Source organism: Chiloscyllium plagiosum, unplaced genomic scaffold (genome assembly GCF_037043375.1).
Source record: "Chiloscyllium plagiosum isolate Xiang-an unplaced genomic scaffold, Cpla_swu_hap1 HiC_scaffold_3, whole genome shotgun sequence".
NCBI lineage: Eukaryota > Metazoa > Chordata > Chondrichthyes > Orectolobiformes > Hemiscylliidae > Chiloscyllium > Chiloscyllium plagiosum.
The window spans coordinates 42,084,931-42,229,109 of NW_028270141.1; the positions used below are offsets into that span (position 1 = coordinate 42,084,931).

The 144,179-nt window shown below is 40.9% G+C and overlaps 3 protein-coding genes across 16 annotated transcripts in view; 1 reads left to right on the top strand and 2 right to left on the bottom strand.

The window, feature by feature from the left end:
• The first annotated feature begins 2,805 nt into the window (after window positions 1–2,805).
• b3galnt2 (beta-1,3-N-acetylgalactosaminyltransferase 2) lies at window positions 2,806–31,475 on the top strand. 5 transcript variants are annotated; one of them, XM_043679927.2, is made up of 12 exons: window positions 2,806–3,044; window positions 13,195–13,312; window positions 16,755–16,855; window positions 18,519–18,712; window positions 19,532–19,627; window positions 21,396–21,506; window positions 21,876–21,966; window positions 23,732–23,915; window positions 24,588–24,710; window positions 26,008–26,167; window positions 27,487–27,543; window positions 28,076–31,475. In XM_043679927.2, the coding sequence occupies exons 1-12, from the start codon at window positions 2,936–2,938 to the stop codon at window positions 28,205–28,207; spliced, it is 1,476 nt and encodes a 491-aa protein (XP_043535862.2). In that variant the 5' UTR covers window positions 2,806–2,935; the 3' UTR covers window positions 28,208–31,475. The 5 variants fall into 5 exon arrangements, with proteins under 5 accessions (XP_043535862.2, XP_043535876.2, XP_043535887.2 ...); XM_043679941.2 differs by having other exon boundaries at window positions 28,030–28,168; XM_043679952.2 differs by lacking the exon at window positions 26,008–26,167.
• Window position 31,476: 1 nt separating this feature from the next.
• On the bottom strand, window positions 31,477–93,516 carry tbce (tubulin folding cofactor E). Of its 2 annotated transcripts, none has more exons than XM_043679874.2 (17): window positions 93,389–93,516; window positions 80,014–80,156; window positions 75,237–75,321; window positions 73,845–74,027; window positions 67,763–67,851; window positions 63,273–63,372; window positions 60,074–60,176; window positions 59,924–60,000; window positions 59,388–59,483; window positions 56,976–57,040; window positions 55,714–55,778; window positions 48,406–48,558; window positions 44,856–45,009; window positions 36,402–36,470; window positions 35,289–35,348; window positions 34,474–34,565; window positions 31,477–33,234 (listed from the first exon to the last, which is right to left on the bottom strand). In XM_043679874.2, exons 2-17 carry the CDS (start codon window positions 80,117–80,119, stop codon window positions 33,145–33,147), a joined length of 1,587 nt encoding a protein of 528 aa, XP_043535809.1. In that variant the 5' UTR covers window positions 80,120–80,156; window positions 93,389–93,516; the 3' UTR covers window positions 31,477–33,144. The 2 variants fall into 2 exon arrangements, with proteins under 2 accessions (XP_043535809.1, XP_043535799.1); XM_043679864.2 differs by lacking the exon at window positions 93,389–93,516 and adding an exon at window positions 92,646–92,804.
• A 21,284-nt stretch (window positions 93,517–114,800) lies between these two features.
• The window catches only part of ggps1 (geranylgeranyl diphosphate synthase 1), a 50,062-nt gene continuing 20,683 nt past the window's right edge, over window positions 114,801–144,179 (bottom strand). For 3 of the 9 annotated variants that reach the window (XM_043679896.2, XM_087978680.1, XM_087978673.1), the window contains 3 exons: window positions 130,905–131,000; window positions 124,079–124,149; window positions 114,801–116,484 (listed from right to left, as the gene is read on the bottom strand). In XM_043679896.2, the coding sequence (XP_043535831.1) occupies window positions 115,729–116,484; window positions 124,079–124,149; window positions 130,905–130,971 (894 nt within the window). In that variant the 5' untranslated portion in view covers window positions 130,972–131,000 and the 3' untranslated portion in view covers window positions 114,801–115,728. Of the gene's footprint in view, window positions 116,485–122,423; window positions 122,556–124,078; window positions 124,150–127,734; window positions 127,797–130,631; window positions 130,751–130,904; window positions 131,001–144,179 lie in introns of those variants that run through there. The other 6 variants (XM_087978699.1, XM_087978662.1, XM_087978698.1 and 3 more) reach the window with 6 other exon arrangements.

Consider the following 144,179-nt stretch of genomic DNA (forward strand, 5'->3'; position numbering starts at 1 on the left):
CCAATTGAATGGCAGCCATGTGGAGTTAGTCAGGACACTTACAGCAGTCAACAGGCTCAACATTAATTACTCTTCGTAATAGTATTTGGGAATGATATTACCTTTCACATAAAGCAAATCTACTCCCTATATCCAGTGTACATAACTCACACTGTTAATCCATAACTCCTGTGCTGACTGACCTCTGTTGGTGAACTGCCTTCTTTGAACCACTTCAGTTTCCATTCTGCTGTTAGGAGGAGAATTTCAGGATTTTGACCTAGTTACAATGAAGAAATGGCAACAGTTCCAAGTCAGAACTATTTGTGTCTTGGGAGGAACTTTGGGGGTGATGCTGTTTCTATGCACCCACTGCACTTATCTTTCTAGATGGTGAAGGTGTTGCCGAAGAAGCCTTGATAAAGTCAGTGTGCACCATGTCGATTAAATAGATCCACCAGTGATACAGGAAATTAATGTTATACAATGTGGATGTGGGGGAAAATGACAGAATCGAGCATGGCTTCAATAGTTCCTGTAACTGAATAGGAGAAAGTGAGGTCTGCAGATGCTGGAGTTCAGAGCTGAAAATGTGTTGCTGGAAAAGCGCAGCAGGTCAGGCAGCATCCAGGGAATAGGAGAATCGACGTTTCGGGCATAAGCCCTTCTTCAGGGCTTCTTTCCTGAAGAAGGGCTTATGCCCGAAACGTCGATTCTCCTGTTCCCTGGATGCTGCCTGACCTGCTGCGCTTTTCCAGCAACACATTTTCAGCCCTGTAACTGAATAGTCTTAGTAGGTCCATGGTCATTGAAGAGTGGCCACTTGAACAGCAAACTTGTGATGACAATGTTTCCTGTGAAAACACATCCCTCTCGGTTTTTGACAAAAATAGAAATTGTTGGAGAAGCTCAGCGGGTCTGGCAGCATCTGTGGACAGAAATCAGAGTTATCATTTCTGGTCGAGTATTCCTTCCTCAAAACTGATGGTAGCTGATAATATGTTCAACATTATTATCTGGCTGACACCAATTGTTACAGTTAACCTGAGAATGTAACTTTTAAAACAACGTTTTGTGATTTACATATAAAAGAAGTGAAACTATCATGGTATTCTAACAGATAAAAGACTCAACAAAAAATCAAGGTACCTTTTCAATGTATAATTTCAGTTACATCACACTGTAAACTTTTGCTATAAATTCTGTGTCTTACAATTGTGTCCTCCACAACCACCTGATGAAGGAGCGGTGCTCCGAAAGCTAGTGCTTCCATTTAAACCTGTTGGACTATAACCTGGTGTTGTGTGCTTTTTAACTTTGTACACCCCAGTCCAACACTGGCATCTCCAAATCATGGCTAACAATGGGTTTTGTGTAATAACAGACTATGTGATAGTAAGGCCTGCTGTGTGGAGGTTGGAGCAGGGACATGGGAGAGCTCAAGCCCCAAAGTTGCTGAACTCAATATTGAGTCTGGAAGGCTGCACGATGCCCAGCGGAAAATGAGGTGCTGTTATTCCAGCTCACGCTGAGCTTCGCTGAAGCACTGTAGCCAGCCTGAGACAGCCTCTCTGTTTTTGACTTGCTGCAGGAAAAAGGGGTATAGGCAAGGAAATTCAAGCAAACTGGAAAAGAGAACAAAAAATCTTCACAGTTATAACTGCAAATAAATTTGTATGTGTTGATTTGATCTATTTTTAGAGCTGTATGGCAGGAACTAATGTACTATAGTGTATTTTCAGAGACCTTGATCCCCTGATCATATTTCCTGGCAGAAAGATTCAAAATGAATCTCTACTCGTGCTTCACTGCCATTGGGTGCAGCCATACACATATATCTGTAAGAATTCTGTAAGTGCTTAACCCTTGCAAAAATAGGAGGTAGGGTCTAAAACTTAGTTTGTTATATTGTGACAAATTGATGGATATTTTTGTTCTTTACTGCGTGGTGCCTAATAAGAATCGTGAAACTATTAAAATGTGTTCAATTATCAAACGTGTTTGGTTTTTATCCCTGCCTGTGAAAGAAAGCTCTTATACAGCACAAAACTTCAAAACTCCTCAAAGCTTCGTGATGTTGCAAAGTCCTTTACAGCAAAGGAGTCAGAAGTCAAACAACACCAGGTTATAGTCCTGGTGACTTCATCTGACAAAGGGACAACACTCTTAAAAACTTGTGATTTTAAATAAACCTGTTGGACTATAATCTGATGTCGTTTAACTTCTGACCTTGTCCACCCCAAACCAACACCTGCACCTTCACATTACACCAAATGAAGCATGTAAAATGCATATGTCATAATTTACAAAACGTGGCAGGACGTAACCACAACCTGTGAAGAGATTACGACCTGATCATGTTTTTCTGACGGTTGAGAGATGACTAATCGAACACAATAGTAATGACATTTGCATAGGGGTTTGGATCCTTTATATATTACAAAAAAACATTCAAAAACACTTAGAATAGTGAATGCACACCATTAATGACGCATTTGAATGTCAATCTTTTGTGTTCAGACTACTGGAGCAGGGCTTGAACCGGCAACTTCTGACTTACTAGAAAGTTTCACTGTAAATTGGAGCTTCTATCTTTAACTTTCAGGCTCTCAGGCTCAAACCCAGCAACTTCCTAATTGGGGAGATAGTCTCTATTCACTCACGTGTACTCCCACTCAAAACCAGACGTCATTACGCTTGACAAAAAAATATTTAGCGTAAGGAGCCCATTCCTAAACAGTTCAACTACAACTCCCAGAAGGCATCGTGCATAGCACGTCTGCGCAGTACAGACGATTGGTCGGCCCCGCCCCCGCCCCCGCCCCCGCCCCCGCCCCCGCCCCCCCCCCCCAAGTGCACCATTCGGGGCGGGGGCCAACGGCAAAGAGGTGGAGGCGACGGATTGGCCGTTAACCGGCAGGTGGACCTGTTAGAAGCAACGCTTTCGTGACAATCAATGCGGAACGTGACTGTGCTGGCGGCGGCCTGCTTTTGTGTCCTCGCCATCATTATCCCTTTCGGATTGCAGCCTGGCCGCGAGCCCGGTAGCCTGTTCCAGTTTCGAGGTACTGTAATGGTAAATTTAACCGTCAAATAACCGCCACGCTCGCTCGCGGCTCTGAGGCTTTTGACGTCACGGTAGAAAGTACTGCGCGTGCGTGTTACCGTCGTGACGTCAGGCCAGGTGACGCCACAGCGGACGCTGTGCCCCATTTGGTACTGCGCCTGCGCATCTGCCTGACAACTTTTGACAAAGTAGAACAGCCATCTGTAACTTTCAAAGCATGTGTTTATTAGCATTACGTTGTTACAGACCCTTTGGTCCAAACAGTCCATACTGACCGTAGGGCAGCATGGTGGCTCAGTGGTTAGCACTGCTGTCTCACTGTGCCAGGGACCTGGGTTTGATTCCAGTTGGGGGTGACTGTGTGGGGTTTGCGCTTTTCCCCGTGTCTGCGTGGGTTTCCTCTGGGTGCTCTGGCTTCCTCCCACAGTCCAATGATATGTAGGTCAGGTAAAAACTCAGCAGATTTGGCAGCGTCTGTGGAGAGAGAAACAGAGTTAATATTTCAAGTGCAATAATTTTTCTTTTTCAGTTCTGAAGCAGTCATACTAGGACTTGAAACATTGACCGTATTTCTCACTCAACAGCTGTTGCCCAGACCTGATGAGTTTCTCTAGCATTCTCTGTTTGCTTCACATTTGCAGCATCAGCAGTATTTTACTTTTGTAAAAGTGAGGAAGTCTAGCTAGACTGTATCTGGAATACTGGAGGCAGTTTTAGTTCTTTTATCTAAGGAAAGATGCACTGGCATTGGAAGTGGTCCGGAGAATGTTCACTATGTTGATTCTGGGCATGGAGGGATTATCTAATAAGGGACATTTAGGTTGGACTTGTGATCATTGAAGTTTAGAATAGTGAGTGGTGACCTTATTGAAATATGAAATGTACATGTAGGCATATACGCCTAGAGGATATTTCTTTCCCCTTGTGAGAAAGTCTCAATGGAAGGGGTCGGCCATTTAAGGCAGAGATGAGAAGGAATTTCTTCTTTGAGGGTAGTGAATCTGTGACATTCTTTACAGCAGAGGCATGTTGAGGCTGGGTCAATAAGTATGTTCAAGGCCGGGGTAGAAGAACTTTTAATCAGTAAGGGAATTGAGGATGTGAGGGTAAGGCAGAAAAAGGGAATTGAGGATTATTAAGTAAGGCATGATCTTGTTGACCAGCAGAATGGACTGAATCAGCCAAAGGCCTATTTCTGCTTCTACATCTTATCGAGAGTAATATAGCACAAAAATGGACCCTTCAGTCCAACCATGCTGACCATTGTCCCAAACTAAACTAGTCCCACCTGCCTGTGCTTGGCCCAAATCCCTCCAAACATTTCTTACTCATGTCTTTATCCAAATGTCTTTAAATGCTATAACAGTACCTGTATCTACCACTTCCTCATTCCACACATGAAGCAAAGAGTCATAGAGATGTACAGCATAGAAACAGATCCTTCGCTCCAACCTGTCCATGTCGACCAGATATCCCAACCCAATCTAGTCCCATTTGCCAGCACCCAGCCCATATCCCTCCAAACCCTTCCTATTCATATACTCCCTGACCCCAGGGAAAAGACTTTGTCTATTTACCCTATCCATGCCCCTCATAATTTTATAAGCTTCTATAAAGTCACCCTTCAGCCTCCGACGCTCCAGGGAAAACAGCCCCAGCCTGTTCAGCCTCTCTTTATAGCTCAAATCCTGCAACCCTGGCAACATCCTTGTAAATCTTTTCTGAACCCTTACCTTGTAATCTGAGGTAACCCTCTTCGCTGTCCACCACACCTCCAATCTTGGTGTCATCTGCAAACTAACTAACCGTATCTCTTATGCTCATATCCAAATCATTTATATAAATGACAAAAAGTAGAGGACCCAGTACTGATCCTTGTGGCACTCCACTGGTCACAGGCTTCCAGTCTGAAAAACAACCCTCCAATGCCATCGTCTGTCTTCTACCTTTGAGTCAGTTCTGTATCCACATGACTAGTTCTCCCTGTATTCCGTGAGATCTAACCTTGCTAATCAGTCTCCCATGGGGATCCTTGTCGGACGCCTTACTGAAGTCCATATAGATCACATCTATCGATCTGCCCTCATCAATCCTCTTTGTTACTTCTTCAAAAAACTCAATCAAGTTTGTGAGACATGATTTCCCATGCACAAAGCCATGTTGACTATCCCTAATCAGTCCTTGCCTTTCCAAATACATGTACATCCTGTCCCTCAGGATTCCCTCTAACAACTTGCCCACCACCGACGTCAGGCTCACTGGTCTATAGTTCCCTGGCTTGTCCTTACCACCCTTTTTAAACAGTGGCACAACGTTGGCCAACCTCCAGTCTTCTGGCACCTCACCTGTCACTATCGATGATAGATATATCTCAGCAAGATTCCCAGCAATCACTTCTCTAGTTTCCCACAGAGTTCTTGGGTACACCTGATCAGGTCCTGGGGATTTATCCACATTTATGCATTTAAAGACATCCAGCTCTTCCTTCTCTGTAATCTGGACATTTTGTAAGATGTCACCATCTATTTCCCTACAGTCTATATCTTCCATATCCTTTTCCACATAAATACTGATGCAAAATACTCATTTAGTATTTCCCCCATTTTCTGCGTCTCCACACAAAGGCCGCCTTGCTGATCTTTGAGGGGCCCTATTCTCTCCCTAGTTACCCTTTTGCCCTTAATGTATTTGTAAAAGCCCTTTGGATTCTCCTTATTTCTATTTGCCAAAGCTATCTCATGTCCCCTTTTTGCCCTCTTGATTTTCCTCTTAAGTATACTCCTACTGCCTTTATACTCTTCTAAAGATTCACTTGATCTATCCTGTCTATACCTGACATATGCTTCCTTCTTTTTCTTAACCAAACCCTTAATTTCTTTAGTCATCCAGCATTCCCTAAACCTACCAGCCTTTCCTTTCACCCTAACAGGAATATACTTTCTCTGGATTTTCATTATCTCAATAAAATGACGAAAGTTTGCAGAGGAAGAGAAACTCATTGACAGGTCTGCGTATGCTTGATTAATTAAGTAACGTGTACATAAAGATGGGAAACCTTGATGAAGCCAGGCTGAATGGTCAAATGCTTTGACTAGTATATCATAACGAGACTAGTCTAAAATATGTGGTCATGGGGTCACCTCACTCAGCTAACATGTCCAGTATCAAAATTGCTATTTCTTTTAAAATCATCTTAGATTCCCAAAATGCAACTTAAATTCATAACATTCCCGAATCTCGAGCTCCAGGGAACAACACACACATTCAATCCAGGACGAGCCAGTGTTTACTCAAATCAGACTAAAAAGAGTTAATCTTTCCACCAGCTTCCATCCTGTCTGTCTCTCTGTCTGTCTCTCTGTCTGTCTGTCTGTCTGTCTGTCTGTCTCTCTCTGTGTCCCTTGAACCCTTCAATCACTGAATATAATATACAGAAGAATGTTTTCTCTCTCTCACTCGCACATGAACATGTTCCAACTTTCAGCCTTTGTGTTCCCCAGACTGTAAGGGTAATGAGACATTTACTTCCCGGAACAGTCAAGATGGGGGAGCTGAGTTTTATTAATTCAAACCTGCTCAGTGTGGTATACGTGAAAATGTATCAGGATTGTTCTATTACGTGCATATTCCACTCAGCTGATTAAATTACAAGTTCTTTTCCTATTGCCTATAAGTTTTGTTAAGTGTCTTCGACATAACCAGAATTTTTAGTTATCCGACATCCTGCTGTAAAATCCACATGTGAATAAGTACTATTACCTTATTACACTGATCCATTGACACTAAGAACCGATATCCTTAATTCTTCTAAACAAATGCCGCCACCATCACCACCACCACCACCACCACCACCACTACTGTGGTCATGCACTTTCCCGCATCTTCTGCAATAGATGTGTCACATCTAAAACTACAAGCTTTCTCAATATACATCACAGTGCATCCTAAAAATACTCAGCCCAAATCCACTATAGTCTCTCATTCATCACTTAATCTTTGTTTGTCAAGCATGTTGAACTTTATAGAATTCTTAAGGTCGTCTGGAATTCAAGAGATAATCTGTTCAGTGGAGCAGAATAAAATCTTTCAATGCCTGCCACAAGTCCAAAGGTTGATAGGTTAGTAACATAACGCTCAGGTCTTTCACACGGTCAGGAGATATTAACATATTACAACATATTTTTATCATATTGAAGTACAGTTAACATACAAGACCAGTTTATGGTGGTGTTTATACTCCACATAAGACTCCTCCCATCCCCCTATCTGGATCCATCAGCACATTCTTTTATTCCTTGTCTGCTTGTCTAGCTTCCATCCATCCATACAACCTGTCTAAACTATTCCAGTGGTAGGAAGTTCCACAACAGACCTCTCTGGATAAGGCTGTCTCTTGAACTCCCCAACAAGTGTGCCTCCCTTTTACATAAGGGACATATTTTACCTTTCTTGTGCTCATCCTTGAATGTATTCTAAATAATTGAAGCTTGGACATTCTATTAAAATGTCACCCTTTTTGTCCCTTCTTGCAAACAAAGACCTTTACTGGCTCTGTGAAAAGTCTTTGCCAGGTGCTTTCTCATCCCCCAAGTACTCTCCAGGGAGTTGCCCAGGTAATGGAACAACAAGGAACAATAGCTTTCTTAAAAATAACAGTTTCCTTAGACTTATTCCTGGCAACACATCATCTTAATATCCTCTTATATTGTTCCCACCTCTCTGTCAGTAACCAGCCAGAACACTGAACCAGAATATTGGGGAAAATTGTCCCTTTCTGTGATTGGTGTAATAAAATATTTTATATCCACCTGAGAGTACAGACAGTGCCTTGGTTTGATCATTCATTTGAAAAACAGCCCTTCCAATGCCGCAGCACTCCCTCATTCTGATACTGCGTGTCAGGCTATCAGGATTATGGGACTCCATAATACCACACATATATTTACTTGGACTTTAGTAAAGCTTTTGACAAGATTCCACAAAGTAGATTAATTAGTAAAATTAGATCACATGGGATTCAGGGTGAGCTTGCAAATTGGATAAAAAATTGGCTTAATGGCAGAAGAGTGATAGTGGAAGATTTGTGCACCTTGTGTCTCTCACTGTGTCCCACACCTGCACACACACAACATGGCTGCTGGGGAAAGAATAAGCACTACCGCAGTTAGGCGGTAGTGTGGGGGTTAAATAAAAAAAAAAGAACAGAAGTGTCAAACATCCTGTTCACTCAAAATAAAAGAGTGGTAGTGGAAAAAAAATAGAAATTGCTGGAAAGTTTCTAGAATCCTACTGCACAAAAATAGACTCTTCAGTCCAACCAGTCCATGTTGAACATAATCCCAAACCATACTAGTCCCACTTGCCTGCTCCTGGTTCATATCCCTTCAAACCTTTCCTATTCAAGTGAACTTAACTAAGTGAATAAATGCAGATTGTTATAACATTTACAAAGCATTTGGACAGGTGCATGAAGAGGAGAGGTTTAAAGGGATATGGGCCAAACTCTGACAAATGGGACTAGTTGAGTTTGGGCACGTGCTCAGCATGGATGAATTGGACTGAAGGGTATGTTTCAATGCTCTATGACTCTATAAATCTTTAATTTCGTTTTATACACATTCAGATTGTAATGCATCAAACATAGCCAGATGATTTAGAGAAATCTAGAGATGGAATAGTTTAGAATTTTACTTTCTTCATCTTTCTGTCTCTCTTTATATAGTCAATAAGGAATGATGAAGAGTTGAACAACCTCATTGCCTTGCTCAAATTGTGCTCCGTATTAAAGTTCAAGGGATTTTCAGAGGTGGAGTGATTTCTTTAAGAAAAGGCAGGAAGAGTAAGAGAGTATGAAGCCAGTTAGTTTCATGACTCACATCTTTCAAGTGACTAAGGAGTGCTGGAAGTTATCAGTACATAAATCTTTGTAAACTGTTTAAGAGGAAGCTAGATAATTACATAAGAGAGGAAAGAACAGAAGGATGCATTCTTGAGATGAAGAAGTGGAAGAGGAGACTTGTGCAGAATGTGGAGTATAAGCACCAGCCCTTGAATTGGTTGGGTCAAATGATCTGTTTCATTGGACATTAATAGCTCCTAAAAATAAAGAATAGCTTTACTTTCTTAGAACGGCAGCACATTTGCGAAATACCAAACTGGCCCAGAGTCATTGTCTTTGGTTGTTTGCTTTGAATTTTCAATCTTGGCAACACTGCCATGTGGGAAATAAGCAGAAATGGAAACCCAGAGTAAATTTCAGTATGATACCCTTAACCACTTGTTGGTTTCAGAACAACTTTTGCAAACACCTGAGAGACAACTCCATTTAGCTAGGGATAGCAGATAAAATAAATCTGTAGAGGAAGGAGAAGGGAAGAAAATACTGTACAAGAGGGCTGGTAAACTCCTTTAGAGTCATAGAGATGTACAGCACAAAAACAGACACTTCTTTCCAACTCGTCCATGCCGACTAGATATCCTAACCTAATCTGGTGAACTCCGAGTTCATCCCTTGTGGTTGGAGGGTTCCTAGCCGGAAGATGAGGCGTTCTTCCTCCAACCGTCGTTTCGCTGTGGTCTGACGATGGAGGAGTCCAAAGACCTGCATATCCTTGGTGGAGTGGGAGGGGGAATCCGGACCAACCAACCCAACCACCCTGTAGCTCAACATTTCAATTCCCCCTCCCACTCCACCAAGGATATGCAGGTCTTTGGACTCCTCCATCGTCAGACCACAGCGAAACGACGGTTGGAGGAAGAACGCCTCATCTTCCGGCTAGGAACCCTCCAACCACAAGGGATGAACTCGGAGTTCACCAGTTTCCTCATTTCCCCTCCCCCCAGCCTGTCTCAGTCAAATCCATCAAATTCAGCACCGCCTTCCTACCCTGCAATCTTCTTCCCGACCTCTCCGCCCCCACCCCAGTCTGACCTATCACCCTCACCTTGACCTCTTTCCACCTATCACATTTCCAATGCCCCTCCCCCAAGTCCCTCCTCCCTATCTTTTATCTTAGCCTGCTGGACCAACTTCCCTCATCCCTGAAGAAGGGCTAATGCCCGAAACGTCGATTCTCCTGTTCCCTAGATGCTGCCTGACCTGCTGCGCTTTTCCAGCAACACATTTCCATCAAGTGTATAAGCCCTGCTCTGATTTGCCTTTCCCAAAATGCAGCACCTCGCATTTATCTAAAATTAAACTCCTTCTGCCACTCCTCAGCCCTTTGGCCCATCTGATCAATATTCCATTATACTCTGAGATAACCTTCTTCATTGTCCACTACATCTCCAATTTTGGTGTCATCTGTAAACTTACTAACTATATCTCCTATGTTCACATCCAAATCATTTGTATAAATTTAATTGGAAAAATTGAAGCACCTTTTCCCAACATAAAATACTTGTAACTCAGTCTTCAGAGAAGATGAGAAATCGTTCAGCATTTGTTTTAAAGTAGATAAATTACCCAAAAATATTGAAGATTGCCCATGGATTTACGAAAAAGTTTTGTACTGCAAACCTGTGTATTTGTTACCTCTTCTTTTGGATCATACACAAGGAGGCTAATTGCCCAATTGCTTTTGTGCCTGTTGTTTGGACGAGTTTCCCAATATGTCTCAGTACCTTTTCCCTATTGTCCCGAGCTTTTATCATTCTCAAGTATTCATCAAATTTCCTTTAGAAAGTTACTTTTGAATCAGCTTCTGCCAACATTTCAGGTAGTGCATTCCAGATCATTCTTTTTTGTTTTGTGACTTTTATACCCACATGTAACAGTTTGTTGACAGATTGGTGAGAGGAAGGTAAGGTCAAGAATCGTCTCCAAGCTCAGGTTTCTTTAGAACTCGATTGCACTTTATATTTACTGTGTTTAATAATATTTAGTATTATTGTTACCATTATGAAAGAATATTCTCCACATGTTCTCTCTCCATTCATCTCTCACACTTTTCTAATTAATTCTGCCTACACTATGTCAGTTTTGCCCATAAGGAGGATCTCTGTGACATCATCGCAATTTTGCTTCAGGGTCCTAAAGACCTTTCACAACAATCACAGCAAGTCACTTGTCTAAGACGAATGAGTCTCATTTCCCCTTACTTTGATCCCTTTGCAAATTGACTTAAGTCTGTGTCCTTGGTTACTGGCTGAACTGCCATTGGAAACAGTTCTTCCTCACCTATTCTATCAAAACTACATAAGATTTATTTAATCTTTCCTTACTCTTCTCCACTGTAATAAGAATAGCACCCTCAGTTTTACCTAGGCATCCAAGGCAGTGAAAAGGTTGGATATTTATGCAAATGTAATTGAAGTTCTGATCCTAATGGAAGAGAATCTCATTTTGGGGGTTCTACTTCAGATATAACTGTGGCATGATTATCATCTAACTTTGTTGTTTGAAGAATATACTGACACATTTTGGTGAAAAATTACCTGCGTTTGCTGCGTTGTGTAGAGATTCTCTAATTAGACAATAAAATTGACTTTGTTTGCTGAAAGCCCCGCTCTACCTCCTCCAACACATTAGCTAGCAGCATAATGTCAATGGACACTCCATAGGTCCCAGGGCAAATCCTGCTACTTTGTGTGAGCCTTGGCTAACAGCCATAAAATGGATGCTTGGGAATGCAGCACACCCAGTTCACATAGGCATCATATAAAGGGTGATGAAAATTGTTTTGACTTCTCAGTGTGTTTTATTCATATTTCTCTTCATGCATCCATTGGGTTTTTAGTCACTTATCCAAATATGACTTGGAGTAATATTTTGTTTGATTACATCTTCTGAAGTGTTATGTTGAAAATGTTAAATAAGTGCAGTATATGAACATGGGATCTTTGACCTTTCACTGTAGTTCAGTACATTCAGTTTTGCCCATATGTAGCATCTGCTTTAAGATGGCTAAATTGTCCGAAAGTATTGTGAATTTTACAAGATTAACAAGATAGTTGGTAATGCAAAGTTGTGGTGTTTTATTATCGTTATAATGAATCGTACAGCTCAGAAGGAGGCCATTTGCTCCATTGTGGTTGTGTGAGGTCTCTGAATAGGTTATTCAATTAGATTCGTTCTCTTGCCCTTACCCAATAGCCCTGAATAACATAACGCATGATGTTGAGCAGTTCAGTGTGGCATATAACTTATAAAGAGGAATCCATAGAATGCCTACAGTGTGGAAACAGGCCATTTGGCCCATCAACTACCCCCCCGCCCACCAAAAAGCATCCCATCCAGACCCACCTATCCCCCTACCCTATCCTTATAACCCTACATTCCCCATGACTAATCCACCAAGCTTGCGCATCCCTGAACACTATGGGTAATTTAGTATGTCTAATCCACTCTAACTAGCATATCTTTGGACTGTGGGAGGAAACTGGAGCACCCAGCAGAAACCCAAGCAGGCAGGGGGAGGATGTCCACGCAGCCAGTTGCTCAAGGGTGAAATTGAACTGGCACTGTGAGGCAGCAGGGAAACTACTGAGCCACTGTACCTCCTACAATAACCTACAATGTGCATTAACATTTGTGGCAGCTGCCACCAAAGCTCAATGGGAAGGGCTGCTGTATAGCACTCTCCTGCCATAGGTACTGGGAGACTGGAAATAGCGGGAAATTCCTTTGCCTGTACATTTGACTTAGAACTAAAATTTGTAAGTACAAAGGTTACAGGGAAAAGACAGGAGAATGTGGTTGAGAAATATAGCCATGACTTAATGGGCTGAATGGCCTAATTCTGCTTCTGTATCTTATAATCTCAGTTTAGGGGTGATGAGGCACCTCATGGTGCTACATAATGTATTGAAAAAATCTGTTTGAGTTTTGTAATGTTAAGTTATGATGATCTCTTGATTTAAGGCCAACACAGAGAATGTATATTCAAGTCCATTTCAGAAATTCAAGGCTGTAATCAAGGCTGACTTTCCAGTGCAGTACTCGGGAAACTACTTTCAGATTAGACATTAAATTGAGTCTTCCTTCGCCCTCTCAGGGGGATGCAAAAGTATTACCTAAAAAACAAAATAACTCTCAAAAGTATTTCATTGGCTGTGAAGCACTTTGGTTCTCCTATTGTCCTGAAAGGCACAATGTAAATTCACGTTCTTTCTATTTCTTCTCTTGAGTGTTGACTTTACTTTGCCAGAGTGGACAACAGATCAGTTTGATATTGTGATTGGTATACTATCAGCTCGACACCACCATGGGTTACGTAATGCACTCAGAAATACCTGGCTGGGGCATTTACAGCATCTGAACCAGCGGTGAGTCACAAATTATTAAAGCATTTAAGTTATTTTTCTCTTTGAACAATTTTTAGATTAGAAAATAGCTGAGAAGAGTGTGCAATTATATGAAAAATAGCTATTTGGTGTAAAAAAAAAAATCCAGGGCTTCTGGAGAAGTAAGTAGAAGAAAGATTGCAATGTTTAGGGATTCTAAAATCTTACAGCACAGCAGAAGCCTGTACCCAACAACCCCACCCCCCCCACAAACGGACTCTTAAAGAAAACCATCAATGAGCTCACCTCTTTTCTCTTTCCCCATGGCCAAAATTAGCAAATAAGTGTAAGTAACTGAGAAACAAAAACCTTCAAACTTTCAAATAAAGCATTGTTTTTCTTTATTTGACCAACGTCAAAGAAGGTGATGAAGGTATCTAGTGATTTTTTAAAAGTTTTATAGTAGATGGAAGAATGGTAAATGCTTTGACCTACCATGCACAACCTATGCTATGTAGGATCTCCAGGATGCTTTCTGTATCTTCTATAATCTTTTGTGTAGGAAATGTTGTCAGTGGCAGCAGCTTTAAAGTTTGATTAGCAGCTGGTATTGCTGGGGCTGTGAAATTAATAGGTGGCATGTTTATAAATGTGGTCAATGTGTAAGCTTATGCAGGAAGATAGGGAGTGAGTGACCACAAGACAGTCAGGAAGAAACAGGCAGGTACTGCAGTAGTCTGTTGAATGCACTCCACTCTCCAGCCAGTATTCAATTCCAAATAGTGATGAAAACAATCGTTCATCTGGTTAGTGTAGCCAGAAACTAGTTCATGGAACACGGTTATCTCAGCTGTGCAGGGGACAACAGATTACAAGAGTAATTGTGGTAGAAAATTCAATAGTACGAGGAATAATTTTAAAAATAATTTAACTTGTGTTTCTAAACAACCAGTTCACCTCTGGCGTGGGTGGGACTTGAAACCTGGGCCTTCCAATCAGTGGTAGGGACTTTATTACTGCACACGAGTGGGCTAGACTGAGCCGTCCATGCTCAGCTTGGCTCTCAGCTATAATACTCACACAATATCTGTCATAAGCAGACTTCATCTTAATCCCTGTATCATTTGTCATCCAGGGAACATTGAATCTGTTCACTCTAACTTTCCCTTGGGTGGGAATATTTCTTGTCTCAACCTGAACACACTCTTCTTTAAAGACAGCCCATTGTTTGGCTGCAGTTCTGCCTGAAAGTCTTTGATTCCTATTTATTGGGGTCAGGCCCACTCTTACCTGATTGAAGTTGGCTTTCCCCCCAGTTAATGTGGGGCGGCATGGTGGCTCAGTGGTTAGCACTGCTGCCTCACAGTGCCAGGGACCCGGGTTTGGTTCCCACTCTGGGCGACTATCTGTGTGGAGTTTGCACATTCTCCCCATGTCTGCATGGGTTTCCTCCGGGCGCTCCGGTTTCCTCCCACAATCCAAAGATGTGCAGGTCAGGTGAATTGGCCATGCTAAATTGCTCATAGTGTTAGGTACATTAGTCAGGGGTAAATATAGGGCAGGGTAGGGGAATGGGCCTGGGTGGGTTACTCTTCAGAGGGTTGGCGTGGACTTGTTGGTCTGAAGGGCCTGTTTCCATACTGTAGGGAATCTAATCTAATCTAAAATTGGAGATGCCAGTGTTGGACTGGGGATTACAAAGTTAAAAATCACACAACACTAGGTTATAGTCCAACAGGTTTATTTGGAAGCACTAGCTTTCAGAGTGCAGCTCCTTCATCAGGTGGTTGTCCAGGAGTCGCGCTCCGAAAGCTAGTGCTTCCAAATAAACCTGTTGGACTATATCCTGGTGTTGTGAGATTTTTAGCTTAATCTAGAATCGTTAATCTAGATTGTTACTTGACCTATTCCAGAGCCAGTCTAAACTTTATGGTACAATGATCACTGTTCTCTAAATCTGCTCCTATTGACACTTAATCCGCGGTATATCTCATTTCACATAATCAGGTTTAGAAATGCCTCCTTTCTCATTCCACTGGAAGCATACTGATGCAGAAAATTTCCAAATAATACAGGGATTAAAATTAACAAGAAAAAGTCTGCTTATGACAGATGTTTTGTGAGCTGAGAGCCAGGCTGAGTGTGGAAAGTTCAGTCCTAGGTACTCCACTTTAGGAAGGATGTGAAAGCATCAGACAGAAGAGGTTCAGAAGTACGGTTCAGGGACAGAGGACTTCAATTACTCAATAAATTGAAAGAGTTGGGACTATTTTGTTTGGAGAAGAGAAGATTGAAAAAAAGATTTAATAGAAATATTAAAATCTTGAGCTGTCTCGACAGCAGATAAGGGAAACTGTTCCCACTGGTGGAAGGATCGAGAACAAGAAGTTGTAGTTTAAAGGTAATTTGCAAAATAAGCAATGGCAACATGAGGAATATCATTTCCATGTAGCTAGTGGTTAGGATCTGGAATGCACTGCTTCAGAGTCATTCAAGAGGGAATTAGATGATCAGAAAAGGCAGAATATGCAGGGCCTTGGGGAGTGACACGAGGTGAACTGTTCCTTCAGTGAGCCAACACCGAGATGATAGACAAACGGACTCCTTTTGCACTGTAACCATTCTGTGAAGAGTGTAAAGTACATAACACATATTTAAGTGGTACGTTCATTATGTACACAGGTTGTCAACAGAACAACAGCAGAACAATTACCACTGTTCTTGTCCACAAATACAGGAACATTGGTAAGATCTGAAACATTTTATTCATTCATGGATGTGGGCATTTCTGACTGGGCTAAGGTTTATTGTCCATCTGTAATTGTTCTTGAGAAGGTGATGATCGTTGTCCTCTTGAGCTGCTGCAGTTCCTTGGTGTGGAGGGGCGTTGTAGAATATGATGTTAATTCTAGCGTATATCTTTAGTATATGGTGTGCAGACCTCTCATAGTCTTACCCTTTAATGGTGATCATTAAGGCAGGTTGAGGGAGTGGGGAATGTCTGGTTGCCTTGACGGGTTGTGACTGAGTCCAAACATGACCCAATCGGATAAACCAGGGATTTTTGTTCTTCATTTCTGCCTGGATGCATTCTGCACTGAAAATGTGTTCCCTCCATTCACTGGGTCTATATCCCTTCCCAATGCCAGGGTCTCTCTTCTCCACCCTCCACCTAGCTTCACAGGGTCTGGACAGGGTTTGTCTCCCCTCCCCTCTGCCAGCCTTGGTCTATTCCCCTCTTCCCTTCCATACCATGGGACATAGTCCAAGGAATTATCCCTAATGTTTTGGTCAGTATTTATCCCTCAGTCAACATATTAAACTCGATTATCTGGTTATTATCACATTTCAGTTTATGGGCACTTTTCTGCACACAAATTGGCTGATGCATTAATTACAATGTCTACTTCAAAGGTACTTCATTGGTTATAAACCAAATGAGATCATGAAATGCACTGTAGATTTTTTTTTGTGTCTCTGGCAGTGTCCTTGCAAAGTTTATAATTGGGACTTATGGCTGCGACATTCCTGATGAGGACAGAGAGGATCCCTACTCCTGTCAATTGCTCAACTTTACAAACCCAGGTCAGACTTGCTGGAAATTATTAAAATGCTATACTCTTGTATTTGAGAAGGGAGGACATCATGTACACAAACATACTGGAAATCTGAACATATGCACAGGGAATCTTGTGGCTGGAACAGGTAGGAATTCAACAACCTCCTACCATTACCTTATATGGTCAAAGGTCCAGGTGCCATATTTAAAGGGCACTAAGACAGTCATTCACTCCTCACTAGACTGGAATGGCACTTAGGCTTCAGGAGGGGACAGCTGCAGTAAAACTTTCAAGCTCCTATTTCCTCGCAGTCACCTCCCCCTCTATCTCCAAACACCCTGCTGTTTCCCCTCCCAGGTCGATCTGCACCCACCGTTCCCACCATAACAGAGTTTAAGCAAGTACAGGAATCAGGCCAAGTAGGGATCTACGCCCTAGATTGTATCCCCCATGTCATGGAGGCCCACTACAAATTGAGAAACATGGCAACATAGAAAATAGAAGCAGGAGTAGATCATTCAGCCCTTCAAGCCTGCTCCACTATTCAGTATGATAATATCTGATCATCCAACGCAATACCCTGTCCCGGCTTTCTCCCCATACCATTTGATCCCTTTTGCAGTAAGAACTATATCTAACTCCTTCCTGACAATATTCAATGTTTTGGCCTCAACCGTTTTCTGTAGCAGAGAATTCCACAGGCTCGCTGCTCTATGGGTGAAGAAATTCCTCCTCACCTGAGTCCTAAATGGCCTACCCCATATTCTTAGATCTGGTTCAGGAAATAATTTATTTCTCACAACGAGTTGTTATAATCTGCAGATCCCTGAAAGGGTGGTAGAAGCAGTTTCAATAGTAGAAAAGGTCAATTTGTAGTGTTAAAGGGAAAATATAAGATGAATGGGAGTAATTTAGTAGCTATGTCAGTGAGCTGGTGCAGTGTCCTTCTAAGGGCTTATGCCCGAAACGTCGATTCTTCTTCTCCTTTAATGCTGCCTGACCTGCTGTGCTTTTCCAGCAACACATTTTTAAGCTGGTGCAGTGTCCCAAGTGGCCTACTGTGCTGACTCAGTGACAAGCAGCATGTTTTAGCTTCATTATAAACTAACCTTAGCTAATAATTTAATGTAGATCATTAAGTTTTCCATGTGGTCAGTATTCCAATACAGAGAAACAATTATGAGCTAAGGGTGTGAATTTGATTCTGTCCTATGCATGAGTCTTAATGTATCACTGTGTTTTGTCAGCCATGAATTAGTAAACAGCATTTGTACTGCTGAGTCAGAACATTGTGGTTCAAGTCTTAGTTGTGATGAGCATACAATCTCAGCAGACACTTATTATGGAGGGAGCGCTGCACTGTTGGAGATGCTGTTCTCCAGATGAGATGTTAAATTGAGGCCTTATCCATCCTTTCAATCAGGTGTGAAAATTTCTCATTTGAAGATAAGTATTCTTCCCAATGTTTTCCCTCAGCTGGTATTTATCTCCCATCCAGTATCACTAAGGCTGATGATCCTTAGTTAACACTGTATAGCTTGCTAAGTGAGAGTGATGTGATTCCTATATTCCTACAGTGACATCACTGCAAACGTACTTATTGGCTGTAAAGTATAATACTGTGGAATGTCTAGAGGCCGTGAGAGATGCTGTAGAAATGTAAATCTTCCTTTTCTTTCTTTTTGCAGTTATAGGCCAGGAAATTGAAGCTGTCAGTCTGTTCGGAACTCCTGCTTCAACATTGCTGGGAAGCAAGATTTCAAAGATTGACTTCCGCGTTCTCCATCCCATTATTATTACAAGAGTTGGGGTATTCCATGATCAGAGAGGAGCAGGTTTTCATCAGAATCTCACTGTTCGACTCTACCAAACCACGCTGGAGGTAAGTCTCCCCACTTAGTCATGACATCCTATCAATCCCTGAGTTGAGCTTCTAACCTCCTAACCTTGTCCACATTCATAATTTCACGTTTCTCAGTTCTTGCCTCAGCACGTCTGTTGCTCAAAGTCTTATCAATTCATTAGTTACTTCTGTACTCTTGGCAACCCGACCATCCTGCACCCATCATAAACTTCAACACGTACATAACTCACACCAAATTTAATTTCTTCATCATCATTGTGTTTGCTGAGTTAAGTTGACTCCACAACTAGCAATGCCTCAAATATGAAATTCTCAATTTTCAAATAACTCTAAAAGCCTTACATTATTGTTCACCTTGTAATCTGCACAGGCCCAATAAGTTTCCCTGTTTCTATAACTTCCTCTAGCCCCTACAACCCTCCCTCCCTCTGTAGCCTCCTCCAGACACTACAACCTCCCTCTTTCTGTTGCCTCTTCCAGATACTACAACCCTCCCTCTCTCTCTGTAACCTCCTCCAGCCCCTACAATGCTCCCCCTCTCTCTGTAACAGCTTCCACCATTGTGGTGCTCATTTTAGACGTGGGCTAAAATCAGAATGGGTCTCAAATATTAGATTAATTTTTTTAAAGTCATTTTTATCTCATGGGTATTGCAGTCATTGATAGCCCCTGGAGACAGTTGTGATGGTTAAGGTAACCAAATGATTAGCTGGCACATTACACGGGAAACAGATTGAACCAGCCAGCACTGTAACAATTTGTTGGGACTCTAGCCTGTTGTTTACAAACTCTCAGAGTGGAAGTTGTTGCTGTATTATTGTGTGAATATTTTACCAGGAGGTGATTGCCAGTGCCCGCTTCAGTCCGCTCAGCTCGGGAGTACAAGTGAACCAACTGTGGTATAAACCAGTGGAAAGATTCCTTTTACCTAAGGTACAAACAAAGGTTTAAGAATAGTTTTGTTCCTTTTCCTTTGCTGATCATGCTGAGTAACCTTTTAGAAAATCCAATCTGTATTGTGTGCTGCATCCTTTGTGATATTTCTTCTCCCCAGTCTATTCAAGTCTTGCGATGAAGTATTCTGCTTAGATGTCTGCAGAGCTACTGTTAACCGGCCCATTAAGAACTGGATGATAGCAATCTTGGGAGAAAGTGAGGACTGCAGATGCTGGAGATCAGAGTCAAAAGTGTGGTGCTGGAAAAGCAGTCAGTCAGGCAGCATCCGAGCAGCAGGAGAGTCAACATTTTAAGCATAAGCTCTTCATCAGGAATGTGAGCTTATGCTAGAAATGCCGATTCTCCTGCTCCTCGGATGCTGTCTGACCGGCTGTGCTTTTCCAGCACCACACTTTTTGACTGATAGCAATTTTGGGTGATCCCCAATGTTTTCCTCCTCTTTCGCAAAGGAAAATTACCAGGTTCCTAGTGTGGTTTGCTTCACTCTGGTCCTCACACTTCACATCCAGAGGATTTGCACTCTGAGCCCATTTTATTAGCTGGTATTTGTCTTCTTTTGGGGATATCAATGTGGCTGTATCAGCCATTCTAAGATATTGCTCACTACCCAGTGAGTTAAAAATATAATCTATATCAGTCTAATAGATTAAGGTTTACTTTGTTTTGTTACAAAGTCCAACTTAATCTATCCATTTTCTTCAATTATCCTCCGATTGCTTACCTTCCCTTTGCTCTTCAAGATTTTTAAACCTGTCATCATTTCCCTCAGTCTAGCTCCATGTCCATCTCTCCAGAAGATAATGTTTTGACCACTTCAGTCTGAAGTCCACCTTGCTCACAATGCCAGAACTAACCTGGCCAGAATCTCAAATGATGTTCCTTGTGGCAATGGCCACTGTGTGTTAAACTTCAATCCCTCCATTAATGTTTCTTCAGTGTACATTGTGATATTTATTATACCTTCACCCTATTAAACTCTATCTCAAATATGACATCTCAATAATTCACTTTGCAAAGATAGTTCCAGAACTATTTATTTGTTTAAATTGAATTGAATGCAATGATGAGTTTGAAGCCATGTGCCTAGAGTATGAACTTCGATGACAGTGTCCAGTGACACTATCACCAACCTTCACTTTTTCCCTCAAACCGCAGTCCGTCCCTTCTACCTTCTGTATGTGACTCTCTTCCTGATTCTCCAGATTGTCCATCAGCTATAAGACACGAGTCAGGAGTGTGATGGAATATCCTCCACTTGGCTGGATAAGTGCATCTTGAGAAACTCTACATCATCCAGGGTATGTGATTGACATTCCACTAATCACATTTAAATATTGACTCCTTTCACCAGTGATGTGCATAGGCAGCAGTATGTACCTTGTATAAGATACAAAACTCCCTTAACAGCACCTTTCAAACCCATGACTTCTACCACCTAGAAGGACAAGGATGGAAGATACATAGGAACACCACAACCTGCAAGTTTCCCTCCAAGCCAGTCACCATCCAGACTTGAAACTATATTGCTGTTTCTGGACTGTCGTCCGATTATCATCCTGGAACTCCCTTTTTAATGACATTGTGGACATAGCAAATGGACTACAGTGTTTAAGAAGGTAGTTACCCGTCCTTTACGAGGGCAGTTGGGAATGGGCAATTAACAATGATCCTCACATCTCATAAGTAAATTAACAAAAATGTATAAAATCTCAAATCATGAAATTTAAAACACCTGTTTTGACAGGGCTTTGAAGGCACCATTGCTTGGGAGAGCCAAGACTCTCAGTACCTCATTACCACAAACCTCACTGATGTCGTCCTTGACAGTGGAGGAGGTGTTCTTAGATTCTCTGCAGTAAGTCAATCTTCGTGTTACAGTAACTTAACTAGTCAGGACTACTACAGAAAAGTGATTAGGAGCAGAAGACTCTCTTCTGGGAAGACATTGGGGAATGACTATTATTGGAGGTACAGTGATCAGCATGTGTTGTGCAGTTGTTGGGATAGTGCTGAGGGAGCACTGCAAGAGGCAATATAGTGGGATTGTTGCACAGCTTTTTCAACTAAATGTGTAAGGATGTGACTGATTAGTGTTAAAGGCATGTTAACTGTGGCAAAAATATTATGCTGGGTATTGATTTTAAGTATGTGTGTTTATGTACATTATTTGTGTACATTTTTCCCTTCTAATTTTCCTCCTAATTTTTCTCTTGTTGTTGTATAGGCTCAGCTTCAGGCAGAGAAGCAGGTGATTCAGGATGGTTTTGGACAGAATGTGGCTGCTGTGGCTGGGGGCTTTACCTACACCATTCATGGTAAGTCAGTGAAAGACCAAGCTGCAACCCTGTAAACTGTTTAATCCCTTAAGTTTAAAAAAGATGTTGCTGAAACAGTCATGTAGGGAAATAACTAGAAAAGATATTGGCCTTAAAGGTTCAATAGTCTGAGCACCTAAGAGGTAACATAAAAGCTCTTTAGTGTGACATAAGAAGTTACGAAAATTATCATGATGCTGTCAAAATCTGACAGATGCATTGATATCCCAAATAGAAGGAAAACTTGCTATCTTACCTGGTCTGGGTCCATATGTATGTCCAATCCTTCATTAATTTGATTGATTCTTAATACTGTTTCAAGTGAGCTCAGAATTGCCTCAAACTGATGGGAACTAGGAATGGGCAAGGTACCCATATACGCTTGTGGAGAACAATTTTTAAAAGTACTTTCTGCATAATTTACTGCCTTACTATATTATTGTCATTAAGTAACTTTAGCACGAATAGCATAGGGTCAACATAAAAATGACCACCTGTTTGGCAAAATTGTTAGAGCTTTTGAGAATGAAACTAGTAAGGTAGATAAAGGTGAACCAGTAGATGTAATATACTTGAATTTCCAAATGACATTTGATAAGGTGTTACAGATAATGTTAATACACAAGGTAAGGTCTTATGGAGATGAGGGGCTATATTAGCACAGATATAGGATTGGTTAATAGTAAGGAAACAAAGAGTAGGGATTCGCAGGTAATTTTCAGACTGTGCCTAGTGGAATGCTGCAAGCCTTAGTTGTTTACCATCTTTACTGCTGTCTCTTCATCTGTCATTGATATTGTATCTAAGTTTGCTAGCGACACACGGCTAGGTGACAAGGACACAAAGAGGCTGGAAACAGTCATAGACAGCTTAAGTAAGTGGACAGTAAGGTGGCAAATAGGGTATAACATGGAGGAAGGGTGAAGTTATTCAGAAAGCAAAGTAGAATATCCTTTTGAAAGATGTGAAATGTGGAAATATAAATGTTCAGAGACTTTGGTGTACTCACGCAAGGACCATAAATTTAGCCTGCAAGTACAGCAAGCAATTAGTAAAGCAAATGGCATATTGGCTTTATTGCAAGTGGATTGAAGTAAAAGAACAAAGAAGTCTTGCTACAATTGTACAGGACTTGAGGAGACAACACCTGGAATATTTTGTGCAATTCTGGTCTCTATATTCTATTGAAGACAGAAGAGTGAAAGTTTGTTATATTGGTCCATGAAATGAGAGGATTATTCTACAATAAGCCGAGTAAATTGGCATCTATTCTTTGGAGCTTGGAAGAATCAGACATGATTCTGTTGAAACATTGAAGATTCCATTGAAACACTGACAAATGGGTTGTTTTACCTGATTGGGGAATCTAGAAACTGGGGAGCACAGTTTTAGGATAAGACATTGATCATTTCAGACAGAGATGAAAAAAACATCTTCACTTGAGGTTTTTTTTGGAATTCTCTACCAATTATTAAATATATTTAAGGCTGGGATATGCAGATTTGTGGCCTCTTGGAATCCAAGGATTTGGGGAAACAGGTGAAAAAATGGAGTTGAAGCCCAAGAGGTCATTGATGATTGGTTGGATAGTGGAGGAGTCTCAATGGATCATATAGTATGCTTCTGTTTCTATTTCTGTGTTGACTCTTTGCAGTTTTCTGACACAATAAGCACACTATTACCCCCATGATAACTTGCCTGAAATTTAATGATGAGGATTCCTACAAGACCAGATTCAACTTGTCATTTTACTCATCTTTTTTAGATGGTGCTACACTCTTGGAAAGCCTCACCACTAGGCCCAAGCGGTTTGAAATCCACAAAAATAAGCTCAGGGAAGAAGATGCGGTCTTACAAAAAGAAAGCCAAACCTATCAAGATATTGTTTTTGTAGATGTAATAGACACATACAGAAATGTGCCACACAAGTTGCTTCAGTTTTATCAGTGGTAAGGGATATTCTTCATTTTGTTCACACTTTGTGTCACTTCTGGTTCAGAGGATTGCACTCTCACCTCTGCATCTAAAAAAATGGCATCAATTCCCATTCTGAAAGTTGAGCACAAAATTCAGCTTGACACTCCCAATGCCAGTACTGAGGGAGTGCAAGCTATTGGAAGTGCCAACATTTTGATGTGAGTTCAAACTGAGGTTTGGTGCCCTCTCTCAGGCAGACAAATAACATCACACGGCACTTTATAGAATAAAAGCAGAGAATTTCTCCCCAGAAATGGGATCAATATTTACCCCTCAAACAACACCTACAAATAATATCTGATCAAATACTGAATGGCTGTTTGTGAATGCCCTGTATGCCAACTGTCTCCAGTGTTTCCTGTATTCTAGCAGAACCTACACCAAAGGAAGCACTTCATTTTTAAACGGTTTTGGGGCATCTTAACGTCATGACAGGCAGCATAGACAGTCAAGTCTTTTCCTTTTAATTATATTACTGTGATGGTGCTTTTCTTTGGGTAACTTAAGCACTTGAAACTTAGGAGTTTTCCTTGAATGTACACACCGACACACGTTCTCACACACACACTCTCTCTCTCTCTCTCTTACTGAAAGCTTGTTTGATAATATCATGAATTCTGAACCTGCTTTTACCTCACAAACAGGTCTGTGGAGACAACGAGTTTCAAGCTGCTACTAAAAACGGATGATGATTGTTATGTCGATGTGGAGGCAGTACTAGAGAGAGCCGGAGAGAGACTGGGAGCTACGAATGTGTGGTGGGGAAAGTCAGTATCTGTGTATTCGTGACAGCTTTATAAGTCGTTCAGTCATTCCAAGGTAGCGATTTGCAGGGCTATGTGGCACTAGTGTTGGAATCATTCACATCATTCTTTTGAACAGCAATAATGATAATAATAGTTGCATGGCCTTTTGCACTGCATACATTTGTTTCATAATTTGACTCTGTATAGCTGTTATTGAAGATCTGGCTGCCTACATGTTAAAGTCACTGCATTTTCTATTTGTTTGCCTGAATTACTGTATAACTTGCCTGATGAGCCACTTTTTTTCTTACCAGATAATTTGCATAAGTCTGAGTCATATTTATTTATCTCAGACGTTTTCTTAAATGTGATCTATCTTTTGTTCCCTTCTCCCCAGCTAGTCAATAAATTATTTTTTAGCTGCGGATTAATCTCACATCTTTCATGTGCTGTTACTGCTTTCTTTTATTTGTCTTGCTATCCCTTCCTAGCTAAGTGGTTTCACGTTCAAAGAAAGCTTGACAGATCTCAATATCAAATACCCAGGGACCTCCACCACTCGATTTCAGTGGAATGTGTTTCCTGAGAATTTGATAAGTACCAAGTGGAAAACCAGTTGAAACTGATGTGCTATGTTACTCACCTTAACACAAAAGACGTGGAGCTTTGGAGTAATATGACTAAGGAAGTTAATTTATGAATTAGAACATGAAATGCTGGAAGCACTCAGCAAGTGAGGCAACATCTGGAGAGAAAGAAAAACAGATTTAATGCTTCAGGTCAATTACTTTTTCAGAACTGGAAGATATTAAAAATGTAATAACTTTTAACCAAATACAGAGCAGAGAAGGGGGATGGTGGGGAAGAACAAAAGGGAAGGAGTGTGATATGGTGTAAGGCAGGAGGCATTAAAAGGCCAAAATGCTGGATGCAAGAGAAAAGTAGTTGATAATTACAGAGGTATCTGAGGGAAATGTTACAGAATAGTTACAGAATGTCCAAGTGGAAGTGGACAAATAAGTTTTAATATAATTAAATTCATACAGCATGGCTGAAAGGCTTTTATAAAAGTACCTAGCCTGTTATTTCTCAAGCTTGTGTTAAACTTAGAAATTGTTAATCAGCAAAATCTTCCCAATTGCGAGGGTAGCTCATTGGACTGAAGCATTAACTGTTTTTCTCTCTATGGTTGTATTTTTCCAGCATTTTCTGTTTCCACTGCAGATTTATAGCATCTGCAGTATTTTACAGCTGTTTTTTTAAAAACTTTGTTCAGAAAGACCCAGCATTCATTTACTTCCACAAATGATTTCCTCAGTTTCAGGCAGAATTGGGCAGTGGATGGAAGCGGGAAGTGGATGGAACTGGAATACCCAAGTCTGGTCTATCCGGATTTTGCCTGTGGTTCTGGTTATGTCGTCTCTCACAACTTAATTCAATGGCTGGCAGAGAACGCCAAGACACTAAAAGTCTATCAGGTATTGGGCACTTTGTGGGTTTTAACTGGCTTGTGTATATCGTGGTTGAAAAGTATTCACTGGTTACTTGAATCCATTTTACTAATAGAGCCATTTTTTGTCTTAGCAATTCCTAAGGTCCGTATTGTTCCTCTTTTGGTTGCATAATATAATAAAAGTTGTTAATTAATCATAGCCATGAATCTCTATCAGGTGCTTTACAACTGACTCAGGCAGGAGAGCACTAGTTAAAAGCTATGGGAACCAGAGGTTCAGAGTCATCTGGTCTTTTCAAACATGTCACATAAGAAATATGAGCTAAAGTGGACTATATTACCCCTTGGATCCCAATATGCAATAAAATAATGGCTGATCTTCTCCATAAACTCCATTTTCCAAAGGGTGTGAGACTAATTGTGTGTTGCTAACTACAGCTATGGACAGGGTAGATGGTAGAGTCTCCAATGCTTTTAGCAACAAATGACTGAACAGGAATATCTCCTGCTCTTGCCACTTGTCAGTGGTGTATTGGAAGGATTTGCAGAAGGATACTTAACCTATTTGGCCACAACATAAACACATGTTCCTTGGCTATCATGCCATGGGTGGGGTCTCAGACCTGGAGATTATGGCCTCAGAAGTAGGGATGCTACTTGCTGTATTATAAAACCTCCTTCCAGACCATATCTGACTGTCATAGTCAATAAGAAAATGAAAGGTGCTAAAATGGTAAAGAACTTTGAATTGAGAGATTGAAGTCTGAAATGTTTTAGTAGTACAAGAAAAAACCTTGCTGTCACTGCATTTCTTGCATGGTATATGGGAACGAGCAACATCCCTTGCATCTTACCTTTTCAGATCAATAATCTAAGGAACATGTTCTCTATGGACAGTTTTTCTTCTAGTTAAGATCTAACGCAGGCTGTTGCATTTGTGCCATCTCAGCATATGGGCAAGACCAACATATTATTGCCTATCTCTAGTTGCCCTTGAAGTAAGTAGTGATCCTTTTTGATCTGGGGAGGAATTACTCTCATGGTGTTTTTAGGTGAGAGTGCTTGTGACTCAATGTTTATGGAGGAAAAGGGATATATTTTCAAGTCAGAATGGGAGAGAGTTGGAGGCAATGGTGCCATATGCAGCATCTGCCCTTGTCCTAGGAATGTCTCAAAGATTGTTTTGAAGGATCATCTTCACTGTTCATGTTTGTTGATACAGTCCCAAACCTTTTCGGAGTGAAATTGCGAAATGAGAAAACTTGTGTAATTCCTATTGTAATCAATTACATGCAGAAAATATTGGATGTGTGAAGGCCTCTCTGATCTGTATTGTAACTGCAGGGTGAAGATGTCAGCATGGGTATTTGGATGGCTGCAGTTGGACCTCAGCGACATCAGGTGAATATTCAACATTTCTACTGTTGTTTTAGTGTGAGTCTAGAGTTTTACTATGTGTAAAGTGATGAGTCCCTTTCCAAAAAAAAGCAAAATTAGGCATTTGAGGGGCAGATTTTCACAGTACCTGTACATGCTACTTTGCAATATTGCAATATAAAACACAGCATCATGCCAGAGTCCAATTGGTCTATACCAGTGTTAATGCTTCTTCCACCCTGTCTTTGTCTCAACCAGCTTTCTTCATGTGCTCAAGTATCCCCTTAAATCCATCAATTCTATTTGCCATAGTATTGCAATAGTAATAAGTTCCTTATTTCAGAGGGATTAGTATATGGAAGTGTCACTGAATTCCTGACTGGATTTATTAGTAACACTCTTATTTATGGCCCGTCCTTTTAGATCTCCACTCAAGTGTATCTTTCACGTTCATAAAAGCCTTTAATCTCTGCTGTAACTTTTCTATTCTTGACTTTGAATCTATTGTAGCTTGTACTAAAACGTCCACTTATTCTTCCATCCTCCTGCTGACAAGGATCCTCGCTGGCTGTGTGAAAAGAAATGTCTGCATGGTGCTCTATCATCCCCACAGTACTCTCCAAAGGAGTTGCTTGAGTTGTGGAAGAACAAGGAAGAGTGTGGAAACCCCTGTTACTGTCAAAAGTGAGATTGTCAGTGAATTCTCAGCAAGTCACAGCAAATGTCAAAGATCTTTTTGGCTCGGGTAATCTTGACTGTGAGTCAGAACACTATGCTTTGTTTCATCTGTGGTTCGTCTTTCGTTAAAAGCTGAGGTATCAATCTTGACAAACCCAATAACAGTTGGATTGAAATGACTGTGTTCATAAAGGAACAACCTATCTTATCTTCTAATTCCACTGGCCCTATGGACTTTTAACTGCTACTGAGCTTGCACCATTTTCATTTTGGTTCGAGCTGGTACTGTAGCACCAGTGTCATTGGCTAGACATAGCCTTTGTGGGTGTTGCAATTTAAGAACTTAACAGAAGAAAAAAGTAGAAAAACCTTCATATTTTTGTAAGTGAGGAAAAAAGTGTTCCAAATCATTTTCTATTCTCCATATTCCACATTATTTAGATTCAAGAAAAGAATTAAACAATATGAGCAGGAAATAAATAATGATTCAGGAAGGAAGGAGTGGAAAATGTTTTAAGCAATCAATGTAGTAAACTGGGTAAAGTACAAAACACCGAATTTAATGGGTATACACCTTAATTGGCAGTATTCCCCAGAGGCCTTAATTTTTTTTGTATTGTGGTTACCAATGACTTAATGAAGAGAGTATTATATATTCAAACAAACATGCTGATAACACTAAATTAGGTGATAGAGGTGGGTAACATTGATGCACTCAGTTTGTAACTTTAAGACTGCAACTAGGAAAAACCAGCCAACTGGGAGCTCATGGTGGGCAAGTGATGAAAAAAGCAAATGGATGGTCAAGGTTTGAACGTGCTGCAAAGAAGCTTTGAATTTCTGCAGTGCAGCTTGTAGATTTTACCAATGCTGCCACTATGGTGAAGGGAGTGAGTACTGGTGATGGATGAGGTGGCAATCAAATTGCTCCTTAGTACTGGATTGTGTCAAGTTTCTTAGGTTTTTGGAGCTGCAATGATACTGGTAAGTAGGGAATATTCCATCATACTCCTGATATGTGCCTTTTAGGTGGTGGGCAGGTAATGGGGAGTCAAGATATGAATTAATCACCACAAAATTTCTAGCTTCTGACCTCTTGTAACTGGTCCAGTTCAATCTTTGGTCAAACTTGATTGAATTTTCAGAGGACGTAACCAAAAAGATTGATTGAGGGCAGAGCGGTAGACATTGTCTACATCAACTTTAGTAAAGGCTTTGACAAGGTTCCACATGATGGATTAATTAGTAAAGTTAGATTACATGAGATTAAGGGAAAGCTTGCCAATTAGATGTAAAATTGGCTTGATGGTGGGAGACAGAGGGGGTTGGTGGAGGGTTGTTTTTCAGACTGGAGGCCTGAGACAGGAGTGTTCCACAGGGGTCAGTGCTGTGTCCAGTTTTGTTTGTCATTTTATATAAATGATTTGGATGAGAATTTAGGGGGCATAGTTAGTTTGTAGATGACATGGTATAATCAACTGTGAAGGTGGTTATGCAAGATTACAAAGGGATCTTGATCAGTTGGGACAATAGGCTGAAAAGTGGCAGATGGAGTTTAAATTTAGCAAAATGCAACACCATGCATTTATCTAAATGAACAAGGGCAGGATTTGTGTAGTTAATGGGTAGTGTTATAGAACTGAGACTTAGGGGTTCAGGTAAATAGTTCTTTGAAGTTTCCATCACAGGTAGACAGGGTGGTTAAGAAGGTATATATAGCATGTTTGCCTTCATTGCTCAAACCATTGAGTAGAGGAGTTGGGACATCATGTTGTGGTGATACAGGACGTTAGTGAGGCCACTTATGGAGTACTGTGTACAGTCCTGGTTGCTCTGCTACAGGAAGGATATTATTAAATTGGAGAGGATTCAGAAAAGATTTACGAGAATGTTGTTTGAGTTATAAGGAGAGACTGAGACCTTTTTTTAACTAGAATGTAAGATGTTGAGGGGTTACTTTATAGAGGTTTATAAAATTGTGAGGGGCATCGATAAAGTGATTAGCAAAGGTGTTTCCCCTTAGGGTGGGGGAGTTCAAAGCTAGTGGTCATACTTTTAAGATGAGAGGAGAAAGATTTAAAAAGGACATGATTTCTTTTTAAACACAAGTGGTTTGTGTGTGGAATGAACTGCCAGAGGATGTGGTAGATGCAGATACAGTTACAACATTTAAAAGACATTTGGATTGGATTTATGAATAGAAAAGGTTTAAAGGGATATGGGTCATACAGTCAAGTGAGACAAGTTTAGTTTGGGAAATGTGGTCAGTGTGGACGAGTTGGAGCGAAGGGTCTATTTCTGTGCTGGATGACTGAGTTAGGATATTCAACTCAAAAAGCGAGCCAGGGTTCCTGAAGAAGGGCTTATGCCCGAAACGTCGATTCTCCTGTTCCCTGGATGCTGCCTGACCTGCTGCACTTTTACAGCAACACATTTTCAGCAGCTTCCTCATGGTAGGTCTAGGCACCACATTGAGAGGCAACTGAGATTGGGACACCTAACCCCTGCTGCTAGGGTGAAGGGACTCAAGATATTTACATGGTACATGGAATGGTTCAGAAGTGATCTTATTGAAAGACCTATTATCTTCTCGGGAAATAGTAAAGTTCAATATTAGCACAAACCGATGAGAAAAACTGTAAGCTAAGACAATAAGTGCCTACAAGTTACTAGCTTCATACTGTGAGGGTGGTAATTTACAATAGCCTATCCAGCAATGAGGGGACGAGCGGGATGCTGGTGGCAGAAGCTGTTGTAAACATCAAGTTTGTTGGGAAGTGTGTCCTTTGCAGATCAGCAAGTTAAGAGTAGCAATTGGACTGGATGTCAGTTTGCTTCAGTACAAATTCTTGGTTGGGTCTTACACTCAGGGCCAGTTTATTGGAGATGGAACAACCCTACATGAGATGGAACTTGTTGGCCCTGACAGTAGTTTATACTGTTGCACTGCTGGTGGATCCTGATTAAACAGAAAGCTGTGCTTCTGGCTGCATTCATACCACATCACTAGTAGCTCCTTCTCTAGGGAGAGAGCTCCTTTCCTTGCCTTTGATAATGTGATGATGTCTAACCAGACCAGATCTAGATAACTTTCCTTCAAGGTGATGGTCATTCACCTTGCTATAGGTGTCATACAAAATGCAATAGAACTGTTTCATAATTATATAGGACAATGGCAATATGCATAAGTTGGGCACTTAGTAAAATTAGTCTTCAGTACGATGCAACCATATTGCAGTTTCAGAACAGTAACACTAAATAAAGGAATAAAAACATGACTCCAGCGAAAACCTTTTATTATATTTGCATAGGTTCTTCATACAAATATGTATCAATGTCAAATGTAATTCGAACTCTTGGAATCCACAACTTAAACATCTTTAAATGTGTAGGAGACTATACTTCCCAGAGAGAAAGCTTTGAAGGAGAGTAATATTCTACACGTTCTGAGATGCTTTGAACCCTAGAGGTGATATACCTAAACTGGAGGAATCTGTGAAGAGACCTACCTTGGAGTTCAGGCAGCACGTGATTAGTTTATAGGGTCTGAGGTTACAGGCAAACTACAAAAAGCAATAGGGGTAGGAAGATCAGTTTTTAACTGTTATTTTTACTGTTCCAAGTTTGGATCCCCCCAAAATGCAAATATTTTCGGGGTTTTATTTTTCACTCTCTCAAATGTCTGTCTCTCAACATCACACAAGGAAATTGAGAAGCATAGGAGAGACCAGACTCCAGTGACACATTTAATGCTGAAATATTCCAGTGCTAGGAAGTTCTCTTAATAGCTCAGGCAAAACTCCCACATTACCACAGCCCTCAAAAGTGAATTGTCCTAAAGTCTGTATTCAAGGACAAAGTCTAGAATTGGATTGTGTGGTCACATTATAGGTATAGATGTACAGATGTTAACAAAAATTAATATCAGTCTACTTAATTAATTTTCAAAATGACATAGGGATGTATACAATGTAAAAGTTTCAATTTATGGTCATTCCCACCATAAAATGTAAGTTATTCCTAACAGCTTCCTCAATTGCTCAAACTTTCTGACAGAGTGCTATTTTATACTGGATTTATAAATATATCACTTCCCCACTAACACTTAGAACATTATTCTCCTTTTAAAGCTTTATCACTCCTTCAACAATTCCCTCTGCTCCATGCAATATAGCTGGGAGGACAAGATGCTTTCAGCATGAGTCCACTTTGCAGTCACCGCCAAGACAGTTCCACTTTAACCCAGCGTGGTTTCATAATGTAGGGGCAAGGAGGGATTTTGGATATGGGAGTGCATTCAGCCAAGAATTATCTAAACTAATCTGCAGAAGGTATCTGGAGTTAAAATGCTTGTTAAGCCATGAATCAGAGTCCAATCCATTAACATTAAGGCCAAATGCCAGAACTATCAAAAGACACAACACTGAACCTTTCAAATCATTTCAAGTTATTGGTGGTTCAGAACTATTACTGTACAAACATTGTTTGAGAATGAGGTTAACCATTGAAAATCTGCATTAGGACAATCAGTAAATATTTGGTGTAATCGTTAAATAAAACATGTTAATTTTCAAACTGTTATAAACTGCATCTTCCAGATTGTTTATCCTGTAAAGATAAATTGAGCTTTGTTTTTTTTTCTTTACCAAAAACAATTAAATACAAAGTTGAGAGTTTTGATGCAGGTGCAAATTATAATGTGGACATTGTAAAATCTACATCACATTCTGTAGCTTCAAGGCGGCACTAAATAAAATTGCTGTCCACTGACCGACAACTAGCCAGCATTGTTTTAAATGCAGATGTAAAGAAGTACTGCTTCTAAAGTTGCATGTATCGGATCACATTCATCTTGAATAGTGCTGGGATCCTGTTAACGCAGAGCCTTGAGCAAAGGTATTTTTTTATGGTTCCTTTCCTTTATATATAATCAGCTAGCCACTGCAGCTACCATCGCACTAATATACAGTCTCCGCTTTCTATTGAGTAGTATGAAAGAGGCTTTAGGTCGTTATCCATATCTATTTCCACATCCATCTAAGAAAAAAAATTAAAAATCAGTCCTAGAATTGCTAAGAGCAGAGAATGCCACACATACTTGTGTAAAAGTCAATTTCTGAGACCAAATTTTAATTTGAAAAGTATAACATTGACTTTTAATACTTTCGAGGAATTAAAATCCAGCTTCTGCCATTGTCTCACTACCTCTTTATGGCAGCACATCAGCCAAACATTCTCAGGTCGAAGATGTACTCACCAATCCACCCTCAAAATGAGCTAAACAGACATGAGGAGCTGAACAGCCAACTTTGAATGAACAGCTTAGGCCAAGGGCAGGTTTGACTTCAATTAGCAAGTGGTGATGAGTAGAATTGCATTTTTCAGGGAATGACTTTTCCACAAGATCTTCAACGACTAAGGAAAATCAGTATACCGTATATACTCAAAAGAATTTTGTACTGTCACTGAGTTCTCATCAGGAACTCAGTTCATTTCTTCAACAATAATCTTAAATGTTTTATTGCTGTATCATTGCAAATATCTATAATGTTTAAAACTGAAATACAAAAAGTACTTTATAAAACTATTGCAAAGTGTTGCTTCAGTCTTGCTACTGCCTAAATGAGGCATACTCAAACAATCGTATTCCTGGTTCAGAATATGGCTGCTACTTCTGCATGTTGATGCATAGGTAGAGATTCACCCACCTTTCCCTTAACAAGCAGCTCTCCATGTCTTCATCTACAAACAATATAATCTAGTGGATAAGCTTGTGACATTAACTAAATAGCAGTTTGCATAGTTTAGATTTTACAGACCGGAAATTGACAAGCACAAGTTTATCGTTAAACAGAGTTGTAGGACGGGTGGGAGTGATGCTGCTAATACTATTGACTGACTTTGCTCTGTCTCCCAAGTTGGCTTTTACAAGTTTATGTATCCTCTTGAACTCCTGCTCACTTCCAAATATAAACTGCAGGAATTGCAAAATGCTGAAAAGGGATAAAACCACCCTACTTGTGACACTGAGTGAAGACATGGACTGACCCTTTCCTAATCGAGTCTGTTTGAAATCAACTGTTTTGTAAATCCTCAAGATCAATTCCTGCTCCTGAATGGCTCAGCAAATCAAAGAGCGATATCATTCTTTGAAAAAACAATTTTTGTTGGTCATCTTATTCCATTAAGAGTTTAATTTTGATTTTCATTCTAAATCTGATTATGACTAAAATAACTGAGTGAAATATGCTGACACTTTAAGATGGAACATCTCACCTTTGAGCTGATGTATGTCAATTTTAGTTCTGTACCCGGAATTTTGAGCAATCGATGGAGCAGCCCCCTTACTTTCTGAATGGTCATGGAGTCTACGTTAGCCGGTAAAACACAAATTTCAGTTTATGAGCAGGTAGTCCCAATACTTAGAGTCAATAACAGCATAGTCTTAAACAGGCTTACAACGTTGTAAAAGTTCTAAAGTGCTTCACAAAATGACAATCTGATAAATTCTGGATTAAGAAATATTAGGGCAGAACTTGATCAAAGAGGTGAATTTTAGGCATGTATTAAGAGAGAAAAACAGAGAGGTTGAAGGAGTAAACTCCAGAGCTTAAAATCTTAAACAGCTAGAGGCACAAGCACCACTGATGGAACAATTAGAATTGTGAATGGAGAAGAGGTCAAATTTGAAGCAACTCAAATATCATTGGAGATGGTAGGATTGGAGGAAGTTAGAGTGTGAGAGAGGGTTGTAGGGGCTGGAGGAAGTTACAGAGAGAGGGAGGGTTATAGGTACCAGAGAGAGTTAGAGATGGAGTGTTCAGGATCTGTCAGAGGTAAGAGAGAAGGAGGGAAGGCTGTAGGAACTACAGGAGATTAGAGAAGGAGGAATGTAGGATCTCGAGGTGGTTAGAATGAGGGACGGTTGTAGGAGCTGAGAAGGTTACAGAGGAAGCTTGTAGCAACTGGAGGAGGTTAGAGAGAGAGAGGGAAGGTTGTAGAAAGTTACAGAGGAGAGTAAAAAGATGGTTTATGGTAAGGAGGTGAAATTAGTTTGCTTTTATTTTGTAGATTAGAAATTTCTTTCTTACCTGGCAGTTTCTTCTCCAAAAGTTTTTGGTCTGGGTTGTCTGGGCACCTAATGGTCAAAACTGTTGAGATAAATTAGTAGACAATTTTGTCAAATCTGTCTTAGCACTCGCTTCATCTGTTTCCTCTCTGGGCTATGCTGAGCATGAGAAAGAAACAAGTTGCTACAATGCTTTCCCTTAAGTAAGGTGCAACCCTTTCTTTCCAAAACAAAATAATCCTACAGTTGTTCTGGATGTTTGTTAGGAGTACTGGAATCTCTAATGTCACTGTCCATTGCTCCAGTCTACATCATGGTAAAAGTGTTTGTTGCCACAGCAACTCAAGACCCCCTGAATGAACTATAACACTGCACCATCACCATCCCAAAGCCATTAGTTTTATATGTGGTTTCTGTTTTTCTGCACTAACCATAACAAAGTTCTTTATAATTTTAAAGACCTTTATTCAGTCACCCTTCAACCTTGTCCTTGGGAAAAATTCCCCAAAAGTTGAAGACTTTCCTGAGAGTCACAACCTCTCAGTTGTGGTATTAGCTTTACCGGCAGTCCCTTGGTTGTGAATGGGTTTTGTTCTGGAATCTGTTTGCATGTAAACAAAATGTATGTTGGGTCTTTAAAATTAAACCCCTGACTTGTGTCACATTTTTATGTATGAGCGTTTGTTAAGTCCACATTCATAAACTGGGGAACTCCTGATTTTTTTGGAAATTCTGCAGTGTGTCTGTAACCCTTTTGTAATATGGAAACCAGAACTTTGCAGAGTACTCAAAGTGTCTTTTAATTTTTAGTTCAATACAAAGTTAACACAACCTCTCAAATCTTTGTTCTGTTCCTGAAGAAATGAACCATTGTGTCCCTTTTAACTGCGTTATGAACCTGTATCACTACTTTAATAATTTGTGCATCTATATTCTAGACATCTCAATCTTCTATCCCATTCAGAACTTTATTTTCTCAAGGAGTACATAGCTGCCTTATTCATCAAAACAAAAGTGTATTAACTTATATTTCAACTAGCTTCCAAAGTCAGTTTCAAAAAAGGAATCAATTGTTTTATGCCAAAGAAGCTTTCTTGAACAGCTTAAATCTCAGTGCTGATGAATGTGCTCTCACCTAATAGCTGATCCTTTAGGGCAAACAACTTTTGTTGCTCCATTTCGGAAACTTCAGGAGGTCCAAACTCTGTTCAGGAAGAAGAAACAAGAAAATACTGTATGCTGACGCTCACTTCAACATGAAACAGTAATGATCAGCCCAATTTTTGACAACTGTTTTACATTTATTTGCTCTCTTCATGCTGAAACAAAAGTTTGGGTTAATTTGGCTGAGTCTGTTTTATTCCCTGGATGTTCACTGTGAAATGGAATGAATATTGATGCCATCTTGTCAGCTATTCAGCTGGAGACTGGGTGTGACAAGCAACATGACTTGCAGGACAAACTTTGTAAATAGATAGTTCGCTGGGTAAATGACTAAACAACCTAAATTACAATTTAAAGATCAGTCCCAGTGACTGATAGCAATGTGGGCTCTCGGTTTGATTGATACATGAATCACCCAAATATATATATATATAAAATATTTATATATTCTTCCTGTAATTTTAAAATAATAGATGACAACAGCCCATGCTCATCCAGTTCAAATGATGCAAACTTCAGTAATCAGGTTTTAGAATTAAGTAACATAGGTTTTAGAGCTATTCAAGAGGGATACATTATTAGATGCTAAAATTTTGCCTAGTTTCTCCCATTCTTCTTCATATTCTCAAATGATCAGAATTAAGCACACGACTCTATGTGTAGTGTCATTCACTCAGACTTAATCTAGAACGTTTTAAATGCATTAGCATCGCCTTGGCCACTGGAAAATGTTGTGCACATTTTCTTTATTCATCTTGGAGAACATATTACTGGGACTCACCATCTATCTCGAGATGAGCAATAAAGGTGATGGTGTAGGTGTTAACGCTAAGCAATCAACCAGGGAGTTCTAGATTTTTGACCGAGTGACGATGATGATACTACAATCTGTTCCCAAATCGGGAAGATGGGTGATTCGGAGGCGAATCTCAAAGGATGGTGTTCTCATGTGCCTCCTTTCAGAATTTTCTAACACAAGGAAGATTCAAACAAAAGAATGCTACCCTGAAAAGGACAGCCTTCACTTCAAACAACACAGTATCACAATCATAGAGTCAAGAGTTGTACAACATGGAAACAGATCCTTCGGTCGAAGCTGTCCATGCCAAACAGATATCCTCAATTAATCTAGTCCAATTTGCCAACATTTGGCGCATATCCCTCTAAAGCCTTATTAGTCATATAACCCTCCAGATGCCTTTTAAATGTTGCAATCGTACCAGCTTCCACCACATCCTCTGGCACCTCATTCCATACACGCACCATCCTCTGCATGAAAAAGTTGCCCCTTAGGTCCCTTTTATATCTTTCCCCTCTCACCTTAAACGTTTGCCCTCTGGTTTTGGATTCCACCACCTTGTCTATTCACTCTATCCATGCCCCTAATGATTCTATAAACCTCGATAAGGTCACCCCTCAGCTTCCGACTCTCCAGGGAAAACAGCCCCAGCCTATAGAGTCTCTCGCTATAGTTGAAATCCCCTCCAATCCTGGCAACATCCTTGTAAAGTTTTTCTGAACCCTTTTCAAGTTTCACAGAATCCTTCCTATAGGATGGAGACCAGAATTGCACACAATGCTCCAAAAGTGACTGAACCAATACCTTGTACTCTTATATTCAATGCACTGACCACGAAAAGCAAGCGTACCAAACACCTCCTTCACTATCCTATCTACCGGAGACTCCAATTATGAAACTGCACTCCAAGATCTTTTTGTTCAGCAACACTTCCCAGGAACTTCCCATTAAGTGTACAAGTCCTGCCCTGACTTGCCTTTCCAAAATGCAGCACCTCACATTTATCTAAATTAAACTCCATCTGCCATTCATTGGCCCATCTGATTAAGATCCCATTGTAGTCTGAGGTAACCTTCATCGCTGTCCACTACACCTCCAAATTTGGTGCCATCTGCAAACTTACTAACCATAGCCTCCTACGTTCACATCCAAATCATTTATATAAATGACGAAAAGCAGTGGACCCAGCACCGATCCTTGCGGCACACCGTTGGTCACAGGCAACCCTCCATTACCACCCATTGGTCTTCTACCTTTGGGTCAGTTCTGTATCTAAATAGCCATTATTCTAACCCTACTAACCAGTCTGCCATGAGGAACCTTGTTTAATGCCTTATTGAAGTCCATAAAGATCACATCTACCACTCTGTCCTCATCAATCTTCTTCATTACTTTTCAAAAAAAAAAATTCAATCATGTTAGTGAGACACTATTTCCCATACAGAAAGCCATGTTGACTATCCCTAATCAGTCCATGCCTTTCCAAATACATATAAATCTTGTTCCTCAGGATTCCCTCCAACAACTCGCCCACCATTAATGTCAGGCTCACTGGTCTATAGTTCCCTGGCTTGTCCTTACCACCTTTCTTAAATAGTGGCACCACGTTAGCCAACTTCCAGTCTTCTGAGACCTCACCTGTGACTATCGATGATACAAATATCTCAGCAAGGGGCCCAGCAATCTCTTCTCTTGCTTCTCACAGAGTTCGAGGGTACATGTGATCAAGTCCAGGGCATTTATGCATTTTAAGATATGCAGCACCACCTCCTCTGTAATATGGACATTTTTCAAGATGTTGCTATTTATTTCCCCATGTTCTAGATCTTCCGTATTCTTCTCCACACCAAACAGGATGCAAAATACTCGCTTAGTATCTCACCCATCTCCTGCACTTCCGCATGTAGGTGGCCTTGCTGATCTTTGAGGGGTCCTGTTCTCTCCCTAGTTACCCTTTTGTCCTTAATGTATTTATAAAATCCCTGTGGATTCTCCTTAACTCTATTTGCCAAAGCTATCTCTTGTCCCCTTTTGCCCTCCTGAATTCCCTCAAGTATACTCCTACTGCCCTTATACTTTTCTAGGGATTCTCTCAATCCCTGCTGTCTGTACCTGATATATATTTCCTTCTTATTCTTGACCAAAACCTCAATTTCTCTTGTCATCAAGCATTCCCTACACCTACCAGCCTTGCCGTTCATGCTAACAGGAACATACTGTCTCTGGACTCTCATCATCTCACTTTGGAAGGCTTCCATTTTCTAGCTGTCCCCTGATCTGTGAAGATCCGCCCCCAATCAATTTTTGAAAGTTCTTGCCTAATACTGTCAAAATTGGCCTTTCTCCAATTTAGAACTTTAACTTTTCGATCCAATCTATCCTTTTTCATCAGTATTTTAAAACTAATAAAATTATGGCCACTGGCCCCAAAGTGCTCCCCCACTGACACCTCAGTCTAATTTCCTTGTCTTTTTGCCCTGCCTTATTTCCCAACAATAGGTCAAGTTTTGCACCTTCTCTAGTAGGTAAATCCACATATGAATCAGAAAATTTTCTTGTACACTCTTAAGTCCCTCTCCATCCAAGCCCTTAAAATTCTATGGCAGTCCCAGTTTATGTTTGAAAAGTTAAAATCCCTTACCACAATCACCCAATTATTCTCAGATAACCGAGATCTCCTTTCCAATTTGTTTCTCAATTTCCCACTGACTAATTGGGTGGCTATAGTACAATCCCAATAAGGTTATCATCCCTTTCTTATTTCTCAGTTTCACCCAAATAACTTCCCTGGATGTATTCCCAGGAATACCCTCCCTCAGTACAGCACTAATTGTATCCTTAATCAAAGACGCCACTCCCTTCCTCTCTCGCTCCCCTTTCCATCCTTCCTATAGCATTTATACCCTGGAATATTAAGCAGCCAGTACTGTCCATCCCTGAGCCATGTCTCTGTAATTGCTACGATATTCTAGTCCCATGCTCTCAACCATGCCTTGAGTTCATTTGCCTTATCTGTTGGCATTTTGCATTAAAACAAATTCTAGTCATATTCCTACACTCACTAACTTGTGGTACCGGGAGTAATCCAGATATTACTATCCTTGACCTACTTTTTAAATTCCTGCCTAACTTCCTATATTCTCTCCTCAGAATCTCATCTTAAATTGTTTGGTCTCTCTCGCCTTTGAGAACATTCTGCACTGTCTCTGAGATATTCTTGACTCTGGCAGCAGTGGGACAATACACCATTCTGGTGTCTCACTGTTGGCTGCAGAAAGGTCTGTCTGTGTTTCTGACTAGAGATACACCTATCACAATCGATTGCTTAGAACCTGGCATACCCCTCATTACATGAGAGCCAGGCTTGGCACCAGACACCTAGCTGTTCGTGCTACATTCCCCCGAGAGTCCATCACCCCCTACATTTTTCAAAACAGCATACTTGTTTGAGATGGGAATAGCCACAGGAGACTCTCCTGCTGATAAACCGAACCTATCGTCACGTAGATGAGTTATCTCCCTCACTGCAAATGCCATCCATCACAGCCCTAGCTCCTGTAAATTCCTCACTGCTTCTCCCATGTCCACAGGTACTTGAAAACCAAACAGCAGAGGCAGTAGCTGTGAAGGTTGACTGCTGCGTCGGAGAGCAGTGTAGGTTTCTTGCTCGGTTGATTCACCTTCCATCATGTGGTTGCTGCCTTTGTCTCCCATTCTTTTTTAAAGTGCCATTGTTTTGTTCTTTTTTCTTCCAAAGTTCCAAAACAATGCAACAGCTTATAAAACAGTAATCACTGCTCCTAGAATTCGAGGAAATCAGCTCCAACACTGAAAATACTTCAAAAAAGGAGCAACTCCTTCTGTCACAATTTTTTCCTGTCCTCTATCTTGGATTACCCATCCTTATGAAAATGGGTAATTGAGCAATGTCTGGATAATTCCCATAACAGTTGGAGATTGGGGAAAATCTAGACCTCAAACTATAGAGGGAAAGTGAATTTAATAAAACCTCAGTATGGTTTAATGAGCTGCACTTCCACTTCTGAGCACAAATTTGTAGAGCCATGTCCCACTCTAGACTACCAAATATGATATCTGGGCTGGCATTCCAGTGCAAAATGAAGTGAGATGAGGTATTAAACCAAAGTCCCCAAGTAGTACAAGCAATTTATTAAATTGCTCCATTGCTTTAGGTCTTTATACCCTTAATACTTTGGACAGCACCAGGGACCCAGGTTCAATTTCAGCCTCAGGCGACTGTCTGTGTGGAGTTTGCACATTCTCCCAGTGTCTGCGTAGGTTTCCTCCCACAGTCCAAAGATGTGCAGGTCAGGTGAATTGGCCATGCTAAATTGCCCATAATGCTAGGTGCATTAGTCAGAGGGAAATGGGTCTGTGTGGGTTACTCTTCGGAGGGTCGGTGTGGACTTTTTGGGCCGAAGGGCCTGATTCCGCACTGTAGGGAATTTAATCTAATCTAATCTAATCATAAATGAGAAAGCTGTCTTCAGTAAAACTTTAATTCCACCTGGAGATGAGTTAAAACACAGTCTGATAGCAAGAATGGGATAAATGAAATGGGGGCACACTCATTCAACACTACAGTAGAGGTATAGCACAGCTTACTGAATGTAAAACTTGTACAAATGGGCATTCCCAAAAAATGGGCACTGATTGGAAGACCCAAATAACTCACTGGTAAAATAAACCCAATGGTAAAACACACCAAAACTTCTCTGAAATCACAACCAGCCACAAATTATGAACTATGATCAGCCATCAATGCACCAAGCTTTTTTTAACAATTTAAAGCAGTGGGTACACAGGTCAGTAAAAGCAAAAAGTAAGATTTAGGAAGCTGCAAGGGACATTCAGTATTATGCTACATAGTGTTGTATTGAATTCTCTCTTTTGGGGCAGTGATGGAAGAGTGGGATTCCCCTGGACCAGTAACCCAGAGAGCCAGGTAATGATCTGGGAACTAGGGTTCACATTTGACCAGGGCAGAATACAGTTAAAGAAATCTGGAATTAAAAGTTGAATGATAAGCATGGAATCAATGCAAATTGTTTTAAGAACCTCATCTGGTTTGAGAGATATTGTGTAATAAGATATTATGTTACAGGCTCTCTCTATTAACTCACTCAACAGCTCACTATATTCATTAATACTGGGTTCACGTTCATTTATTCATAACTCTTTACTAACCGCTTATTTAGTATAACACGCTTTCATTCATTCATTCATTTCATTTATAAAACCACAGTTCTGTAGTATTAAAATTTAAAAACAATCCTTTCCAACCCATTACAGTATTTTCAGACCTTATCAGTATTCACAACAATACCACCCCCAACAAGTCTCTACCAAACATTATAATATGAATCAGCCTTTACCAACTATCTCCTGGACCTGAATAGATGAGTACCTGTTAAACACCTTTTAACTGGGGCATTACCCCTTTAAGAAAGTAACTGACAAAAGAGCACATGCATGAAACTGCATGAATGAAAGAAACCCATCCCGGCAAATAGTAACTAAATTTCACCACACGGCTGCAGTAATCAGTTTGGTATCCTTTATTCTTTTTTATTATGATTTGTAACTTACTTAAAGCATATGGGCTAGTATTTTTACCAACATTTACTAATTTAAAGGACAAAAGGGCTCACACCACCTAATTATGCCAGCAGACCAGACATCCCAGCATTTAGCATGTTTTAACCCATCTCCTGTCTCCCAGGATGGAAGTCCTTCAAAGATTTATGTACTATAGATAACAAATGTAACACCATAGTAATAAGATTTTAATATATGTAGGAACTGTGTATAAAGGTGCACTTGTAAGAACTGTATTTTGGGATTCTATTGCCGCCTTGAACCTGTGCTGTGATTGCTGAATAAAGAGGCTATTTTCGCCACTCACTGATTTCGGTCGGTATTTGAACATGATCCCAAAGCTTCAATAATGTCCTCAGGGAAAGAAATCTACTATCCTACCTGGTCTGGCCTACATGTGGTACCAGACACACAGTGATGATTCCTGACTGCCCTCTGAAATGGCTCATAATTGTATGAAACTATGAAAATGTAGTCTCAAAGATGTGAAACTGGATCTGTCTCTGCATTCTCCACAAAGGCCCCTAACATCACAGGTGTTAGTCTTCAGTCAATTTGATTCTCTCCAAAAATATTAGGTCAGAAGCGGATGCCCAGTGGAGTTCCGTAGAGAACACTGTCGGGCCCACAACCTTTCTTGTGCTACAATAACGATCTGGGCAAAGGAACTAAAGGCATTGTTGCTAAGCTTGCAGATGACACAAAGACAGGTGGGAGAATAGGTAATGTTGAGGAAGCGGGAAGGCTGCAAAAGGATTTAGACAAAGTAGGAGAGTGGGCCCAAATAGCAGCAATTGAAATACAATGTGGAAAATGTGGGTTATGCATTTTAGTAGGAAGAATTGAGGCATAGACTATTTTCTAAATAGGGAAAGGCCAAGGAAATCTTAAGTATGAAGGGACATAACAATCCTAGATCAGGATTTTTCTAAGGTTAACATGCAAGTTCAGTTGGCAGTTAAGAAAGCAAATGCAATGTCGGCAATTATTTCGAGAACAGTAGAATACAAGAGCAGGGATGTACTGCTGGGACTATATAAAGCTTTGATCAGTCTGCATTTGAAATATTGTGAGCAGCTTTGGGCCCTGTATCTAAGGAAGGATGTGCTGGCTTTGGAGAGGGTGCAGAGGAGGTGTACAAGAATAATCCTTGGAATGGAGGGCTTGTCGTATGAGGAGCACTTGAGGAATCTGGGTCTGTACTCAATTAGGTTTAGAAGGATGGCGTGGACTTCTGATTGAAACTTACAGCAACATAGAGAGGCCTGGATAGAGTGGACATGAACATGATGCTTTAACTATTAGGAGCAACAAGGTTGTGAGGACACAAAATATCGGAATCCCCTCCATATGAGCACTGTGGGTCTACCTACAACAAATGGACTGCAGAGATTGAAGAAGGTAGCTCAGCACGACCTTCACAAGGATAACTGGGGTGGATAATAAATACTGGCCCAGCCACTGATACCTACATCCTGTTAGTGAAGAACAAAAATGTTGTTTGATAGCTCTCATTCCTCTGACCCATTCCAGAATGTTACAATTCTGTGACTGAGCATTCCCTTGAGCAAAAGAATACATTTAATACATATAAACATTTGTTCATCCTTATGTTCACTAAATCATGTCTCAGTGGTAATCAAAACTAAACCTTGTCTAATTAAACAGCAAGATCAAATATCTACACATTTGCCTAATGCTGAATGACTTCTGCTGTCTAAAGACAGGAAATCAGATTTCCTAACACCAAATTACGCATTCAAGTCTGTTCTGTCAATTAGCATCCTAAGATTGTTTTGCTTTATCATTTTTTTAAAATCTCTTATCCAACAGAAATCAATTTCAACCTTGAAATTTTCTATTCAGTCACGCAACTCCTATCTTTTCAACCTTAACAGCTTTTTGGAGAAGTTATAAATCAAAGGGGAAACTGGTTGGTTTATGTAATCAGGAAAGGTCAGACAGCAATCTGATACATAAAAACACATTATCTAACTATTTACTCACTCTCAATGAGCGACTGATATCTAGGATGCTCGGCACAGAATTCCTTATTAGGTCTGTTTTTCTCAGGATCCTGGTGTCCTCCAGCCTTCAGCCAGTCCTTCCCAAATTTCTTGCGATAGTCTAGCTCTGCTCCCTTCCTTTCATCAGCTGAAATCTACACCAACATTTCAATGTAAACAAAGAAACAGAGAATATTAACGTACAAGACACAACACCAAAACATGTAACAAATAGACTCATACAGCTTGAACAGTTAATTGGAAGCTTTACACATTCAAGATTGCAAGTCGATAAAAGTTTTCTCAATTACTTTCAGTCATAAAGTTTCATTCAAATATTTTCTTAAAAAAAATAGAAGTTGTCTCATTTTGCAACCGAATGCTTCTCTGGTCACCAGCCTGGGAAAACTATGCCAACACCGAAAGCAGGAAACATATGGCAGAGATTTAATGGCTTCATGGGAGATAGAGTGTTCTCCAAGTGTGTCAAGGCAGGAGAGAGTCTGTACCAATTTAAAAGCAGAACATGGGATGGGGAGCAAGTTTTGTTTTGCAGTGAACCCTGTTTCATTAATTCCTCTCTTCCACATCTGGATTAATTTTATGGAATCTCTTCCTCTCACGTACATGCTGGGAAAGTCACAATAAAAGAAGCTTTATTGGTTTAAACTGCGAAGATATTATACCAAATATTGTTTCTATATCCATATCCATAGAACTCCAAAATAAAGTAGATTGGCTTAATTCACTCAGTGGCACTTAACAGTGTGTGGCAACTATAAGACTGCCTGGTTGTACAGAACACTCACATTACAGCCTTTTTTCAGCTCAACTGACATAATCTAGTCTTCAGGTATCTATCAATAAACAATTTGATTATTGTATATAATTATACACACTGAGGTAGTAGCAGCCTGAAGAGATTTGAAAATACAGCCCTTGCAAGTTGCAAGGTATACTCTTCAACCTCACTAACGTAGAACATGCTTCCAAATAAACCTGTTGGACAATAACCTGGTATTGTGTGAGTTTTAACCGTAACGTAGAATAATATGACACAGGAGGAGGCTATCCAGTCCTTGTTGCCTATGAGAGTTTTTTTGGGGATAATCCAATAAAGTTCTGTTCTTTCCTCATTATCCTGTTAATTGCTCCGTACAAGTATTTATCCAACTTTAAATGTTATCATTGTATCTGGTTTCGTCCTTCTTCCAGACAACACACTCCAGATCACAACACCTCAATATGTACAAAGAAATGTTTCCTCGTGTCACCTTAGGGTTCTTCTGCCATTCATCTTAATTCCATGTTCCCTGGTTACTGATCCTCCTAACACTGGAAACAATTTCTCTTTATTTCGTCTATCGAAGCCATTCAGAATTTTAAACACTTCCATTATAGGCCGCAGGATACTGTGTGAGGAACAAACACATCCTAGGCTACATAACGCAAGGTCATGACTCTGAGTTAGACTAATTATACATCTAATGACATCAGATATGCTAATTAATGAAATTTCCATAAGAATAATAAACACTAATGCTTTCAAACATGCAAATTCGTTCCAGGTGCACAGCAAGAAACTGTCAACACCGAATATGCAAAATTAAACCTTCATTTTGTTGATATTTAAACATAGCATACATGTTCCAAATATCATAACAAACTTCAATTTATGCTGGTTGGGACTATCAAGTCCCAAATTAATTGTCATAAGCAGGAACTCTTTTCTTGTAAAGGGAAGGCTTGTGATGATGTGTCAGGAGTTAAGGATTTGACAAGGTTGATGCAGAGAAAAAGTTTCCACTTTGGATAGTCATTAATAAGGTGGAACAGTCCATCTTCCGCAGCTAAACTGGCACCCCCCCCCCCCCCCCCACCTTTTCCTCTGCTACATCGGCGCTGCCACATGCTCCCACGAGGAGGTTGAACAGTTCATCCACTTTACCAACACCTTCCACCCCGACCTCAAATTTACCTGGACCGTCTCAGACTCCTCCCTCCCCTTCCTTGACCTCTCCATTTCTATCTCGGGCGACCGAATCAACACGGACATTTACTACAAACTGACCGACTCCCACAGCTACCTAGACTACACCTCCTCCCACCCTGCCCCCTGTAAAAATGCCATCCCATTCTCCCAATTCCTTCGTCTCCGCCGCATCTGCTCCCAGGAGGACCAGTTCCAATACCGAACAACCCAGATGGCCTCCTTCTTCAAAGACCTCAATTTCCCCCCAGACGTGATCGACGATGCCCTCCACCGCATCTCCTCCACTCCCCGCTCCTCTGCCTTTGAGCCCCGCCCCTCTAATCACCACCAGGACAGAACCCCACTGGTCCTCACCTACCACCCCACCAACCTCCATATACATCGTATCATCTGTCGTCATTTCCGCCACCTCCAAACGGTCCCCACCACCAGGGATATATTTCCCTCCCCTCCCCTATCAGCGTTCCGAAAAGACCACTCCCTCTGTGACTCCCTCGTCAGGTCCACATCCCCCACCAATCCAACCTCCACTCCCGGCACCTTCCCCTTCAACCGCAAGAAATGCAAAACTTGCGCTCACACACCTCCCCCCTTACTTCCCTCCAAGGCCCCAAGGGATCCTTCCATATCCGCCACAAATTCACCTGCACCTCCACACACATCATTTACTGCATCCGCTGCACCCAATGTGGCCTCCTCTATATCGGGGAGACAGGCCGCCTACTTACGGAACGTTTCAGAGAACACCTCTGGGACACCTGGACCAACCAACCCAACCACCCCGTGGCTCAACACTTCAACTCCCCCTCCCACTCCACCAAGGACATGCAGGTCCTTGGACTCCTCCATCGCCAGACCATAGCAACATGACGGCTGGAGGAAGAGCGCCTCATCTTCCGCCTAGGAACCCTCCAACCACAAGGGATGAACTCAGATTTCTCCAGTTTCCTCATTTCCCCTCCCCCCACCTTATCTCAGTCCCAACCCTTGAACTCAGCACCACCTTCCTAACATGCAATCTTCTTCCTGACCTCTCCGCCCCCACCCCCACTCCGGTCTATCACCCTCACCTTGACCTCCTTCCACCTATTGCATTTCCAATGCCCCTCCCCCAAGTCCCTCCTCCCTCCCTTTTATCTTAGCCTGCTGGGCACACTTTCCTCATTCCTGAAGAAGGGCTCATGCCCGAAACGTCGATTCTCCTGCTCCTTGGATGCTGCCTGACCTGCTGCGCTTTTCCAGCAACACATTTTCAGCGATAGTCACTAATAAATCCAGTAAGGAATTCAGAAGAAATTTCTTTACCTAGAAAATAGTCAGAATGCAGAACCCGTTATGAATCAGGAGAAATTGAGTTGAATAGCCTGGACATACATAAAGATGATCTGGATAAGCATACAAGGGAGAAAGGAGCAGAGGGATACACTGGGAGGTGGAATGAAAAAGGCTGGGAGTAGATTCTTGTGGAACATTAATATCTGCATAAACACACAGTTGTTTGAAAAGGTCAGTTTCTATGCTCTTACAGTTCTATTTAATTTGGTATAAAGACACTTACCTCTGTTTTGTTTAATACATTCAGACGACCTAGCTTTGCAATGATAAGCTGCCGCACTGTCTTTGCGTTCTTCTCACGCTCCACCATTGCGTAGTCACTAAATTTCAGCTGTTCCAGGCTCTGGAGCTTGTTTAACTCATTCACAGTTGAAAACTTGAGAACACAAAAAGACAGAGCTCCCTGTAAATTTTAAGCAATTACATTTTCCTCCAGCAAAACAGTGCACAATAATTCAGAACAGTGTAGCCTTCTGGGAAGAATAAGAACAGATTTCTCTGAGTCTGATTGCCAGCATTTGTGAAGAAATTGGTTATTAGTAAATTTCTCAATTTAATTCTCATAGCTACTCAACGAATACGGTGTTACTTGGAAGATAGGAGGAGGAGGCCATTCGGTCCTTCAAATCTGCTCTGCCATTCATCAAGATCATGGCTGATTGTCCAACTCAATAGCCTAATCCTGTTTTCTCTCCTTAATCTTTAGTCCCATTTGACCCAAGTGCTATATCCAGCTGCCTCTTGAATATATTCAATGTTTCGGCATCAACTACTTCTGTGGTAATGAATTCCACAGGCTCATCACTCTTTGGGTGAAAAAATGTCTCCGCACTTCTGTCCTGAATGGTCTACCCTGAGTCCTCAGACTGTGACCCCTGGTTCTGGACACACCCATCAGCGGGAACATCCTCCCTGCATCTAACCTATCTAGTCCTATTAGAATTTTACAAATCTCTATGTCCTCCATTCGTCTGAACTCCGACGAGGAGAAAGTGAGGTCTGCAGATGCTGGAGATCAAAGTTGAAACTTTATTGCTGGAACAGCACAGCAGGTCAGGCAGCATCCAGGGAACAGGAGATTCGACGTTTCGGGCACAGGCCCTTCTTCAGGAATGAGCAGAGAGTGTTCAGCAGGAGAAGATAAAAGGTAGGGAGGAGGGACTTGGAGGAGGGGCGTTGGAAATGTGATAGGTGGAAAGAGGTCAAGGTGAGGGTGATAGGTCGGAGTAGGATGGAGGCGGAGAGGTCAAGAAGACGACTGCAGGTCAGGAAGGCGGTGCCGGGCTGGAGGGATCCGGCTGAGACAAGGTGGGGGGAGGGGGGATGAAGAAACTGGTGAAGTCCAAGTTCATCACCTGCGGTTGGAGGGTTCCCAGTCGGAAGATAAGACGCTCCTCCTCCGACCGTCGGGTTGTTGTGGTTTGGCGGTGGATGAGTCCAATGACCTGCATATCCTCGGTGGAGTGGGAGGGGGAGTTGAAATGCTGTGCTACAGGTTGGTTGGGTTGGTTCGTCCGGGTGGCCCAGAGGTGCTCTCTGAATCGCTCCGCAAGTAGGCGGCCTGTCTCCCCAATATAGAGGAGGCCACACCGGCTGCAGCGGATGCAGTAGATGATGTGGGTGGAGGTGCAGGTGAATCTGTGGCGGATATGGAAGTTTCCTTTGGGGCCTTGGAGAGAAGTGAGGGGGGAGGTGTGGGCGCAAGTGTTGCACCTCCTGCGGTTGCAAGGGAAGGTGCCGGGAGTGGAGGTTGGGTCGGTGGGGGGTGTGGATCTGACAAGGGAGTCGCGGAGGGAGTGGTCTCTACGGAAAGCTGATAGGGGAGGGGAGGGAAATATATCCTTGGTGCTGGGGTCTGTTTGGAGGTGGCGGAAGTGACGGCGGATGATGCGCTGTACATGGAGATTGGTGGGGTGGTAGGTGAGGACCAGTGGGGTTCTGTCCTGGTGGCGGTTGGAGGGGCGGGGCTCAAGGGCGGAGGAGCGGGAAGTGGAGGAGATGCGGTGGAGGGCACCGTCGACCACGTCGGAGGGGAAATTGCGGTCCTTGAAGACGGAGGCCATCTGTGTTGTACGTATTTTGAACTGGTCCTCCTGGGAGCAGATGCGGCGGAGACGAAGGAATTGGGAGAATGGGATGGCGTTTTTACAGGGGGCAGGATGGGAGGAGGTGTAGTCCAGGTAGCTGTGGGAGTCGGTTGGTTTGTAGTAGATGTCTGTGTTGATTCGGTCGCAGAGGGAACGGTCTTTACGGAAAGTGGATAGGGGTGGGGAGGGAAATACATCTCTGGTGGTGGAATCCATTTGTAGAAATGACGGAGGATGATGCGATGTATATGGAGGTTGATGGGGTGGAAGGTCAGGACCATGTGAGATCTGTCCTTGATGCAGTTGGAGGGGTGGGGTTCAAGGAGGAAAGTACGGGAAGTGGATGAGATGTGCTGGAGGGCATCATCAACCAATTGGGAGTGGAAACTGCGGTCTTTAAAGAAGGAGGCCATCTGGCGTGTTCTGTGGTGGAACCGGTCCTCCTGGGAGGAGTTGCGGCGGAGACAGAGGAACTGAGAATAAAGGATAGCATTTTTGCAAGAGGCAGGGTGGGAGGAGGTGTAATCCAGGTAGCTGTGGGAGTCGATGGGTTTGTAGCAAATGTCAGTGTTGAGTCTATTACCATTGACGGAGTTGAAGAGGCCTAGGAAGGGGATGGAGGTGTCTGAGGTGGTCCAGATGAATTTAAGGTCGGGGTGGAATGTGTCGGTGAAGTTGACGAACTGCTCACCCTCCTCGTGGGAGCACGAAGTGGTGCCAATCCAGTCATCAATGTAGTAGAGGAAAAAGGTGGGGAGTGGTATATTCAGGACATGATCAGCAGTATTTTCAAGTAAAATATCGACAATAAATTAAATTGGTGGCTGATTGCATACAGATGCTGTCAGTCAATAATGCAACAAGGGATGTATGTATTGCATTCTAAGTGGTCTAGCTTGGCTCAAGTCTTCTAAGATTGTGTCATGATTCTTATAATTGATGTGGAATTTGCAATTAACACTTTAGTCAACATCTAATGTGGTTATGCTGCCAATGATGTAACCTTCACAGATTATGTTTCTCAGTGTTGATTATCTTAGAAATTTGAGCTGTTGAGCAATGTATAAAGTGGGACATGTGCCAAAGTTTTTTCTTTCTTTTGCTTTGTACACTTGGAGGGCCTTATAATTAAAACCCATGATTAACTCCTAAGTGTTTTTGTTCAATTATCACATCTTCATTTTATTGTTGTCTGTCGTAAAAAATATTTACTACATAGGAACTAAGAGATAGTCATATTGCTTTGTTGTTGAATGTTTCAGATGTTAACTATCTAGTTTCAACTAGCTTGGACCAAAACTAACAATTCAGACTAACTTCAAAAACATCTGAAATAGCCTATTTTTCAACCAAGTTTCTAGTCATTCTTCCTCATTCCCTTTAACTTGCTCTTTGTCCACTCATTTTGTTCTTGAACTTTACGAAGTAATGAAACAATTGATCTTGCTATTGGTTAGTTATAAATATTTTGGTGCCAATTAACCACACCAGTAGCGTGTTCAGGACAGAAAATAGTCAAAACACAAGTTTCTGTTCTGGTGGCTCGGTGGTTAGCACTGCTGCTTCACAGCACCAGGGTCCCAGGTTCAATTCCAGTCTTGGGTGACTGTCTGTGTGGAGTTTGCACATTCTCCCCGTGTCTGTGTGGGTTTCCTCCAGGTGCTCCGGTTTCCTCCCACAATCCAAAGATGTGCAGGTCAGGTGAATTGGCCATACTAAATTGCCCGTAGTGTTAGGTGCATTAAGTCAGAGGGAAATGGGTCTGGGTGGGTTACTCTTCGGAGGGTCGGTGTGGATTTATTGGGCTGAAGGCCTGTTTCCACTCTGCAGGGAATCTAATCTATTCATTCTTGGATAGAATTAAAGCATTGTTATGCTGGTATTTGCAAAGGACTACAAGCTGTATTCATGCTAGAAAATTATCAGTTTGGCAGACACTCCATTTTTTTTTTCATACTGCTAAAAGTTCTCGTTACAGTTGACTATCCTTTCCTTACATTGTTCTCCAGATGGTAGCCTTAGAGCTTCTGCTGTCCTACTGTCACATTCTGTTTATTGCATTTTGTTATTGGTGCACAGTGCAGAATTTCAAACCCTTTTTCCTCTCTGGATTGAACATAAACATAGAGTTGTTTTTATTATCAATATTGTGTGCTATGCAGGATGATGGTTTTTGTGGTGCAATTTTTTGTAAATATCTAGGGGAACATTTTAATTCAAGATTGGACCGTTATCTAAGTTCTGTAAAGCTATCTTCTAAGATTATACAGTGAATATCAATGCATGGTTCTCTGGTTCTCTAATCTTTCAGCATATTACACAGATGTGCTTTGGTAGTATGGTTTTAAAGCTTTATTTGGATATGGATGCCATTAACAAGGTCACCATATCAACACATACCGTCAATTCCTAGTTGCCACTAACTGTGGTGATAAGATACCACCTTATCACGCACGTGTCTGCGTGAGTTTCCTCCAGGTGCTCCAGTTTCCTCCCACAATCCAAAGATGTGCAGGTTAGGGGAGTTGGCCATGCTAAATTGCCTGAAGTGTTTAGGTGCATTAGTCACGGTAAATGTAGAGTAAGAGTAGAGGAATGAGTGTGAGTGGGTTGCTTTTCGGATAGTCTGTGTGGACTTGTTGGGCTGGAGGGCTTGATTCCACACTGTAGGGATTCTATGATCATTTCTATGAGTTATATAATCTTATGTAGCAATTAACGATTTTGGTCTTTATTTTGTGAGAAACTTTTGTCTTTTGATTAACTGGCAAGAAAGAAACATGGCAGATAAAAGATTTTTTTGAGAGAAGATTTTTGAGGAAATTCAAGAGAAACTTCTCTACTGAGGGAGTGATGAGAATGTTGACCTCGCTACCACACATGGAATAGTTGATGTGGATAGATTTAAGGAGACCTAGATAAATACATTCAGCAGAAAGGAATGGAAGAGTGTGTTAAAAGGTGAAATGTAATAGGGTGGGAGGAGGTTCAATTCGAGCACAAATCCCAATATGCACCTATTGGTTGGAATGGTTTGTTATGGCACTGTAGTTTCTATATAATTTTATATACTTAGTTGACTAGTTTCATTTGTTGTGAGTTGTCAGAGAGAAAAGTTTAGGCCAACAAAGCAGTCTCATACGAGGGTGGTCAGAGGAAATGAGCTATCGTAAGTATAGAAACTGACCCCATCACACTCTTCACCTCGTCATCATTGGCCCTTGACACCGGTCAAGGGCTGAAGAAATGTAAAAGGAATGTGAAACCTATGATGCTGCTGCTAAACTGTACCTGTGTTCTGTATTTTAGGTCTACATACCGTTTATTGTATAGTATTCTTGAAATGAACAATGGAGTCAATTGCCAGTTAAGATTATAGTTTAGAATGACAGCTATTAATTATCATGCTGATGTCATTAATCAGACTTAACAAGAGAGATAATGTACCAAATTTAATATAAAATAAATAAATGAATAATATAAGAAATATTATTACAGTCAGCATAGTGTTAAGAACATAGCTCCAGGTAACATAAGGTTGCATGAGGTTACCTTGACGAACAAATGTTAAACCATCTATTCTCTGTACATCATATTTAAAACACCAGATCTCTTGAACATTGTCTTTTAAGCTCAGTGTTATAATGACAACAGCTAGATTGACATTTTCTGTGCTTTTCAGCCTTTCTCTCTCTGTTTAAGATACACTCCTTAAAGCCTACCGACTATTTTAAAGTCTCACTCTTTGGCTTAATATCAAAGATTTTTTATTCTCCTGTGAAGATCTAAAACAATTCAGCGTGTTCAAGATGCTCTATCATAACAAGTTGTCATTATAGGTATACTGTAGACCTATTATGAGCTCAAACATCATCTCTAACTGATTGAATTCAAAATTCTTAAGTCTGTCAATGAAATCATTAACATTTAGTCATGTTATAGCAGGATTGCTAAAATCCAGCTTTGCATTGTAGTTGACAAATGGCCCTAAAGCACTATTCAATGCTTTTTGCTGTATGCATACAGCTTCAAGCAGCTAAAAGTACTAGTTGATGAAACTGAAAAACAGATAGCAATCCCATCAGGAATGTAGCTGCAGTCTACTGCAGAACCTTCTGGAAGATTTGATTGGCAGATCTCAGATTAGCCCAGAATGTCCCACTGAGCAGTACAATTACAGCCTGGTACATTCTGTACAGACAAAGCCTGACTGAACCAAGTGGTGCAGAGAGGGAGAAGTCAACTTTAATAAATTAGTAGTACACCTTTAGGCTCTGATTAACAATCCACACCCTTCCTGCTCATCACCCTATCAAATTTGTACATTCCCTGACCAACCATTTCTGTGAGGTGTTAGTACTGCATAAATAGCAATGACAGGTATCAAGCGCTTTGAGAAAGGCATCATTAAACCGACAAACAAGATCTCAAAGGAGTAAATCACTTCAACTAACTGAAGCAAGCTGCCAAGAATTCTGATTGATGTGTCTGCAGGGCTACAGAAACAAGCTGATAGCTCAATTATCAACTCCACAGATGAAGCACAATAAACTTCCAAACTTCAATTCTAAATATTCCAGTTACTCAACATTAAGTTAGTTATGAGCAGAACTGCTGCAGGGCTGTCTATTTGCAGTGAACTAAGATGCTGTGCTGGAATAGTTGACTGTATGACTACCAGGAAAAGAACAGAAGGGCAAGCTTTCATTATATGACATCGTTCAAAATCAAGATATCCCTGAACACTTTAGAAACAATGAATTTCTGTACTTTTAAAGTTTAGTGTTGCAAGTAGAAAATACAGCAGCTAATTTGTACCGAATGTATTCCCACAAACAGCACTGCGGCAAGGCAAGGTCCTTTTCTTTGCTTCAGTGATGCTGATTGAGGGAAGAGGAGACCCAGGAGAAATGACCTATGCATCTTCAAAATAGCAGCCAAAGAGTCTTTTACATTCACTCTAGAGGACAGACATGGCCTTGCATTAAAATCTCATCTGAAAGACATCTGACAGTGCAGCATTCAAAACTTCTGACTGAGCAGGAAATATTTTTACTCACTGAACCAAATATGGAGACTTTGTATGTTTAGTCCTAGAGAAGTGAAGTAAAACAAACACTCTCCAATAAACACACACACACACAAACTGATTTTAGGTTTGAAAAAACGGGTACTTGGGGCTAATCCTTAAGGGCTATACCACACAGGGAAGTGTTACTTGCGGGAAAAAATGTGGAAAAGTTGAGAAAAAATTTTAACAAACATCACTAGTCATCATGCAGTTATGCTAATTCCTAACTATTTTTGAAAACATCTTTCAAGTGAACTGGACGAACACTGTAAAGAAAACTGACAGAAACTAGCAGCATTAGTGTGAATGCAAGCATATTTACTTCCACTCCTAATATTGTTTCATGGAATTAAATTCCTTGAAATAGATTTACCTCTGAGATTTGGTTCTTGTCAATTGCTAAGAATTTTAGTTTTGGAAACATTGCTGTTTTACCATCTGAAAGAGAATAAACAAAAAAAAAGTGAACACTCAGGAAAGGATATTTTTCACATTTGTCAACTAAAAAGACTCCAATTAAATTACAGCAAGTTCGTGCCTAACTGCACTCTCCATGTACCTACATGGCACTGAGTTGCAGTTCATGAGAATCAATCCTGTTTTGGATTCCATACCCACTCAATGAAGGATGAACATCTGGATTGTTCCCCTGCTGGCATTCCTCAGATCGAGTGTTGCCAAACTATAGGAGGGGTTCTCACCATAGATTTGAAACTTCTGACACTGCTGTGTTAAAAGTCAAACCATTCCTCATCCCATCCCATGGCAGAGTGTAGGAAAAGGGATTCGTGCAAAGAAATAATTGGATGTGGGCATTCTATTTCTGATAATCCGGCAGCGATAGCTAGCATTGGAGCCTAATCTTTATAAACTGTGCTTCTTTACAGAAAGATACACCACCATTGTGAAGCTCTATAAAATCATTCTGATAGAATTAACTAACCTAAATTTGGTATAAAGATGGCTACAGTTGCGAAAGGGTCATTTAAATTGTAGCCTGTCAGACTGTTCATTAGTCTCTGAATTCTTCCACTACTTCACAAGAGGAAATATTAAAACAACTACAAGATTAAAACAATCAGATTTAAGAAAAACATATCCACAATACCCTTTGAACCAACTGTCTGCATAAATTTACAAATCCCTGCAATTATGTAATCATCAGTATACCTGCAAGAAGGCTACATCAAGATTTTGTCCGATTGAATTTTCAGTGTAATTCCACAGCAGGTTATAGCAGATCAATAAGAAACAGCTCTCCAAATGCCAATGCAGAGGGCAAAGTAACTAGATAGGATACACAGCATTGCAGAAGGTCATGCAGAGGAGAAAAATACCCAATGCATAAATTAACCTGAAGCTTCCCAGTGACTTGATTAAGAAATACTCTACAGTGTTTGATGATCTCCCATACAAGCTAAGATTTGACCAATGTTCTTGCTCTTAACCATTATCTGGTACCAAATAGATGAGTGTTGAAAAGCTGCACAACTCGATAAGACTAAAGTGTTGAGATTCACAGAGGAAAATCTGATAATGCTAAAAGGTCGAGGAGGCTGCGAGCATGAGATGTCATGGCCAGTGACGAAAGGGGATAAAAACATAGATATATTGTTTTCATTAATATTCATATACCTTGTTGAACATCATTGAAATGAAGTGAGGTTAACCCAGTGTTTGACAATATGAGCTGCTCCAACCTGGAATGGAAATGACAAAGAAGCCTGAGACTGATAAATAAAATTGTAGCATAAATACAGATATCAAGATTGCGATTATTAAAATAAGATGAACATGAAGAAGAATTGGACAATACAGGTTCCAGGGTACGAGTGGGACTGTTACAGATAAGCATCACCAGTCCCCACACATTGAGGTGCAGGTATTGCAAAACCCCAACCCCTGAAGGAGAAAGTGAGGACTACAGATGCTGGAGATCAGAGTCAAAATGTGTGGTGCTGGAAAAGCACAGCCGGTCAGGCAGCATCCAAAGGGTAGGAGAGTTGATGTTTCAAGCATTAACTCTTCATCTGACTGACTGTGCTTTTCCAGCACCATACTTTTTGACCCCACCCCTGAAGGACAGTCACCTGGATAGGTGCAGTTGGTCAGGGTTAGCTTCCTAAGGTTTCCAGGAGCATTTTGCTTTTTGTCTGCAGGAAACAGCACTGTGCACAACTCCAAGCAACTCTAAGAGGTTTGAATATTTTCACATGCAGCTAGATATTAACCTGAAGCATAGGAGTCTATATAGAATGGGGATCTACTGAGGTAATGGAAGGAAGGAAAGGCAGTAATGAACTGGGAAAAAGAAAATAAAAGAATTTACATTTCTACAGTACCACTTTAGACCATAACATGTTGTAAATGAACTGTTGTCAGCGCTGTAGTGTAAAAGTCATACAACAGCCAATTTGCACAGACAGTATCCACGCCTTTCAAAGTGCCAATGAAAATTGTCATGGAAATATAATCCAAATAACGTTTCTATTCATTCATGGCATGAGGACATCAATAATGAGGCTGGCATTTAATGCTATCCATAATCATCTTTCACAAAGTCAGTTGACTTTTTAAACCACTGTAGTACTTCTAAGTAATTAGAAAAGCTAATAGAAAATTATCATTCATTTGAGGGCAATGGAATACAAAAGTGAGGGATTTATGTGTCAATTACACAGGGCAGTTGTGAGACCACATCTGGAGTATTGTGCATAGTATTGGTCACTTTATTTAAAGGAAGTTGTAAATGCACTGGAAGTAATTCAGAGAAGAGTTACTACACTAATGCCTGTGTCGCCTTTTTAGGAAAGGCTGGACAGCCGGTCTTGACCGACTTGAGGCTACAATTTAGTTTCTAGACGATGGTAACTCCCAAGATGTTTGTAGTGGAACAAAGTACAGACAGCAATGAACAATACAGCACAGGAACAGGCTCTTTGGCTCTCCAACTCTGCACGGGCACATTTTGCCCTTCCATACTAAAACTGTCTTCACTTACAGGATTCATATCCCTTTATTCCCTTCCTACTCATGTATTCATCCAGGTGCTTCTTGAATGCTACTATTATCTCTGCTTTCACCACCTCCTCTGGCACACACCGTCCTTTCTGAAAAATCTGCCTTGCACATCTCTTTTAAACACAAACCACTGCCGCTCTGCACCTTGAACCTGTGCCCCTGGTAATTCACCCCTCCACCCTGGAAAAAGCCTCATACTTTCCACTCTATCCATGCCATTCACAATCTTATAAATTTCTATCAGGTCGCTTTTCTGTAACCTCTCAAACATCCACATCCTCTGGTAGTGTGGTGACCAGACTGTCCGCAATATTCAAAGTGTGGTCTAACTAAAATTCTTTAAAGCTGCAGCATAACTTGCTTATCCTTATAGTCCATTCCCCTTCCAATGAAGGCAAGCATGCTATGGGCCTTTTTTTGACTACCTTATCTACGTGTGCTGTCACCTTCAGTGATCTGTGGACCTGCACACCCAGATCCCTCTACATACTCCTAAGGGTTCTGCTATTCACTGTATAATTTCCACCTGTTTAGACCTTCCAAACTGTATAACCCCCTCATTTGTCCAGATTAAACTCCATCTGCCATTTTTCTACACATAATCTATATCCTGCTGTATCCTCTGACAATCCTCCTCACTGTCTGCAACTGCACCAATCTCTGTATCGTCCAAGGATTCAGCAATGGTAATGCCATTAAATGTCAAGAGGCAATAGTTAGATTTTCACTTGAAGGAGATGGTCATTGCCTGGCAGTTGTGTGCCACAAATGTAACTTGCCACTTTTCCAGGTTTTTCTGCATATGGACATATATCACTTTAACATTTGAGATGAGACACACTAGAGTGATACACAATGCTTTGGATTAATATTATCAAATGAAAATAGTTTATAAAATAAAAGAACCTCATATTCATTGTTGGCTTTAGCAATACATAAAAGATTCAATGGAAGTAACACTGAAGTTGGATTATATGTTGCTATTTGAACTGCGAGTTTCAACACAAAGAAATGATGTCAATTAACCTTGGCAAATAAGCAATGTGCACCAATTGATTCTCATCAGCCAGCGGATTGGAGCTGAGATCGAGTAATGTCAAGGATTGAAGAACACCAACAGGCCTAAACAAGGCAAAATGTATGGAAAGAGATTAAATATGCAGACAATAAAAAGAAAATCTAAATATCAGTTACAGATAAAACTAGCAGCAATACACAGGTGTGCATTCAATTCTTAGATTCAATAGTTGAAACATTAAGATTTAGACACATGGTGATAAACATTCAAAAGAAAATTATGAACCAAAATCTAACGTTAACAAAGAAGAAAATAATTCAAAGTCCTGTCTAAACTGATTGGTTTGGTCAGAGTATCATACTCCTATTTGGTCCAATTACCTGTACTTTTAATGACACCCAATCAACTTGGAGGAGGTAAAGTGGAAAAAAGCCAAAAACCTTTGAGTAATTGATTGCTTGTACGTGGCTCACAGCTATCACTGTGAGGCATTTCATGGTGTAATCTTGGTTAATGCTGAAAGTGGACTAATAATTAGCTTTACCTTTCTAACTCAGAAATAGCATTAGATGCGAAGTGGGCCCTTTCAAGCACAGGCCACATTGGGGCACATTCCAGAACCTGCAAAGAGAACAGAGTCAGATATATGCCACATCACCTCATTTTGTTACAGAAAACAGAATGCCAGTGTTACCTGGGCCCACGTCAGTCCATTGTGTTGAATGGCTAATGCCTTCAGGTTGGCGAACGCATCGGACAGGGAGACTGGATTGGAAATAATAGCCAATTTGTTTTGACTGGTGAAACAAGACAGACAGAAAATTACATGAAAAGCAGCAGAAAAACACATTAGAAGCTCCTTTCGGAATCCTAATAGCTTAAGAAAAACTGGATCACTTAGCTGGCAAGAACAGTCATAAAACCAAGCACCTATTTACTTAGTTGATAGAATGCCGGTTTCAGCCAAATCATCTTATCACTTCGCTGAGAGATCATCACACCTGCACCCAAATCAGGAGAGATGGCAGTGAATACACCATAAGCTTATTTCATCAAGCCTTGCCTCGATCTCTGATTGCAGTCCAATTCCATGTAAGAAAATGGTCAAAACCTGTGTGAGTGGAAGACCGGACTTGCAGCTTTGTCCCTCAAGAAAACTACACTTGTGAGGGTCTGCACAAACTCATTCTGTCTCATAACCTTGTTCCAGACAATGTCTGACACAGAATATAAATCACAGACATAGGGCATTTAGTTCAACTGGTCAACATTGGCCTCCTCACAATCCTCTTTCCACCTCGCATCCCATCACCATAACCTTTTAAGCATTTACGCCACAGAGATAGGCTGGTAGTGGGCATAGAGGAGTTCTAGAGTCAAATATGTGGAGGTGCTGGCACTTTGTACAGCATGGAAACTAGTCCACACCGACCACATTCCCAAACTGAACTAGTCCTACCTGCCTGCGTTTGGCCCATATCCCTCCAAACTTTTCCTAATCATGAACTTATCCAAATGTCTTTTAAACATTCTAACTGTACGTGCATTCCACCACCTCCTCTGGTAATTCATTCCATGCACTACCCACTCTGTGTAAAAAAAAAAATTGCCCTTGTGTCCTTTTTAAATCTTTCTTCTTTTGCCTTAAAAATATGTCCCCGAGTCTTGAAATCCCCCATCCTAGGGAAAAGACCTTTGCTATTCATCTTATCTATGCTCCTCATGATTTAATAAATCTCTATATATAAGAATTGGGAAAAAAGGTAGACCAAATGGCAGAGGACCCTGGCATGCAAAGTCAAACATGTATGAAATGAGTTTGAAAGTCACAGGGCAGCTTGGATCACTGCTGCACCGACTCATCTGTCACTCTGAGCACTCAGGTCACGATAAAAGCATGTACCATTGCAGGTTACGATGCTGCAGATGTTACCCAGAGAAAGAGAGGCATTTTTCCCTTTGCCAGCAGGCTCTTAGGTTAATAGTGTGGGGAGAAAGACTTTCTAAGCATGAAATGAAACTCATTATCTAATCCAAAATTGGTTGCGAATCTGACTTAATGCTGGAAATAAAACCAAGCTCTTTTCAAAAAATTATGAAAATACATTGAGACATCTGATGTAACATTGCAGAGCCTCAGGTGCTGAAACTGAGAATGAGTATCTTTTGAGCTACAATTACATAATCTGTCACAAACACAGAATTCATAAATTTATGATGTTCTAAGTATGTCTGGATAATTTAAGGTGAAACTGTAAGCTAATAAGGTAATAATGTCCACTTGAGAGGAGAGACAGGTCCACGATTTAAAGTCTCACCAGAAATACCTTTTGGAGTACTGCACAGGGGAGTGTCACCCCTAGATTATATACTCAGGATGTAACCTCACCATTTTGTGATTATCAAATAGATTAAAATGATAGCTCAAAGCTGATGTGAATACACCCATAACCATAGAATTGTTTCATAAAATAGATTTCAATGCACACGTGTACATTAGCTTCATAAAATTTGAAAGTACCTTCATAGGAAACAAATAGATGTTGTTGATCATTTACGTTCAAGATTGAAAATGTTTACATTGCCACTGGGCAGAAGCACAACTGAACATATTAGTCAACCTAATAAGGTTGAGATGTCTTACACTGATGATGGACAAAAGTTTGGACAACACTGGATGGACAGCATTCAATTAATAATAACATCGGAACAGGAGTTGGGTTTTCAGGCCCTTAAACCTGCTCTACTATTCAATTAGATTATGGCCAATCCATATCTTAATTTCATTAATCCACCTGGACTCCAGAAACCTTCACAACCTTATCTTACGAAAAAAATCTTACACTCTTCAACAGCTTTTGGGGGAAGAGAGAGTGTATTAGATTTCCACAATCCTTTGTCTGAGGAAATGCTTCTTGATACCTTACTGGATGGTCAAGGTCTAGTTTTAAGGCTATTTATCCTTTCATGATCCATCATACAAGTGACCTTTGAGGACGACAGATCAGAATCCCAAAGTATTTGCAAACTTTAATTCCAAAATGTAATTTTTTAAATACAACTGCTCCAACCAAAAGATGTAAATTCAGTGACTATTTGGCAAAGTATCAGGAATATACAGTAAAATGGGGTTAAACGACTCCAAGCCCTGGTCTGTGTGTAGTGGCCTGATGTATTAGTTGTGGTAGTGTGTCGTGAAGGTCACAGTTTGAGAACATCTATCAAACACCCCTACATTGTGGGTGAAGAGGAAAAAGCTCATTTGCTCTGAGTATTGCCAGTCAGCTACCATTGAGAGGGGCCAGGATCAAAGAACCTCAATCAACCTGAAAAGCCACATATCTTAAATTAACTGCCCAACCACCAGTGTCAACACTACTGGTACCATACCATGTAAATGCGGCAATGTTATACAATCTACTCTTATCGAACAACTCAGAATTGTCCATATATATTTTATTTTTGGACACACTACTTATTACTAACCTGTGTGTGGTGTTCTTAATCTTTGTCATATTTAGTAACTAAAAAACTCACTTTTGTTCATTCAAGAAAGCCTGGTTAAATGGGATCCTTTTAAAAATTTAAGTTCATTTGGTTCTGGGAGGAGGGATCCACAAGGGAAGGAATCCATTTTTAAATTAAGATCCATTAAAACTTGGGAGCCTGACAATTTGGGATATCCTGTCTGGAACCATAACAGAGGATTGTTGCTGCAGACAGTTATGACATCTTAATCAGAAAAATTTCAGTTGGAATCAAATAATGCTTTATTTTCCTGCTATTATTGCTTTGCTTTGATAACATTGTTTCTTCCCCATCCCCCCACCCAAAATAAAATCAGTTTTATGTTATAAGACTTCTGAAATTATTAGCTTTCGTAGATTCCATACCTGAGATCAAGGTGTTCAAGTTTCCTCAACTGTCGAGTAATTTGCGCTACCTTATCCCAGGAAGCAAGCAGGTTTTTGGCCAAATCCAACTCTATAATATCTGAAAGAATATGGTGAAGGAAATGATTTGATAAACTACCCTAGCTGCAATCAAGGCATGATTCCCCAATCCTGCAATAGCAATACTGGAACCATCACCTGTGAAGCAATAATAAGTTGATCAACCAATCTCTTTAAGATAGGTATGAAGTGTGCCGGGGAAGATAAAGAAATAAGGAAAGAGCTTACATTTTTGCAATGTCTTTTAGAAAATTAACCTCAGGGTATTCAAATCACAGAGTCAGTAAACTACTTTTTGAAGTGCAGTCACTGTTGAAATGTAAGGAAACAAGGTATCCAATTTGGACATGGCAAGAGCCCACAATCAGCAACAAATTGCGAAATTGAAAAGGCAATCTAACTTCACAAAATTATCAAAGCACTTAGATCAAAGATCTCAGATAGCTTCTGTACTTTTGACAGTGATTAGCTGACTAGACCAGACCCCAGAGTAACAGCAGGCCTACTGCAGTTGTAGGAGAAAGTGCACACTGCAGATGCTGAGGATCAGAGTCAGAGTGTGGTTCTGGAAAAGCACAGCCGGTCAGGCAGAATCCAAGGAGAAGGAGAATCGACATTTCGGGCATTAGCCTTTCCTGATGAAGGGCTTAGGCCCGAAACGTCGATTCGCCTTCTCCTTGGATGCTGCCTGACTGGCTATGCTTTTCTAGCACCACATTCTTCGATTACTGCAGTTGTGTACTGCAGAACAAAAACAAACATCATATCCAATTGCTCCATCTGCTGGTTAAAACAATAAGTCCTGGTCAACATGTGTCCCACACCTCTTCCCTCACCTCTATCCAAGGCCCTAAAGGAGCCTTCCATATCCATCAAAATTTTACCTGCACATCCACTAAAATCATTTATTGTATCCGTTGCTCCCGATGCGGTCTCCTCTACATTGGGGAGACTGGGCGCCTCCTAGCAGAGCGCTTTAGGGAACATCTCCGAGACACCCGAACCAATCAACCAAACCGCCCCGTGGCCCAACATTTCAACTCCCCCTCCCACTCTGCCGAGGACATGGAGGTCCTGGGCCTCCTTCACCGCCGCTCCCTCACCACCAGACGCCTGGAGGAAGAACGCCTCATCTTCCGCCTCGGAACACTTCAACCCCAGGGCATCAATGTGGACTTCAACAGCTTCCTCATTCCCCCTTCCCCCACCTTATCCTAGTTTCAAACTTCCAGTCCCCATGACTTGTCCGGACTTGTCCGACCTGCCTAGCTCCTTTTCCACCTATCCACTCCACCCTCTCCTCCCTGACCTATCACCTTCATCTCCTCCCCCACTCACCCATTGTACTCTATGCTACTCTCCCCCCACCCCCACCCTCCCCTAGCTTATCTCTCCATGCTTCAGGCTCTCTGCCTTTATTGCCCGAAACGTCGATTTTGCTGAAGCTCCTCGATGCTGCCTGAATTGCTGTGCTCTTCCAGCACCATTGATCTAGAATCTGGTTTCCAGCATCTGCAGTCATTGTTTTTACCCTTCTCTCTGCCTACCTTTCATTGTCTTTCTGTGAGCACTGTGCCACACAGAGCCTCACTAAGCAACTGCTGATTCCACTGAAGCTTGACAGTGAACCATTTGGATCAGTTCCCAGAAACCTGATGCAGCTTGGAGGTTAGGTGCAATTCCTGAGAATTGCCTGAGATGGAGCTCTAACCAGAGTTTGTATGTTACCAAAGGGAACGAAATGTCAAGTAGTCTCAACTTGGCTGAGTGAAGACTTTCCAATATCTTTAAAAACCTGTGAAGGTTTAATTAGAGGCAAAGAAACCTTAATCTGAACAAACTATGGCCACACCTTCAACTTCCTAGGTCTGAAACTCTGGAATTCCCTCCCTAAGCCTCTCTATCTTCCACTTCTCCTTGCAGGTATTCCATAAATCTAAAGATCTTAGACCAATCTTTTAATCAGTTATCCAAATATTTTGATAGGCGTCTCAACGGCACATTTTGTCCGAGAATACTCCTGTAAAATACTTGGGCACATTTTATTATATTAAGGTCCAAATAAATGCAAGCTGTAACTGTTTAATGATAAAATTGGCTAAGTCAAGGTATAATAAAGTTTACAAACTTTTTCACAGCAATTTTAGTGCCTTTGGTGTCAATGAAGCTCTAGCTCTCCTCTCAATTGGGTACACATCCCATTCAAATGGACGGATGCAGCTCTCTCTCTCTCTCTCGTCCCATTCTTAGTTCAATGGTTAATTTGAGACATTATTGATAATAGCCCACAAGCATGTATGTACAGAGTCTTAATGAAGAGAAATTCACAAAACTTTGATCCCCATTTATGCTCTAATGCCAGCAACACTTCACCATATAAAGGAAAGGTGGTAAGGAAAAAAAACAGAACTGTAGACCGCTGAGCCTTACATCAGTGGTGGGAAAATTGTTGGAGGGAATCCTGAGGGACAGGATTTGCATGTATTTGGAAAGGCAAGGACTAATTAGGATCGTCAATGTGGCTTTATGTGTAGGAAATCATGGTTCATGAACTTGACTAAATTTTTTGAAGAGGTATTTTGAAGAAGATTGAAGGCAGAGCAGTGGATGTGATCCATATGGACTTCAGTAAGGTGTTTAACAAGATTCCTCATGGTAGACTGGTTAGCAAGGTTAGACCACACGGAATACAGGAAGAACTAGCTACTTAGATACAGAATTGGCTCGAAGGTAGAAGTCAGAGTGTGGTGTTGGTGGAGGATTGCTTTTTAGACTGGAGGCCTGTTTTCATAATTTATATAAATGATTTGGATGTGAACATAGGAGGTATGGTTAGCATGTTTGCAGGTGATACTAAAATTGGAAGAGTAGTGAACAGCAAAGGTTACCTCAGAATACAATAGGATCTTGATCAAGATGGGCCAAGGAATGGCAGACTGAGTTTAATTTAAATAAATGTGAGGTGCTGCATTTTGGATAGGCAAATCAGAGCAGGACTTATACTCTTAATGGTAACGTCCTGGGGACTGTTGCTGAACAAAGAGACCTTGGAGTGCAGGTTCACAGTTCTTTGAGAGTGGAGTCACAGATAGATAGGATAGTGAAGAAGGCAGTTGATATGCCTGCCTGTATTGGTCAGAGTATTGAGTACAGAAGCAGAGAGATCATGTTGTGGCTGTACAGGACATTGTTTAGGCTACTATTGGAACATTGCATGCAATTCTGGTCTCCCTACTAGAGGAAGGATGTTGTGAAACTTGAAAGGGTTCAGAAATCTTTACAAGGATGTTGCCAGGGTCAGAAGGCTTGATCTACAGCAAGAGGCGGAATAGACTAGGAATATTTTCTCTGGAGCAACAGAAACTGAGGCGTGACCTTATAAAGGTTTATAAAATCTTGAAGGGCATGGATTGGGTAAACATGGTTGGGGTAAAAATGTCTTTTCTCCAGAGTGGGGAAGTTGAAAACTAGAGGGCATAGGTTAAGGTGCAGGTAGAAAGATATTAAAGGGCCTAAAAGGGAACTTTATCATACAGAAGGTGGTGCATGTATGAAATGAGCTACCAAAGGACGTGCTGGAGGCTGATACAATTACTACACTTACAAGACATCTGGATGGGTATATGAATAGGAAGGGTTTCGAGGGATATGACCCAAATGCTGGCAAATGGGACTAGATTTATTCAGTTGGACCGAAGAGTCTGTTTCTGTGCTGTATTTCACTATGACTCTATAACTCAGGCACACAATAAGCTGATCCAAGCCTTCACCTCAATTATCGGCAAGAGGTATTCCAGTCTATTTTAAGGCTTCATATACCTGCATCATGTATGCTGTATATCAAGGTGCTAATTTACAAGGGCTTGCAATAATTAAAATTTTTTTTGTTTGAAAAGTTGCTGCATAGAGTGTACAGTGCAAAAATAGCCATTTGGTTGAATGGGTCCGAGTTACATACCTAGCCTTTCCCCAACTACTGCATCTAACACCATCAACACAATATTCTGTGTCGTTACTATTCATGAGTTTATTCAGCTTCCCCATAAATACATCTATGCTATTCACTCTGTGTGAACTCTACATTTCAATCACTCTCTAGGGAAAGAAGTTTCTCCTGAATTCTTAATTAATTGGATTTCCGATGACTGTTATACTTATTGCCCATGAGTTTGGAGTCCTATCCAAGCAAAAATCATCTTTTCTTCATCTATCCCAGTAAACCCTTCTATAAAGACCTCTATCAAATCCAAACCAAAATCAAAACCGAAGAAAAGCCACATGCATCCAGTCATGAAACTCCAGCCATCATGATACAAGCTGAAGACCCCATAAGTAGCTCAGAAATATTATTTTTGCACACTTCCTTTTCTAACAGACAATACATAATGTTCCTTTAAATCAGCAGTGCTAAATGAATATTGTAAGGATACTTGGGCAGACTTCTGAGATCTCCTCCTCTTCTTTGACGTGGCTGACTTGACACCCACTGACTGAAACAACCAACAATGCATCAAACCACCTGTATGCAGACAGAAAATTGGATATTGTTAGAGCTGCCACTGACCTACAATAGGGAGCTCCTGTGAAAAATACTCAATTTCAATTCAATGACATTTTACTGTGTGAAAAACAGCTTAAAAGATGAATAACCATATCCCATATTTCTTGTCATTTTGGTCTTCTGGTGTGGACACAGATGATTCATATTAAGAGTATACATGGTGCAATTATAAAATTTAACTTTTACCTATGCACATTTATTTAATGGTTACTTCCTATAACCAGACTGGTCTGCTTTTGGAGCAATTGGGTATTCCCAGTGACAGATTATTCTTAATATGACAGCTACTGGGATGGATCTAAACAGACAACATGACTGCAGCTCTGTGGTTTAAAATACAGCTATCCTCATTCATTCTCTCACTCAGAATATAGTGCAGTGAAAACCATAGATATACAGTCAATAATGGATAGGAAATCCAGCCTGACCAACACATCTGCATAACAATACAATTGACTGTCAGAAAGGGTGAAAAATGCAGATTAAAAATCCAGGCCACTTAATGAAAAAGAAAATCTAATTGTGCATTTAGCATCCTTTCCAAAATCTGCAGCGCTTCAATCCCAGTTAGATGCTGGGCAACAGATTCTTTGACACCAACAGATTCAACAGCCTATTCCATATGGATGGACCTATGATCTATGCCTATTTAGAACAGAAGGGAGAATAAAGCAATACCTTTGAGCCCTTATGGTTTAATGTAGGAGGAACCAACTCCATCTGGTGCCCACCTGGTAACTCAGTATGGGATAAGTACAGGTCTCAGGTAATCCTTAACAGAGTGGAACAGACGGCCAACTTTTGGCCATCCTCATGGCAAAGGAGGGTGGGTGTCCAGCTCAGATAACCTGGTAGGGGTGAGAAGACCATCAGAAATAGGAACAGGAGTAGGCCATTTGGCCTCTTGAGTCTGCTCTACCATGGCTGATCCAACATTTCTTATCCCTACTTTCCTGCCTTTACCTCTAACCCTTGATTTCCCCAACCAAATCTTATAGAATCCCCACAGTGTGGAAACAGGCTCTTTGGCCCAACAAGTCCACATTGACCTTCCGAAGATTATCCCACCCAATCATTCCCCATTACCCTATATTTATCCCTGACTAGTGCACCCAACCTACACACCCCGAACACCATGGGCAATCTAACACGGCCAATTCACCTAACCTGCACATCTTTGGATTGTGGGAGGAAACCCGCGCAGACACTGGGAGAATGTGCAAACTCCACAAAGGCAGTCGCCCGAGACTGGAATCTAATCTGGGTCCCTGGCGCTGTGAGGCAGCGGTGCTGAGCCACCCTGCCACCCATTCAAAAATCCATGCCGTAGCAATCAAAAATCTATCTACCTCAGCCTTAATTATAAACAAGGACTCTAACCCCACAGCTCTCTGTGGCAAGGAGTCTTAAAGACTCGCAACCTTTTGAGAGAATTCTCCTCATCTTGGTCTTTAATTGGCATCTCTTTATTCTGAGCCTGTGCCCTGTATAGTTGTGAAATATGGGCACTGCATGGTTAAATTTCTAAACTAAATATTTCTAGAATCTTCCATTTCCTAGGCTCTCCCATGAAGGGAAGCATCCTCTCAGTATTTACCCTGATTCTTAATGCCTCTTAAGAATCCTATTTTTCAGTGAGATTACCTCTCATTCTTCTAAACTCCAGTGAGTAGAGTCTCAACCTGTTCAGCCTTTGCCTGTAAGTCAAACCCTCTATCCCAGGGAGCATCCCAGTGAACTTTCTCTGAATGTCCTCCAATGGAATGATATCTTAATTAAGGGGCTCAAAACTGCTCTCAAAAATCCAGATGTGGTCTCACTAACACCTTGTATAGTTACAGCAAGACTCTTATACTTCAACTCCCTTGAATAAGGGCCAACGTTCCAGTAACTTTCCTGATTACCCACCGCACCTGCGTGCTAGCTTTCAATGTCTCATGTACAAGTACCCACAAGTTCCACTGTGTTGTGGCTTTCTGCAATTTTTCTTGATTTACAATTCTTGTATTCTCTTCCAAAATGAACAACTTCACATTTTCCCACATTACATTCCATTTGCCAACTGTTTGCCCATTTACGAACATATCAAAATCTGGATGTTAAGTTAGCTCGCTGAGCTGGAAGGTTTATTTTCAGAAGTTTCGTCACCATGACTAGGTAACATCATCAGTGAGAGTCTCTCGTGAAGTACTGCTGGTATGTCCCGCCTCTCTATTTATAGGTCTTGGTTTCTTAAGGTGGGTGATGTCATTTCTGGTTCTTTTTACCCAAGGAAAGGTAGATCGATTTAGATCCTTTGTGTTTATTGATGGAATTCTGGTTAGAATGCCAGGCCTCTACTGTCAAAATCTCTTTCTGCAAACTTTGTATCCATTTTGCAACCTGCCTTTCCACCTATTTTTGTTTCACCTGCAATTTTGTCTCTCGTACATTCCATTCCTTCCTCTAGTCTTTAATATATATGACAAATAGTTTTGGTCCCAGCACTGATCCCTGTGGAAGTATTATTTGTAATACTTATGGAAGGTGCATTTCCAACATGACTGTGCACCTCAGAATACACTGAGTTACCATCCCTCATCTGCTTCAACAATTCAAGGCCTTAAGCTGTTCCATTCTGCCACAGCACAAGCTGAAATGGTCTGTTATTACGTTTGGTTCATTTGATCTTGGTTTCCAGATTCAATGCAACAGTAGCTACAGTGACATTCTAATGTATTAATCCCATTTGAAAACAATTCCACAAATTGCAACTCATTTTATAGTGAATAACCAATTTCAGAGCAATGCTTGCTTTTAAAAATATATCAAACAGAGAGAATGGTTTATTACCTTGAGTTCAGCTGTTCCCCCCCCCCCTTACATTTTACTGTCTTATTGTGTTATTACTATTTTGCTCCAAAATTTTAATCAGTATCTTAAATATATTATGAATTTATTTGTAGCCATAATTAAGACGGTTTGTTTATTCTGCTAAAGTGTTTGTAGAATATTAGAGTTCTGTAGATGATTATATTTATAATTATATCTAAATAACACAATCATCTGTACAGGGGGCAGGAGTGAGAAGTGTCTGAGGAGGATTCTGTGAGAAATCTACCTGCTCACTACAACTGAGAAGGGGATCGCAGAGGACACTGTGTCAAAGAACAGCTGAGAGAGTAAATGGTGTAGTTATGGTACATTTAAACTTGTAAAGCAGGGGAGTGGGTTGACTAATGAGCCTAGTTTTGGAAATACTAGTGAGGGCAAAAGAGAGAAAATAGAGAACGGGGAAAAGGAAATGAAGGAAGGCTTGTGTGTTGAAAATGAACAATGAAATGATGAGCGAGAAAGAGATAAGGGCAGGGTGAAATGCATGGAATATCATTAATTAAGTTGGTGAACTGGAAGCAGAAATTGCTCGAGGGAGATATAACCTAGTAGTAGTGACAGAAACATGGCTTAAGCCAGAGCTGAACTGAATACTTAACATCTGGAGTTTTGGGCAGAAACAGGAAGAGTTAAAAAAAAAAGAGGTGTAGTAATTTTAGTCAAAGGTAGTATCATAGCCCTTGAATGAGAAGCAATTTCTGATTTAAAATGTATGACTGGATGTGAGAAACAAGAAGGGAGTAGTGGCCTTGTTGGGCATTTATTATAGACCCCCAATTTATAGAGGGAGTAGAAGAGAGCATTTGCAGTCAATTTTGGAAATCTGAGGTCCAATAGGGTTCTGATAGTTGATGATTCCAATTATCCTAGGGTAGACTAGGTAAAAGGTAGTGTGTGCTGCACAGAGTAGGAGAAATTCCTGCAAGTCTTACGAGGGAGAAAGCTGTGCTGATTCTGGTCCTTGGAAATCAGGTAGGCCAATTGGAGAATGTCACAATGAGGAGCATTTAGGAAATAGAGATCATAACATAATAAAGTTCAATGTTAAGTTGGAAAATGATAAAAATCAGTGAAGGATTAAAAATCCCAAACTGAAAAAGGGCATATTTTAGAGGTCATAGATTTGAACTGGAGCTGGTTAATTGGAAATCCATTTAAATAGTGGATGAAAAATGGGAGACTTTCAAAAGAGGGATGACTAGGTCTCAAACTAAGTACATACCTATGAGAAATAAATATGTGGTACCCAAAGCTGGAGTACCTGGATGCCTAAGGATATTGATGAGAAAATAAGGAAGAAAAAGGAGGCACATGATGAGTACTGGAATAATATTAACAATAGAAATCAGGACAAGTATGTCAAATGCAGGACACAGGCAAAGGCTGGAAAAAGGAAGGCTAAGAGGAAGCATAATGAAAGGATGGTAGATTGATTAGATTAGATTAGATTAGATTAGATTAGATTACTTACAGTGTGGAAACAGGCCCTTCGGCCCAACAAGTCCACACCGCCCCGCCGAAGCGCAACCCACCCATACCCCTACACATCTACCCCTTACCTAACACTACGGGCAATTTAGCATGGCCAATTCACCTGACCTGCAATCTTTGGACTGTGGGAGGAAACCGGAGCACCCGGAGGAAACCCACGCAGACACGGGGAGAACGTGCAAACTCCACACAGTCAGTCGCCTGAGGCGGGAATTGAACCCAGGTCTCTGGCGCTGAGAGGCAGCAGTGCTAACCACTGTGCCACCGTGCCACCCAAAGCAACTAAAGCAAACCGTAAAATGTTCTTCAGACATATTAATGACCAGGAGAATCGACGTTTCGGGCATAAGCCCTTCTTCAGGAAACGTCCCGAAACGTCGATTCTCCTGTTTCTTGGATGCTGCCGGACCTGCTGCGCTTTTCCAGCAACACATTTTCAGCTCTGATCTCCATCATCTGCAGTCCTCACTTTCTCCTCAGACATATTAATGATAAAAGATTAGTTAAGGATAGAGCGATGGCCTATAAGGAACATGCAAGGATAAGCTGCTCACTCAAGCAAAGGATATGGCAGAGGTATTAAATGATTACTTCACTTCTACCTTAACAAATTAGAAAATAATGACAATGGCCGAATTGAAAATGTGGGTGTTGAGCAACTGAGCAGTATAGTGACAGAAAAAGTAGAGGTGCTAAAAAAGCTGGCAGCAATTGATGTAGAGAAGTCACCAGGTCTGGATAGGATGTATCCTGGAATGCTGAGAGGTAAGGGAGAAATTTGCAGAGTCATGGACAGAAATTTAACAGGCATCTTTGAAGGCAGGATTTGTGTTGAGTTTATTAATTCTAAAAATATTCAATATAAAGTTACTTGTAACACGAGGATGGCACCATTTAGTTCATCAAGTCCATGCTGGCTCACCAGTCAGTCCCATCCTTCTGCTCGATCCCCATAGCCCAGATAGCCTTCAAGTGCACATCTAATTTCCTTTTGAAATCATTGTTTTTACTTCCACCACCTCCTATGAAGTAGCAGGTTCCTCCCAGTTGCTGCATTAAAACAAATGCTCCTCACATTCTCTTGTTCAAGACCTTACATTTGAAACTCTTTGTCCTTATTAATCAGCTAATTAGAACGGCTCTTCTTTCTCTGTCTTGTCTAAGCTCATCATAATCTTGTACACCTGCATCAAATCTCCTTTGCTCCAAAGGAGAACAAACCCAGATTAAAATAAAAGCCATTTTGCTGGTAAGGGAGAGAGGACATGATTTGATACCAGGAGGTCTTGTTGTAGAACTCTGGCCATTTTTAATCAAAGTTGGCAATCCTAGTCTGCAAAGATGATGAAACAAAACAAGCTAAATTCATGTCTGGATAAAATAAAAAGGAAGTAAAGAATATGAATTGACATGACAGGAAAGGCAATGACAAGACATTAGTGAAAGCAAATTTCATCATATATATTTGTGAATGTTTTTCCTTCTTGTGTGAATGGTACATCATTTATTTTGAAGAATGGTGAGTCTTTCAAAGAGCCATGATAAACCACAGGGCCTCCTCCTGCTCTGTGCCATTCTGCAATTACCTTTGTTTCACATCTTGGCTTCCCAAGAATTCGATAGGTTTCTTGCCCCAGAGAAGCGGATTGCCTCGACAGTCCTGTATTCCTTGATTGCCCTCTTGGCCATAGCGGTCCCTCACTGCCGTGAGAAAATCAACTCCAAAGTTTGCTTTTTGAGGGCGAATGAACGAGCCACCTGTGGGATGACTGGGACAAAAATATGTACTTTTAGCCATTCCATTCCTTCCAAATCAGGATCCAGGGCTCACTCTGATTCTGAGCAATTCCCCATCTTCCCTCCCTCCCTTCCTTTCCCCTCAAAAAAAAAGGGAAAGCAGTCAGGGCCTACAGCTTTTGGCCTGTAGCAGGTCAGGAGATGACAGCACTGAAGGGTGGAAAACAACAAGATTACACAGAGGAGAAGGAAAGAAGAGAGGTTCTTTGTTTTTACGTGATTACTAAAGGAAAAGGTTGTTATAAATAGTCTGTTGAGGAATGATAACATCATTATGTTAATAGTAATCAAGAAAACAGAAGTTCAAACCCCACCATGGGCAGTATGTAAAATTGACTTCAGTTTAAGAATTGGAAATAAAAATGTGGTCTCACTAAGAGGTGTGAAGATGCTGAATTTTCATAAAGCTCAACAGATTCATCAATGTCCCGTTAGGTGGGATACACGTCTGGACCTATATCTGACTCCAATTCATTATTCACTTCCCCCTCCCCCAATCCCCCTTGCAGGACTTAACTGATACAGATGAGAAAATAGAATTGGCTTGTTTTGAGGTGAATGCCAATGCTACTTGCTGATAAGTGTAGCAGACTGAGCTCACACATCCTCTGAAAATCTTTCTCACCAGACAATCCCAGTCTCCAACTATCCAGAATGCAATGAGTGGCAGTGTGACATATGCCCTGTTAGAATGCAATCCACGAACAGGCTGGATATGGATTGTGACTTCAACTGAGAAAAAACACATACACATAATATTTGTGAAGTTAATTTATCAACTATTATTATTACCAGAGAGGGTTGGAACCTGATTGTTTATATCACAGTGCAAATTAATATCTTATGACTGGAAGTGGCTCCTGTGGGTCGATCCTAGTAAGATCAGTACCTTTGGGCACTGAAGGGTAGGGGTAAAACCGTAGGTCTGTATCCCATCACCTCTGAGCATTAAGGGGGACTGGATCTAATGTTCATATGTAAGCCAGTGCTTAGGTGCCGTAGAAAATGCTGAAATGTATAGATTTATACCCCAGTATGAATCAGAGGAACAGGTTTGGCAGTGGTCAGATTTCAAGTAACCTTTCCACTCTCTAGGTGTTGGAACATGAGATAGAGATTGAAAATAGATGCAGCTCACATAATTGTGGAAGAGGTTGAGCAGAGAGAAGAAATTCAAGTACCTGCACTGAAAATACTGCACTCCTTCATGTGTCCCATTGTGTTTTCCTCGTTCAGGATTATCCCATTCTACTCCAAGCCAGATTCCTTGAAAACAAACAATGCACCTCTATCATTTGAACTTTATATTTCATCTGCCTGTCAAATCTTGTAACACATATTCTAATGGTTACTTGTCATGTCATCTAAAACTGTCACCTGTCCCAGAATTACTTCAGTAATCTCAGCAAGCACAATCAGTATGATAGGATCTCTATATTGCTGAGGTTAAAGCCAGCTCACGGACACCTCCTCCTACTGCCCCCTTGACCATGACCCCACCTCCCACCCCAAACCATCATCTCCCAGACCATCCATAACCTCATCACCTCAGGGGAACTCCCATCCACCGCCTCCAACCTCATAGTCCCACAACCCCGCACTGCCCGTTTCTACCTCCTGCCCAAAATCCACAAACCTGACTGCCCCGGCCGACCCATTGTCTCCGCCTGCTCCTGCCTGTGGTGTAAAATTATGTCCCAATACATGTGTGAATCATAATGTAACACATGTATTGGGCCAAGCAGTGGAATGTGGTGAAACGGTTAAAAATTATGTCCCAATACATGTGTGAATCTAACCGGAATGGAGGTGTTGCTTAGTCCCGTGTGAATCTTATTACACACCTCCCCGTGTGAATCTTCTTATCTGTATGTAACCAGAATGGAATGTGTTTTTTAGCCTTGCTCTGCTGTTCACATGAATGTTTATATCTGGAAAAGAGTATATCAGCTGGAAAAGTCTCCAGTTCGGTGAGTCTGCTCCGGGGTTACGTTTAACCGCCGAGCGTGGGTTGTTGGCAACCGCTCTACGAGAACTGACGGCTCCCAGTTCCGGTAACATGTAGAGTGAGTATAAACCAGACCCGTTGTAAGTTTGAGAGACCTGGTTGTGGCGACGCTGCGGGGAATAAAATGCTCACATTCTAGCAGACTCGCCTCTTGGTCGTTTGTTCTGTGTCAGACTACTCTCCTACGAACCTGACCTTGAGAATTTTTTAAAACACTGCCCAACCGAACTCATCTCTGCGTACCTTGACATGGTTCTATCCCCCTTAGTCCAAGAACTCCCCACCTACGTTCGGGACACCACCTACGCCCTCCACCTCCTCCATGATTTTCGCTTCCCCGGTCCCCAACGCCTTATCTTCACCATGGACATCCAGTCTCTATACACCTCCATCCCCCATCATGAAGGAGTCAAAGCCCTCCGCTTCTTCCTTTCCCGCCGACCCAACCAGTACCCTTCCACTGACACTCTCCTTTGACTGACTGAACTGGTCCTCACCCTGAACAACTTCTCTTTCCAATCCTCCCACTTCCTCCAAACCAAAGGAGTAGCCATGGGCACCCACATGGGCCCCAGCTATGCCTGCCTCTTCGTAGGATATGTGGAACAGTCCATCTTCCGCAGCTACACTGGCACCACCCCCCACCTTTTCCTCCGCTACATCAATGACTGTATCGGCACTACCTCGTGCTCCCACGAGGAGGTTGAACAGTTCATCCACTTTACTCACACCTTCCACCCCGACCTCAAATTTACCTGGACCGTCTCAGACTCCTCCCTCCCCTTCCTAGACCTCTCCATCTCTATCTCGGACGACCGACACAACACGGACGTATACTATAAACCGACTGACTCCCACAGCTACCTAGATTACACCTCTTCCCACCCTGCCCCCTGTAAAAACGCCATCCCATATTCCCAATTCCTTCGCCTTTGCCGCATCTGCTCCCAGGAGGACCAATTCCAATACCGAACAACCCAGATGGCCTCCTTCTTCAAAGACTGCAATTTCCCCTCAGACGTGGTTGACGAGGCTCTCCACCGCATATCCTCCACTTCCCACTCCTCCGCCCTTGTACCCCGCCCCTCCAATCGCCACCAGGACAGAACCCCACTGGTCCTCACCTACCACCCCACCAACCTCCAGATACATCGTATCATCCGTCGTCATTTCTGCCACCTTCAAACGGACCCCACCACCAAGGATATATTTCCCTCCCCACCCCTATCAGCGTTCCGGAAAGACCACTCCCTCCGCGACTCCCTTGTCAGATCCACCAACCCAACCTCCACTCCCGGCACCTTCCCCTGCAACCGCAAAAAATGCAAAACTTGCGCCCACACCTCCCCCCTCACTTCCCTCCAAGGCCCCAAGGGATCATTCCATATCCATCACAAATTCACATGCACCTCCACACACATCATTTACTGCATCCGCTGTACCCGATGTGGCCTCCTATACATTGGGGAGATAGGCCGCCTACTTGCGGAACGTTTCAGAGAACACCTCTGGGACACTCGCACCAACCAACCCAACCGCCCCGTGGCTGAACACTTTAACTCCCCCTCCCACTCCGCCAAGGACATGCAGGTCCTTGGCCTCCTCCATCGCCAGACCATGGCAACACGACGCCTGGAGGAAGAGCGACTCATCTTCCGCCTAGGAACCCTCCAGCCACAGGGGATGAATGCGGATTTCTCCAGCTTCCTCATTTCCCCTCCCCCCACCTTTTCTCAGTCCCAACCCTCAGACTCAGCACCGCCTTCTTGACCTGCAATCTTCTTCTCGACCTCTCTGCCCCCACCCCCTCTCCGGCCTATCACCCTCACCTTAACCTCCTTCCACCTATCACATTCCCAATGCCCCTCCCCCAAGTTCCTCCTCCCTACCTTTTATCTTAGCCTGCTTGGCACACCCTCCTCATTCCTGAAGAAGGGCTTATGCCCGAAACGTCGATTCTCCTGCTCCTTGGATGCTGCCTGACCTGCTGCGCTTTTCCAGCAACACATTTTTAAGCTCTGATCTCCAGCATCTGCAGTCCTCACTTTCTCCTACAATCAGTATGACTCTTCTTCAGAACTGAACGAGGCTGGAAATTGTGCTTTCTATTCTATTGATGGGGGAGTCGCTAACAGAACAGATGCTGAGGGTGTCCAGAGCAAAAGACAGAGGTGGTAATGATGGTAAAGGAGAAATAGGAATGCAAAATAGGTGTAAAATGATAGGTGTCTAAAGGAAAAAATGGGCCCACTTTCCCGCTGTTTCCCCCTTTTCTTCACTGACCTTTTCCAGAGACAGTGAATTCCTTCTCTCTTGACCCCATTTTAACTTTTCCTTTCTGGTCTCCCAGAATTCTAGTGAAATTGAGCATGACCCTCAAGGTTTCCTCGGCTTTTAGCAAGATTGAAATACTACCTCAGCAACCTTTTTATGTCCAAATGGTCTATCACAGGCATTGTGTTGGTGTCAACTGCATTAGGATGCTGGCTGGATGAGCTGAAATGGTAAGCTACTCGGGCTGAATGTTTTAAATTTGACCTCAACTTTCAATATTCACGCAACCTCAGATTCCTTATGTTTTTATATATCATAGCCCCCTCCTCCTCCAGTTTTAATTTCCAAAAATATATCTCTGCTTCATAAAATGTTTTTTAAACTCATACTGAATTCTCCTCTGACTTTTCATCTTCTTTTCCAATAGTTTGTTGGATTCCCTCTTTCAGGCACTGTTTCTCTACATTGTCCCATTCCATGGAACGCAATTATCCTTGAGGCTTCTTGGCTCTCAATACCTCCTATCAGTTCACACTCTCTTGCTTTCTAATTCAATCCTCTTTGATCCCAAATCTCAGCAGCTGCTCATTCCTTCCTGAGTCCAACATCCAAGGTCCTACAACTGAAGTGACCATCTAACACGGCCCGGTGAACACTATCTCTCCTTGACTAATAAATAGATAACAACAAGACATACAGTCTATGTAAACTCCATCTCCTGGTGTGTGTGCACATGCACGTGCACACGTTTAAATAAACAACAATGTATCGAAAACATTTATGAAAAATATTGCCACCATTGTTCTCTACAGGAGAATGAAGATTCAAATCAAAACAGCTGTGCACATTAGATCAATTTGTAGAGTCTACGGTACAGTTTTTCTTTACCCAGTCAATGATGGAAAATTGAAATAATATTAACTTACATTGGTCCAAAGTATAAAAAGAAAGCACATGTATCTCTACAGGTATTCCAAGGTGCTTTAGAGTCAGTGAATTATCTTTTGTAGCAAGGTCACTGTTGTAATGTAGAAGACATAGGGGCCAATTTGTACACAACATTGTGATAACAAGCAACCAGTCTGTTTAAATTGGGTGGTTGAAGGATAAATATTGCACAGTACATGATGGAAAACTCTTATACTCTTCTTCAAAGTTTTTAAACTTCTAAGGTAGATGAAATCTCCACTGAACATCTCTGCAATATAGCACTTTTGACAATGTAGCTTACTACTGCGCTGTGCGTGTCAGAATGGATCTCTTACTCACATCTCTAAAGTTGAACTTGAACTCACAATCTTGAGTCTTCAAAATGGGAGAGTGTTATCCCCCTGAGCTACAGGTGACAGAGATAAAGTACCAACTGCACACCAATCTAATATCAAATGGAAATTACATTGGGGATATTCTCACCATACAGACTGCTGCAATTTCAGAAGGAGGCTTACCACCACCATCTTGGGGTAAATAGGGATGAGCAACAGACATGGCCGTGCCAATGACACCTATACCCTACCAAAGAAGAAAGAAACCTTCACCAATTCTCAAACTTTTTGGGGTCAAGTCCAGGAACTCCTCCTTCCAGTGATTGAATAATACAAAGAGAACTTTTCTTCAATGTGAGAATTACCTTAACAAGCATGAATAGAATCAGAAAGATTGTTATTTAACTATACCAGGTGCTGATGGGACCGTTCCTACAAAGCGCACAGTTCCGTATTCGTCCCGATAAATGATTCTTCTGCCCACAGCATCACAAGGCACACTGTCACTCTGTGTCATGTTTGAGATATTTCAATCTCTAACGGCTCGTCCAAATCTGAACAGAAATTGAAAAGAGATATATCAGATTATCCCCACAATATATGACTGTGCTGAGCTAAATCTGATAGAATTGGCAGGTTTCTGCACACATTATCCTCTCTCCTAACTTCTGCAACTTCCCTTAGGCTCAAAGAATCATCTGAACAATATCATTCCATCATTAAAACCTGTGGTAGCTCTTTGAAAGAATTATCCAAAGTGGAACATGGAAATTATAGTCCAATTAGTCCCTCAGGCCTATTCCACCATTCGCAGAGATCAAGCTAAATTGTGACCCAACTGCGTTCATCCGTTTTCCTTTAATACATTTGGAAACAAGATGTTCAATTTGAGATTTAAAATTAACTGAGCTGCCATCAATTGTTTTATGGAAGGGAACTCCTAACATTTACAATGCTTTGTGTGCAGACATTTTCTTAATTTCACTTCTGAAAGGTCTGGCTCCAACTTGTAGACGATGTCCCTTGTCCTCAATATCCCAGCCAGCAGAAACAGTCTCTGTCCATTTATCTAATTAATTCCCCTTAATATTTGAAAACTGATTAAATAATCCTTTAAAGTTCTAAATTTCAGAGAGGACAGGAAAATGGGAACATTCAACCCCTCAGCCTTTTCTGCGGTTCAGTGAGATTACATCTGATCTTTGGCCAAACTCCATACATCTGCCTTTGGCCCATATCCCTTAAGACCTTTGCTTCACAAAAAATATCGATCTCAAATTTAAAGTTAACAACTGGTCCAGTATCCACCGCCATTTGTGGAAGATAGTCCTAAACATCTTTGATTTGATTTATTATTGTCACATGTACCTAGGTGCAATGAAAAGTTTTGTTTTGCTTGCAGTACAGGCAGATCATACCATACAAAGTGCATTGGGGTAATAGAACAGAGAGAGGAATACAATGTTACAGCTGCAGAGAAGGTGCACAGAGAGAGATCAACATTAAATTGAAAATTTAAGAGGTCCATTCAGAAGTCTAATCACAGGGGGAAGAATCTGTTCTTGAATCTGTTGCTACCTGTGTTTAAGCTTTTATATTTTCTGTTTGACGGAAGAAGTTGGAAGGGATTATAACTGGAATGGGAGGGGTCTTTGATATGTTGGCTGTCTACCCAAGGTAGAAAGAAGTATAGATGGAATCAGTGCATGGAAGGTTGGATTCTGTGATGCACTGGGCTGTATTCGCAACTCTCTGTAATTTCTTATGGGCCCTGGGCAGAACAGGCTGTGATGCATCCGGTAGAATACTTTCTATGGTGCATCTATAAAAATTGGTAAGAGTCTTTGTGAACTTGCTGCCGTGTGTGTGTAGAAGTGCTTCCTAATGTCTCTCCTGAATGGTCTAGCCCTAATTCTCAGACTATGTCCCCTAGTATAGCATCCCCAACCAGCGGAAATAGTTTATCTTGATCTACCCTGTCTTTTCCTGTAATATCTTGAAGACTTCAATCAGATCAATCCTTAGCCTTCTGAACTCGAGAAAACAGGCCTAATCTGTATAATCTCTCCTCAAACATAATTCCTGAAGTCTAGATACCGTTCTTGTAAACCTATGTTGCACCCTCTCCAAGACTAATAATATCCTTCCTAAGAATACAATCATAGTTTATGTAATTAGTCTTATTCCCTGTTTTTCCCCCACAATTCTGTGATTTACCTCCCACCTTTACCAATTAGAGTCAGAGAGATAGATGTACAGCATGGAAACAGACCCTTCTTGTCCAACCCGTCCATGCTGACCTGATATCCTAAATTAATCTAAATGCCATTTGCCAGCGTTCAGCTCTAAACCCTTCCTATTCATTTACCCATCCAGCTGCCTTTTAAATGTTGTATTTGTACCAGTCTTCACTACTTCTGCTGGCAATTCATTCCATACACATACCATTACCTACGTGAAAATCTTGCCCCTTGGGTCCTTTTCAAAACTTTCCCCTCTCACCTTAACCTATGCCCTCTTGGTTTGGACTTTCCAACCTCTGGGAAAAGACCTTGGCTATTCACTCTATCCATGCCCCTCACAATTTTGTAAACCTCTATAAGGTCAATCCTCAGCCTCTGACACTCCAAGGAACATAGCCCTAACCTATTCAGCTTCCTCCTATGGCTCAAACCCGCCAACCCTGGCAACAACTTTGTAAATTTTTCTGAACCCTTTCGTTTCGCAACATCTTTCCTATATTTGGGAGAACAGAGCTGAACACAGTATTCCATAAGTGGCCTAACCAATGTTAACTACAGCCACAAAATGACCTCCCAACTCCTATACTTAATGCATTAACCAATAAAACATACCAAAGACATTCTTCACTATTTTGTTTACCTATGACTCCATTTTTAAAGAACAATGAACCTGCACTCCAAGGTCGCTTTGTTCAGCAACACTCCCCAGGACCTTACCATTAAATGTATAAGTCCTGCTCTGATTTGTCTTTCTAAGATGCAGCACCTCACGTTTATCAAATTAAATTCCACCTGCCACTCCTTATCCAACCTGATCAAGGTCCCGTTGTACTGAGGTAACCTTTTCTGCTGTCCACTACACCTCCAATTTTGGTGTCACCTGCAAACTTACTAACCATACCTATGTTCACATCCAAATCATTTATATAAATAACAGTGGACCTAACACTGATCCTTTGGGCACACTGCTAGTCACAGGCCTCCAGTCTGAAAAGCAACCCTCCACCACCCCCCTCTTTGTTCCAACTTTGAGCCAGTTCTGGATCCATATGGCTAGTTCTCCCTATACTTCAATGTGATCTAACCTTGCTAAACAGTCTACCATGAGGAACTTTGAATGACTTTTTGAAAGTTGTTTCGAATTTGCTTTCATTACCCTATCAGGCACTGTATTCTAGATTGTAACAATTTACTGCCTTAATCTCCCTGCTGGCATTTTGGTAATATCTTTACTCCTTTGTTTTGTGATTACTGACTCTCCTGCCAGGGAAACACTTTCTCCCTATCTACTACTCATAATTTAGGGACAAAACATTTCCGCTTAATCTTCTTGTAAAATCATTATAATATTTGGCTCATTAAGTTCATGCCTTTTAAGGAGAACAACCTTGATTTCTCTGAACGTGAACGAAACAAAAGAGATGGTTGTTAACTTCAGAAGAGCGCGGAATGACCACACTTCCTCGAACATAGACGGCTGCCCCATGGAGATTGTGAAGAACATCAAATTTCTTGATGCCCACCTGGCAGAGAGTCTCACCTGGTTCCTCAACACCAGCTGCATTGCCAAGGAAGCCCAGCAGTGCCTCTGCTTTCTGGGCAGACTGAGGAAAGCCCACCTCCCATTCCCTATCCTCACCACATTCTATAGAGGGTTCATTGAGAGTACTCTGAGCTGCTGCATCACTACCTGGTTGGGGAATTGCACCATCTCAGATTGTGAGAGCCTACAACGGATAGTGAGGACAGCTGAGATCATCGGGGTCTCTTTCCCTCCATTACAGATATTTACACGACACTCTGCACCAAAAAGGCTCACAGCATTGTGGAAGACGCCATATGCTCCTCGCTCAAACTCTTCTCCATCCTGCCATTTGGCAGAAGATACCGGAGCATACAGTTTCTCATGGCCAGGCTGTCGAACAGTTTCTTCCCCCAAGCCATCAGGTTCCTTAACACTGTATGATCGGACTGTTTTCCATCCCAAATTCTTTGCACTGTTTTGAATTGCTGCTAGAACAATGTCTATTAATTACCATTCTTTTATTACACTGTAATTTGCGTGTTTTGCATTTCTTATGCACTTTATGTCACCCTTTGTATGATTGTGTAGTCTGTGCTGTCCATGTAGGTCCTGGAGGAACGCTGTCTCTTTTTGTTTTACGGTATCAGTTATATATGGTAGAAATGACAAAAAGAAGCTACTCTACTTGTCTGCATCTGCTCTAATACCTTGACATAGTCATAAAAACATCTTTCCTAAAGTGTGTTGACTAGAACTGAAGACAGTACACCAGCTAGGACATTAACTAGAAAAAGTTAAAGATAGCATCAAACTTCAAGAAAAATGCATATAATGAAATTATGGGTGGCAGTTCAGAAAATTCTACAGATCAAAAACTACAAAGTTTGACAAACATAAGAAGGAGGGAAAAATTAAGAAATACATCTATCATAGGAAAGGTTAGAAGCTTCTGTTGAAGATGTAATAGTAGGGAAACTGTGCAAAATCAACATGGTTTTGTGAAAGGAAAATCCTATTTAAACAACTTATTGGAGTTCTTCGAGAAAGATGGGCTGTGAATAAAAGGAACAAGTGAATGTACAAATTTAAAATGGCATTTGATAAGGTATGCCATATTATAGTAGGCATAAATGGCTCATTTTCTAATTAGCAATATGTATCAAATGGTGGGCCATTGCAGTTCTGAGGCCTCAACGTTTTAAATTTATGCAAGTGGTTACCAAATTTGCTGTTGCCACAAAGATAGGTAGGAAATTAAGTTGTGAAGAGGAAATAAGGAGGTTATAAAGTGTTTCAAATAGATTTAGAGTTGACATAGATTTTGGTAAATGGAGTATAATATGGAAAAATACAAAATTGTCCACCTTGACAATTATCAAATTGTTTAAGAGACTGCACACCTCTGAAATGCAGAGCAATCTAGTTTTCTAGTAAATTACTCGGTGGGGGGGGGGAACAGTATGCAGATACAACAACTAAATAGACTTAATATAAAGCTTATTGTTTACTACAAAATAAGTAAACAAGAGTACAAAGTTAGGGAAGTTATACTTCAGTTGTACAGGACATCACTGATATTAAATTTTGTTTTCATTCATTTGTGGGAAGTGAGCATCACCACTAGCCAGCATTTATTACAGTCCCTCGCTGCCCTTGTGGTAGTGAGCTCCCTTCTTGAACTGCTTCAATTCTTGTCGGTAGACCAAGGATGCCATTAAGGAGGGAATTGCAGGGGTCTGGCTCAGGAAAAAGTAAAGGAATTTGGAGTACTCTGTAGGGTACTGGTTACCTTATTAAAGGAAGAATGTAAAAGCATTGGGAATAGTTCAGAGAAGGTTTATAAGACTAATAGCTGGAACAGGCAGATTATCTTATGAGGAAAGGATGGACAGGCTAGGCTTATATCTTTGGAGTTTAGAAGATTAAGAAGAGATCAAGACATACAAGATGCTGAAGGATCTTGATGGCAGATGGAGAGAGAACATCTTCTGACAGAATCAGGAACTAGAGGTCACCCATGTAAGACAGAGATGTGCAGAACTTTTTTTCTCAGAGGATTCTGGGTCTTGAGCAAAGGCAAAGGAAGCAGAGTCCTTGAATATCTTTTAATGAAGAGACAGATTCTTAATAAGCTAATGGGTGAAAGACTTTGAGAGCTGATGGGGGTGTGGAATAATCAAATCAGCCTATAAAAGAGACAACATATTGGAGGCAACTTTGACTTAGTCTTGCTAAAGGTGGCCTAAGCAGCCAAGAGGCATGTGATTCCCTAAGTATGAGTTATAATTGGCACCAATGCAAAACACTTTATCTTGTTTTATCTTATCAACCTGAATTAATTAAATGATTGTGTTTTGCTAGTCATTAAGATTAGAGATAAAACATGCATGGTAAAGAACAATATACAGCAATATCATAACTAAAACATTACAGTGGTATTCTCAGGTATAGCTGCACTGCAGGGAGAAGTCTGTATTAGCAATGGTAGAGTAGCTAATAGGATGGCAGGTTCTATTGTGGGTATAATGGGGTTGAATATGTTGACAAATATGACTGATATAGCACTAGAATGCTCTTGTAGCCTGGCAAATTCGGAATAAATCAGTGACTGAGGTCAAAGTGGAGAGGTAATGGATAACTGTGAACAGGGGACAGCACAAGGTGGGCCAATGAGTTTCAGACATTAAGATCCAAATCTCTCACTGAGGTTAGATGTTCTGAGTTTAGAGCCTGGAGATGAAAAATCTGAAATGTGAAGTCAATTTCTCACATTCGATCAGTTCTAACAACTTCTCCAAACGAGAGACAGGAAAGGTACAGACCTTCATTCTAGTTCAAGTGGGTTGCTGGAAGCCCAGTAATTGGATGAGAATTAAATTATGGAATTTATAGAGTCATACAGCACAGAAACTGACCCTTTCGTCCAACTAGTCCATGCCAACCATGTTTCCAAATTAAATTAGTTCCACCTGCCCGTGTTGGGCCCATATCCCTCCAAACCTTTCCCATTCATATACTTAGTCAAACATTTTTTAAATGCTGGAACTGCACCTGCATTTACCACTTCCTCTGGCAGTTCATTCCACACACTAACCACTCCCAGTGTAAAGAAGTTGCCTCACAAGCCCTTTTTAAATCTTGGTCCCCTCATCTTAAAAATATACCCCTGAGTTTTGAACACCCCTTTCTCAGGAAAAGCTATTAGGCTAAGAACATAGAACAATACAGTGCAGAACAGACCCTTCGACCCTCGATGTTGCGCTGACCTGTGAACTATTTTCAGCTCATCCCCCTACACTATCCCATCATCATCCATGTGCTTATCCAAGGATTGTTTAAATCTCCCTAATGTGGCTGAGTTGACTACATTGGCAGGTAGGGCATTCCACGCCCTCATCACTCTCTGCGTAAAGAACCTGCCTCTGATATCTGTCTTAAATCTATCACCCCTCAATTTGTAGTTATGCCCCCTCGTACAAACTAACGTCATCATCCTAGGAAAAAGACTTCCACTGTCTACCCTATCTAATCCTCTGATCATCTTATATGTCTCTATCAAATCCCCTCTTAGCCTTCTTCTTTCCAATGAGAACAGACCCAAGTCTCTCAGCCTCTCCTCATAAGGCCTTCCCTCCAGAACAGGCAACATCCTGGTAAATCTCCTCTGCACCTTTTCCAATGCTTCCACATCCTTCCCGAAATATGGCCGCCGGAACTGTACACAATATTCCAAGTGTGGCAGCACTAGCGTTTTGTATAGTTGCAGCATGATATTGTGGCTTCGGAAGTCAATCCATCTACCAATGAAACCTAACACACCATATGCCTTCTTAACAGCACTATCAACCTGGGTGGCAACTTTCAGGGATCTATGCACGTGGACTCCAAGATCCCTCTGCACATCCAAGAATCTTTCCATTGACCCAGTACTCTGCCTTCCTGTTATTCTTCCCAAAGTGCATCATCTCACATTTAGCTGCATTGAGCTCCATTTGCCACCTCTCACCCAATTCTGCAGTTTATCCAAGTCCCCCTGCAACCTGTAACATTGTTCCAAACTGTCCACTACTCCACTGACTGTAGTGTCATCTGCATCCACCTGTGCCTGTGTCTAAGTCATTTATAAAAATGACAAACAGCAGTGGTCTCAAAACAAATCCTTGTGGCACACCACTCATAACCAGACTCCAGGCAGAATATTTTCCATCAACCACCACTTTCTTTCAGAAAGCCAGTTTCTAATCCAAACTGCTATCCAATCACCCTCAATCCCATGCCTCTGCATTTTCTCCAACAGCCTACCATGTGGAACCTTATCAAAGACTTTACTCAAGTCCATGTATACCATGTCAACTGCCCTACCTTCATCCTCATGCTTGGTCACCTTCTCAAAAATCTCAATGAGGTTTTGTAAGACACGACTTGCCCTTGACGAAACCACGTTGACTATCTGAAATCAAATTGGTGCTTGCTAGATGATTATAAATCTTATCTCTTATAATCCTACAACAAAAGTCAGGCTCACTGGTCTAAAATTCATCTCTACTGCCCTTCTTGAACAAGAGCACAACATTTGCAATCCTCCAGTCCTCTGGTACTAAACCTGTAGACAATGACGACTCAAATATCAAAGCCAAAGACTTTGCTATCTCCTCCCTAGCTTCCCAGAGAATCCTCGGAAAAATCCCATCCAGCCCCAGGGGTCTATCAGAGTCCAAGTAATCAACATCTACCCCTCTGCCCTCATCAATTTTTTTGATTACTTCCTCAAAAAACTCAATCGAGTCTGAGACATGATTTGCCTTGCACAAAACCATGCTGACTATCCCTAATCATTCTTTGTCTCTTCAAAGCACGTAAACCCTATCTTTCAGAATTCCCTCCAACAACTTACCCACTGTCAATGTCAGACTCACAAGTCTATAGTTCCCAGGCTTCTTCTCACAATTAAAAAGTACAACATTAGCCACCCTCCCGTCCTCAAGCACCTCATCTGTGTTCATAGATGATACAAACATTTCAGCTAGGGCACCCGCAATTTCCTCCCTAACTTCCCACAATGTCTTTAGATTAGATTACATTACATTACAGTGTGGAAACAGGCCCTTCGGCCCAACAAGTCCACACCGACCCGCCAAAGCGCAACCCACCCATACCCCTACATTTACCCCTTACCTAACACTACGGACAATTTAGCATGGCCTATTCATCTGGCCTGCACATCTTTGGACTGTGGGAGGAAACCGGAGCACCCGGAGGAAACCCATGCAGACACGGGGAGAACGTGCAAACTCCACACGGTCAGTCGCCTGAGGCGGGAATTGAACCTGGGTCTCTGGCGCTGTGAGGCAGCAGTGCTAACCACTGTGCCACCGTGCCGTCTTGGGATACACTTGATCTGGTCCCAGATTCTTATCTGCCTTTTTGTTTACTAAGACTTCCAGCACTTCCTCTTCTAAGATGTGAACTGTTTTCAAAACATCAATATTTATTTCTGAGTCTTCCAACCTCCATTTCCATCATCACAGCAAAAAGTGACGTGGAATATTCATTTAATAGCTCTCCCATCTCCTGAGATTCAACACAAAGATGACTTCATTAGTCTTTACGGGGCCCTAGTCTCTATAGTTGATCCTTTGTTCAATGTATTTGTAGAATCTCTTTGGATTATCCTTAACCTTATCTCATATCCCCTCTTTGCCTTCCTGATTTCCCGTTTAAGAATTTCCATACACTCTTTCTATTCTTTCAGTGATTCATTTGATCAATTCTCTATCTAATATATGATTCTTTTTATTTTTGACTCAAACCTCAATATCTTTGTTCATCCATTGTTCCCTATTCTTATCAGCCTTATCTTTCACTCTAACAGGAACATAATGTCTCTGAACTCTCATTATCACACTTCTGAAAGCCTCCTACTTGTCAATTGTCCTTTTACCTGTGGACTTGAGAAAGTTCTTCTCTCATACCATTAAAATCTGCCTTATTCAAATTAAGAACTTAAAATAGTTATGGAAAAAGGACAAACGTTCCATAAAAATTAAAAACCTAAAGTGTTTGCCTATTATCACTTCAGTCACTTGCTCTGTCTTGTTACCCAAGAGGTTTTGCTCCTTGTTATTAGATTTGCTCCTTCTCTAGTAGGAACATTTACATATTATAAATAAAATTTTCTTGAACACATTTAACAAATTCCTCACCATCCAAACCTTTAATACTATGGCAGCCCCATAATTAGAAAATAATTCTGGTAGTTTTTTTTCAGTAATTCATTTGATCATAGCATTTTTAAGTGATAGAAAAACCACTGTTAATGACTGGTAAATGATTTTAATCAACATTTAAGTTTTGGGGCAAAGGTTAGTGCAAAGTAATTGAAAACAAAAGAATATCAGTGAAGAATTTCTTTTAAATTAAAAGAGCTGACTTGCATTTATTTCATTCCTTTCCGAACCTTAGGACATCATAATGCATGTCAAAGCCATGAAGTAACTGAGGCATAGTGAATGTTGATATGCAATGAATTATGGCAGTAATTTTGCCACTGAAAGTTCCCACAAATGCAGGGGAGAATGAGCCCTCTTGGGAAAAGCTCAGTTTGGAGCATCTGCAGAGCCATGTCTTAAAGGACTGTAATGTTTGACTTTTTAAACTTTATTTCTTTTATTTTTCTACTTCTGTAACTAAGATTTTGTACCTAGGTATTTTGTAGCTAAAGATGGCACCATGTGTGGTGATGTTGTACACTTTACTCTTGTTTCACTGTACTCTTGCACTCTGTACTTGCTTACACATGTGAATAAAACCTAAATCTAAACTGCAAATAACCTGTTTAGAGATCGTGGCTGAAGCACTGATATCGTTCAGAATGTGGGAAGAACTCTTCCTTCAATACTTGCTTCTTAAGACCATTAGAAAGGGTGGTCAAAAACTTGAATTAACATGTCAACCGAAAGGTGGCACTCTCTCCATTGCGATTATGTCTCCAGAGTAGAGCTTACAATCACAATCTTCTGACTCAGAGGCAAATGAAAGTGGGATTAGAATAGTTGAGAAAAGAGTCTTAGATTTACTGCTAAAGGTTCACTGGGGGAAGACTGAATTGAGAACTGAACAGAAGGAAGTGGCGAAATGCTGGTTTAAAAAAATCAAAAGAGCAATGGAGTAAAAGGCAATGTACAGCTCCTTTGCATAAAGGAGCTTAATATAGAAAAGAATAGAGGTGGTCTCCAGGTTGTGAGAAGATAGATAGAAATGCGTTTAAGATTCTGATCTCTGGGAAGGAAAACTACAGCAAGGTTAAAGAAGAGGGGAGATTCAATATTAATTTAAGCAGTATGATTTGATGGTGACTATTTGGAATTTTGAAAATCTTCAATGTCTTTGCCACTCTTATCCCAGTTTAGCAGTTTACAATTTCAGGCTGTCAACCTATAACTCATGGAATGCCATTATTTACATGTTTATTAATTACTTAGATGAGGAAAATGCATATGCTATACTGAGTTTGCAGATTAGACAAAAAGAGGTGTGAAGGCAAATGGTGAAAATGACAGTCAGCAGACAGAAAGTGAAAGGAGTGGGCAGAAATATGACAGAATGTGTGCGCTTATGCATCTTAGCAGGAAGAATAAATGACTGAATGTTGTTTAAATGGAGAAAGACGGCAAAAAGCCACAACACAGAGGAATTTGGGAGTCCTTGTGCATAAATCATAGTAAGGCAACACACAAGTTCATCTGGTAATATGGATGGCAAACAGAAGGTTTGTCTTTATTTCAAATGGAATGGATATTCAAACATTGTTACACAAGGTATTAGTAAGATCACTCCTGGAATATTGTGAACAGTTTTTGGTCCCCTTATTTAGGGAAAGATGTACAGCTATTGTAGGCAGTCCAAAGATGGTTCACTAGTTTGATTCTGGATCATATATATGTGTGTGTGTGTATATGTGTGTGTGTATGTGTGTGTGTATGTATGTGTGTGTATGTGTGTGTGGGGGGGGGGGGAAGAGGGGGGGTTGCTTAGGGGCTTACACTCTGAGGAAAGGAGTACAATAGGTTGGGTCTACACTCATTGGAGTTTAGAAGAGCAAGTGGTGACATTATTGAAACATACAAGCATCTTAGAGGACTTGACAGGTGGATTTGGAAAGGTCGTTTCCTCTTTTGCGAGAATCTCGGATCATAGAGCATAATCACAGAATAAGGGCTCACCCGCTGAAGACAGAGAGGGTAGTGAATTTGTAAAATTCTTTATCGCAGAGGGCTGTAGAGACTCAGACATTAAATAAATTCAAGGCTAAGACCAGGGAATTTTGAACCAGTAAGGATTATGAAGAAACTGCAGAAAAGTGATTGAGGGTGATCAGAGGTGTAGATTTGATTGGGTGAATGACCAACCTTGCTGCCAAGTCTTGTGATCTTAAAGACAAGCGTAGGAATGATTCAAGGCTAGAGGGGTGCTGTGGAACACATACCCATGGCATTTGACAAGATGATCCTGCAACTGTTATGGAACCAATGGGAACACACAGCCCATTTCCACCACTAAAATTGATCATGGTTGGTCTGTATCTTAACAGCATCGACTTTCCTTGGTTCCCTAATCTTTAATACTCATACCCAGGAAAAACTCAACAATACATATTTGAAACTGTTAATACAACACCCAGCCTTAACAACCAAACCGTGTGGGAGATAGGGTGCAGAAGAGATGTACCACAATGTCACTTGGGCTGGAATTATTTAGCTTTGAGGAGAAACTAGATAGGCTGGGGTGGTTTTCCTTGAAGGAGAGTAGGCTGAGGTGATCTGACTGAAGTGTACAAAGTGATGAGGGGCACAAAGAAGAAGAGAAATCTTCCAAAGCACAGGGGTCAAGAAGTAGGAATCACGTTTTTTAAAGGTAGGGGACAGAGCTTTAGACCGGATTTGAGGATTTTTTTCCCCTTCCAGATGCGGGTGGTATATAGAACTCACTGTCTGAAAGGTAGGAACCCTGATGACATGTAAGAACTATTTAGATGAGCCACAGCAAACAAGATGACAGAACAAGTGCTGGAGAATGAGAATCGATGGATGTTTGATCGGCGAGGACCTGTGTGTCATCCCCGTCAACAGTCTCTCTAGTGGTTAGGAGTATGTCTCCTTGTCTGGACTGTCTCAGCAGAGGTTAGTCCAGCTCTGCTTCTGCCTTGACAGGTGACACTGTGGGGGCATTTCCATCGTCCATCCCCCCCCCCCGGGGCAGGTAACATTAGGACATACCTCACTCAGGCCTCCGTGTTAAACCCACCGTGACCGCGTTGGCGAGAGGAAGACCCGACCCGACCCTCCCTCCTTATCCGCTTTGGCGCTGACAGGAGCCTTTGTCGCCGTCTTCCCTGCCGCCAGCCTGCTCGGTCCCGCTCCGGGCTCTGTCACTAGGGCAACCCGCGGCCGGAACTGCTGTCAGAGCGCAGCGGTTTCCGCGTCGGAGACATTCCGTGAGGCAACCGAGCGACATCACTTCCGGGGCAGAGGCCTGTTTCTGCGCCCTCTGCTGGCTGAAGGTGCGCGGCGCGGCCCGGCCCGGCCCGGCCCGGCCCGCGCAGGCGCCTGCGGTCCTTTATCCTTGAATAGATTTAAAGTTTACGCTCCTTTATTTTCCTCCAGCAAAGGAAACAGTTCTTTTGAAAGTGTTGGTTTTATTTAAAGTTTAACAATAAATAAATAAAGTATTGTGGTTAGTAGATGTGAAGTGAGCGGAAAGTAAAGTTCCCAGGACAGGAACAGCACAGAGTGACAGTCCCCTTCCTCCCACTATTAATAAATAATAAAATGCAGGTTTCAGCCACATTCTTCCCATCTAACTCTCCCAGCACCGGGTCAGCAAGGGATTAAAAACATCGGATAAACCTCCCGCGATGTTTTCAGGAGTCCAAAAATAACAACAACAGGAGCAACTGTTATCAAATCAAAAACAAACCAAAAGGTCGAATGGAAACGTATAGAACAAAACACAAACTTACTAAATCAAAACACTGTCGTGTGGGCCAGGCCCTGCGGCACCACCGGCGGCGGCCCTCACGCCCACCGCCCCTCCAGCGTCACCCGGGCGCAGTCAGGCAGGTCGAGCCCCTCCATGGCCCACTCTCTCTGTCCTGGTTCATGTCCACCCTGTCCACCCCGATGGGGATGGGGGAGATGGTACTACACACATCTGCAGTAGCTGGAATTTGAACCCAGGCCTCCTGGCTGAGAGGTAAGGACACTATCACTGAGCCACGAGCGCCCTAATATTATGTTTAATACAACTATTCTAACAACCAGCTGAGAACAAATACAAGTGTATTACTGGTCTTGTCTCAACAATTCCATTACAGGCCAAAAGTCTATCACTTTTGTTTTAAAAGGAGTGATCCAACTCAGAACTGGATATTTTGTAAGCAATTTGTTCACAGATGTGATGATAAATCTCTGGAGAAGGTGGGTAGTGAGGACCTGAATATCTTGCCTTACGTTCAGGCTCTGCAATAGCAAAGATCCTCCGAGGGTTACAGAACCAGTTTTTTAAAAATCAATACATTCATATACAATATGTATGTCTGGCACACTCTGATATGAACTGTGACCTTCTAACACTACCACTCCACCCCAAGAGCACCTAGGGTTACAAATCATAGAATCCCAACAGTATGGATAATAATCCACCCAGACCTATTCCCCTATCCTAGAATTACCCCTAACTAAGGCAACTAACCTACACATCTCTGAACACTGTGGGCAATTTAGCATAGCCAATTCACCTAACCTGCACATCTTTGGATTGTCGGAGGAAACCGGAGCACCCGGACAAAACTCACACAGAAGTAGGGGGAATGTGCAAAGTCCACACAGGCACCTGAGGCTGGAATCGAACGTGAGTCCCTGGTGCTGTCAGGCAGCACTGCCAACCACTGAAGCACTGTGGCGACCCTATCAAAAGCAGATGTTTTCTGGTCAGCCTTTTAAGGGATGTTATTAGATATCTTTTGAGGAGTTGGGACTTGAATCTAGGCTTCCTTGTTCAGAGATAGGGACACTATCACTACAACTGAAAAGCCCTAGGTTACAAAAACCAACTCTTAGATATTTTCCAAATCAACAGATGTTAATGCACACCTCTTGAAAAAGGTATGATTTGAACCCAGGTCTCCTATCTTGAAGGTAGGGTCACTACCCCTGTACCAAAAGAAGGCCCTAATATGAAAAAAACAAGTTTTTATGATCCATTTGTTCAGAGATGTTATTATAGCACAGGTGGTACCTGAACCCAGACCTCCTGCTGCAGGTGATAAGGACACTACCACTGGATCACGAGGGCCCAGACGATGACAAACGCAAGGTAGATGATGGAAGTGAGGTTACCTATGACCTGATCGACAGAATTACCTTCTCCTACTTCCAAAGTCCTGGAGAAAGGGAATCAAGCTGACTTTTTAAAACACTGTTCCCCTGACCCCAAATTGATCAACCTCAGTCTTCCAAACTTCAATTGTACTTTCCACTGCTGTTCCTTATCCTGCACAGAAGTAGACTATTTATTACTGGTGCAAGTACTAAATGTTCCAGAGTCAGCTGTACCTAGCTTGGCAGAATGTTCTAGAGAGAATGGGCACTGGAGACCAAATGGTGTGCAGTATATTTGTTACTGATAAAAGTAGTTCCTGGCATACATCCAGACTCCCATCTGGTAACTTTACAAATCCTGGCAGATGAATCTTCACTCGTATCAAACTATTGGCAGTTGGAATCCCGAATATTGAGGACGCAATATGACATCTGTCTAGATCTAGTTGTACTGCAGGTTACATTTTTGTGTTTTTGAAAATCTTAACCACTTTAAAAACTATAGTTCAAGATCAAATGTCATAGTTACAAGTGTCAAATGGGCTCCCAGTCAGGAACCCAGCACAGTAGGGTCAGTGAATAGAGCATATGGATTAAAGGCAGATGGGAAGGGAAAGGGGAATTTTCTTAGCCACTGCTCAGTTTATGATCTAATGTCCACTTTCTAAAAGGGAAATGGGAAATGATTTAACTGTGTTTATCGAATTTTCTTCAAAACGTTGATGAAAAAACTGCAGGGAAATAGGGGGGAAAAGTAGAGTGGAACTGAATAGATCTTGGATGGGCTGAATGGTCTAATTCTGTCCCACATTTTTGTAAGCGATGAGAGGACAAATGAAATCCAGAAAATTCCTTGAGGCCTGGTATTCAAACTGAAATTCCATTAACCTAAACTTGGATCCCATTTACCAACCTCCGAAACTGAACTGGAAATGGTATTACCCGCAACAAACCTAAGCACATGAGCAAACTGGACAGAACAACAAAGCTCCACCACAGGCTCACTGATGTTAATGTCACAATGCTGGTCCTTTTTATAAGGTTACTATGCCCTTGTGGTTCTCCTCTCTCCCCACCCCCCAAACAGGGAGTAATTGGTCAGGCTCCAACAAGGGGGGGGTTTGAGAAGTTTATTGGGCCCTTTTTGTTTACCCCCAACAGATAATGCCTCCAGCCAAAGGCTTTCACGTCTTTTTTTTAAAAAATGGTATAATCAGAGAGTGGCTAGCTAGCCTTCATTTAGATTAGGGAGGTAGTTGCGTAAGGGGATGTATGAAAAAGGCTGAAGTCTCTCTTCTGACTTCATAACCTGTAAGCTTTCTGTGATTTTTACTCTCTGTGCTCAGGGATGTGTTTATTGGGAGTGTTGCAACTATTTGTTTTGGAATAGCATCAAGGCAGGATAGTCTGCCTGGCTTGGATAGGAGAAGTTATTCAGTATTTTAGTTTCTGTTCTTTACATAATGAAACAATTTTGTAAATAAATTCAGTTTAAAACCAGTAAAATCACTCAATATCCACTGTACGCTTACCTAAAACAAATAGCAAAGTTATAGTCTGGGCTGCCTGCTTGAAGTGTTTTAAGGGGTCAGGCCTGGTCTGTAACACTACCATGGTGACAAAATACCTACAAACATAAACGCACCAGCTCAGTCAGCAAACAGACAACCTGATCTACAACTCGAGTTACAAATATTCTCCAAGATCTCAAAATCCAGAAAGGTTAAGTCAATTCTGCAACTAAGTACTCAAAATTCTAGCTGAGATTTCACAAATCCTTCCCAGTACAAGCTTACTTTCTTCAATCGCACCTGGCATTACCATGTGTGGCACTGTGATGTTGACCATCAGGCTTCTAGGCAAAATTAATTCTAAAAATGCCATAATCTCCAGCAGGGTAACGAGACTTTAAAAGGAAGAACCAATCTTTGTGCCCTTCCTGAACATCAGCCATCCCAGAGCTTTGCAGCCAATGAAGTATACATGCTGTTTTAACATCATACAGCACTGAATCAGAGCCTTCAGTCCAGCCAGTCCATGCTGAACATAATCCCATCTACTTACTCCTGGCCTAAATCCCTCCAAACCTTTCCTATTCATGTATCTATCCATGTGTCTTTTAAAACATTGTAATTGTACCCTCATCCACCATTTCCTCAGGAAGTTTATTCTACAAATTAATGACCTTCTCATCTTAAAAATGCACCCTCTCGTATTGAAATCCCCAAGCCTTGGGAAAAGACATACCGTTAAATTTTTAGAATGAGAGGTATAGATAAAGTTATCAGATCAACTCTTGACCTCCTATGCTCTAGTGAAAAGGTCCCAGTCTTTCTTTATAACACAAACCTTCTAGACCCAGCAACATCCTAATAAATCTTTTATGAACACTCTCAGCTTGACAATAGTAGGAAACATTAGGTGCAATTCTTGTACAGCACGTTTCCACCACCAGATGCTGAACAAAATCATTTAAAGTTGGTTGATAGCTAAATGTTGATGCAGAACCCTGGAGAGATTTCTCCTGCTCTTCATATAATGCTGTGGAATCTCTTCTGTTCACCTCAGATGACAGATGAGGTGCCAGGTCCTCTTCGTACCACATTAATAGTGTTAGGGTGAAGCATATGTCCAAGTCTCTGGAGTGGGTTACACAATAAACAAACATAACTTCATACCACAGAAGCACAAGTATCACCCACCAAGCCACAGCTCATTGTGGTAGATATTAACCTCAGTATCAATAGACTTAGGAAATGTCTGTTCTTCAGCTGCACTTGAAATGTGTTATTAAACATCCCTGTAGGAACTCTACTCCTGTGGAAGCATTACAGCCTTCGAAACATCAATCCTCTTTGGAAAGTAAGCTTCAACATAACAGGGCATCAATTAGAAGTTGCATTGTAAGATCAATTTAGCATTGTATAATAATCCAAAGCATGTCCCAGGAGTATTAACAGACAGAAATTAACCCTGACCAACACAAGGAAAGATGCAAGGCTCAGCCTAAAAGCTTGATCGAAGGGATGAAAATGGGTTTGGGCAGCTTTGACAACTGAAGACTGCCACCAAGTGGTACACTGTGGTAGAAGAGGCTTGATGTGCAGTTGCCCTTGATGTGGTGATGAGCTGTATTCTTGAACTGCCACAAGACTCAATTTGGGAGTTATAGGATTTCAACCCAATGACTTGGAGGGATTAATGTGTAATAATGCTGAAATGAACACACTGGGTAATGGGTAAACAATATTCAAATAAATCAAGAGATTTGGAGCTAGGGCAAGGTTATAAAGATGATCGAAAAGATTCCCAATATAAATGTAAAAGTAAAATAAAATTTCAGCTTGAATTCACAATATTACGTATTACATTTCTGGGATCCTCCAAAAGAACTAAAACAGAATAAGATAAGTCAGTTCTTAAGCCATATTTTGGTTCAAACACCTGACAAGAACTGGAGGAGAGGGTTTGAGACGATATTCAGTGCTTTGGCTGGTAAAGGCAGAGTTGTTCAAAGTGAGCACAAAGTTGTTCCAAAATAAAAGCCAGCATTTGTTAATTACCCAGAAGGCAGTTAGGAGTAAACCATGTTGCTGGGGACAGGCAGATTTTCTTCCTGAAGGATATTTACAATCAACTGTATCATTTCTTTATTTATTCCATACATTCTTTTTAAGTAAAAGACGAACTCAGATTTCACCATTTTCCATAATGGGTTTTGAACCATCGTTTCTACAGCTTCTAGCCTGGATTCCTATATTATTAATTAAGTAACATTAACTCTATACCATCATCTTCCACCAAACTCAAGTTGTAGATTCATTACCCCATTCTACAGCATTAAGCACATGAAAAAAAAAGTTTCATTTTAAGCAGAGATAATACAGAATAAAAAATTTCTTATGCAGACTGGTTGATTTATTTTGGAAATGAGCTGCGTGACTGAGGACAGTTCCATCCTGTGCACCTAAAACAGATTTTTATTTGAAAAAGCTTCATACACTAAAATTCATGAAATATACCATGGCATAAATGCCAAGTCAAAAGGAAGACACTTAATGCTATTATTGAAAACAGGAAGACAGGACCAGGTGGGGAGAGAAAACATATCCACTGAAGTTATAAATTTTGCAAAATATTTATTGGATATTTACACAGAGCAAAGTGAATTATCCTTCTTGGGCTGTCCAGGGGGATTAAAGATGACTTCCTTCCATGTTGTATTGTGGTTCCTCAAGTGACTAATTGTCTAAAAGGAGTATGCATGGTGGCATTTTGACAAAATTATTTAAACCAAAAAAAAAGCTACTTTCCTCATTCACACTAAAAACTTGATGGAGTTACAAAGTAAATAACATTAACAGGTGATTTTTTAATAACCGATCCTTATTCAATTGATCATCGAGACTTAAACATTTTGCTAAAAGATGAGTGTGTGTATCTCAAAGATGCAGTTTAACACCAGTTCTGATATTTCTGGTTCATTCAATACAAGGTAATTACCTCCAGGTTCTATCTTACACTTCACTGGTAGTTAGGAGCCCATATATTTGAGAAGCTAATTTCCTCTTGTGCTCTAAGTATCCAAGATGATACAACTGACCCAGATAACACATCACAAGCAAGTTTGGGTTAGATTAGTATCAGTATATTAAAACCAGACATTTACAGCTTATGAATAAGGTGAAACTTGCTGTAAATGTACAAGTCAATTTATATATACTACAGGTAAACAATCCTTTATCCAAAATCCAAAAAGCTTCCAAGTCTGAAGGTTTCTTTGTGAAGTTTTTTTCTCGTTAACAGGGTTGTTTGGCGTGCAGTCAACCCAAATTGACACCTACTCGCGTGTCACTTAGATGAGACGTGGGGGGCAGGCCTCCATTCTGTTTCAAGCCCGTTTACTCAGTAAATGTGTTCCTCTGGTAAGATTTTTAAAAATTTCACATTCTGAAATTCGAAAAATTCTGAAAACCAGCTGGTCCTGAGCATTTCAGATAAAAGGATTGTGCATCCGTATTTGCAGCTTGAAGTTGTACAACAATATTACTGGTTTTCCATGACTGCAGTCTTATCCCTCTGGGAATTCCTTGGTGCTGGTGCCCTACCACTGGCTGCACTCCTTCACCAGTGGCACTAAGTACGCCAATATGTTATCGTAGATTTTGTCACTGGAGGGAGTCTTGAACTAAATGTTCACGACAAATCCACAGTGCTGCAAATGAGAAGGAAACAAATGTAGTTGTCCTTACTCAAACCTCCAAGAATGCTTCGTGAGATCTCTGTACGTTTGGCTTATCGTCGGTGAGCTGTTACTTTCCCTTCAAGCTGTGTATCTGCCTTCTCTTGGCAGTGTGGCTTGTCTCCTAAATAGAATCAACGATATGCAGTACGGAAATAGACCTTTGGTCCAACTTGTCCATTCTGACCAATATCCTAGAATTAATCCAGTCCTATTTGTCAACACTTGGCACATATCCCTCTAAACCCCTCCTCTATTCTTATACCTATTCAGATGCCTTTTAAATCTTGTAATTGTACCAGCCTCTACCACTTCTTCTGGCAGCTCATTCCATACACTCACCATCCTGTGAGAGAAAGTTGCCCCAGGTCCCTTTTATCTCTTTCCCCTCTGCCCTCTAGTTCTGGGGTGGTGGAGTGGGGGGGGGGGGGGGGGGGGGGGGGGGTGAGGGGAGAGAAGGAGGAGAAGAGACCTTGTCTATTTATCCTATCCGTCTCAATGCCTGTCCACCTAAGACTGCACTTTAAAAGCAACTATGAACCTGCACTCCAAGGTCTCTGTTCAACACTCCCCAGGATCTTACCATTAAGCGTACAAGTTCTGCCCTGATTTGAATTTCCAACGTGTCGTACCTCAATTGTCTAAATTAGATTCCACCTGCCACTCCTTGGCCCATTTAATCAAGATCCTGTTATACCAAGGTAACCTTTGTTACTGCCTACTGCACTCCAATGTTAGTGTCATGTGCAAAATCAACCATACCTCCTACATTCACATCCAAATCACTTTCTCAAATCTAAGGCATCCTGAATGTAGGTGAAGTGCAAGCTGCCTTGCATACAGTTAAATAGTCAGTAACTAACTTCTCCAGTGTTGAAATTCAGATTTCTGCACAGCTTCAATTGTAGCCGCTTGCACATCCTTAAATCACTGCACTGATGACTACTATGCTTCCTGCTTCCAAGCAGCTCAAAGTTTTTTACATTAGATTTTTTTTAGATTACATTACAGTGTGGAAACAGGCCCTTCGGCCCAACAAGTCCACACCAACCCGCTGAAGCGAAACCCACCCATACCCCTGCATTTACCCCTTACCTAACACTACGGGCAATTTAGCACGGCCAATTCACCTGACCTGCACATCTTTGGACTGTGGGAGGAAACCGTAGCACCCGGAGGAAACCCACGCAGACACGGGGAGAACGTGCAAACTCCACACAGTCAGTCGCCTGAGGTGGGAATTGAATCCAGGTCTTAGGCGCTGTGAGGCAGCAGTGCTAACCACTGTGCCACCGTGCCGCCCACGCCAATATGTTATTCCTTCCCTAAACCCATTTGTTACTTCTCTCTTCAAGAGCCTTCTTAAGCCAAAGCTTGGGCACATACCCTAACATCCACTTACACGAAAGACACGAAGCTGTTCATGTTAAAACAGTAGAAGATACTGGAAATACCATGCGGATCTGGCAGCAGCTGAATACAGTGAATTAATGGTTCGGAATGCTAAATTTTCATCTCCCATCTCTGTGTGACTTAGATAAAGCTCCCATGAAGCACCTTGGGGTATTACAGTACATTTAAAACATGTCCCACACAAATAAATAGTTATTCATTCCTAATGTAAACAGAGACAGTTAGTGATCCTAAGTGGTTCAATAATTAATGAATAAATTATCTTGCATTCAGAATTTTTCATTAAACAAATGCAGTTGTGCTCCATGTGGACTTTATGCTCCACACATTTACAAAGTGTGTTTCTTAAAAGGTACTATATTTTTACCTAACCAATGTTTTCTATATTTGAAATCCATTCTTAAATTGACAAAGGAAAACAGTGTTGCAAGTAAAGTAGGTTCAATTCCAGGGAGTGATTTTTGTTGGAGAATACTTCCCCGTTGAAAAAACAAACAAAGTGTTCCATTTCATTGGTGCAATTGAAATAAGCACAAATTGGATAACATTAATCACCTTCCTCATTCCACAACTCCATAATATGACTCAAAATGTTTGGGGAATCCAGTTGTTTTTGAAAATCATTTTCAAACATTTCTGGGGGCTTGCATTAATTGTAAAAGGGATCAATAACAATTTTGGTATAAGTCATACTGGCCCGTGTGATCTTCAAATTTAGAAGATCCTGACAAGATCAGTGAGCATGACAAGAGTTTGCTCAAGCTTGCCTCAAAAAGGGAAGACGGTGAGACAGACTGGGGGGTGGGGGGGGGGAGAGACAGTGAGACAGACTGGGGGGGGGGGGAAGACGGTGAGACAGACTGGGGGGGGGGGGGGGGGGGGAGACGGTGAGACAGACTGGGGGGGGGGGGGGGGGGGAGGTTGGAATTCTGCTTGGAAGGACTGAAGTTTGAACTATGCAGGCAAGATGTATTGCCTACTTACACCCTGCAATGCATAGGATGAGGAGTAATAGAATTTTTCGCTTGGAGTCTTCTCCATGAATTAGTAAGGTAAGTAGATCTTATTGCTCCACCATTTGCCTATCCTGATAAGCTTTCACCTCCTTTCTTAAAAGAACACAATCTAACTCAGTCTTAAAAACATTTAAAGATGCTTTGTGCATGGGAAATCATCTCAACTTTTTTATGTTTAAAAAGGTGACAAAGAACTTTAAAGGCAGAGCTTTATGAATCCTTATGAATTTCAGCAAAGCATTCAACCAGGGTCTGCATAGTATACAGGTTAGATCAAGGTCCACGAGCTAGCCAGCCAATTGGATACAAAATTAGCTTGAAGTAGGAAACAGAGGTTGATGGTGGAGGGTTGCTTTTCAGACTGCATGTTTCTGACCAGCAGTGTCCCACAAGGATCAGTGCTGGGTGCACTGCATTTCGTCATTTATAGAGATAATTTGAATGTGAATATAGGTGGCACAGTTGATAAGTTAACAGATGAACCAAATTAGGAGGTGTAGTGGACAGCGAAGGCAGCAGGGTCTTGATCAGATTGGCCGGCTGAGTGGCAGGCAACATATAATTTAAATGTGAGGTGTTGCATATTGGAAAGGCAAACCATGGCAGGACTTACACATTTAATGGTAGGGTCCTGTGGAATGTTGAAAATGTGTTGCTGGAAAAGTGCAGGTGGTCAGGCAGCATCCAAGGAGCAGGAGAATCAACGTTTTGGGCATGAGCCCTTCTTCATTATCTCCAGCATCTGCGGTCCTCACTTTCTCCTGTGGAGTATTGTCAAACAAAGACTGAGTCTAGATGCATAGTTCCTTGAAAGTGGAGTTGCAGGTAGACAGGGTGAAGGCAGCATTTGGCATGCTTGCCACCACTGGTCAGTGCATGAAGTTTGGAGTTGGGAGATTATGTTGCAACCGTACATGGCACTGGTTCAGCCACTTTTGGAATACTGCCTAAAATTCTGGTCACCCTTCTATAGGAAGGATGTTACAAAACTGGAAGGGGTACAGAAAAAAATTTACAAGGATGTTGCTGTGACTGGAGGTTTTGAAGTATAGGAAGAGACTGAATAGATTGGGGCATTTTTCCCCTGGAGCGGAGACTGAGGGATGACCTTCTGGAAGTTTATAAAATCATGAGGGGCATAGATGGGATGAATAGCCAAGGGTGGGCGAATCCAAAACCAGAGGGTACAGATTTAAGCAGAGAGGGGAAACACTTTTCAAAAAAAAAAGAGGGGCAATTTTATTTCCACACAGAGGGTGGTGAGTGTATGGAACAAGCTGCCAAAGGAAGAGGGAGAGGTGGGTACAGTTACAACATTCGAAAGACATCTGGATGGGTTTATGAATGGGGGGCGCTGGGTCAAATAGGACTAGGTCAGATTGGCAAGTCTAGTGGGCACAGACAAGTTGCAGCGAAGGGTCTGTTTCCATGCTGCATGACTGCTTGCAGTGCCTTGGGGAAAAACAAAGAAGTGTTCCAAAGGCTCAGGTCACTCAAGATGCAAAACAAAATCTGTTCAGTTCTTTTTCCAAAGTTTCGCACACGACATGCAATTTGTGCACGTCTGCGAACCATGCTTGTACAAGCTAGGTGATCCCATTTGACACCACCCCCACCCCCACAGCATGCAAGGTAGAGTCAAAAACAGCATGGAACAAAGAAAACACATCCCCTTCGTACAGGTCAGTTGGCCATGCTTACAGATGCTTTGGCTAGTCTCCCACAGTCACATGCCACTCAAGACAATCTATTCTCAGTCACAAGTTACCCCAGGTACAATGGCAGGTGGAGATCATCCCTCAGATAATGCAAATGCTAATGCCCTAATCCTGGGGAATCATTATGCAGACTATTTCCTGACTCAGATTCCCCAAGACTCTGCAACATACCTCTGGCCAGAAAGTATTTCTGAATGGAAGCAATTGAACGATAGTTTAAATTGAGAATAGCAGGGGAGTAATAGCAAATGACTAATTGGAGCGAGAGTCATTCGCATTCTTTCAGGATTGTTGTTCCTACCCAAAGACAATGCAGTTTAACCCTTTAATATTAAATGGGAATCTCTCTCTTGATATTAAAGTAAGTCTTTCAACATTACACTGCATATGGCCAAGTCTTAAAAGGGGTGACCCTTTAGTTTGAAGTAATGAAACCTAGTTCTATATTCTCCTACAAAACATCCCTTCCATAATCAGTGTAAAGACTCAACAGAAACACATGCCTCGAACAAATCTTCTCAAATTCTCAAAGTTACAAGCCTAATCTGTCCAATCTTTCCACAAGACACTATCTAATTCAGCTGTGTAGTAAACCTTCTTTGAACCACTTTCAGCTCATTTACATATTTGCTGCATAGGTATTTTTGCGATTTATAACTCAACCATGATTAGCGTCAAGGTGAAAGTGCACTTTTTTCTGAAGCCTTTAGTAGTTTATCCATTTTGGGCTCAAATCAGTAATAGTTATTTCAGTTTCTGGATCACTAAGAATCACCGTACAGCAGATCATCTTTGAAAAGATGTTCAATGTCAAGAAGGATTTTGGTAAATAAAGGATAACCAGCAGCAGTGGATCAATAGGTAGGTCTCAGATTTAGAGTAATTTGAAAAGAAACTAAGTACTAGTCAAGATAAATTTACAGACTTGACAGTATTTAACATTCTGGCTACCAGAATGGCGAGGATGAATTGCCCATCACTAGGTTTTAAGGCAAGTGCTAATAAAGGCCAAATCTTCTCAGCAAATCTAGTAAATCACAGGGATCAATTTTTCCAAAAAAAAAATGTTGGTATTCATTGCTGTCTAAAGGCATTTCAGAGAACTTTGAAGAAAATGCCATTACAGAGGCATTGGAGAAAAGTGGCATTCACCCTTCCAGCAGCACACTGCATTATTTCAAGCAGTTACAAAATTCAGTCTGAAACAGTATGTGCCTGATGCAGCCAAGAGACCAGCTATCTATTTCCAGATAAAAATATCAGAATAATGCAACATTTTAAAACACAGACTGGCATCCAAATACTTCACTTGAAGCACTATAATCCAGCGGAGAGACCACCAACACCAGCAAAAGCTGGACAAAGTATTGACATTAAAAAAGATACTGGGGAATAAACAAAAGCTACTTAAATGTGAGCAGGAGGACCAAAGGATAGTAACAAAATTTAGTTTTACATAACGCAATGATGAGTTTTGTTTTCCAATTCACTCATGGGATGTGAGCATCATTGGTTGGCCAGCATTTACTGCATGTCAAAAAACCACAGCTACGAGAAATCAAACAAAGGTTGCTGGAAAAACTCAGCAGGTTTGACAGAACCTGGGTTGGGAAAGCAGAGTTAACATTTCCAATCCGGTGACTCTTCCGGAACCGAGGGTTACTGGACCCGAAATGATGAAGGGCTTTTGCCCGAAAATTCGATTTCGAAGCTCCTTGGATGCTGCCTGAACTGCTGTGCTCTTCCAGCACCACTAATCCAGAATCTGGTTTCCAGCATCTGCAGTCATTGTTTTTACTCTCTCCACTGCCAGACCTGTTGAGTTTTTCCAGCAATTTCTATCTATTACCCATCTCTAGTTTCTCTTAAAATGGTGGTGAACTGCCTACTTGAACTGCTGCTGTCCGCATGCTGAGAGTTGAACCACTGCCATTAAAGGAGGAATTCTAGGAGTTTGACCCAGCAACAACGAAAGAATGAAAATATATTTTTCATGTTATGATGCTGAGTGGCTAGGAGGGAAACTTGCAGCTACATATCTTGTGCTATGAATCTGCTGCCCTTGTCCTTCTAAATGGAATTTATCATGCGTTTGGAAAATGCCGTCTCAGGACCTTTTGAATTTCTGCAGTGCATCTTGTAGATAGATTTTCAGATTGCAAAACAAACATTTAGCATTAAAACCACCCAAAGGTGAGAAAAGTGCTTTACAGACAAAGTACTTAAACCATTATCATAATCAATGCTCCATGATATATATTCTCTCCATGGCTGCTATCTAACCTGCTATGATCTGCAACATTTGTTGTTTTCAATGCAGATTCCAGCATCTGCAGTAATTTGCTCTTACATTTGTTTAAATGACAATGAGGATAGTTGGTCAAGCCACTGGTAGAACAACCCTGTTTTTCCTTTGAGTGTCATGATATGTTCCCCGAAGATGGTAGGCAGAACCTGTTGAACAGTCAGTCAATCAGTAAAACAAGCCAACAGACAAGCAGCACTCCTTCAGTAACTACGTAGGGCAGATGTTACTTTAGGTGGCAAAGAACACATCAGCCTACAAAGGGTAGCATCACTTGGGTTACAGAATTACCTACAGTGTAGATGGGGACCATTCAGAATTTGGGGTAAAAAAGACAGTCACGCTCAAGTCCTGAGGTAAAATGCTTTCAGTTCCTCAGGTGAGAGAATCTGCCCAACTCCCTTATAAAATTACATACAGAATAACTTTTCACTACTTTTCATGAGGGAATCCCAATCCTGACAAGTCAGTTAAAAAAAAATCCTAGATCTTAGTTAAATCATTTTAATTATACATACTTTGATTATTGGCACATTTGTCACAAGGGATAGTTTATCCCCAACTACACTACCAAAAATGTCTCACCTAGAAAACCTCTACTAGCTGAACATGAATTTTGTTTCAAGGACAAGAGTCTGATCTTTTCCAACCTCTTGTTACAGTTGAAGACCAGCATCTGTTAATGTCCTAGTCAATTTCTGATACCCTGTCTAAAGCCTTCAAGTCTTTACTGAATCATGGCACCCAAAATTATCCACAATACTAGAGAACAGACACCTAACCAGGTACCTTATAAATTTCTACCACAATCCACTTTATATTTTTTAGATTAGATTTTTTAGATTAGATTACATTAGTGTGGAAACAGGCCCTTCGGCCCAACAAGTCCACACCGCCCCGCCGAAGCGCAACCCACCCATACCCCTACATTTACCCCTTACCTAACACTACGGGCAATTTAGCACGGCCAATTCACCTGACCTGCACATCTTTGGACTGTGGGAGGAAACCGGAGCACCCGGAGGAAACCCACGCAGACACGGGGAGAACGTGCAAACTCCACACAGTCAGTCGCCTGAGGCGGGAATTGAACCCAGGTCTCTGGCGCTGAGAGGCAGCAGTGCTAACCACTGTGCAACCCACTATTTATTTTCTACTTTTATTTATAATCTGAATTAACTAGTCTTCAACCCTCCCACCAGACTTTTCAGGCACGTAATTTTTAAATGTTCTATTCTCACATTATCCTTTCACAAAACCTTAATGTTTGTCTGCACTGAATTCTATTTGCTATGCTTCTGCCCATTCTATTATCCAGTTTGTCTTCTTGAACCCAGTCACAATACACTACATTGCCAAGTTTTAGATCATCTACAAATCTTATAATGCACCACATTCCACATCTTATAAAAAAAAACTTGGTTGAACAATTCCATCAGGCAACCACTTGTTTAACATTGTTCAGTGAAAGGAGAAAGTGAAGACTGCAGGTGCTGGATATCAGAGTCAAAACATTATGTTGCCGGTCAGGCAGCATTTAAGGAGGAGAATAAACATTGAGCATAAGCCGTTTATCAAGAATGACTGATGAATGAAAGATCACCACCACCACTAGTTTTGAATCACGAATAATCTAATAGCAGTAGCTGCATGGACTAAATAGTTAACACCATCAAAACAGTCTTCAGAATCAGTGCCAAGTCTCAACACATTGACCTTAATATCCTAAGTACTAAATGTAATCCATCTCAAACACTAAGTTGATTCAGGGACACTTGAGGACAAGTCACCAAATCAAAGCACATTATCACTGACTCCTACCCTAACCCTGAATTCTGAGATCTCTACCATGGCACTAAAAATACATGTCTTGAAGTAATTAATGCCTAGTTGAAACATAGAAAATATGGGCAGAAACCAGTCACTCAACAATTCATTATGGTCATGGCTGATCATCTCAGTATCCTGTTCCCATTTTCTCCCCATATCCTTTAGTCCTAAGAACTGGAGACTACTCAAACAGTATACATCTTGAACTCCTTTTACATCATGTTGTCCTGTACTCCACCCACTCTCCCCATCCTTGAAGCAAAACACAGTATAGTTTTTGCCTCCATCTTTATTCCGGGCCCTGGAGGGAGAGAACAATTGCCCATGTGCGCAGGGACATGGGTTCCTGGTCTCCTCTCTCGAACAGGAGTTTCTTAATGAATTATAGTCATTTTACAGGGAGGAGCTTCAAGATAAGGCAACATACATATTGATTGGGTGGCAGTTGCAATCAGCGAGTGCCAATAGCAAAGTTTAAGCTATCTGCTGTTACACAATGTGTTCTTAACCTTAACTGGCTTCACAATGAATACTTTTCACCTTAGTTAACTGACCTTGCATACTGAATACTTCTAATATTGTTAAATGGCTCTCCATCAATGCTTTTCCACCTTGTTTACCCATTACCCTTACCTCCAGCACCCCATTGTTAACTACAAAGTTCTTATTTGATCTGAGTCACAGTTGAACCTTTTGCTTCACAAAACTCAAAACTCTTTCCCTACCTGAAAAAACCCTATACACATTTTCATTCCCTCTTTTAATCAGTTCATGATAGCTAGCATCCAAGCAAGTCACTTAAACAGCATTCAAATGATATTTAACACCAAAAATTACTAGTCGGTTACAGTGAGTTGGAAGAATCCTCCCATGTGCAAAAAAATTCACCAGTAAAGTTGTTAAATCCACAGTCCTTAGTGACCACACCATCCCCTCCAAGTCATGGGAATGAGCCAGTTCCACAAAATCATCTTCAGTAAAGTCCAACCTGAAAACAATATTCAGTCTGTTCTTGCATTACTCCTCAGATTTCTTGGATAAGGGTAGTTAAATACTTAACACTGACGAGACCTCAATCATTCCAGAGATGCTTCAGATGGAGGATGTCAGCGCATCTGAGTGTACAATGCAGCAGCAGGGCAGGTGAACACAACACTCTTTGCTGCTTCTGATCTGGCGTCAAGTGTAACAAAACCATCTGGCTGTTTTGATGTTAGCTTGATTAGTGAATAATTATATCCTTTAAACAGTCGAAAGTGAAGGTAAAGCTCACGTGGTTTAATGTCCATAGGAAGGCCACTGACAAAAAGCACACAGACCACCTCTTCACTGTGGCTAGCTTCTTCACTTGTCTTGCTCATGACTGGAGAGCTGATGGAATCCGTTGGATCAGATTGTGGAGGGCTGAGTGGTGGTCCGAAGGCATACTTTACCTGTGAATGGAGAAACTAGAGACGATTTTAGCTGCTGGAAATATCTTTGCACTTCCTCTCATTCCTTCCTTACCAAGGTGGTTATCAGTATGAAGACAGTCATACGTTTAACTGCACTAAATTGTGTCTGCCTATTTTAACATTCTTTGAATTCTCTGAAGTCTGTTACTCTGTTCACTATTTATGACATTATCAAGTTTTATGCCGAAACGATCTAGTAAATTATAAACAATGGTCCTAAAATCAAACCCTTAGGTACCTCAGCTGAAAATGCGTTGTTGGAAAAGCGCAGGTCAGGCAGCATCCAAGGACTTAGCCTGCTGGACACACTTTCCTCATTCCTGAAGAAGGGTTTATGCCCGAAACGTCAATTCTGCTGTTCCTTGGCTGCTGCCTGACCTGCTGCGCTTTTCCAGCAACACATTTTCAGCTGATCTCCAGCATCTGCAGCCCTCACTTTCTCCTTAGGTACCTCATTCAGGTTATTCAAAAATTTTGCTTTAACAAATTGATACTTGGCTAATGTGAAAGCTGTCAGGAAAAAAAATATTTCAAAAGTCTGGAACAGCAAGAAGAAAACAATGTTTCCTGTGCTCTAGCAATTGAAGAGTCAGTTTCAGCTAAGATTTAAATCACAAATATTTATGGGAAACAAATGCGGAATATCTTAAAAATGTTCTCCAAATGAAGCTTCCCAAATAATAGTCAGAATTAGTGGCAACTTTGGTGGAGATTAACATTCTTTGAATTTGCAATATTGGGGCCAATTAACAGAATTTAAACAACTCAGCCTTAAGTTTGATATTCTATAAAGTCTTAAGACATCAAACTCAAAACAGTTTTTTGTGAACACTCTGCATTACAAACAAGATATTTTAATACAGTGCTCTCTTCTGGCAAAAGCATGCCCAATGACCCAACTTTTTTTTTTTAAAAACATTGGAGAATTTCAAACAAATAAGGGGCTCAAGGCACTCATTTTGTTTCAAATTTAAATTTGATAATTTTTAGAAGGGACATAATGTTGTACAATTTCAATGTAAAAACAAAATCTGTCCATTACACAGCCCACAAGACACATTAAGACCCCAATTCAAACAAGGCAAAACAATTAAGGATTTTTCGAACCAGGTGGTTTTTTTAAAAAACAAAAAATTTTTGAATATGAAACACTCAGCATGGCACAATTTACCTTGATACTTTAGTTGGAAAAGGAAAGTTTAGTACAACCTTAATTTCAGCGTTTCTCATTTTTATTGTTTTTGCAATTACACTTATAAAAAGGAGAAAGCTCTTGCAGCAGACCACATGATACAACAGTCCAAGCCACACTTCCCCCAGAATAAGGACTCCCAGAGCCTCAAATTTAACCCCTCTCTCACTACTCGCCATGGGGGCTTGAACCCCACTTAAATATGGAGCTCAAACCTAAGCACAGTGCAGAGAATTTGAACCCGAAAAAAAAAAAAAATCAACCCACCCAGTAGACTTGATACTCATTACCGCGCAGATGACTTGAGCCTCAAATCACACCCCAGCAGACTTGAACCCCAGTACTGCACAGAAGACTAACCTAAAATCACACCCACCCCCAGTAGTGCGCAGAGGGCCAAGCAAGGATGGATAACAGGAATAAAAAGGCCCAACATCAACACAAAGCATGTGAATAAATAACATCTCAATGAAGTAGTCTCATTTATAGTCTCAAATGTACAAGAGTGAACACTTCCATTCGTTATTTGGAATATTTCACATACACAAAACGGAGCTTCCTCCTTTACCTGTCAAACACCACCACAATGACAAATTCTAAATTGAAGTGTAAAAGTCAGTTTACCCAAGTGAAAAATTACACTCCATACATTCACTAATTCGATTTAATTAACTACACGTTCTCTTTCCATTAGTTGTAAAAACGCCAAAACATAAGGAATCTTAAAGTTACTCCCAGAATTAGTAAAGCGCATGACTGAAAGACAGCAAACACTAAGCATTTGTTTACACTTATAAAACCATAATGTCTCAAAAGAGCAAAGAATTTTTTTGAAAAGCAGTGGCACTTGGTGTAAATTCTGGGTCAAGATCAAGACTTCTAGAGTTATAATTAAATCCCATACAAATCTAAAATGGGCAAATGCCACGAGTGTAGCAGTTAGCATACAAAGTTAGATAGTGGGATTTCAAGTCTTAGAAAAAGCTGATACAGAATGACGTGTACACACAAGTAGTAATCAAGAAAGTGCAATCTGAATGTGGTTATGAAAACTTACAAGGACAGGACAAGAGTGGAGGGGGTCAGTCGCAGGTTCTCCAAGGAGAAGGTCATTGGCCAAAAGTTTAGTACAAAGCATGTACAGGACGCCCTCCACTTGCAAATACAGAAACAGAAACTTACCAGGAATCCCTCAAAATTTGTTCTGCCAAAAACGAAATTACACTTCCATTTATTAGCCTTTGCTCTATATCCATCCATGCCCAGACTTACTTTTCAAAATGTATCAATGTCCAATTTTTAAAGCTCCAAATGAATCATTTGGCCTTTTCTACCTGATATCAACCCTGAATAGTTAGTCATTAATCAGAAAAAGTTCTTTTTTTGGAAACCTTGATTGGATAAATTGGGTCCCTACTAAATCTGCAAGATTTTAAAAAACCTTGAACAGATCACCCAAAATCCTGCTCTATTTAGCATAAGCTGTGTAGATACCTTTTCTCCATTTGTGGAATTTACCCAACATGTGGCAAGACCTAGATCTAAGTTGGGGGCTTACCTTTTTAAAAAAAAATCCAATTAAAGAGTCATCTTAATGTCTTAAAGTTGCTGATGGTCAAATTATATTTGACCACCATCCTATAAAGCACCTTGGGACATTTTCCAAATTTAGAAACATACTTCTCGAAACAGAGGCATAAGAAGAATGACCTTCTGGAGGCCATGAAGAATGATGGAAGGTTTTAATTGAGTAGACAGTATTTTCATTTGTGGAAGTGAAAAACTGTATGCTGTTAATATAAAATTAGTCACCAAGGAATCAAATAAAGAATTCAGAAACTGATGCATAAAAACTACAGAGAAAATGGAACCAGCTACCACAATAGTTGATCAATAAAAGATACATTTAAAAGGAAGCTAAGTAAATGCAAAGAAAAGGATGTATTACAAGTTCAATCAGGACGGATAGAAGACTCAAGAGGAACAAACACCGAAATGGACTTTTTCAACCAATTAACTCTTCTGGGCTGTGTATTTTTCCACATGGTAATAGGAGATGCATCTAATGAATTGGCACTGCTGCCTCACAGCACCAGAGACCCGGATTCAATTCCCACCTCAGGCGGCTGTCTGTGTGGAGTTTGCACATTCTTCCTGTGTCTGCGTGGTTTTCATCCGGGTGCTCCGGTTTCCTCCCATAGTCCAAAAAGTGTGCAGGTCAGGTGAATTAGCCAGGCTAAATTGCCTAGTGTTAGGTGTAGGGAAATGGGTCTGGGTGGGTTGCGCTTCGGCGGATTGGTGTGGACTCGTTGGGCTGAAGGGCCTGTTTCCACACTAAGTAATCTAATCCAATCTCGTCTAATCAAAATACTCAACTATCAACCACTGGATGAGTTAGGTTGACAAGTAAATTTCAACAAAACATTTCTTGTTGCATGATTACCCATTGTTTTTCCACAGAGAAAATCAGCTGCACAATACAGAAACTGGAGTCAAATCACAGCAATTGAATTAATGATACCAAGATTTTAAGATTGGCTTTGCAATCTCAGCATGGTCTACTGTCAAGGTCAGCAGAAACATGGCTCAAATAACTTCTTATGGTAGCCTAAACATCGGCTAAACCAGTTATACGGTTTAAACCATACCAAGAAAGGCTGCAAAACTTGTTAAGCATACACGATTCTTGAACTTAGGCATCCTTTCAGTCTTACAAGGACAATGACTGCCTTCCAATTCCAAAACGGTGACTCAGCTCTATATAATTGAGAATCTAGAAACAAATCAGCTAGCATTTAAAAAATACTAATCTGACTCAAAATATAGTATCAATAATGGAAGGACTGGACAAAGCTTTTAGAACACACTGTATAGCAGCCAAAAAGGATATTAAACTATCGTTCATATGGCAGCACAGAAAGTTGCTAAACAAAAAAAAACTGTTTGCTGTACCAAGAAGTTGTATTGTGGGAAAAGATGGTTATGAGAAAAGGCTACAACATCCATGCATGTATACATCATCCATTCAACATCATTTGAACTTAATTTATCACCATTAACATCCAAGAGTTGCACAATCAGTAACCTGCATGGGTTTTGTTAAATGTACCAGTGATGCTAAATTTCAAAGTGGCTCTGAAATTATATTGGTCAGCACATTAACCCTTAATATCTTGGACATTTTAGCACCATCAACTCTCTTAACTCCACAACACTGGTGGATGATTACACATGAAATTTAACATTCCTGAAGGAACAGCTGTAGTTTTGATCCCAACTCTGCGATCTTGATTGCAGTCCAATTGAATTTTTAAAAAAATATTAAAGCTTCTTTCCATCTTGGACGAAGGAGACCAATCTTAAATTGCAGTCCACTGCCCATTGAGCATGAACCACATAGCTGAAAATTGCTTCAAAATGGCAATATTCGTATTGTTGGGTAGGGTCCACAGTGTAGAGATTTTAAGGCAGATGGCTGGCAAAGAGTCTACAGCATAGAAACACTTATGCTTCAAGTAATAATTTTCAAGACAAAGAGGTGCACAAATATGACATGAAATTCCTGAAGTCAGATAAGCTCCTCTCTTGATAATTCAGAAAGTATGTGGACAGATACCACAGCACAACAAAGTAGTGGCATGAGTTTGTAACTCAATATGCCCTAAAAGAAAAAGCAGATTATAGAGCATTGCTTGACCAGAGCAACAGAAGGGAACTGCATTATTCCTTACAAAAGGACAAATATCAAATATGAAGCAAACCAGAGATGGGGCTTGACTGCTTATTTGTTCAAAATGCACCAACTAGAAATAATTCTGAATAAGTAACTGGATTGAAAATCCATCAAAAAAGGAAACAATAAAACACTCAGCAAGTCAAATAGGACTTTACACTTGTGGTTTATTTTGAAAATAAATGTTAAAAGTTCATATGCACCACTTTAATCTTTCTGAATATAATGAGACGAGATCAGTTTGCGTACAGACAGCACCATTCTTTTCATATTAAAGGCCAAGTTATAACTACATAATGCTTATTATTAGATAATTAGCAAGTTATTCAGCTCTACCAAAACTCCTGTAGTCTCAACCAGTGCAGTAGAGAAGTGTATGACATACTGCTCTCCAATGCTTACGATACAGTGCTATAACTTCAGATTATCCCCTTCATCATAGGCCTCAAGGCCCTGTCTGCAAGTGACCTCAGCCAGTGTCTTGATATCTCCCATCACCATTCTTAAGATAAGCATTAAGAGTAATAGGTCTTTATAAGCATCCTCAGATCAGTGAAATTCTCATGCAACAAGAACTCAATGATGAGCTGGCCTCTAACAAAATGGGAGGCAAGGTAAGGGAGGGTGGGGCTGTAAATGATGATGCTTGGAAAATGCAATCCCGAGACTGGACCATTGTATTTCTGTTCTTTGTTATATTCTTGATGAAATACCAGGGTGTTACATTACCGTCACATTACCATCTAAAAATTTGCTCATCTGGATTTAATCATTTTTAAAAAAGGTGGAGAGCCGACATTTTCAACTGGAATCTCAACATTCTTAGTACTTCCAGTTTATCAATTTTTGTATTTTAAACTAATGATATATACTGCAGGGCTAAGGATAGAGAGAGTACAATGTATCAGGTCATAGAAGAAGAATCACAGGAGAGAACAAGAACTCAAATCAGAGTGAACTGGACAGATGAGAAGTGACAGAGAAATCCAGTAAAAGCACTCATGACAAGGTGCATGTACATAAGGGGTACAAGAGAGGAATGGGTCTCAAAAAAAAAAAAAGCAAAGGAAACCATTTTTATGTCTCTTGATATATTCGACTAAGTTGATCAATTAAAGCTGCTAACTGTGGGTTACCCCCTAAGTTGTCAATACTTTTGTAAGCTTCAGATTCCAATGTTTTGAGCGTTTCTCTGGTGTAAGCAAAAGAACCCACCTTTTCAAGATAGCTCACACAGTATTTCTTGACATCCATATTCTCAGTTCGCTGTCGCAAAATATTCTGCACTTGTGTACTTTCTGGATGTGACCAGATGGCATGAATAACAGGGAATGAAAACTTTCCCTCTGTTAAATCGTCACAAAACCCCTTATTTGCACTATATTCATTAGATGCTAAGTTTGCATAATCGTCACGTATTTGGAATAAAAGCCCCAGTGTGTTAAGAAGAGGCTTGAAGTCAGATTTATTTTCAGAGAATAGTTGCATGAGGCCAACAGCCAGTCCAAAGAGTCCTCCAGTTTTCTGTAGCACCATGGCCTTATAACCTTCCAATGTGGGACATGTGTATGTATCTCTCCAATTAATGTCCAAGCCTTGACCTCGATGCAGTTCAAGTAGCTGGTGTGTGAAGATTTTAATGGCTTCTGGGTGGTCAAGGGTCATCACCTTCTGCAGACTCAAGAAGTAAACATAGTTGGCAGAGTTAATGACGCATGGAACACCGTAGATACTGTGTGCCACAGGAAACCCACGGCGCAGCTTAGAGTTATCCTCAATATCATCGATCAGCAAACTAGCACTGTGCAACATTTCTGTAACTTCTATGATGACCTAGAGCAAAAACAGAAATATTTAAAAATGTAAAAGAGGACATACTTAAAAGACAACTGACCAATTTTAGCTCTGCAGAAAACACCATCACCACCAGATATGGCTTGGCTACATCAAGCTTTACCAGAGCTCTACAAAATCCCATTCTGGTCTTTAATTCCTTTCTAACCCTTTGTTACCCTCTCCTTTGATTATGCCTCACTGAAGCATGCAGGTATTTTCACTGATAAAGGTGCTGTATAATGTAATTTATTCTTAAAAAGTGAATGACATTGATTTACTGAATATCATTAAGCTTCAGTTTATTAGTAACACCCGTTGGAAATGAAAATTGCTAACTTAGCAATTATTGGTAAACAAAGTGAAAGGTTAACAGCATAACTAAAGTAATAATCAAGCACTTCAAAAGAGCTATCCAACTAGTCAAATTCTCTCATTTTCCCCCCAACTGTACTTCAAATTTGGCTTGAACTTTTCCTATGATAACTTGCAGCATTAAGTTCACATCTTTCTACTTATGCTAATCACCTATTGCTATTGGAGATCATTAAACCATAGGGCACATATTCAGTCAGCATAACTAGGAGACAACCTATCCCTAACTATTCCATCAAAGCCCCTGTTGAGCAGGTGTTAGAATAGAGTTGATTTGAGAGAAAATAAAGTCCTATTTTTCACTGTCCCCACTAACTCAAGTTCCTCTATTCAGGTACCACCTGCGTAATTATTCTCTGCATCCTCCCAAGGCTTTATTTCCTAAAGCATTGTAACAAGGATACGACACAATGCTCTAGCTGAGGCCTAACCAGGGACTTTCAAAGGTTTACAATAATTTCCTTGTTTTTGCACTCTATACCTCTGACCATCAAGATCCTAGATGTGTTCAGGTAGCCCGAGTTCAGCTTCAAAAGTCGAGAACTTGTAAAGTTTAATAAAAAACTGAAATTAATGGAAATAAACTGAAGCATTTCATAGCCAATAATAGTGTAATGTGACCAGTCATTTAATATTTATTTCAAAAGGATCAAATTGTAACAATATTCTCAACCTGTCCCATCAAAAATTGTTTTGAAGTTATAGCAGACTCAACAGGTGAACAATTTCTCTCAACAGATGCTGCAAGATGAGTTTTTTGTGCATTTAATGTTTCAGCTTTCAAGCATTTGCAGCATTTTGCCTTTTACAGAATTTGTGTTATACAGAAACATTGTGCAGTTTCTCTATGTAGCGCAGCTATCACTTCTCATTTAGGAGGGTTGGCTGGGGGGGGGGGGGGGGGGGGGGGGGAGACAAAAATTTATTTTACAAGTATTCAACTGTCAAAAAAATCTTACACTCCTATGGTAGGTATCATACTTCAGGTATAAAAAGCTCTGGCTGGAACAAACCAGTTGTGCCATGAATAATTCTGGGGCTCAAACTTGAGGGAAGATATGCCAGTCTCAGAATACAGATTTACTAGATCCACTTCTGGACATTAAAGGGTTAAGATACAGGAGAGAAATAAACAACTAGGATTATACCAGTTAGAAGTTTTTGGTGTAGTTTGATCCAGGTTTGAGGTATTAAGTACACATTATTTCTGTACCCTACTCCAAAACTAAGGTAGTGCCTAAAAAACTACAGCCCAAACTTTCAGAGCTGAAGTTAGTAATCACTTCAATACAAAAATGAAGTTTGGTATTCACTTGCTGAAACAATGAATAGACAACTGTGAATTCAAAAGTTGTAGACTTGTGTTCACCCAAGGTGTAAGCAAAATCAGGACAAAGGTTGCTGTATTGAATTAGGTCATGGATCAGCTATGATCCAACTGAGTGGTAGAACTTAAGTGGCTAACCAGCCAACTTTTATTGCTCCTCTGTTCAATGATCATTTTGGTTTAGAAGGTAATGTTTACTTTCCAGAACCACATGTACTCAACGACTGGAATGAATGGTAAAAATTGAACAATGAGGAGGATGCAATTATGCTGACATAACTGAAACGTTGACTAGAATGCTCAACTTTAAGTAGCAGAATACCATAAAGATGTCGGAGCAGAAACAGGTCATTCAGCTCATCAAGTCTGCTTTCAGTGAGATCATAGCTCAACTCCACTTTACCTACCCTCCCCAATAACCCTTGATTCCTTACGGAATGAAAATCAAGTCAGCACTAACATAGGGAAAAATGAGATAAGCTCACATTAAACCAAGTGCAGTTGCTGTCCAAATAGCTGCAAAGTCATTGTTACTAAGTGTACTGGCCTTGCCATTAATGTTATGATATTTTAATAATAATGTAGCACAACACACACCAGGATTAAGAGCACCTAGATTTTCAATCAGCTTCACTGACAAAAAAAGACATTCAGACATCAATTAGATGAGATGTTTTCCAGCCATCCATGTGCACCAGTTAAGAACGAGATTAAATTTAACATTCTTCACTATCTTCAACCTAGTCTCAGATACAAAACTAGATTTTTCTAATCAACCCTGTACAGAGACGTTTCTCTGCACCTCTGGAGCAGGTGGAAGTTGAACATGGGTTTCTTGACTCAGAGGCAGGGACATGACCACTGCACCTTTTATGAATCTAGTCTAGATCTCAAAATTAAAGAAACCAGGCAAATTTTAATAAAAAGAAACCAGACAGCCAATTTTAGATAGGAAAACAAGATAATCAGGATATCTGGATTTCAGACACTTACACAATTCATGTCATGTTTGCGACAGTTATACCTGGCTCCTTTGTGTAGGATTTCAAACTAGGGCTCACGGGAATTTCTCACATTTAGATTTGTCAGTCCAGCATGGTGTCAAAATTTGGTTTTCCTTCCTGGTTTCTGTTGCTAAATATAACTCCCTTCCACAACAGGTGGATATCTCATAGGGTAGTTGACAGTGTCCTCTAAATCAGAGCTGTGGGATACCTAATGAAGCTGAGAATGCACTGTGTCAAATCCTGTTAGAAACAAAATTAGAAATATTCCAAAATGGTAGGTACTTCATGGTACTAAGACTTTACCCATATGACCGGTCAAAACAAAAGATTCCTTCAAAATTTTGTGAAGGTCGCAAATCGAAAAACCCACATTTCAATACTCAAGTTACAAAAGGAAGTGCAGTGTCAATACACCACGAAACTGTTCTTATTCAAAAAGGGGCAACATAGCAATGAACAGACATGATAGGATAAACCAAGCTACAGAGGAATGCAAATGCTGACCCCATTACAACTGTAACAGCACCTAAATGTACTTGTCTATCAACAGGATCTGCTGGAGTCAGTGTTTCAAAAGTCATTGGCCAAGATACTCCTAAGACCAAACAGACATTCCTGCAATGCAGAATAGACTTGCGCTTGAGGACCATTTGGAATCCTTGATGCAGCAGTGATATGGAGGTGCCAGTGTTGGACTGGGGTGGACAAAGCCAATCACAACACCATGTGAGTTCAACAGATTTATTTGGAGGCACTAGCTTTCAAAAGCACTGCTTCATCATCAGGTGGTTGTGGAGCAAATCATAACAGACTTTTATAGCTACAGGATTGCAGTGTCATGAAATGTAATATTAAACAAATTTAACTTAAGTCTTTCATCTTTTAGAAAGATCATGTTTCAGTTCCTTCATATGTCAATCCAAAAACTTTCTTAAAGATACATTCTTAAGATAGCTTTTAAACAATAGGTGCCATTTCAGCTCAGAATGCACTGAAGGTGTGAGGTTTAAGTCTGTGTCCCAACATTAGGTCAGATAAGTAGACTGGGTGAACGCGTTGCATTCACATTGATTTGAGAAGAGGCAGCAGAATAATACCAGAACTAAATGCTCCCTGGTAGGATAAAGAGGATGAAAGGAGCATAACCTCAAAGTTAGAGCAAGGCCATTTAAGAGCGATGTCACAAAGCACTTCTTCACATGAAAGGCAATGAAAGTCTGGTAACTACCTCAAAAGTTGGGCCAACTGAAAAATCAAGACGGATACTTTTGTAGTAGGCAAGAATATCATGTATGTGAATTCAGCAGAGACAGCTTAGCCAATATCTAATCAGAAAGCTTAGAACTGTTTGCATGAAATAGACATTTGCTGCAAGACAAATTTTAGGTGCGTTCCCACCTTCCAATTCCTAAGCATCACATGATTTGGTGGAACAAGTTTAAGATTCCAGAAATTGTGCCAGACCATGAACGAGAATGCAGCTGATTCATCAAATAGAAACAAGTAATTCAATGTAAGCATAAATGAAAGGCAAAGGGGTTTTAAACCATCTTTTTGTATAGGAAATATCAAGTGGACTAATACAAAGCTCAGTAGGTGCACATTTTAATAGGATTGCCTGTAAAAATATTGTAAAGACTCTAGTTTAAATAGTCCTCATTCAAGCTTATTTTAAACAGGATTCAAATCTGAGAAAACTATGACTGTAAGATTCTAGGTATTTGCAAGGGCAAACTATTGTATTTGACACTGCTCTCTACCAGATGAGTGGCACAAATGGCTATTTTTTCAGGCAAAATGCACTAAGTAGCATGCCATCAGGATTGGTGCTTAGGTCCTCATGTTGTGCTTGGAAGTGTCGTCATCAAAACTGCATTTCATACAAAGATAATGGAGAAAGCTAAGTTCTTTCAAAGACTCAGTCAGATGTGCAGTACAGAAACATACCCTTCGGGCCAACTTGTGATGGACGGACATTCTAAATAAATAAGTTTAAGTTAGCTTGCTGAGCGAGAAGACTGGTTTTCAGACATTTTGTCACCATACTAGGTAACATCAGTAAGAGTCCCTGGTGAAGCACTGATTAGATTACCTACAGTGTGGAAACAGGCCCTTCGGCCCAACAAGTCCACACTGACCCTCTGAGTAACCCACCCAGACTCATTTCCCTCTGACGAATGCACCTAACACTGAGCAATTTAGCATGGCCAATTCACCTGCCCTGCACATCTTTGAACTGTGGGAGGAAACCGGAGCACCCAGAGGAAGCCCTCGCAGACATTGGGAGAATGTCTGTGTGGAGTTTGCAGAGTCGCCTGAGGCTGGAATTGAACCTGGGACCCTGGTGCTGTGAGGCAGCAGTGCTAACCACTGAGCCACCGTGCCACCCTGGTGATAAATCCTGCCTCTCTATTTACAGGACTTGGTTTCTTAATTGGGTATTGTCTTTTCCACGAACAGTTAGGGCCTGACCACAGTGGCGAGCCATTTTGGTAAAGCCAAGTTAGAGAATCCCTACAGTGCAGTCATTCAGGAAAATACTAGCTTGTAAGTCAAATAGCTTCAAAAAATAAACTTAACAATTAGCCTTTCTTATATCACACACCTAACAAAGTCCATCAACAGATGTCATGGATCACTTATCAGCCACTGATGAATAGTAGACATAGCTGGAGAGAAGCAGCACTGGTAGCCCTTTCGGAAAATATTCCAAAGTTAGGCATCAGATTTTGCCTTGCATTCAAAACTCAATAGCCTTGGTCCCCAGCATTACTGTAATCTTATCTGGCCCCAACCCGCAGATGCTTGCACTCCTTTCGTGAGCACACTACCAATATTCATTCTACCACTGGGGACTAGGCCTTTGACTACGCCAACCTTTGAACTCCCTCTCAAAAACCTTCCTGCCTATCCTTCAAGATGCGCATTACTATGTTGAATATTATTGAGACAGGAAGGATGTAAAGTTGAACAAGTTCAAGAACTAAGTAAATGTGGTGGCCTCATTAATACTGATGAGAACTTAGATTGAAATATCAGCAACTAAACATGTTTAATCAAACATTTGAAAAAGAGACTGGCTGTAATGCACATCAATAACTGTATAATCTGCTCTTATTCTTGTTGTCTGTCAAGTGTTCAGACAATTTTTGTCAATGCTCAAACTCAAATGCAAATCAATGCTAAATAAGCACACTATTCTGGTCCCACACGAAAATAAAAATACTCACTGCTCAGAGTGCACCCTTTTTTTAAACCAATGTGTATCATGGTAGCGAGTTTTGAGAAGATTTGGAGCTCAGGTTGAGGTTGTGGATATAGGTTTGCTCATTCCAGCAAATCATCCAGCTCAGTGATTAAACCTACATCCAAAACATGCATCATGAAGCCAACAAAAGCAATCTTTCCTTTTAAGCTTTGCATTATATTTAAGTGTATTGGTAGAGGGTCTCAGTTATACACAGTAAATTTCTCGTATGCTCTCCAATTATGCCTACTTCAGAGCTAGAGTTAGAGCGCCAAGTTAGTGTACAGCAAAGTTATGCAAAACTGTTTAAACTAGGCCTTAGACCCCCAGTGGACTCGTCAAATTCAGATTTGATTTATTATTGTCACATGTATCTAGATACAGTGAAAAATTTCACTTTGTATGCAGTATAGACAGATCACACCATAAAGAGTTCATTGGGGTAATAGAACAGAGCAGGAAATATAATGTTACAGCTGCAGCGAAGGTGCAAAAAGAGATCAAAGTTAAATTTAAAATTTGAGAGGTCCATTCAGAAGTTGAAGCAAGCAGGGAAGAAGCTGCCCTTGAATCTGCTGATATGTGAGCTGAAGCTTTTCTTAAATCTTCTGCCCAAAGAAGAGGGTGCTGGAAAAGATTAGAACGAGGATGGAAAGCCTTCCATTATGTTGGCTGCCTTTCAAGGTAGCAAGTAGTACAGATGGAGTCAATAGATGCAAGGTTGGCTTGCGTGATGAACCGCCTGTGTTCACAAGTCTGTAGTTTCTTACAGTCCTGGGCAGAGCAGCTGCCATACCAAGCCATGACACATCCAGATAGAATGCTTTCCAAGATGCATCACGAATATTTGGGCGTCTATGCACCATACTTCAAGATGTGTGAAGTTTGCACATTCTCCCCGTGTCTGCGTGGGTTTCCTCCGGGTGCTCCGGTTTCTTCCCACAGTCCAAAGATGTGCAGGTCAGGTGAATTGGCCATGCTAAATTGCCCGTAGTGTTAGGGGAAGGGGTAAATGTAGGGAGGTGGGTTGCTCTTTGGAGGGTTGGTATGGACTTGTTGGGCTGAAGGGCCTGTTTCCACACTGAGTAATCTGCACAGGCGATTTGCTAGAATGTTACCAGTAGTAAAAGGAGTTGAACATGTGGAGAGACCAGAAAACTTGGGATGTCCCGAAAATATTAAGTGATGTTCAAAGTTATGGGTTTTGATACAATTGATAAGGAGAAACAGTTAGCAAGCCGAAAATAGACTTAAATTTAAAATTAGTTGATTAAAAAAACAGATTGCAGACCTGAGTTTTTCCAATGTTCTGAGAATTCAATAACTTCAAAAAACTGAATATATGTAACAGTAAAGCAGCACTAATTGGACAGCTCTTTCAAAAGAACTGGCATTGGTACGATGAACCAAATAGTTTCCTTTTGTATTCTGCACAACTTCATATAGCTACCAAACTACCATCAACAGAAATTGTGTGACTATGCGAATGACAAAATAATTGCAATATTTTGTTGAGGTTAAAACACAATGTATAAACCAATTTTTACATTTTAACTTGTAATCTACAATTCATAGCTATTAGAAATAATAATTTCACAAAATAAAACTCAACATCTTTAGGATGCAAGGAACTCTTACCTTAAGTTTCTCTTCCGGGACATTCAACCAGTGGTTAAAGGCTTCCGAAAGTTTGGTTCTCAATTGTTTGCCTGATTTAAAAAAGATTTCAAAATTGATTTTGTTTAACAATGCCCTTTACAGAACAATATCGGTTGGCCAACACGTGACTCCAGAGCAAATGTGGTTGACGCTTGAATTGGCCAAGACATGCATCAAACCCGAAAAAAATCTCTATGGAATGAAACTGAATTGATAACACCATTGACCTTGGCACCAGAGATCATGCTCAACCCAGCAAAACCTTCCTGAAACTTTATCAGGAGTTAAGGGTTTGAGTTACAAAAAGAGACAGAATTTTTTCACCGGAATGTACGAGTTTGAGGGGTAACCTTGAAGAGCATTGATGAGGCGAATGACAAAGGTCTTTTCCCTAGGATAGGGGAGTTCAAAATTAGGGAACATTAAGGTTAGAAGAAAAAAAAAATTTCAATTAGTACATGAACAGCAATAGTTTCTTTCTATAAAAAGTAGTTCATTTGAGGAATGAACTGCCGCAGGCAGAAATGGATACAGGTACAGTTAGAATGTCTAAAAGACATTTAGATAGGTACATGAATAAGAAAAGTTTGGAAGAATATGGGCCAAATGCAGGCAGATGGAACTAATTTATTTTGAGAAAATTGGTTGGTGTGGACTAGTTCGACTGCAGGATCTGTTTCTATGCTGTATGACTGACACTTGTTGCAACCTTAGTCAATGCAATCCTTCAGATCTCATTTCAGAAGTTATTAACTCAAAACCACACTGAGCAAGTCAAAATTTCAATTTGTTGGAAGTGTGTACATTTCAGCAGCATTTGATCAACCAAAATGGAAAGCGACCAAAAAACCATCCTTGTTATGTAGGCATAATTGGTAATGCCAATATTTATTGCCAATCCCCAATGCGCTGTGGTGAGGTATCCTTTTGAATGGTCACAGAGCTGTTACGGGTACTACGTTCAAGATTTAACCCAGTGACTATGAAGCTACATCTTATAGACATCCTAGTCAGAATGATATGCAACCGTATATACAATACATTCTCATACACTTTCTGCTCTTGTCCTACTTGACCAATGACTGGAGTGCTGCTTGGCACATCCTGCACTTACACAGTAAGTGATGAAAGCTGCTTAAGATAAACACTATCAATTATCTAATTGACAAACTAAAAAATGTAGTGAAGAGCAGACCATGTTGGCCTGGGACTGGAGTTACACAGATACAGACAATACAAGGACAGCAGGTTTCCTCTGTAAAATAGCATCAGTGAACCAGTTAGGATTTCACAATAATCTCAGCAAAAGTCAGGACTGCAGATGCTGGAAGCCAGAGTTTAGATCAGAGCAGTGCTGGAAAAGCACAGCAGGTCAGGCAGCATCTGAAGATCTGACAGCTGCAGGGTTATTTAGTTACTGATACTAACTTATTTCTGGGTTTCATAGAATAGTGCAGCACAGACAGCCAATCAATGCATCATCTTTTTAAAACTTGAACTGAATTCAAATGCTTAAGTTGTGGTCGAATTTGAATTGTTGTTCTTGTAATTATTACCAGGCCAATGACAATCACACCACCACACATTCTGGATGAACTAACAAGAATTGGGTTTTGGACAAATACCAACTACATTGGACTGTAGTCTGAAAAGGCTTTGGAATATAATTTAGATAGCATTTAAGATATCCAAGTATAGTGGAATTTCCAACTTAAGTGGTGGGCAGCTGCAGTACCACAATGAATACCAGTGGGAAGTCCTGGATCAGGAACAGTTAGAAATGTTATTAACAAAACTCTCCATGCTGGAAACAATTATAGCACAAAAACTTTCCAACCAGTGCTATACCCATAGAACAGCATCAAGACTCAAACACAATAGCTAAACAAATACAAGGTCCAATTCTCAGCATGCCCTTATTATAGTATCACAGACTAAGAGTAAAGGAGCTAGCCATTCCATACCTTGGGTCTTCTGACCCAACAATTCATTTAATGCCACACAACACTCCTCCTTCACACGGCCCTGCACATTCCTCATTCACAAAAACCAAATCTCCTCTTGAAGGCTTTGAATGAACATGCCTCTATGCTTGCAATGTATTTTATATTTGAACCACTCACTAGACAAAAACTTCTCATATCTCTGTGGTTTCTTTTCCCAGTAAAAAGTGGACAGAAGGTAAAAGAGTCAGTAAAATGAAATTGATTTGGTCTCAAGACACAAGGAATCACTGTGCTGTGTTGAAGAATGTGCCGGACAGGCAGCATCCAAGGAGCAGGAAAGTTGACATTTCGAGCACAAGCCCTTCATCGGAGATGAGCCTCATCCCTGAAGGGCTTATGCTCAAAATGTCGACTCCCCTGCTCCTTGGATGCTACCTGACTGCTATGCTTTTCCAGCACCACACTGTTCAACTGATCTCCAGCATCCACAGTCCTCACTTTCTCCATGACTGCGCTGTGTCCAAGAACATTTCAAGTACACAGTATGTTGCAGAAACATTTTAGTTTTTATATATTTTACTAAATTCCCAAAGCAGAACTGCAAGTAACAAAATCTGGCTATGTTTCCAATGCTTTCCAGACTTATCTAGTGATTGCATTTCACGACTGAACCTTCAGAACTCACTTCTGAAAATAATCGTTTTGATTAAAAAAACCCACCGCATCTTCACTTTCCCTCCCCAAACTCTTGAAGTAGGCAATCATACATTTCTCCTGTCTCCAGAGACACTTTAAACAAAGGCCAGTCACTGACATGGCCATTAATCATGTATAACCATTGCTTTTGAAATGTTTTTCAATTTAGGACTGTTCAAGTAGAAAAAGCTAGAATCACTCAGATCAAATTTGAGATGATTAAATTATTTATTTGGCAGATACAAGGAAGACATGAAAAGAGGAGCTGTAGGTCAGCTGAAGTGGCAGTGGCAGTATTGGTTAGATGGGGACGTGAGTATGAAAGAGCAGGCAGACAAGCAAGACAGAAAGCAACTGATTACAGTTAATTAGCCAGCTGCAATCCTGCTGAGCACTGTCCAATTCTTTTTGCAACTCATGTCTTGCCAGTTTCCAGAAGAAAATAATCTTTTGAATCTTTCAAAGAACTGACAGCTCATTTTGGAGTTAATCGATCTGATCAAGTGCTGTGAAAGAAAAAAAAAATGACCATTTAATTGCAAAGAAACAGATTTCAGTAAAAGGTTCAAAAGACCCCAGGTTTGCCAATATAGTGGTGCAAAGGTAGTATCTGGACTCTGGACCCTGGACCAGCAAGCAGGCAGTCAAGTTCACCTGCCTCAAGAGTTGTGTGATAACATCTTTGAAAAGGCAGATTAGAAAAATAGGTTGAATACGAAAAAATAAGAATTACATCTAAGATAATTGAGACTCATCACTGGGAATGAGGGCACCGAAACTAAGGAAAGAGCCTGCTTTTTCACCTGTCCCAGATTGCAACAGCATCTCAAGTCAAAGTAACACATTAGGTTGCAGAGATTTCAAAAAGAAACTGGGAATAAAGCTTGAAAAAGGCAAGTAAAACAATTTCCATTTCTCAATAGATACATCAATTTAAGCTCTACAGGAACTCACTCTACCTCTTAAAATTCATTTTTGAATTACTGGGCATACCTAAAAAGGTAACTGCCTCCACGAGAAGTAGTTCTGAGTGGAATTCATGGACTGAATCTGCCCTGAAATGAGACCATAGATGTGTTTCAATAAGCTGAAAATACCATGTCTTATGAAAGTTGGTACACACCCATGTGCCAGCTCAAATACATTAGGTAGATATGGTTTAATTTACTATCCAAAGCTATTTGTAACCATGAGGAGTAACTACATTTATTTCAAATACTCAGGGACTAGCAGAATGTATCCATTTGATAATTAAGACAAGACAGTTTATTTCTCTATTCATTGAAAAGTGAACACATACGGGGATGGGGAGGATGTTTGGGTGCATTGTTTTCTTAAATTCTTTTCGGGTTCTGAACACTTAAAGTGGTGCTTCCTCTGGGCTTGTAGTTAGAACCAAACGTTACACCCAAGTGGCACAACTGTACAGAGTAGGAAAAGCAGGCAAATAGAAGGGAATGGGAAAAAGGAGGTTTTAGTAAATCAAGGGAACAAATGTTATTGTAGCCAGAGACAATTCCAAGATGCTATGTTGCTCTCTGCTAACTTAACTATTCCACCAAGCAACTGCAGGATATTGTGGTGAGAAGGTGTATCGGGTATAAGCAGGGAGGAAAGAGTTAAGTTTTGAGAAACAGGAGGATCAGCTGAACATGGCTCAGATCAGATAAGAACTTGTGATTAACAATGGGGTGCTGGAGGTAAGGGTAATGGGTTAACAAGGTGGAAAAACATTCATTGTGTAGAGCTATTTAACCATATTAGAAACATTCAGTACGCAAGGTTTTTCAGGTACTGTATGCTAGTGAGCACTAAAATCAAAAAAGGTGGAACTGACAAACATGTGGCTGGATAGGCAGAATGAGGGCAAGTTTGCAACATTGACATTGAGGTTTGTTATGATGCAGGTAGGATCTACACAGGCTGAAATGGGCTGCAAATCACCAGGGCTGGGAAAATATCCACGTAAAGGCAGTTTGGTAGTGTTGTTGGAATGGGCTTAAATGGATTCATTTCTGGGATGGGAACAAAGCTGTACCACTAAAAGTGGAGCAACATGAATCAAAGAACTGTTGTCAGAGACAGCACTGGTGTTATGAGAGGTCAGACTTAAGGGAGTAGAATTAGGTTAAAAATTAGGTTTGCAATGCATATGCAAATACAGAAGTCTTGAAAAACCCAAACTAGTGAATCGTCAGCACAAACAGACTTTTGGAAACATTATGCCACAGCAACAAAACAGCTGAAAAGTTTTAAAAAGAAAAGGGCAGAAATAGTACCAATATTCATGCACTTGCTGTTTCAGGAAGATGGGAAAGAAAATATTTGAGAACTAAGCTACTCACCCCTTCAAGTCTGCTCCATTGATAATGATCATGCTGATCAGATTCAAATTTCAAATGCACTTATCCACCAACCTGACAACCCACATAACAGTCTGAAACCTTCTGAACTACCAATATATTTACATTGCTCCAAAATAACATGATCACTGTACATAGTACTTACACAGAAGAAAATCCCACTTGTGCCATGAAGCACTCTATTTTTGTATTAAGTTTCCCCTCACAATAAAGTGAATCTTCGATTAATTTTAATTGCTTACCACAATTAGATACTGAACTTTTGCAATTCAGAGTCCGCCCCACCCCTTCTGCGTCTCAGCTTTACAATCTCAGAGGAACAGGAGTCGGCTAGCCCCTCAAGCCTGCTCCAAGATCATGGCTGATAAGATCACAAAGCCTTGTGCTAAAATACACTTCTCACTTTTATATCAAATTCCTTTTGTCATTTGCTTCCCCTATCCCACAGTCACTAGATCTCTCTGCAGTCAATTGTCATAAGCCCACAGTAAGCCATAGGTTCAAGAATGAAATGAGCAAATTTTACTTGGTATTTCAATATCTAAAATTTATAAAAATCCAAAAATCCAAATCACTGAGCAAACAGTAACAGCACTATTATTTATCCTGTCATATGAAAATCATTTACCACGGCTCCCTACATTTTGTCCTTCAGCCAATTTTTAACAAATAAATAAAAATCAGAACTGACAGATACTCAAATGAATTTGTTAACCAATCTTGGGCAGTACACGAATTTTTAAAAAATGCATGCTACATCCAAACCATTTTTCCTGAAAAGTAATTTCATCCATTATTTCAAAAAGAAAGCAGTGGCCCTTACCAAATCCAAAAGCTCATTTACTCAAACTTCAGTGTCTATGGATTTTTGCCTTGACTATTGCTTCAAGAAACCAACTTGCAACTACTGCTAAAACAATGTCCTTTCACTGTACCCTGCACAAACAAGAGTGTCACAACATCTGACACCTCCTGTATCTCAGACTCTGGCGAGACATTCTGCCGTCTCCACTTGTACTTCCTGTAACAGGTCTGGGATGCAAGCCATCCAAGACCAGAACTTACCCACTCTTGATGGAACCAATCTCAGAAATCCTTCGCATCAATTTTTACATCTTCCATTACTTCAGCTCGTTCTATTTCTGACAGTTTGTCTTTTTAAATGCAAATACAAAATACCCATTAAATATTAATTATGCATCACTTCTAGGCTCCACCATGCCTCTTTAAATCCTTGAACTGTTTACATATTGGTAGATTTTTTAAAAACTCAACTGCTATTCTATTCCTTGTGCCATTTTTATTTCTTCCCTTCTCCAAATATTTGGCTTGGATTTCACTTCAATACATCTGATATGAACAATTCTTGTTTTTGAAAAATCTTTTCTTGATCTCATTCATTGAAAAGGAGGAGCCCTGGCTTGTATTCACATACCTTTCTCTTCTTTCACTTCTGCTTGAAAAACAATGAAACTGTCTTACCATTAAATGCTAATTGGTTCAAGGAAAGAAACTTGCTGTCCTCACCAGTGTGTGTTCAGGAACTCCATTCAGACCAATGTGGATGACTCTTTCACAGCCTGCCTTAGACGTCACCCAGCAAGCTCCTCAGTTATACAACCCATTGAAGATAATACTAGCATTCCCTATTTCGAAATAAATTTTAACAAGTGAAGCAAACTAGTAAATTGCAGATCTGTGACATTCAACATAGCTTTCACGCTAATCTGGCTACTCATCTCATTTTAAAAAGGTGATTTGATACTTTAAGAGGACATGGAAAACACCAAGGCACTATACCTGGCAACTGAAGCAGATAGTGGTAAGGCTCTAACAGGATTCTTTCAGAAGCTTGCTTGTTCTCCATAGTATTGACTCGTACAGATGAGCGTTAATCTGCATTGAATTAAATATTTAGTCAATAACCATTTGCAGACAAGATATTTACTAAGTTGTTACACCATTGACATTAATCTTCCTGATCAGATTTACCAGGTTTAATTTCATATATTAAAGTAGAATGTAGTCATGAAATACCAATTAGGGATATCAAGTACTATTATCTCTCCAAAAAGGAGAGTGTATGAATACCAATTTTAAGGATGCTCAGTGCAACACATGGAGACAGTAGTCTCCCTAACATATTACACCAGCTACAATATTACAAGCCAAACCAAAGTCCAAACTTCAGCATTTGGATTTCACAAAAACTCAAAGGATTAACCTGACCCGAGAGATGGGTATGTTGTTATTGGAGGGGATCCTGAGGGACAGGATTTACACGTATTTAGAAAAGCAAGGACTGATGACGGATCGTCAACATGGCTTTGTACATGGAAAAAAAAGTCTCAATAACGGGATTTGAGTTTTTGGAAGATGTGAAGAAGAGGATTGAAGGAAGAGCACTGGATGTGATCTATACAAACTTCAGTCAGGCATTCAATATCGTTCATCAGGGTAGACTGGTTAGCAATGTTATATCACCTGCAATATAGGGAGAGCTAGCTATTTGGATACAGAACCGCTTTTGGTTGGTCTTCCTCCTTCTGAAGAGTTGTTTTGATCTTTTTACAAAGTTCCAAAACAATGCAACAGGTTATAAAACAGTAATTACTGCTGGTAAAATGTGAGGAAATCAGTACCACTGCAAGTACCTCAAAAGGAGCAGCTCTTAGTCACAATTATTTGCCACCCTCCATCTTGGATCACCCAGAATCCTCCCACATACTGGGATAGCGTCAGCTTAAGGGCAGAGAGGGATGAGCATTTCTAGCATTCAGGAACATTTTCTATATGAATAGACTTGCAGACCGATAAAAACTAGACAATGCAGAATCTTGTTCTTGGGAACGAGCTGGTTTAAGGAGATCAAGTGTTAGAAGGGGAAAAACGTGGTCAGCACATGAATCACTATCACAAGGTTTAGGATGGGTCTGAAAAGGGACATTGAAAAATCCAGGACAAAAGTAATTAAACAATTGAAAAGCAGGCATACTAGCATTATTTGGGTGTCCTCATTCTAAGTGACTAAATGCACATGTACATTAGTTTAGTCAATTGTCACTATGCAATCCACCAGCAGGAATTAGCAAGTACAAATAACGCATGGCTCTCTTGTAATGAAAATTATGATTGTAAACTCAGTTTAAGTAAAGCACTTAAGTACCATTTGTTAAATCTTTATTTGACAAGCTAAATGCTTATTTAAAAAAGCACAAAACAAAAACAGTAGTCGTAGGCATTTCAGCCCTCAGCCTACTCCATCATTCAATGATCACCTTTGATCACCCTACTTACTCCTTATATCCTTGCGTCCCTTTAGCTCCAAAAGCTAAAGGTAATTCCTCCCTGAAAACGTTCCATGTTTTGGCTTCTGCTGCTTCCTGTGGCAGGAAATTCCAAAGGCTCACCACTTTGGGTGAAGAAATTTCTCACCTTAGTCCTCAATGACCTAACCTGTATCCTTCAACTGTGACCCCTGGTTCTGGATCTCTACTTAATGGGAACATCCCTCCTGTGTTTACCCTTCAATTTTGCCTAGTCCTGTCATGACTAAGTTTCCATATGGTTTGCCCCTTTGCCTCATTCTTCCAAACTGCAGTGAATACAGTCCTTAGTAATTCAGTCTTTGTTCATGTCAGTTCTGCCATCCCAGAAATAAGTCCAGTATACATTCATTGTACTCCCTCCACATTCAGAACATTTCTCAGAAATGGAGACCAAGATTGCATGCAATCGTCCAGTTGTGATCTCATCCAAGGCCCTATAATATTGCAGCAAGACATCTCTACTCATTCAAATTCTCTTGAGATGAAGGCCAACATACCATTTGCCTTCTTTACTGCCTGCTGCACCTCATATCTACCTTCAGCAACTGGTGTCAAGTCTTACTGCTCCTTCCTCTTTACTGATCTCACAACTGAAATATTAATCTGCCTTCTGTTTTTGAAGACATTTCATCTGCCATACAATTGCCCACTCAACTTGTTTCACTACAATTTAAACATCTCTATCAACTTCTTCAAAATTTCCACCCAGCTTCATTTTGAAGATAATGACTTGGATGGAACGTACGAAGCATGGATCAATGTGGTATTCATCACTGGCTGCCACTCAAATTGACCAGTTATTCCTACTTTGTTTCCTGTCTACCAGCCAATTCTTCATCCTTTCCAGTACACTACCCCTAATCCCATGTACTGGAATTTTACAGGCTGATCTCTTGTTGAACCTTAGCAAAGACTTTTCAAAATTCAAACAAACTATATCCACTAGTTCATCCTTAAATCTCCTAGTTACATACTTTAAAAATTCCAAAAAGATAGTCATGTATGATTGGCCTTGTGAACTTACACTGATTCTGCCTGATCTTGTCATCATTTTACATCTTTTAGACTAGCATACCCCCACCTCCTCCTCCCCACACCAAAGGTAAGGCTAACCAGTCTATTAGTTGGTTTTCTCTACCCTTCTGGTGGGATTACATTAGCTACCGTCCAATCCACAGGACCTATTCCTGAGCCTATAAAACTGGGGATACTAAATACCCCTCAAAGTATATTCCTTAGAGGAGAAATTGAAAAATGTGAAAAATCATCCATGGCTTAACAAGGAAGTAAAAGATAACAATAACAAAGCCTAGGGCATATCATACTGCCATCTGTGTTTAAAGTTCTCTCAGTCCTTCAAAGGGCTACTAAAAACAAGATCAAAAGAACTAAGATGAATTACAAACGAAACTAGCAGAAAAGAGAAGCACTGAGACCAAAAGCTACGAGTACAGACAAAAGAAAGAACTTAAGTAAATGTTCACCCTTTCAAGGATGACATGACTAGGTACTAATGGGAAAATAAAGCATGAAACTAATATTTTGTCTCTTTTCACAGTGGAAGATAACAGGGATAAGGTGTAAGTAAACTCATGAGATTAAAGGCAGATACGCCCCTCGAGCCTCGGGTATGAAAGTAGGTGGCAATGAGGAGTGGATTCTGGCAACTTTAGATTAGACATATGCTCACATGGGACAACCTTATTCAAAAAAGGAGGAAGCTACAAACCAATCAGTTTGACCTCCATAGTGAGGAATTCCTGGAATCAGAGGTAACTTTTTTTCTGCCATCACTGCACCTCATTTGACAAAGACTCGCAACCACCCTCCAAGGACCCCTTCTCCTTCCTACAAACTTCCTCTTCCAGCCTCTTATCCACCCTGGACCTCCTTATTGCTAACTGCCAACATCAGCCATCTTTATTTCTCCACCTCCTCACCCCTCCAAACGTGCAGTGCTCCATTTGCCACACCAATCCCTGTTTTGCTATCAAACCAACTGATTGAGGTGGGACTGTGGGAGATTGCAGGTCAAACACCAATTCAATACCACGTCCACCTTGACAACGACCCCATCACGGCCCATCAGGCACTATCACCCACATGGTCCGTGACCTTATTGCATCTGGTGATCTCACCTCCACCCTCAGTCCCCCTGCCCACACTGCTGGTTCTACCTGCTCCCTAAGATCCATGAGTCCAGCCACTCCAGCCGATCCATTGCCTCTGCATATTCCTGCAACCGTTAACTTATTTCTTCCTGCTTCAACTCCATTCTCTCCACCTTGATCCAAGCACTTCCCACCGACATGTGGTTTGGGACACCAACCACATCCTTCACCTCTGCGGAAACTTGCTGTTCCCTGGCTCCCAGCATTTCACTTTACTATGGATGTGTAGTCCTTTTTCATGCCCATTCCCATAGTGATGGCCTGCAGGCCCTCAGTTTCTCCCTCTTCAACAGACCCATTCAATCCCCCATTACAATACATCTTCACCTCACTGAATTAGTCCCTCATCCTCAAAAATTTCAACTCTTCCCAGTTCCTCCAAAGCCAGGCAATGGTCATGCACAGTCACATGGGCCCCAGCTATGCCTATGACTTAACTGCCTACAAACAGCCCCTCTTCAGCACACCCGTAGATACAGTTCCTCAACTCTTCCGCCATTACATCGATGACTGCATCGGTAATGCATCGTACATTCAGGCTGAACCGTATAAGTCCATAGCCTTCACCAACAGCTTCCACCCTACCTTGAAATTCACTTGGTCACCTCCTGGTCTTTCCTTGACTTCTTTTCCATCTCTGGCAACAGTTTATAAACTGACAGTTACTATAAGCCCAAACTCCCATATCCACCTAGACTACACCATGTCCCACTCCATATCCTCCGCAACTCCATCCATTTTTCCCAACTCCATCTCAGTCACATCTACTGAGAAAACATTCCACTCAAGCATCCCAGATGTCCACCTATTTTAGATATGCTTTTTCCATTATCCAGAAAGCGCTCAACCACACCACCGCTCTAACCCTCCACCAAAACATAAGACAGGGTCCCCCTTGACCTTCCTTTCCACTCCACTAGTCTCTGCATTCAACATATCATCCTCAAAACACTTCCGCAAACTCCAACTAGACCCCATCACCAAGAACATCTAGCTTCCCCCCAAGACTGCCTTGCACAAGGACCATTCTCTTCAACAATCTTGGGCATCCTCGCTTCCCCCCAACCCCCGTACTTTCCCATGCCTGTTCAGTACCTTCCTCGCCTCCATCCTGGGACCCAAATTGTCTCACCTGGAAGGATTGAGGTTCACCTGCAGCTCCTCCAACCTAGTTTACAGCTGAGAGGATTCAACATTGAGTTCTCCAATTTCAAATAACCTGCCCACGCATTCCCCCTCCCCACTCCTTTTCCAGCCCAGCCTCCTCCTAGCGATTCTTTCTTCCAGCTACCAATTGGATTTAATCCTCCCATCGACCAGCCACATTTCTGTTCTTTTTCCTGAGATTCTTGTGCAGCTGATGCAAATGCAGATGCCAGCTTCTGTTGACAAGCAAAAAATTAAGCAAATACATTACAAGCTCTGAAGAAACCCTTAATACACTTTGCAATGCTTACGAAGCCACATCAAGGGTTCTCTGAACAAAGGAAACAGTCCTTCCTTTATACAAAATCTTTACACCATGATGCCCCCAACACAAGCCCTCATTCACATGCCACTCAAGACAAGGCAGGGACCACATCATTTCTAGAAACAATAAATGGAAATCATCCCCTAATGGTCAAATCTGTGAACCTTTTCTAAAAACGGAGTAGTCAAAATTCCAACTGCAATGTTCTTATTGATTTTGAATAGGATGATGCAAATGACTGAATGGCAAGGAGTGGGAATGTAAATTCCTTACAAGCTACAAGTCACAGGAATCCCACCCTAGCCTTGGTACATCCAATTTCCTGCAGGTCAGCAGAGCAAATCAACCTTTTAATAGCACACCCAGCACCTGTATTCACTAACTCACCATTCTGCTTCCTGCCCCCCCCAAAAACCAACTTTATCTGCAGCTCTCCCTATCCACATGCCCATTCCTGAAGGGTTAGGCTCAAAACATCGAATTCTCCACCTCCTGTTGCTGCCTGGCTTGCTGTGTACTTCCAGCCTCCTGCTGGTCTACTCTGGATTCCAGCATCTGCTGTGTTTTGTCTCTGACTTGACATTCCTTACAGACATATCAAATATGATTAGATTAGATTCTTTAGTGTTGCAACAGGCCCAACCAGTCCTCACCGACCCTCCGAAGAGTAACCCACCCAGACCCATTTCTCTAATGCATCACTATGGGCAAGTTAGTACGGCCAATTCACTTGACCCACACATCTTTGGAATGTGGAAGGAAACCGGAGAACCTGGTGGAAACCCACATAGACACGTGGAGAATGTGCAAACTCCACACAGACACAGTCACCAGAGGCTGGAATCAAACCTGGGACCCTGATGCTGTGAGACAGCAGTGCTAACCCCACAGCCACTGTGCCACCCAATATAAAACAAGCTTAACTGTAAAAAGGTCAATGACTTGCGTCAACATCTTCACTTAATTTTTGTTTTGGAGCTGCAAACCATATGCTGACAGCTAAAGGTGATCTTTGAGCAGCAGCCCTGTCAACCACCCTTAATACTCACTCCTTTTAGCACAAGCATACGTACCAACTCAAAAGATACATAACACTAAATTCACCAAAAGGCTTGTTCAACAAGAACTTCCAAACCCACCTCTGCCACCTAAAACAATGGAAACATCAGACAGTAGGGAGCACCCACTACCTGTAAGCTCCCTATATATCCATACACTCAGATTTAGAAATACATTGCTATTGCTTCAGTGATCAAAATTCTGGAACTCTTTCCAAACAGCACTATGGGTGCCCCTCCATCCAATGAGGGCAGTTCAGAGAGATAGATCACCACCTTCTCCAGGGAAATCATGAAAGGGCAATAAATGCTGATCAATCCCTCAATGCCTACATTTCATGGCCTAATGAAATATAGTCTCACTGTGCTGATTGGTGTTGTGTGCAATTACGGTCCTAATCAGAATATTTATATAAAGGATACAGCTATGTATATATAATTTAAAACACAAACTAAAGTCATTCAAAGCAGCAAGCAACTAGTTGTGCTTGCAAAGTAAAGCAAGTTTCCCAATCAGAATGCAACTGAAATAAAATCTAGACCTTTCAATGGCTGCTCACAAGATCATTCTTGAATGATCGTTTCCAAAAGCTGCTTTAACCTTCCTCTTAAATTTGATTCTTAACATGCACTTTTGGAGCTCAGCAAACTGACATATACTCTCCATTGAGCAAAGGTTTAACAGTTTAATGACTCCACTCCAAATTCAGATTCTTCTCTATTACATCTGATCACAAAGTACTTCACAAACAGTAGTTATTTTTGGAAAGGAGGCACCAAGTAGAAAGCTACAGCTAATTCACAAAGTTTCAAACAGCGTATTAAGCTATTAGCTATACTTTGTTTTTGAGCTTAATTAAATGGAGAAATACTGGACTGCAACCCCCCCCCCTCCCCTCCCCGAGTGCCATGGAATGTTTTGTGCATCTGAATGTAGTGGCTCTTTAGTACCATTTCTTGACATCACATGAACTGAATTGGAGATGTTCAGGACCTCAGGAGAAGACAAATGCCTTCAGCATCTGCACTCCACATTCCTCCCTGAAAATTATTGCAAATGCTTTAACCTCAGTTTTTGTCCTGATATACTGGCTCTATTGTCATTGAAGATAGAGATGTTTGAAGAACCTACAGGTCCAGTGAATTCTCACACTTCCGATTATTCATTTCTGGATTCACAAGACTGTAGACCTCATGTATTTTATGGTTCATAGGATCACTTGGATATCAAACAGCTTGTGTTAGAACTAAGTACTCTTGCGAGATATTAAGGGTTAATTTGCTCTGCTGACCTGCAGGAAATTGGCTGTACCAAGGCTAGGGTGGTATGTCTGTCTTAAAGGTAGAACCTAAGAAGTTTACACTCCCATCCATTGCCAGAGCCATTTGCATGGCCACTTCCGAGTTATTCAGAGTACAAGAATTACATTGATTTCTGAACAGGGGGTAAGAACATGGCTATTAAAATTCTGACTACTCCCTGTAGTTAAACGATTCACGACAGATTTGACGATTAAGGGATGATTTATATTATACAGTTTCAGAACATGATCAGGTCACATTGTCTTGAGTGACATGACTGTTGGTATTACTAACGGACGTAAAGATTTGTATAAAGGAAGAACTGTTTGTTTGTTCAGAGATCCCTTGACATGGCTTTGCAAGCATTGCGAAGTGCGTGTTAAGGGCTCCTCCACATCTTGTACTTGCTTAATAAATTTTGGCTGTTCACAGAAGTTGTTATATTACAGTTGCATCAAGTGTGTAAGGTTATTTTTTCCTTGAGATTTTAAACACCGGTGGCACAGTGGTTAGCACTGCTGCCTCACAGCACCAGAGACACTGGTTCAACTCCCACCTCAGGCGACTGTGTGTGGAGTTTGCACATTCTCCCTGTGCCTGTGTGGGTTTTCTCCGGGTGCTCCGCTTTCCTCCCACAGTCCAAAGATGTGCAGGTTAGGTGAATTGGCCATGCTAAATGTAGGGGAATTGGTCTGAGTGGGTTGCGCTTCAGCGTGGACTTGTTGGGCTGAAAGGCCTGTTTCCGCATTAAGTAATGTAATGCGGAAATAATAGTTTCACCAGGTTGATACAGTTAGTGATTAAAAATTGGGTACCAAGGGTTGTGGAGGAAGACGGAGGTGGTGAGAATCAGATCAGATCAGACATTATTTCACTGAATGACAATGCAGACTCCATGGACTCAATGGTTTAATTCTACACCTGTGGTCTTACAAAGTCACTACTCCAATCTTGTAAATCACAACTAAACTATGAGTGAAGGCTGACATAACTATCAAACAAAATGTTCCCAACCAAATCATTCAGAACTCTAGATTCAAAATCCCCAGTGTCCTGACTTTTACCTGCCATTTAGTTCATAAAGCTACCAATCCACTCTACCAACTTTGATGCTTTGGTTCCCATTGAAAGCACTCCCTTCCCTCACTGAAAAAGGTGCAGGGGAATGATATTCACCTCAATTCCCTTAATTGCAATGAATGCAGGCTTTTACAGATATGATTTGGAGGAGCCGGCATTGATCAGGGGTGGACAATGTTAAAATTCCAATAGGTTTGCTCGCTGAGTTAGAAGATTCATTTCCCTACTATGTAACATCTTTAGTGGGCCTCAGGCGAAGCAAAGCTGAGAATTCCTGCTTCTATTTATGTTTGGATTTCTTTGGGTCAGTGATGTCATGTCCTGTGGTGATGTTATTTCCTGTGGTGAAATCACTTTCTGTTCCTTTTCTCAGGGGGTGGTAGATGGGGTCTAACTCAATGTGTTTTTTGATAGAGCTCTGGTTGGAATGCCATGCTTCTAGGAATTCACATGTGTGTCCTTATTAGGCTTGTCCTAGGATGGATGTGCTGTCCCAGTCGAAGTGGTGTCCTTCCTCGTCCATATGGGAGGATATCAGAGAGAGGGTCATGCTTTTTGTGGCTAGTTGGTGTTCATGTATCCTGGTGGCTAGTTTTCTGCCTGTTTGTCCAATGTAGTGTTTGTTACAGTTCTTGCACAGTATTTTGTAAATGACATTAGTTTGGCTTGTTGTCTATATGGGATCTTTCAAGCTCTTTTAGTGTGTTGGCATGTTTGTGGGCTACCATGATGCCAAGGGGTCTGAGTAAATTGGCAGTCATTTCCAAGATGTCTTTGATGTAGGAGAGAGTGGCTAAGGTTTCTGGACATATTTTGTCTGCTTGTTTGGGTTTGTTACTGAGAACTTAACGGACTGTTTATTGGGTCCCATTCTACACGGTATAGATGATTTTTCTATGCTCTGCATAGTTCCCCTTGCTGCAGTGTGTTTTGGATTGTTGAAATAATGTTCTGATGCAGCTTTTTGTGGGTGTTGAGATGATTGCTTCTGTAGTTCAACATTTGGCCAGTAAGGATTGTTTTTTTGTAGATGCTGGTTTGAAGTTCCCCATTGGCTGTTCGCTCTACTGTAATATCTCTGAAATGGTAGTTTGTTGTTTCCTCTAGTGAATTTTATGCCAGTAAGGATATTATTGATGATCCTAAAAGGCTCTCTCTAATTTATTTTGTTTAGTAATGACGAAGGTGTCACCCACTTAGTGGACGCAAAGTTTGAGTTGGATGGTTGGCAGAGCTGTTTGTTCTAGTCTCTGCATCACTACCTCTGCTAAGAACCACGATATCGGAGATCCAATGGGAGTTCTGTTGGTTTGTCTGTAGGTTGCGCTTTGTCTGAGGCCCATTGAAGATGTTACTAGTAGGGTAACGAAACATTTGGAAATGAACCTTGCAGCTCAGCAAACAAACCTACATCCAAAACCTCAACCTGAGCTACAAATCTTAAAACTCACAGGTTTATTTGGAAGCAGTAGGTTGCGAAGTGCTGCTTCAGATGGTTGTGGAGGACCACAAGACAAATTATAGTCAAAAGTTTAGTGTCATTGAATCCGTAGTATGGGAACAGGCCCTTCAGCCCAACAAGTCCACACCAACTGTCCAAAGAGTAACACACCCAGACTTATTCCCCTATCCTATTACTTACCTTTCACCCTGACTAATGCACCTAAAACACATTACTGGACACTACATGCAACTTTGCATGGCTAATTCACCTAACCTGCAGAACAAACTTCGATTAAGTCTTTGATCTTTTAGATTGGGTTTGCTAGTTTTGGTTTGTTAATGGAAATTCCAGAACTCCAAGTCACATTCTCAAATAACTGCAGGTTTTGTAACAAAAAGGTGTCACCTCAGCTCAAACAATGCATTAAAAGGTGTGAGGTTCGAGTCAGTCTGAATCCTAATCTGGAGTCTGACTAACTTCTGGTGACTTTGTGTGGAGTTTACACATTCTCCCAAGTGTCTTGCATGAGTTTCCTCCAGGTGCTCCGGTTTCCTTCCACAGTCCAATGATGTACCGGTCAGGTGAACTGGCCCATGCTAAATTGCCCATAATGATAGGTGCACTAGTCAGAAGGAAGTGGGTCTGGGTAGATTACTCTCCGCAGGGGTGGTGTGGACTGGTTGAGCCGAAGGGCCGTTTCCACACAGTAGGGAATCGAATCTAGTTCTATTTCTAAAGTGGAATTTGCAAATAGTTATATGAACAGACTGTAGGTTGTGCATTTTGAGCAAAATCAAATCTAATTCTGCCAACAGAAATTCACTCCATAAACATGTGTACCAAACTTCGCGATCAGCCTCCAATCAGCTACTTGGCATTGTTGCTTGTCCCGAAGTCCGCCTTTAGAGAATAGTCACCTGAAGGTCCCAGGTCGAACGTCATCTTTAATGCATTGTCTGAGCTGAGGTCACACCTTTTGTTCGAAAACCTGAAGTTATCTTAAGAAAATGACTAGAAAGGAGTTTGGGTTCACATTCACGAACCAAAACTAGCAAACCCATTCTAAAAGATTAAAGACTTAATCCAGTTATCATTTCAGCCACATAACACTAACCTTTTGTTGTTAATTCTGTGTTTTATGGTGCTGCTCCACAACTACCTGATGAAGCAGCACTTCGAAAGCTAGTGCTTCCAAATAAACTTGTTGAACTATAATCTGGCATTGTGATTTTTAACTTCTACAGACATAGTAGACAATTAGATTAACCATTCACTTCTGGTTAGATAACAAAACACTGCTAGTTCCCACTTTGATCTTCTGAAACTGCTCAGTGGCCGAACCAGTTTGAGCAAAGTAGATTTTCTTTTTAAAAAGTGGTGATATTAGGTGAAGGTCAGAGAAGAGACTCAAGTATTTTTTCCCTGCAAGTTCTAGAACAACAAACATCAAGTATCATAACATGGCAACAATTTGTACTGAAGATCTTTATGTCACCTCTTTCTCAATGTAAGAAATGGTCTGAGCAAAATGCTTAACAGTGATGCAAAGATGACCTCTTAACAGACTGCAAGTATTGTGCTTCTAATAGAAAAGCACCACTTAAGATCAACATGCCTAAGTATAATAACACCGAGAAGTGGAATTTGATTTTTTTTTAAATTGCTAAGAATTGCTATTCCAAGCATTACAAAAGAAATTTACCTGAATGGAGACCAATGTTCAAAAAACCCTTAAAGTATCAAAACAACAAACCTTCTCAGAAAACAATTAAAAATGCCAGTATGACAGCTCTATTTGCACTGGAGATCATTTACAAAAGGAAAAGAAAGTCAGATGCACAACAAGCATGTTACTTCTATAAAAAGAAACAAAAGTCATCAAAAATAAAAGATGAACCAAGAGGTGCCAAATTCAGTGTATTATCTTTTAAAGCAGAAGTGAGACTATTGCCTTGGATAGAACAATTTCTCCAGGGTTCATGAATGAGATGGTAACAATTGCCTACATAAGTGATGGAGGGCAGGAGATGCAGTGTAAAAAAAGTCAAATGGAAGCTGACAAGTCGTAACTAGTGTTCCGAAGAAGGGTGACCAGACCCGAAATGTTGAACTCTGCTTTCTCGGTACATATGCTGCAGACCTGCTGAGTTTCTACAGCTATTTGTTAATTTTTGTAATTTTTTAATAATTTAATCTTGTGTGCAGTTCCATAGAAGATATTCTATTGAAAAAGACAATGACGGGAGCACATTTCTGGTCTTTGTGAAGTTCTTTTCTCTTGACATCCATTCTACACTTAATGCAATTGTAAAACACCAACTTCTGTTAACCAAATTTTAAGCACAGTACAGTACAAGCTGTGGAGAAACTCTTAACACACTTTCCCATGCTTGCAAAGTCCTTCCTTTATACAAAGTCTTTACATCACAGTCAGTAATGCCCACAAGACAACCCCCAGCCACTACCTCAGTGTCACATGCCACTCAAGAAACAATGCAGTGACCACATCTCCAGAAACAAACAAACAAACAAAGTAATGAAAATCATCCCTGAAGGCCAAATCTGGTGGGAATTGTCTGTTTTCCTCACTGTAGGGTGTGGTCAGAATTTCAATTGCAATGTTCCAACTGACTTCTGAATAGGTGATGATGCAAGTGGCTTTGAATGGCAAGGGAACAGCCATGTAAATGGCTCTGAATAATAGATTGTAAGAAAATTACATCCAAGTCAAAGGCATCTCACCTGAGGCCCAGGATATCTAATTTCCTCCAGGTCAGCAGAGCAAATTAACTCTTGAATATCACAGTTTGACACGTTTATGCTAGTTCACAGTCAGATGTACAGCACAGAAACAGAACCTTCAGTCCAACTTGTTCATGCTGACCAGATAACCTAGCCTAATCTAGTCCCATTTGCCAGCACTTAGACAAAAGTGAGTACTGCAGATGCTGGAGCTTAGAGTCAAGAGTGTGGTGCTAGAAAAGCACAGGTCAGGCAGCATCTGAGCAGGAAAATCACCCAAAACATTGATTTTCCTGCTCGACCTGCCGTGCTTTTCAGCACCACACTCTTGACTTCCTATCCATATACCTATGCAAATGACTTTCAAATGTTGCAATTTTACTAGCCTCCACCACTTCCTCTGGCAGCTCATGCTATACACATCACCCTGTGAGAAAATGTTATCCCCGAGGTCTCATATCTTTCCCCCCTCACCCCA

What these genes read in the sequence shown, in the direction of transcription:
- b3galnt2 (XM_043679927.2), top strand. Translation starts at nt 2,936, where the DNA reads ATGCGGAACGTGACTGTGCTGGCGGCGGCCTGCTTTTGTGTCCTCGCC. An exon ending in GCTCAACTTTACAAACCCAG is followed by an intron (nt 16,856 to 18,518) that starts GTCAGACTTGCT and finishes TTCTTTTTGCAG; the next exon opens with TTATAGGCCAGGAAATTGAA. An exon ending in CTTTACCTACACCATTCATG is followed by an intron (nt 21,967 to 23,731) that starts GTAAGTCAGTGA and finishes CATCTTTTTTAG; the next exon opens with ATGGTGCTACACTCTTGGAA.
- tbce (XM_043679874.2), bottom strand. Translation starts at nt 80,119, where the DNA reads ATGACACAGAGTGACAGTGTGCCTTGTGATGCTGTGGGCAGAAGAATC. An exon ending in ATATCAGTCGCTCATTGAGA is followed by an intron (nt 36,471 to 44,855) that starts GTGAGTAAATAG and finishes CTTCCTGAACAG; the next exon opens with AGTTTGGACCTCCTGAAGTT. An exon ending in TTTGGAGAAGAAACTGCCAG is followed by an intron (nt 34,566 to 35,288) that starts GTAAGAAAGAAA and finishes CGGCTAACGTAG; the next exon opens with ACTCCATGACCATTCAGAAA.